At 42.9% G+C, this 121,896-nt stretch overlaps 2 protein-coding genes across 2 annotated transcripts; one reads left to right on the top strand and one right to left on the bottom strand.

Annotated features, from left to right (window-relative positions):
• Positions 1-419: 419 nt before the first annotated feature.
• On the top strand, positions 420-107,056 carry C13H10orf67 (chromosome 13 C10orf67 homolog). The gene is made up of 17 exons (XM_042230387.1): positions 420-586; positions 14,778-14,898; positions 18,078-18,221; positions 21,395-21,469; positions 36,535-36,690; positions 44,677-44,824; positions 45,900-45,958; positions 55,058-55,123; positions 64,691-64,750; positions 65,411-65,581; positions 75,248-75,307; positions 75,987-76,069; positions 76,152-76,217; positions 80,107-80,194; positions 83,573-83,656; positions 83,743-83,803; positions 104,619-107,056. Exons 1-17 carry the CDS (start codon positions 420-422, stop codon positions 104,708-104,710), a joined length of 1,701 nt encoding a protein of 566 aa, XP_042086321.1. The 3' UTR covers positions 104,711-107,056.
• Positions 107,057-114,684: 7,628 nt separating this feature from the next.
• On the bottom strand, positions 114,685-116,553 carry PTF1A (pancreas associated transcription factor 1a). Its single transcript, XM_027976413.3, has 2 exons — positions 115,652-116,553; positions 114,685-115,240 (listed from the first exon to the last, which is right to left on the bottom strand). The coding sequence occupies exons 1-2, from the start codon at positions 116,427-116,429 to the stop codon at positions 115,038-115,040; spliced, it is 981 nt and encodes a 326-aa protein (XP_027832214.1). The 5' UTR covers positions 116,430-116,553; the 3' UTR covers positions 114,685-115,037.
• Positions 116,554-121,896: the final 5,343 nt, after the last annotated feature.

Genomic DNA, 121,896 nt, shown 5'->3' with positions numbered 1-121,896 from the left:
ACTATTTTTCATCCTCCTGGAGGTTGACCTTTAGCATTGGGCGGAAGGTCACTAAAAGAAGGATTGCGGAGGCTCGTTGAAAGTCGCCTGCAGAGGGTTGTTGACGCAGGAACACAGCTCAGGAATCCACACCCCCTAGTGCATGAGCCTTGCGGGGGGCTGAGCTCAGAGCTTTCGCACAGGGGAAGGCACAGAGGGTTCGGAGCGTGGTGGGCTGCCGCCTGGTTATCTTCAGGAGTCCAGCTCTCCTGGGAATACGTCAGCGGTGGCCTGGCCCGTACACGTCCAGGACAGGAAGCCCTGAACCGGGTGGGCAGTGAAAAGGGCAGTCGGGCGACTCCCGGCCCGGCAGACCCCGGACCTCCAGCCGCGCCAGCGCCCCGGGATTCTGGCGCAAGGCCGGTTGCCCGGGAGTCGCCATGGCAACGGACGCCGGGTTCTGGATTTCGCAGGCGGCGCACAGCCTAGCGGCCACCTCCGCCGCTCCCATGGAGGTCTATGGCGACTGGGCGCCCGAAACCGAGGAGTGCTGGAGGATTATCAAGAATCTCGAGTCCACTCTTGAACAGTTCCGGCTCAGTCCCAGGTGACCGGCGCGACCTGCAGTGCCGGGGCCCGCGCCCCTGCCGGCGCTCCACCGCTCCCGGGTTCTCTAACTGCAAGCCCCAAGGCAGCTGTTTTGATATCTAAATAATACTACCGTGTACCAAGCACGGACTCTGGGGCCAGACTGCCTGGGTTCAAATCCTCATGACACTCTAAGGGCCCAAGACTTGGACGAGTTAGTCAACTTCTCTGTGCCTCCTTATCTCTTCAGGAAAACAGCCAAGATGGTGATGCCCAGCGCCTCCTTCACAGTTCATAGCGAACATTCAATGAGTCAGTCGAAGATCGACATACAAGTAGGGTCATAGTACCGTGGAAGTGTTTGCCAATATAGCTATCTTGTTCTTGACCCTTTTGAACAGTTTTTTCGTCTTATAATCCTTTGCCCTCCTCTGTCCCAGTTTTATTTGGATAATGTAGACCTGATGCTTGGGGTGGGGGAATGGGGAGGGAAGTATTTTTCTTTCTAAAAACCTTTTGAAATCCCGTAAATGGCCCTCACTAGGTTAACTGCTCTAGGTGCCCTAAGACAGGGAGCTTCTTGGTGCCAGGTGGGCTGGCTGAGACACCAGCCCTGCAACTGGCGTCTCCCTAGGGTAGGATGAAGGGCCCAGAGCCCCGTGGTGGGGTCTGACGCAGTGAGATGGCGCTGCCAGCCCAGCTGCCCCCGCTGAACTGTATTAAGTGAGTGCCTTTGTGAAAAGGGATGCGGGTGCACTCAGAACCCGGTTGACTGGTGGTGTGAAAGCACATATTGGCGGTAGCGGATGGTGGGCACGGTGTTGAACTGCTCTAGTTGTTGACTAAGAGAGATGAGTTCCTACCCTGGATTCCTTGGTGTTCCTGGTGGGGAGCTTCTCCAGCAAAATGCACTGGCTGTGCTCAGCAGCCACACCGACAGTGCCTGGGGCTCAGTCAGTGCTTGTCTGAATGAAGGAGCCGCGGACGCCCCTGTGAGTTTCTCTTCATCGGCAGGACCCAGGCCGGTGTTGGTGCTCTGATATCTGGTGTGTGTGGCAGAAGCTGCAGTCTTGTGGTGAGGAGAGAATCGGGCACTGGGGAGGCACCATTCAACAAACCGACAGAAGCCTGTCCTTTCTGAAGTTTACATCCTAGGCAGGAAACCAGCGATAAATAAGCCGACTCAGTAATAAAGTCAGTTAAGTGGTGGTGAGTGCTAAGGAGGAAACAGAGCAAAAGAAATAACGTGTGGAGTGGGGAAGGGGGTTGTAATTTTATTCTTTTGGTCATACCACGTGGAGTGTGGGGATCTGCCAAGGATGGAACCCAGCCTCCTGCCTTGGAAGTGCTGGGTCTTAACCTCTGGACCGCCAGGTAAGTCTCACAGGGTTTTAATTTTAGATTCTGTGGTCGAGAAAGACTTCTTGGAAATGACTTTGGGGAGAAGAACTGCAGACTTGAGGGGGGACCTTTCTCTCTATCAGGGAGCAAGTGTTCCAGGCAGAGGACAAGAAGTAAAGGAGAGTGGGCATAGGTGTCACAGGACCAGCAATGAGGCTGGTGTGGCTGGAGAAGCGTGATGGGGGAGAGCAGCGGTGATGAATGAGCTCAGAGGTAAGGGGATGGATCGTGCTCATGGTGTGGAACCTAGATCATTGTAAGGACTGCAGCACTGACCTTGAATGAGGTGGTCAGATGTGGTTTCCCAACACCCCCAAGCAATTCTCTTTGATTCTCAGCGGACAGTGATTGGGTGTGTCTTGTAGTTTGCTTATTTATTTATTTTACTTAAAGTATGGTTGCTGTACAATACTATGTATCATAAGTCACAGGTGAACAATAGAGTTATTCCTAATTTTTAAAGGTTATACTCCGTTTATAGTTATTATAAAATTTTGGCTATATTCCCCATGTTGTACAGTATATCCTTGTAGCTTAGTTCAGTCCAGTCGCTAGGTCGTGTCCAACACTTTGCGACCCCATGAGTTGCAGCACACCAGGCTTCCCTGTCCATCGCTAACTCCCAAAGCTTGCTCAAATTCATGTCCATCGAGTTGGTGATGCCATCCAACCATCTCATCCTCTGTCGTCTTTTCTCCTCCCACCTTCAGTCTTTCCCAGCATCAGGGTCTTTTCCAGTGAGTCAGTCCTTCGCATCAGGTGGCCAAAGTACTGGAGTTTCAGCTTCAGCATCAGTCCTTCCAATGAACATCCAGGACTGATCTCCTTTAAGATAGACTGGTTGGATCTCCTTGCAGTCCAAGGGACTCTCAAGAGTCTTCTCCAACACCATAGTTCAAAAGCATCAATTCTTCAGTGTTCAGCTTTCTTTATAGTACAACTCTCACATCCATACATGACCACTGGAAAAACCATAGCTTTGACTAGAGGGATCTTTGTTGGTAAAGTAATGTCTTTGCTTTTTAATATGCTGTCTAGGTTGGTCAGAGCTTTTCTTCCAAGGAGCAAGCATCTTTTAGTTTCATGGCTGCAGTCACCATCTGCAGTGATTTTGGAGCCCCCCCAAAAGAAACTCTCTCACTGTTTCCATTATTTCCCTATCTATTTGCCATGAAGTGATGGGACCGGATAGTTTGTATTATACTGCTTAATCCCCTACCCCTATCTTGCCCCTCCCTCTTTCTCTCTCCCCACTGGTAACCCTAATCTTTTCTTGTGTCCTGCAGTTTAACTGGAGATGGTGTCAGATTCACAGGTTAAGGGCTCAGCCCCACAAGACTGTCCCTGTCCTCCCTCTTGACAGGCTGATTGCAAGTCCAGGTTGTCACCTGTGCTTTTGACAACCAGGGCTAACTCAGAGATTCCTCGAGTTCAGTTAATTTGCTAGAGTGGCTCATAGAACTCAAGAAACCAGTTTACACACTTGGCTACTGGTTTATTACAAAGACTATTAAAGGACATGAATGAGCAGCCAGAGGAAGAGATACATAGGATGAGGTCTAGAGGGGGATTCTGTCCCTGCGGAATTTGGGGTGCACCCCATGAATTCATTCTTGTTTACCAACCTGGAAGTTCCCTAAACCCTATAATTCAGGGATTTTTACAAACTCTTCATTACACAGGCAAAATTGACCAAATCATTGACTTCTTGTGATTGATTCAACCTCCAGCCCTCTCTGGAAGTAAGGTTGGGGGAGGTGGGATTGGAAGTTCTAACCCTCTCCTTCTGGTTGTTCCCCTGGCAACCACCTCCATCCTTAGGGACTTTTCAAAAGTCACTTCATTAACACAAAATCAGGTGTGGTTGAAAGGGGCTTCTCATGAATAGCCAAAGACACCCAGTTCACCTTTTTCCCCTATTTCAGAAACTGAGGACAGCAGACCAAATATTACAATAAAAGATTCTTTCATTGTGCTTGTCGCTTAGGAAATTCCAAGGGTTTGGCTGCTGTGAGGCAAGAGGCATGGATGAAGACCAATATATGTATATTGTATATATATACAGATAGGGCTTCCCAGGAGGTGCAGTTAGTAAAGAATCCACTGAGGAAGATTCTCTGGAGTAAAAAATGCCAACCCACTCCAGTATTGTTGCCTGGAAAATTCCATGAACAGAGGACCTTGGCAGGCTACAGTCCATAGGGTCGCAAAGAGTCAGACACGGCTGAGCAACTGAGCATGCACATATCTATATCTATAAATTATAAAACACACTGCAGAGATGGGAAGACAGGAGGGGAATGGAGCAGAGGAATCACATTATCTGGTTTATCTTTCAACCAAATTATTCTGGCTATTGTTTTGATATTAGACTCTAGTGAGGGGAAACAATGGAAACAGTGAGAGACTTTATTTTCTTGGGCTCCAAAATCACTGCAGATGGTGACTGCACCCATGAAATTTAAAGATGCTTGCTTCTTGGAAGAAAAGCTATGACCACCCTAGACAGCATATTAAAAGGCAGAGACATTACTTTGCCAACAAAGGTCCATCTAGTCAAAGCTATGGTTTTTCCAGTGGTCATGTATGGATGTGAGAGTTATACTATAAAGAAAGCTGAGCACTGAAGAATTGATGCTTTTAAACTGTGGTGTTGGAGGAGACTCTTGAGAGTCCCTTGGACTGCAAGGAGACCCAACCAGTCCATCCTAAAGCAAATCAGTCCTGAATACTCATTGGAAGGACTGATGCTGAAGCTGAAACGCCAATACTTTGGCCACCTGATGCAAAGAACTGACTCATTGGAAAAGACCCTGATGGTGGGAAAGATTGAAGGTGGGAAGAGAAGGGGACACAGAGGATGAGATGGTTGGATGGCATCACCGACTCGATGGACATGAGTTTGAGCAAGCTCCAGGGTTGGTGTGCTGCAGCCCATGGGGTGGCCAAGTCAGATACAACTGAGTGAGGACAGGGGCAGAAAGAGGGAAACCAGTTAGGGGACTATGACAATAAGCCTCGTGGAAAATGACTGTGATGGTAGCAGTGGTTGGAGATCGTGAGACTAGTCAGATTCTAGATTTATGTTGAAAGTAGAACTGATAGGCACAGAGTGCGTAAGATTCGATTTTTTGAACTGACTAACTGGAAGGATGGAAGTGCCATGAGCTGGGATGAAGAAGATTGAGATGAATAGCTTTGTGGGGAATATCATAAGCTTACTTTTTTTTTTCCCCCTAATTTAGCTGCACCAGGGCTTAGTTGTGGTATGCAGGATCTATTTCCCTGACCAGGGCTTGAACCTGTATCCCCTGCATTGGGAACTCAGAATCTTAACCATTGGACCACAAGGGAAGTCCCTCAGAAGCTTACTTTTGGACATAATATCTTGGAAGTAACTCTTAGTCATCCATCTAGGCTTTTTGGTTGTATGAGTCCTTAGGGCAAGAACAATAGTTTACCCTGTATTCTTCTCAATTCTTGGTTAAGACACCTAAAAAGTTTAACATGCATATCTCATGTGTACGTAGGAGTTACCTAGGAAAAATGACTAAAACTCTAAGATGGCCCAAACCACCACCTTGAATACCATCTTCAGCTAAAGACAAAAGATGTTGAGTGGAGGGAAGCCAGTTATGGGAGGTTACCAAGAAGAGCAGTAAGGATAAGTTTTGTTATGCAGATTTTAATAAGTGCCTTCTCCATTAGTAAGATTCTCTTGTGAATTAGAATCATCTTCCTGGTAGGAGAGGAAGACACTTATAAGTGGAGATTTCCTTTATATTTCCTTTATAAATGTAAATTTCTCTTACAAACAGATAACTTCTATTCTGCTTCCAGGGTTTCCCCTGTGTCTGCAGTTTCTCAAAACAATTTACTCAAAACTGTTACAACCTCACCAGAGCCATGATAGGCTCAGAGAGGTGCACTAGGCCAAAAATAATCCTTGAGTCATGCTTCCGGGGCTTCCGGAGATGATAACTCTGGCCAGTCAGAGAGATGATAACTGGCCAATCAGAGGGATGATAACTGGCCAATCAGTAAATACCAGGAAACCCCTGCAGCCAATCAACCCTTGCCAACTCCCTGTCTTTGTTCTAAACTTATAAATACTGCTGTAAATCTGGGCTCGGGGCTCTTGTTCTACTCCACTGTGTTGGATGTGACAGGAGCCCTGGCTCGAGCTAGCAATAAACCCCTTTATGCTTTTGCATTGCTGTGGATGTCTTATTCTCTCAGTTTTGGGGGACTCAGACACTAGACAAAACAAAAACCATCCTTATGCTAAAGCATCATATTTAGGGGTGCTATATTCTGCTACCCTTCAAGCCTAAGGTTCAGAAGAGAGGTCCAGCCAGGTTGGATATACCAGTGTGGGAGTAATTGGCACACAAATGCACCTAGAAATGGGAGACTTGGTGAGATCACTCAGGAAATGACTGAAAAGAAGTGTGTGAACCTTGGGACACCTCAAACTTATATGTTCTTTCGAGAGGAAAAAAGTGGAAGCAGGAGTGCTTTGTTGTTTGTTTGTTTGTTCCCTTATTTGAAATTGAGCAAGGATGTCCCTTAGTGGTCCTGTGGTTAAGACTGAGCTTCCCGTGCAGTGGGTGCAGGTTCGATCCCTGATCGAGGAACTAAGGTCCTACATACCTAATAGTGTGGCTGAAAATAAATAAAAAATTTAAACTGGGCAATACACCATTGTGAAAATTTAGTGCACTTAATGCCACTTTCTTTGACTAATTCATTAATGAGCATTTGTTAAGATAGACTATTCTAGGATTTAGTGAGAAGTGTCACTGCCTTCTGTTAATAAATATTCATGGATCTGTTTTCTGTAATAAGACAACATGTTAATTTTGTATCTCATTTATTTAAAAAAAGAACCTGTAATTGCTATTTTTCCGAGACTGTGTTTTATGCATAACAACCAAGCTATTATTCAGAAATCAGATTGCTGAGGCTATAAATAAGGACTGTGTAGGAACCACTTAGCTAGTTTGTTGTGATGTGGGTTTCCATTCTAGGCAGAGGGGTTGTCATCTAAAATTAGAGACATTTGGAATTTAAGGGGAAGCTGAAGAATGAACTTTCATGTTTCACTTGGATTCTGAATGAGTCAGAACTTTCTGAATCAGTCATTCAGAAGGTTAGGACCAGTTAGGGATAGTAGAGCATAGACATGTTCTCACAAGGGATGGAGGATAAGACTCTCACTTCAGGCTTATGATTTTTTCTTTTCGGCTGCACTGTGTAGCTTGTGGTATCTTAGTTGCCCAACCAGGGATCGAACCAGTGCCCTTGGCCATGAGAATGTAGAGTCCTAACCCCTGAACTGCCAGGGAATTTACAGGCTTGTGATTTTTAGATGAATTACTTACAATCTTTGAGCCTCAGCTTCCATATCCTCAAAACAAAGAAAGGTAGATAACCTGAAAAGAGATTGTGTGTATTAAGACAGATGCCTTGACTAAGCACAGGGGACAAGTTAAGCACTCAGTTGTTAAAAAACAAAATTTAACTGAGTAGATTTGAAGATCTGGTTGGCTTTGTTAGGTGGTTCATGAATTGGACAGCATCCCATCCAGCAATTATAAGGGTGCTCCAAGGGGGCTGTACAAAATGGGAGGTTTTTAATAAAGGAAAGGGTGGGACAAGGGAGATGTTAGCATAAAGGAAAAAAGCAAGAAGAAAAAAAAGCATTGTTTTTAGGCCAGCACTTACCCTTGCAGGGCAAAGGGCAAGGCAGGGGTTTTATCATGCAGATTGTCTCTTCTTCCTCTGGGGGCAGAGTGGAGAGGGCCCACGCGACAGATGATCTTCTTGGTGCTGGCTAATTAAGGTTAACATTTCTGGGGAAAGTTGAAACCGAAATTCAGTCAGGTATTATGTCTGGATTTGGTATCATGCGCTTTAGAATAAGTAATGCCATTTTGAGCCTGTGGTTTTCTGTTTCACACAATAAATAGGCACTAATTTTATTTTTAACACCTGGAGGAGGTATCTATAAAATTCTTCAAACTGGTTTTAAAATATCAGACTGTATTACTGTAATATGATGGAACCAGAGAGAATAACTGAAAACATTATTCTAAGTTTCTAAATCATATCCTAAAGATACATGTATTGGGGGTGATTTTTTTTTTGCACTTCTATTCTTTTTCCAGCTTTGAGATATAACTGACATGTAACATTGTATATTTATCATAAAACCTGCTCACATTCATAACTTACCACCCACCCTAGATCTTTAGCTTAAAATGGGAAGGAAGGAAAGAACATACATGGTCAAGCTTATTGAAAGATGAAGCTGAGTAATAAATAGAAGCTGCTTGGTGCTAGGGAGGGGGAGGAATTGCATTTCTCAGCTGGAAGGATGAATCACGGAGGTCTGTTAAGTGGGAGGCATTGCAGAAAGAAACAGTTTTAAGTTTAGGTGGTGTTTGTATTTATCGTATTGATGCAGCACTCCTGGTTCAAACAGGAGATAGAAACCTCACCAGTGTTTGAACAAGGAACAAATATTTCTTGTTTCTTTAATGTTATTTATTTGTTTTTGGCTGTGCTGGGTCTTGGGTGCTTTGCGCTGCTTTGTCTAGTTTCAGTTGGCGGGGGCCACTCTTTGGTGAGATCCATCGGCTTTTCATTGCAGTGGCTTCTCTCGTTGTGGAGCGCAGGGTCTAGGCATGCAGGCCCAGTAGCTGTGGCTCCCAGACTCTAAAGCACAGGCTCAGCAGTCGTGGCACATGAGCTTAGTTGCTCTGCCGCATGTGGAATCTTCTCGGGCCAGGGATGGAACCCATGTCCCCTGTGCCACCAGGGAAGTCCTGTTTCTTGTTTCTAATTAAATATTAACAAGGATTTTTAGTTCAATTTAAAAAACCCTCTAAGCAGCATTGCAATAGCAAATGTAGCTGTGACCCCGAGGGCAGAAGAAGAGTAAATGCAGACAGAGCTAAGAATTTAAAAGGTCCCCCACTCCCACCAAACGCTGAGATTAAGACCTCTTGGGAGAGGATGTGGCTGGTGGTAGAGACACTTGCCAGAGGGTGCTGGCCAGAGCTGGTCCCTGGGCATGACTTGTTGTGTGGCCATGGTGAACTTGGTGAAAGATACAGACAGGCCAAGGTTTTTTATGTAGCTGGGAAATCCAAATAGTCATTCCTGAAGGTTCTGAGCCCTCAAAAGTCCTGCCTTTTCGGGGAGGTTGGTTGTATTTTTTCATTAATCTTTCCTATTGAATGTGGAAATGCTCAGAGTCACTCCAGAGAATCTCCTAAGTTCCAGACGTAGTCCTTGACTCCACTGTGTACCAACAACCTGCTTTCCTGATGATCAAAATTAATCACTTCAACCAGTAGTGTGCCCCTTTTCTCTGCCTTTGATTTAGTGGTGTAAGGATCACACGGTGGTCAGACGCCAGTTCAATTCACTCTCATCTATTTCAGTAGAACCATTGTTGTGCTTCCCAGTACAAGCAATCTCCCTTTGGGAACTAAGACCTCCAAGCCAGTAGGTCGTAAAGTTTCTGGGAAAGGAAGCAATGATTTCAGGGGTGGGTTATTAGGTATAATAGTGAGAGGCGCCTCTTGCATTTTTACCAAGATTCTTGGACCTACAGCTGTGGGAAAGATGGTCCCATGTGCTGAGTGAAGGAGAAGAAGAATATCTCTCCCACCATTTCTGCATTCTTGGCTGAGCCCCCCCTCCCCCCATAATAAAAGATTAACTGGAGAAAAAAATAACAAGTTTAATAACATCTATTACTCCTGTGTACAAGGGAGATACCCGGGAAAACGGAGTAACTCCTTGAAATGGTTCAAACCACTACCTTAAATAGAATCTCTACCTAAAGACAAAAACAGATGTTGGGAGCCAGTTATGGAAAGTTCCAGAAAAAGCACAGTAAACAGGGGGATGGTTGTAATGCTGGTTTAAGCTCATGCCTTCTCCATTGATAAGAGTTTCTAGAAATTTATGCCTAAAATACTGACAGTTCTTACTGAGTGGAATTGGCAGAATCTGAGCTTGCTTGAAGGTTGCATCTAACTTTTAAAAAATAGTTTACTTTGAAATAATTTCAAATATACAGAAAAGTTGTCAGAACAGAACTAAGAACTCTTCACCTAGATTCAGTTCCCAACATTTTCCCATGTTTGTTTTCTCTCTTCTTCCTCCTCACCCCCGCCTCTATACACACACACACACACACACTCACACACACACACACACACTCACACTCACACTCACCCAGACATTCATTATCATCAGTCTTTTTAGAACCTTCTGAGATCCTGTTACAGACATGTTTCCCATTAAGTGTGAATTTCCTAAGCATTCAAGTGTGTTTTTCCTAAAACGGATACTTTTTCCTGCATGACCAGCACACACTCTCAAATCAGCGGATCCACACTGCATGGCCCTATCGCAGCCTCCTTTCAAGCTGGGCCAAGAGTACCAGCAATGACTTTTTTTCCCTTTCTGGTCCAGGATCCTATCTAGCAGTGTGTGTTGTCTTTAGCCATCCTGTCGCCTCAGACACGTCCGACAGGAAGAGTTCCTCAGCCTCTCCCCACTGTTCATGTCCTTGACACTTTTTTTAAAAAAGTACAGACCTTCTGTAGCATGACCAGCGCTACCTGGGTCCATCTTCTGTTTCCTTATAACCAGACTCAGGCCATGCGTTCTTGGTAGGAGTGCCACAGAAGTGAAGCTGCGTATTCTCAGGGCATCAGTTGAGCCAGGGGAGGTCATTCAGTCTATTCCCTCATTGGTGCTTTCACCTTGACCTTGCTGGGTTGGTGTCTCCCAGGTCTGCCATAAATTCACCATTCTTCTCTTTGTAATAAATTACTATTTTGTGTGTAGGGAGTGTGTTTGTGTGGTAAGTTGCTTCAGTTGTGTCCAACTCTTAGCGACCCTGTGGACTGTAGACCGCCACACTCCTCCGTCCATGGGATTCTCCAGGCAAGAGTACTGGAGTGGGCTGTCATGCCCTCTTCCAGGGGATCTTCCGGACCCAGAGATCGAACCCATGTCTCCCATCTCCAACACTGGCAAGCAGGTTCTTTACCATTAGCACCACCTGTAGGGCCTAAGTATTACAAAATTTCCTTTTCCTCCCCTGCCTCCAACTTTATTGAGATATAACTGACACAGAACACTGTAAGTTTGAGGTATACAGTGTGATGATTTGGCCCATTTTTATATTGTAAATAATTATCACAATAAGGTTATTTGAAACATTCATCATCTCCCATAGTTACTTTTGTGTGTATGAAAACATTTCAAATTGACTCTCTTAGCAACTTTCAAGTGTACAGTACAGTATTATTAACTGTAATCATCATGCTGTACATATATCCCAGTGCTCATTCATCTTATAACTGAAAGGTTTTACCCTCTGGCGAATATCCCCCCATTTCCTTTACCCTCAGCCTGTGGCAACTGTCTCCGTACTCTCTGTTTCTATGAGTTTGACTTTTTTAGATTCCACATATAAATGCAATCAAACAGTTGTCTTTCTCAGTCTGCCTAATTTCACTTATGTAATGGCCTCAAGGTTCATCTGTGTTATTGCAAATAACAGGAATTCATTTTCTTTTTTCATGACTTTTCGCTGTGCACACATATGCACACACTACATTTTCTATTTTTTGATGTTTATTTTTTATTTATCTGTCTGTTTGGTTGCACAGGACTTAGCTGGGGCTCACAGGATCTTCGATCTTCGTTGAGGCCTGAGGGATCTGTAGTTGAGGCATATGAGATCTTTCAGTTGTGGCATGTGGGAATCTAGTTCCCTGATCAGGGATTGAACCCTGGCCCCCTGCATTGGGAGCATGGAGTCTTACCCCCTGGACCACCAGGGAAGTCCACTACCTTTTCCTTATCCATTCATCTGTCAGTGGACCCCTGGCTATTGTGAATAACATCGCAGTGAACATGAGAGTGCAGGTAGCTCCTCGGGATAGTGGTTTTGTTTCCTTTGGATATATGCTCAGAAGTGAGACTGCTGGATTATATAGTAGTGTTGTTCAATTTTTCAACAAAATTTCCTTTTCCTAAGCAAACTTCCGCTGACGAGCTGCAGCCTTTCAGCTAAGCTTAACCCTAGCTGCCATTGATGGCTTGCACCCTGCTCCATCACCTCTGTAGTGGCTGCCCACTGGTGGTTCTCTATTTTCACCATGCTTTTCTACGTTTACTAGAGCGTCTCATTCTCATTTGGACTGCTAGATTCCTGTTTTATTCAATAGGCTGTAATCTGATACTTTCATCATTTATTTTGATGCTCAAATTGTCCCAGATATGGCCAGTGGGAATCTCTTCAGTCTAGTTTCTGTCTCTATCATTTTTTTTTTCACTCTTTCCCAACTTTTTGGAATAACAAGATGTTCCAGGCTCATTTTATGTTTTTGTTCTCCCAGCTTTGAAACCAGCCATTTTCCCAAGAAGCCCTGGTTCCTTTTAATGCAGAATGGTATTTAAAAAATCAACATCTGTGTTTTTGGTGTGTTCATTGCTCCTGGGGTATCATCGCTTCTAGGTTCTCACACTGGACAGAACTAGAAACAAATGTCCATCAGTATGTGCACACGTACGTATGCACATATTTGTACCTATCACTATTTATCTATGCACATAATTATAAAAACCCTGCCTCCATACCCAAACTTCCAGTTCTGTTACATTGTCTCAGGGTATATCCTATTCTACTTCATTTTTATGTTTGTAAATTTCATTTCTGGAACTGGAGAACTTGACTTCTGTCGCCTTCAGTGCATTTACATATTTGTTCAACTTATTCAGTCTCCCAGCCATGTTGCTTTGTTTTGTTTTTGCTCCCACCACTAGGCATACAGGATCTTGGTTTCCCAGCCAGAGAAGGAGGCTACTCCCTTTGCATTGGAAGCCCGGGGTTTTAACCACTGGACCGCCAGGGAAGTGCCTGTGTCCATCTTTTTAAAAGTGTATCATCTGTGCACTGGCTTTGCCCTCTGGCTGACCCCCTTGTGGTCACCAGACAACTGTGCCAGTTCCTGGCCTCATTTCCACATGTGGCAGTGTCCAGAGTCACAGACGGGACCTCTCCCCTGGTGCTCCTGTGTAAAAAGCTTTGCATGCCCCCGACAGGCCTTTTCTCCTATCACGCTCCTCAGAACCGAGTCCCACTCCCACTCCTAAAATACCTGCCCAGAAGATCGGGATCACTGCGGTGGGCTGAGACCACACAAGTGTTGCCCTTGATACTGGGCATTTCCTCACCCTTCCCTGAGTTCTGTAGGAGATGTCTGAGGCTCTGCCAGCAGTAAAAAGAGGGAGATTGCCGTGGGGTACCCCCCAGCATGGTCTGCTCCAACTGGTCAGCAGACAAGGGAGGGCAGAGCATGGATGCTCTCTCTACAGAGGCTGCACTGAAAAGCCTGGGAATGTTCCTCAGGCGTTCCTGGTTCTCTTTTTTTAGCTGACATTTTAGAAACCAGTGCTTGTGGTAAGTTTGGTCAAATTGACAAAGGATATCTAGAAACTTGGCCTTCTTGTTATGGTTTGAGATGTCAGTTATTAAACGTCTGCAGGAGGATTTTACAAAATACTTCTTTTCGCTTTGATTTGGCGGGGGGTAACTGAGTTTAAAACCAAATATAATAGAGTGGTGTGATTATCTTAAAGAAGTAGTTCTCAAATTTTTGTTTTGTTTTGTTTCAGGATCTCTTTACAGTCTTAAAAATTATTGAGGCCCTCAAAGATCTTTAGTTTATGTTTTACTTATTCATAGTTGCCATATTAGAAATTTTAAAGGAGAAACGTTTGAAATAATGATAAACCGATTCTGTATAAGTAATCTATTTTAAAGAAAATTGAGCTCTTTTCAAAACAGAATCTTTAATGAGAATAGTATCGTTTATATTTTTGCAAATCTTTTTTGCCTGGCTTAATGGAAAATAGCTGAATATCTCCTCTCTGCTTCTGCATTCATCGGTCATCCAGGCACATAACCTGTAGCTTCTGGAACTCCACTGAACACTTGGGAGAGAATGATAGCAGAAAAGATAAATCCAATCGTAATAATATTATGAAAATAATTTTGACCTGTGGATTCCTTGAGTGTTCTGGAAACTCCAGGAGTTCTCAGACAACATTTTCAGAACCTCTACCTAAAAGGAATTTTGCTTGCTATGCCCACGCATGATTTACAATAACCTCAAGCAGCAGCATACATAAAACAGTGGATGAGAGTTTAAAAGGAGGCTCATAAATTGGTCATGTCTCAGAAAATGGAAGTCAGATCAGTGTAGCAATGTGAGATAGTTCAGAGAATCTGAAAATCCAACAGAGACCTAGGGAAAACCCCAAATCATGAGTAGATAATTAAGTGGTTTTCTCATTTCACCAATCCTTTGAATCTTTAAAATATGATTTACACAAAATATGTGTAAATATATATCACTGCTGCTGCTGCTAAGTCACTTTAGTTGTGTCCGACTCTGTGCGACCCCATAGATGGCAGCCCGCCAGGCTCCCCCATCCCTGGGATTCTCCAGGCAAGAACACTAGAGTGGGTTGCCCTTTCCTTCTCCAATGCATGAAAGTGAAAAGTGAAAGTGAAGACACTCAGTCATGTCTGACTCTTAGCGACCCCATGGACTGCAGCCTACCAGGCTCCTCCACCCATGGGATTTTCCAGGCAAGAGTACTGGAGTGGGGTGCCGTTGCCTTCTCTGAATATATATCACTGAATATATCTTTAAGGTAATATCTATTATATAAAGCACATTTAATCTCCCCCCTCTTTTATTTTTCAGATTTACCATTTCAGATGATTTGAAGGTTGGCTTTTTCAGCACAGACCATGCCACTCAGACAGATTCCAGTGAGATTCTGCCATTGAAAGAGTTGAGCTTAGCTACACAAAATCTAGTGCAGGTAAATCCGGATTTATTTAGAAACTCCTGAGATAATTTGTATTATTTGCCTTCATGTTTCTTTCATTGACAAAAGTAGAATGATTAACATTTTTAAAATATTAGCATCTTCAATAAACTGAGGTGGATAACAGTTGTGTGTGTGTTTTAATTAATAGTATAAACAACTACTTCAGGGCATGGCTACCCACTCCAGTGTTCTTGTCTGGAGAATCCCATGGACAGAGGAGCCTAGCAGGCTACAGTCCATTGGGTCGCAAAGAGTCGGAGACAACCGAAGTGACTGAGCGTGCAGCATACACGCTGCTTCTATCTGGGGCTTCCCAGGTGGCCCTAGTGGTGAAGAACCTGCCTGCCTATGCAGGAGACATAGGAGATGTGTGCTCCATCCCTGGGTTGAGAAGATCCCCTGGAGGAGGAAATGGTAACCCACTCCAGTACTTTTCCCTGGAGAATCCCATGGACAAAGGGGCCTGGCGGGCTACAGTCCCTAGGGGTGCAAAGAGTCGGACACAACTGAAGCCACTTAGCACGCACCCACTACTTCTATTTGCATCCTATTTATGTCATATATGTTAACTTTTTTTTTCTTCCTGGACTGCATGGTTTGCAGGGTCTTAGTTCCCCGACCAGAGAGAGATTAAGCCTGGGTTCTGACAGTGGAAGCCAGGGTCCTAACCACTGGGCCACCAGGGAAGTCCTTATGTTAACTTGTTTAGTGAAATGTTTTCTTACTCTCTCTGTAATTTTTTTGCCATCTGTGAACATTTTCTGTTTAGGATACTTTAAAAATTTTATAAAGTATTTTTGGCATGTAGAAAAATGTTGAGAATCATATAATGAATAACTGTGTCACCCATTGTCAGGGAGGAAGAAATTTTCCTCTATCCCCCTAAATTCTTCTGGCTAAGCTAAAAATTGAATTGATATGAGACAGATTAACAGAAAATCCAACAAAAACTTAAGTACCATATACATAGGGGAGACCCAGGAAAATTGAGTAAGTTGTCTAAATAACCAAAGGTCTCACCTTCACGTAAAGACAGAAGAGGATGTTGAGGGTAATGGTATGGGACTTCAAGGAGAGGAAGGCAATTCACGTGAAGATGGAAAAGCAAATGTCTGTAAACTAACGTTTGCTGGGCCTGCAGAGACAGTGAGACACAGAGAGAAACTTTAGCACAATTTGCTGGGTTCCTATCTGTCTACACACCTGTTGTTTGTCAGTTGCCAAGTTGTGTCCAGCTGTTCTTGACCCCATGGACTGCAGCACGCCAGGCTTCCCTGTCCTTCACTGTCTCCCAGAGTTTGCCCAAGTTCATGTCCACTGAATCAGTGATGCCATCCAACCATCTCATCCTCTGTCTGCACACCTAGTTCATGTTATAATACAGGTATCTACGATGCTAACTCCCTTCCTGAAGCAGGTCCTCCATCTCATTCTTTTAGGAAGTTAAGGGAAAGTTTATGGGTTCTTCCTGAGTCTTTGGGTCCTTAAAAATAATCAGCCTAAATAAATACTCTTGCCAAAGAAACAGTTTGTGATGGCACATTTTGCTCCCCTGTACCACTATACACCTTTGTCAAATCTGATGCATATGTCCGTGCTAAGTCACTTCAGTCATGTCTCATTCTGTGCGATCCCATGTGTGAACAACTCTGTAGCTTGCCAGACTCCTCTGTTTATGGGTTTCTCCAGGTAAGAATACAAGAGTGGGTTGCCACGCCCTCTTCCAAGGGAACTTCCTGACCCAGGGATCAAACCCTCATTTCTGAACGTCTCCTGCATTGGCAGACCAGCACTTTACCACTAGTGCCACCTGGGAAGCTGCAAGTCTTAATATTCTATCATATTCCTTTGGGACTTTAAAAAAACTTTTTTTGAAGTGGTGCTTCTGCGGTGGTCCAGTGGCTGGAACTCCAAGCTCCCAATGCAGAAGGTCCAAGTTCGATCCCTGATCAGGGAACTAGATCCCACGTGCCACAACTAAAGACCCAGTGCAGCCAAATAAGTTTTTTAAAAAAATAAAATAAGTAAATAAAAAATAAAATAAAATTTTATTGAAGTATAGTTTATTTACAGTGTTGTGTTTCTTTCCTCTATACAGCAAAGCCTTGGTGCTTTTTTTGATTGTAAAGAAACAGAACATTTCATAGACATCAGATATTAAGAGTTATTATTAAAAGTACTAACCAATAAAGCAGTGACATAGAGTGGTATACTACTGTAAATAGTATTTTGCTTCTGCTTTTTCACTTAGTAACATAACTTGGAAATCAGTTATATACATTGGTGCATAAAGAGCTTCTTCATCGATTTTACAAGTACATCATACCACAAACTGGCATCATTTATTTAGCTATCCTCTCCTGATGGACATTTTGGTCATTTCAGATCTCTTTATCACGATGAATAATTCTGTACGTACTCACATGCCAGTAAATCTGGGGTGTAAATTCTTAAAAGTGAAACATCTGAGTCAGAGGATGCATGCATTAGTCATTTTGGAGGATGTTGCCAAATTGCCCTGCATAGAAATTATACCAGTTACACTCCCACTTTGGAGGGTGTCTCTTTTCCCACACACTTCCCAATGTATTGTATTTTTTTTTCTTTTTTACTGCGTTCTGTGGCATGGGGGTTCTTATTTCCCAGACCAGGGATAGAACCAGTGGCCCCTGAAGTGGGAGTGCAAAGTCTTAACCACTGGACCGCCAGGGAAGTCCCAAGGGATAACTTATTCTCTCTGGTGGCTCAGATGGTAAAGAATCTGCCTGCAACATAGGAAACCGGGGTTTTTTGATCCCTGGGTCGGGAAGATTCCCCTGGAGAAGGGAATGGCAACCCACTCCAGTATTCTTGCCTGGAGAATTCCATGGACAGAGGAGCCTGGCGGGTTACAGTCATAGGGTTGCAAAGAGTCAGATGTGACTGAACAGCTAATACTACTATGGGAGGAAACTGCTGGAAGCCTCCTTTTCCTTCCTCCATCAGCATCTGTTAGTTCTGCAGATTAACTGGAGCTCCCCAACGCACATGACTCTGGAGATGCAATCTTAGATTCAGGACAGGCCCCTGACCAGGTGCCCAAGTTTTCTGCCCAGAACCAGGCCAGGTGTTAGAATCTTTACACAGAGTGCCCTTAAGCTCTATAATGACCTATGTTTTCCCACTTTTAGATTACTAAATCCCTACAGGTGGATTTTGGGTTCCTCAAGCAATTGATTCAACTGAGATTTGAGGACCGTCTTAAAGAGGAATCTTACAGACTCTTCGCTTCTCTACGTGACAGGATCATGACCATTGAAAAACATTACCAACAGGTAGAAGTTCTCTCATTTCCTCTGTTTTAAAAGTATTAATTTTGTGGATTAATTTTGTGTTTAGTTGTGTAGGCACTACAGTTTTTAGCTTGGCAACTTATGAGGGTAATTTAATTTGTATATGTTGTCTCTAATGATAGTTACAGGGCTTCCCTAGTGGCTCAGATGGTTAAGAATCTGCCTGCAATGTGGGAGACCTGGGTTCAATCCTTGGGTTGGGAAGATCTCCTGGAGAAGGAAATGGTAACCCACTCCAGTATTCTTGCCTGGAGAATCCCTGTGGACAGAGGAGCCTGGCGGCCTACAGCCCATGGGCTCACAAAGAGTCGGACACGACTGAGTGACTAAGCACAGCACATGATAGTTACATAAACTGTGGCACTTATAACTTTACTATGTGCAGGAAGGTTTGTGTGTAGTCTGTGTACAAACTCATTTAAGCCTCACAACTAACCTGATGCAGTACATACAATTATTATACAGATGAGATCTGTATTATACAGATACAAAGGAGGAAACCAAGGCACAGAAAGGTTAATTCACCTGCTCAGTGTCACTGGTTAAGAAACCACTGGGGTTTAGATTCTAGGTCAGACAGCTTCATGCTTGAGTTCCAGCCTTTAACTGTAATTTTATATGATGTTATTTGTGCTTTAATGGCTCTGTAGAAGCCAAAGACATGAAAACTCTGCTGTTCTGAGGAATTCCCCAAAATCTTTGATCATGTTAGCATATTTATCTGTCATTAAAAATGGGCATTAGTGTTGCTTTTCTGCAATAAAATAAAATACGTGTTGTTGGCCCCACCATTTTTTTAAAGTATTTTTAAAAATATGGACCATTTTTAAAGTCTCTGTTGAATTTGTTACAATATTGCTTCTGTTTCTTGAGGGGGAGGGGGTTGGCCCCAAGGCATTTGGGTTCTTAGCTCTCTGACCAGGGATTGAACTCGCACCCCTTACATTTAAGGTGAAATCTTAACCACTGGACCACCAGGGAAGTCTCCAGAGAAACTTTTAATGCATTTCCTCTTTAAGTCCCCCAACAATCCTCAAGTAGAAATCCTGTTATCCCTACCTTACAGATAAGGAAATTTGCTTAAAATGTAAGCGTGCTTAAAGTCAGGCAGGTTAAGTTCTTGCTTAATGTCAGAAAGATGGTAAGTTGCACAGTGACATTGAAATCCAGTTCTGTCTGATTCTGAAGCCCACTGATTGTTTACACTCCATGCTGGAAGCAAAATTGATAACAGAATCAAGAGTATTTTTAAAATATTTTCTATCTTTCATTTTTATGCATAACAGATAGGACTAAATAATTTGATTAATCAGAAAATCTATTTCTGCTTTATTGACTATGCCAAAGCCTTTGACTGTGTGGATCACAACAAACTGTGAAAAATTCTGAAAGAGATGGGAATACCAGACCACCTGACCTGCCTCTTGAGAAACCTATATGCAGGTCAGGAAGCAACAGTTAGAACTGGACATGGAACAACAGACTGGTTCCAAATAGGAAAAGGAGTACGTCAAGGCTGTATATTGTCACCCTGCTTATTTAACTTATATGCAGAGTACATCATGAGAAATGCTGGGCTGGAAGAAGCACAAGCTGGAATCAAGATTGCCAGGAGAAATATCAATAACCTCAGATATGCAGATGACACCACCATCATGGCAGAAAGTGAAGAAGAACTAAAGAGCCTCTTGATGAAAGTGAAAGAGGAGAGTGAAAAAGTTGGCTTAAAGCTCAACATTCAGAAAACGAAGATCATGGCATCTGGTCCCATCACTTCACAGGAAATAGATGGAGAAACAGTGGAAACAGCGTCAGACTTTATTTTCTTGGGCTCCAGAATCACTGCAGATGGTGATTGCAGCCATGAAATTAAGACACTTACTCCTTGGAAGGAAAGTTATGACCAACCTAGATAGTATATTGAAAAGCAGAGATATTACTTTGCCAACAAAGGTCCGTCTAGTCAAGGCTATGGTTTTTCCAGTGGTCATGTATGGATGTGAGAGTTGGACTGTGAAGAAAGCTGAGTGCCGAAGAATTGATGCTTTTGAACTGTGGTGTTGGAGAAGACTCTTGAGAGTCCCTTGGACTGCAAGGAGATCCAACCAGTCCATCCTAAAGGAGACCAGTCCTGGGTGTTCATTGGAAGAACTGATGCTGAGGCTGAAACTCCAATACTTTGGCCACCTGATGCGAAGAGTTGACTCATTGGAAAAGACTCTGATGCTGGGAGAGATTGGGGGCAGGAGGAGAAGGGGACAACAGAGGATGAGATGGCTGGATGGCATCACTGACTCGATGGACGTGAGTCTGAGTGAACTCCGGGAGATGGTGATGGACAGGGAGGCCTGGAGTGCTGCGATTCATGGGGTTGCAAAGAGTTGGACACAACTGAGCGACTGAACTGAACTGAACTGAACTGAGTTGCTTAACAATACTGTGTTAGTTTCTGCTGTGCAGCAAAGTGAGTCAGTTATGTGTGTATACACACACACACACACACACACACACACACACACACACATCCCCCTTTTCAGATTTCCTTCCCATTTAGGTCAACACTGAACTTTTGTTGCCTGTGCTATACAGTAGGTTTTCATTAGTGATCTATTTTATATAGAGTAGTGTATATATGGGGGCTTCTCAGGTGGCTCAGTAGTAAAGAATCTGCCTACCAATTCAGGAGATGCAGGAAGATGCAGGTTGCATGCCTGGGTCAGAAAGATTCCCCTGGAGTAGGAAACGGTAACCCACTCAGTCTCCTTGCCTGGAGAATCCCATGGACAGAGGAGCCTGGCAGGCTATAGTCCATGTGGTTGCAAAAGAGTAAGAAAGGACTTAGCATCTAAACAGCTACAACAACTAAGACACTAAAAATCTGTGATGTGAAGATGAGAGAACATGGTCACATTAACTGTGGTTTTTTTATCCATACACACTCTCTATTGCTTTGGTTAAGTGTAAGTGAAAATGGAATGTGGTGTTTTAGGTGGAAGCACAAGGGAGATGATTTTATAGTGAGGTTTGAAGAGAACGTGATGATTTGAATGATGGATACTTAGTGCCACCCTCCCCGACCCTCTGCCCCTTGTAGGTGTGATAATTATATTTGGAAATACATTGTGGTACTCTTTGTATTTATTTTTCATTTGCAGAATGAAGAGAGCTTACGAAAATGCTATAATCAGCAGCTGGCCGATGCCATAGGTACTATCAAAGGAATGTACCAGGTGAGTTTTGAGTGCTGTCAAGGGGCGAGAGCAACTTGATATCCTGGGAGTACCCAGTATGGGGCTCATCGTGGACTGTCAGTCAGCATTTTTTAGCTTTCAAGATCTGAGTCCTTGATCTTCAGGTCACCAGAAAGGGATCAGGTCCTCGACTGTTCATGCTCACTTTAAATTGACCACTTGATGGTGACAGAACTTTCCAGAGACTGGAAGCTTCCAGCCGGGTATCTAGCACACCTGGGCAAGTGATGCAGTTTGCTGGGTGAGCATGCAGTTCAGCAGAAGGAGGTCAGGGAGTCTCCAGAGAAAGTTCATCAGGTCTGTAGTAAATCGCAGGGAGCAGTCTCGGATCCTCAGTGGAATAACTTCTCCAATGACGGGGACACTTCTGTGTGTCAGAAACTGAGCATCCCTCTCCTATGTGATGGGGAAATTCATCATTTCCCATTATTGTATTTTCCTCTTAGTGAGGACCTTGAGATTCTCTTAGTCTCTATAACTATCATCTTGTCTTTCATTGCGGTATATTTCCGTAAAGAAGCAGTGTTGTCTATGTATTTGGCTGCATCCGGTCTTATTGAAACATGCAGGATCTGTTGTTGTGGCACACAGATTCTCTAGTTTGGGACTTCTAAGGGGAGGAAGTGGGAGCTTCCCAGGTGACACGGTAGATAGGAATCTGCCTGCCAATGCGGGGAACACAGGTTCCCTGGATCGGGAAGATCCCACATGCCGTGGAGCAAGTAGCCCCTGAGCCACAACTCCTGGAGCCCACGTGCTCCGAAGCCACACACTGCAGCTATAAAGCCTGCGTGCTAATGTGCTGAAGCCTGAGGGCCCTGGAGCCTGTGCTCTGCAACAAGATAAGCCACTACAATAAGAAACCTGGGCGTTGCGACAGAGTAGTCCCGCTTGCCGCAACTGGAGAAAGCCCGAGACCAGCACTGAAGACCCAGTGCAACCAAAAATAAATAATTTTTTATAAAGGGGGTTGGCGGAGGAAGGAAATGAAGATGGAAAAGCAAATGTTTGGTAAACACATGTTTGCTGGGCCTACCGAGACAATGAGACACAGAGAGGACCCTGATCTCTAGGCCCTGCCAAGTTTCCCCCACCGCACCTTGTCTATATTTTTTTTTTTACAAAATATGGAAACAGGCCCTTTATCTAAATTCCTTAGGCAGCTAAGGGGAAAGTAACAAGAGAAACTTTCTGAGTTTTCTGTTTCTTAAAAATAATTAGCCCAATTAATCCTCGTGTCAAAGGGATACATTTTGGGGATGGCAAATTTTGGTCGGCTACAATTTTCTCCTGCCATTTCTTCATTTCTTCATTCATCTCTGCCAACTGCACTGTTGGAGCACTTAGTAAAATGTTAAATAAAAGGGATGACAGCAAGGATCCTTCTTTTCTATTTTTACGTCCTTATTTTTATCTAATCTTACAGGGAATGAATATAGCATTTCAACATTACACACAACACTTGCTATAGGAACTTTCAGGCCATTTCTTTTACTGTATGACTCGAAAAGATCACAAATACATTTTAATTTTGTAAAATGTGGGGTTTTATGAATCTATTGAAGGGCCATATGATTTTTTTCCTTAATCTCTTGGTGTGGTAAAATTAATTCCTTAATTTTTATTTGAATGTTAAGTCAACCTTTCTTACTTTGTATAAGCCCAACTTGATCATGATGTCCTTTTGTTTGTCTCTCAAATTTGTTTCTGAACTTAGTGTGTTTATATTTTGCTTAGGATATTTTAAATCTGTGTTCGTCAGTGTGGTGAGCTGTACTTTTCTTTTTTGATGCTGTTCTTATTGGGTTTGGGTATCAGGATTATGGTAGCTTCACAAAATGAGTTGCAGGATATTATCTGCATCCCTGGAAGCATCTGTATAAAATTAGAACTATTTCTTCCTTAAATATTCTAAACAGCCAGGAAAGCCACCTGGGCCTAGAGGCGTTGATTGATGGATATATTGACATATTTTGAAGTCCCCATTCAATTTCCTTAACTGATTATGAGACAATTTGGGTTCTGTATTCTTTTTGAATCAGATACAGTGAAATATTATTTGTCTAGGGCATTTGTCTTTCCTTTAAACTTAAAACTTTGTTGGAATAAAGTCTTAATATGTATCTTACTGCTCTCAAATATTTTAATCCCACTAACCCTACTGTTTGTTTTTATTAGTATCACCTTATTGAGTTTTTGTTTGTTTGTTTGTTTGTTTTTGGAGTAGAGAGGGCACTGCTCTGGTCCCCATTGTGGTGCTCAGGCTCTTCCCTTGTGACTTGCAGGGGATCTAATTGCCCTGTGGCAGATAGAATCTTAGTTTGCCAACCACGCATTGAACCCTGGTCTGCTGCACTGGAAGGCGGGTTCTTTACCACTGGATCGCCAGGGAAGTTCCTTGATTAAGTTTTAAAATATGACTTACTATGTTTTTTATGAAACGAGGTCCTATGTTTGGCTTGTTTGGTTACTTTTTAATGGTTCTTGCTCTATACCTTAACTCATCCTGCTATTTCTATGCATATATTTCAATGTATATGATCGATATTCCACATCTTCCATCTTTGAGGGTCTGATAAGTACTGGCTGTCGCTCATGATACGTCCTTTACGTTCGGGTTTCATGGTGTTTGACTGCAAGCTCATATTTCTATGGAAACTCTTTGAGGCCTGGAATAGAAGTGAGTCTCTACAGAAAAGATTCCTGTTTGCTTCTGTGAGACTCCTGTGTCTGTGACCACCTTAACCTAATTTTCAACTTGAGGCATTTTAAACCACCGAGATGTATGAATGTGGGCCATCTCAACTTATAAAACTCAGAAGAGATTTTGTTCCCTCCTCCATACTTTGAGCCAAGTTTCCAGATAGGAGCCGATTTCACTTTCCCTCAGGTGGGAGGCGGTAGAGGGTTCAAGGTGGTTGCTTCTAATTTGTTCTCACACTGAACAGATCGACCTTTGGCGTCTCAGCCTTCATGAGGTGGTGTCCCATCGTTGGGAATCCCCATTTGGAAGGGACCTTTGGGATGCCTTTTCTCTGTGTCCTCTAAAGACATGTAAACCAAAGTTTAAATTTTTACCTGGTTTAGTGATGCCCTGGAGTCCAGGCCACCTTCAGTGTTCCACATACTTCTCTGGATGCCTGCATTCACTTAATTTTGGCCTAACTATTCCTTACTTTGTCAGCTCATAGAAGCATTTTACCTATCGTATCCAGATTTTTTGTTGTTTACAAAGTAAAAGTCAGAATAACATGCTTTTTTAAACAATTTTTTTAAATTTTTTTTTCATTTTAACTTAGTTATTTATTTTTGGCTGTGCTGGGTCTTCCTTGTACACTTGGGCTTTCTCTAGTTGCAGGGGACTACTTTCTGCTTTCAGGATGCGGGCTTCTCACTGTGGTGGCTTCTCTTGTTCCTGCGCATGGGCTCTAGGGTGCTCAGGTTCAGTAGTTGTGCAGGCTTAGTAGTTTTGGCATACGGGCTTAGTCGCCCCTCTACACGTGGAATTTTCCCAGATGAGGGATGGAACCCAGGTCCCCTACATTGGCGGCTGGATTCCTATTCGCAGCACCACCAATGAAGTCCTGACTTTTTTCGAAACGTTTTTTTTTTTTTTCCAGACTATTTACTTGTTTATATTTAGTAAAGTATAGCTGCTTTACAGTGTTGTGTTAGGGTCTGGTATACAGAAAAGTGATTCAGTTATATATACGTGTATATATATGTGCATGCTCAGTCACTAAATTGTGTAGGACTCTTTGTGACCCCATGGACTATAGCCCATCAGGGTCCTCTGTCCATGGGAATTCCCAGGCAAGAATACTGGAGTAGGTTGCCATTTCCTTCTCCAGAAACGTGCTTTTATGAGTCTTTGTGTCTTTAACAATTTCTGGGTCACTAATAAACTTTTAGTGTGTATCAAATGCTCAAAACATATACGGCAGAGTAAGTGACTATTACTGGCATGCTTCGATTCATGGGGTCACAAAGAGTCGGACACGACTGAGCGACTGAACTGAACTGAACTGAACTCTTTTCTACGTACTTTTTGTATGTCTAGGAGTAGAAAACCCTGAAAGGATTAGATGCTTTATATGCATCAGTGTTTCATAAACATGTGCTGGTTAAATATGCTTAGTCAACAGTGTATTAATTGTGGTTCATTGGTTTATCTAATTAAAGAATTATTTTAAAGATATGAAAGTGATTCTTTGAATCTTTGCTTTGGCTTGTTGGCATCACTTTGATCCATGACCTCAGACAGCTTTCCAAATCCTGGCCACCCAGTTTGTTAAGGCTTAGTCATAAGAAAGAAGAGTTGAAAAAAAAGCCTGGATACACACACTTTTGGTTAAGAGGGAACTTTTGTTAATGTGAATGACTCTCTGCTGCCCTCTGGAGACCAGTTCAGGATACAGGTCCAGGTGATTTTTCAGCTGTGGAACAAGGTTTTAAATCTATTAAAGAAGGCAATGGCACCCCACTCCAGTACTCTTGCCTGGAAAGTCCCATGGACGGAAGAGCCTGGTGGACTACAGTCCATGGGATCGCGAAGAGTCGGACATGACTGAGCGACTTCGCTTCGGCTTTTCGCTTTTGTGCATTGGAGAAGGAAATGGCAACCCATTCCAGTATTCTTGCCTGGAGAATCTCAGGGATGGGGGAGCCTGGTGGGCTGCCGTCTGTGGGGTCGCACAGAGTCGGACACGACTGGAGCGACTTAGCAGCAGCAGCAACTATTAAAACAAGTTCTTGTGTGCTATTATAGTACCTTATTTTCAGATAAAAGAAAATGTTTTGTTAAAACTTGCACTTTATTTAGCTCTTTTGGTCCTGGAAATGTATCAGCTCTGAGTCGGATAGGAAAACATATTACTTTAGGTCCCTCAGACACTGAGGGATTTAGAAGCAAACAAAAGCCTTTAGAGATACTGGAGGAATAAAAGCTTGGGAGACTGCCACTAGCTTTCAAATCAATAAGCAATTTTTCCAACATCATTTATTGAGTATCTCCGCCTCTTCTACTGATTTTTGATGTTTTCTGCATGTAAAATGATAAACTGAGGCATATTAAATTTTTAAGAGTTTGAGCAAAAATAAATAAGTTATGGGGTTGTATGCAGAGGGCTAAGGAATGAAGTCACTACTTCCTTATTGGGTATTTTTTTCTTCTGGAGGAAAATTCGGGCTAGATAGAGAGCCTTAGGAACTGACTGTTGAGGGGACTTTGGAGGAGAGAAAGAGGAGCGGAGGGAGGCCTGCGTAACCTAAACATGCGTCGTTCTGCACAGACCTGATCTCTTTGAATCTGACATGGCTGGGGCTCCAGTTCTTTGTCACAGGCGGCACTGGTGATGGAGCATTAGTTATAGAACCGTGAGTGGCAATGCTTGGGGAAACTTCCTCCTTTCCCCAGGGCAGATAATTAATGACAGTGAAAGCAGCTATCACTTAGTGACTTCTTTACGATGGCCCAGGCACTATGCAAAGTGCTTCATGTGCTCTTATATTTTTGCAGAAAGACAAAAAAGACTCGCTAGGCTCAAATGGATTGCAGGAAGATGTAAATTTTAATACCTAAGTTTTTATCCCAGTGCCTTCCTTTTTGGTGTGACTGTGATCAGCGTTCAGAAGGAAAGGTGGGTGGGACTAACCCTCTTCTTCCATGAGTCCTCACTCGATACTTGCATAAGACCCTACTATCTCATGTCTTCTCCCCTCTGGCTAAGCCACCATCTCCTGGAATGAAAATCACTATAAGTTGACTTCAGATATTCTCCCACGATATCTTCCTCATCAAATAATCACATCTTTTTTGGTAACTTTGAAGAGATCGTTGCAAACAACTCTTAGTTCATTTTTCAGGACAACAACGCTTCTATGGATAGCAAGTAGCAGTGCTTATTTCAGGGACAGCTTTTCAGGTTTGTCTTCTTCCATACTTCCTGAAATATGGATGAAGGTTCAAGGAAGAATTACCCAAATCCATTTCAAGGCTATTATGTTAAACATGAGTCTGTTAAAATGTTAAAATAGTAAAATTATAATTAAAAGTCTCTGAAGGGAGATAGTATGTATTCTTACAATAGAAGCCTTGCTGTGTTGTCATTGTCTTCCATTTTTGGAGGATTGCAGAGGTATAGAAGATCCCATTCTAATGAGAGAACTAGCTTTAGATTCCGAATTTTGATGCAGCAAATACTATCCAGGTGTTAAATAATTTTTATTTCAGATTTAAAAAATTCCTAATGCAAAAAGATACCAATATTTTGTTGTTTGGAGGGGATTAAATTTTCTAGACTTTGGTTTATGAAACCAAGACGGGCTTCTGCCAAGGGCAGGGCGCATCCTCTTGGATCGCCGGTAATGCAATGGCCTGAATGAGGCTTTTGTTGAAAAGACAGCGAGAGAGAAAACTGCTTAGATGAAATGACAAGAAAATAAAGACTATAAAGAAAAGAGTTGCAAAATAGGTCATCTCATACTCACTATGACACAAGCTGTACAAAGCATCTTCCCCCTTAACTCTGCCCTTTCTCCTGAGTGATCACCCCCTTGCATCCTTGAGTGCGAGCAGCAGGATGTGGGCACCCTTGTGATTAGGGTGTCCTTCTACCTCCAGATGCTGGGAGAGCACCTTTCTTATGCAAGGTTGATTTTCTGCTTTCAGGGAGACAGAAAGGAGGGTCAGAGTGTCCCTCTTGTATTGACCATTTCTTAAGTAACTTTAGTTCAAAATACTCAATATGCCATGAAGGCACATTTTAGGGCTGGTTGCACTGGTCCCCCAACAAAGGATGATGAAATTTTGACAAGCGTAGGGAAAATGGGGACAAGACAGGGAAGTGGCCCACTTGACATCACAGAGGCAATTAAGTTTCAGGGCACAGCCAGGGAACTGCCAGTCCTTTGGTATAAGAGGGCTGAGAAAGTGGTGAGAGCTGATATAGGAGAGGGAACCCATGGAATTTTTTTTTTTAAGTCTTTATTGAATTTGTGACACAATATTGCTTTTGTTTTGTGTTTTGGTTTTTTGGCCATGAGACGTGGGATCTCAACTCCCCGACCAGGGATCAAATGCACAGACCCTGCATTGGAAGGCAAAATTTTAGCCACTGGACATCCAGAGAAGTCCATGGAACTTATATTTTATCTCGAAGACATCAAATAATCATTATAGAATTCTAAGCAGTTTTTTTTGTGAATTTTTACTGGAGTATAGATGATTTAGAGTGTTGTGTTACTTTCTGCTGTACAGCAAAGTGAATCTGTTATATTGTACATGCACATATATCCACTCCTTTTTGGATTCTTTCCTCATACAGGCCATTCCAGAGTATTGAGTAGAGTTCCCTGTGCTGTACAGTAGATTCTTACTAGTTATCTACTTTATATATATTGTGTATGTTTTTGTGTGTGTGTGTAGATGGCAACCCCAGTCTCCTTGTTTATTCCTCCACTCTGCTCCACAAGCAGCTTTCATGACCTGCTTTAGGTTTGCAAACCTGAGAGAGAACTGTTACTGGAGTATTTATGGGACTTGATAAATAATACTTGTCCTCCCCACTCAGGTTCTGGACCTGGTGAAATAAAGTCAGGGAGCCGGCAGACAGAGGTCATCTGCTTCGCTGGTAAAACAGGCTACGCTATACCGAAACCCAGAATCTGGCAGATTAACTCCCCTCACAGGCAGAATTGGGCTGGGGTGGTCTCTATCTGTCAGGGCAGAGCATCGGCTCTCCAAAGAGAAAGGAAAGGGGCAGGAGACTGCCAAGATGTGACCATGTTCCTTCTGCTCAGGTTTTAATCAGATAAATGGAGGCATCACTCCACGTGGAAGGAAACAACATTATTTAGGTTTTTCTTCTTCTCTTAACACATTGAACTTAACCACTTAGCCTGTAACCAACTAGGCGTGTGTCTGAGTCTTAGAGGATGTGGAGAGGAAAGCCCTGCTCCCACCTTCATGATGCAGATCCCCCAGTACCATCCCCCGCTCCTCTGGGCATCCTGAGACCACTGGTGCCCTGGAAGATTCATAAATTGGGTTAGAAAGTGCCTCATTTACATTAAACTCCAAGGTCACTTTGCTCCCCATACTGAGAATTTACCTCCTGGTCTGTTTCTCACCCCAGATTATGTCCAACTGTGTTGACCAATATTATCTGTCAAGAGGTTGTACCTGTGAGGTCAAATAAAATCATAAAATTATTCTAATAATAAAAAACCAACAGCTATATCCCAGATTTGAATATGAACAACTTACTTTCAATTGCCAAAGGAAAAATATTAAATTTTCTTGTAAAACCAAAAGAATGAAAGTCCAAAATAAAATTTTCTTGCCGTTGTGAATTAAAATACCAAAGACACACCCCTGCAGCCTTCCCCCTCGCTGTTCCCTGTATCAGAGCCAAGTTCTCAGGGTGCACTGCGGTCAGGAGATGGGCGACATGAATGGAGGATGGAGTGGACGTCAGTGCATCAGGCACCACAGGCTTTCTTCCTGCCGGAGGAAGGGGCTGTACTATGGGAAGGAGACAAGCCATCGTCAATGCTGTGGTGTTGGACAGGAGAGGAAGGTATTGGTGTGAATGTATGTTGTTTAGATGTAGATATTGTATTAGGAGAAATTGTATTAAGAGATAGAGAACCAATAGGATGTATGGAGAAGAGATGGAGATTTAAGAAATTGGCTCCTGTGGTTGTAGAGGCTGGCAAATCTGAAATCTGAAAGGAGATTGACAGGCTGGTGACCCAGGGAAGAACTGATGTTACAGCTCAAGTCTGAAGACACTCTGAGAATTCCATCTTCCCTGAGAATCTCAGTCTTTCTCCCAAGGTCTTCAACTGACTGGATGAGGCCCACCCACCATACGGAGGGTAATCTGCTTTCAGTTCAGTTCAGTTCAGTCGCTCAGTCATGTCCAGCTCTTTGTGACCCCATGAATCGCAGCACGCCAGGCCTCCCTGTCCATCACCAACTCCTGGAGTTCACTCAGACTCAAGTCCATCGAGTCAGTGATGCCATCCAGCCATCTCATCCTCTGTCGTCCCCTTCTCCTCCTGCCCCCAGTCCCTCCCAGCATCAGAGTCTTTTCCAATGAGTCAACTCTTCACATAAGGTGGTCAAAGTACTGGAGTTTCAGCTTCAGCATCATTCCTTCCAAAGAAATCCCAGGGATGATCTCCTTCAGAATGGACCAGTTGGAATCTGCTTTACTCAAAGTCTAATAATGTAAATGTTAATCTCATATAAAAAATACCCTCACAGCAATATCTAGGCTGGTGTTTGACTAAATCTGTGGCTACTAGAAAAGGACCCAGGCTCAACCCCTGTCCTCCCTTTTGGGCTGCAAGTCTAAGGGAGGCCAGAGCTGGGAAAGTTCAGATTTGATGTGTAAGAGTAGGCTGAATAGGCAGAAAGAAAAACACCAATACAGTATACTAACACATATATATGGAATTTAGAAAGATGGCAATGATGACCCTGTATGCAAAACAACAAAAAAGACACAGATGTGTATAGCGGACTTTTGGACTCAGAGGGAGAGGGAGAGGGTGGGATGATTTGGGAGAATGGCATTGAAACATGTATACTATCATGTAAGAATCGAATCACAAGTCTATGTCCGATGCAAGATACAGCATGCTTGGGGCTGGTGCACGGGGATGACCCAGAGGGATGTTGTGGGGAGGGAGGTGGGAGGGGGGTTCATGTTTGGGATCGCATGTACACCCGTGGTGGATTCATGTCAATGTATGGCAAAACCAATACAGTATTACAAAGTAAAATAAAGTAAAAATAAAAAGTTAAAAAAAAAAAAGAGTAGGCTGAATAGGAATTTGGGACTTTGAGGGTTTTTGTTGTTTTTTTTTTTGCTTGTGCTTCTTTCCTTTCTTCATTACTTTCTTTCTTTTATTCAACATGGCTATTACTATCTAAGAGTTAAAAAAAAAAAGCCATGGCACTTTCCTGAGAGTTCTTCTAAGAGGTTGAAACATGAGACAGGAGATTTGAAGGCGTGGTGAAAAAAAACAAACCTGCTTTCTGCTTACTTCCTCTTGAGCCCAGCTCATTTAGTACTCATAAAACATCAGAAACATTCCTGGAGATGAAGACAAATGAATCCAGTGTGTTTGGGCCTTACAATTACTTTATGAAATGTCAAAAAGTGAAACTTTCTGTTCTTTTAAAGAACTGTGCCCTTCCTCCCTTCACCCCACTCCCACCCCCACCCTGAAGTCCAGAGGGGCTGAGCACATCCTAAAGGCAGGCTGGCCCAGTGATGCCAAGTGTGTACAGCATCACAGCACAGTTTCTGGTGGGACTTTTTAATGTTTTTATTTATTTTTATTTTTGGTTGTACTGGGTCTTTGTTGCTGCTCAGACTTCAGTTTGGGCAAGCAGGGGCTACTCTCTGGTTGTGGTACACAAGCCTCTCATTGAGGTGGTTTCTCCTGCTGGGGAGCACAGGCTTTAGGGCATGCAGGCTTCGGTAGTTGTGGTGCACGGGCTTAGTTACAGCTCGACACGTGGGATAGTCCTGGATCAGAGATTGAACCCACGTGTCCTGCATTGGCAGGCGGACTCCCTGCCACTGAACCACTGGGAAACCCCAGCAGGCAAATTCTCTACCACTGAGCCATAGGGAAGCCCCCTGCTGGGGTTTATTTTTTAATATTTATTTATTTGGCTGTGTCTGGTTTTTGCTGAGGCTTGCAGAATCTTTCTTTGCAGCACACTGGAAGCTTTAGTTGTGGTGCACATGGGCGCCATTTACTGCTCCTGGGCTGCAGAGCACGCAGGCTTTGGTAGTTGTAGCATGCAGGCTCAGCTGCCCCAAGGCATATGGAACCTTCGTTCCCCAACCAGGGATTGAACCCACATCTCCTACATTACAAGGCAGATTCTTAACCACTGGACCACCAGGGAAGTCCCATGGTGGGATTTTAAATGAGCTCCCAGTGGCTTTTGTCATGTTATCAAGGAGACGACTCAGCCAGTTTATCAGAAGCATCTTTGTTAGGGCTTCCCAGGTAGCACAGTGGTAAAGAACCTGCCTGCCAGGGCAAGAGACCCAAGAGACGTGGGTTTGATCCCTGGGTCGGGAAGATACCCTGGAGAGGGAAATAGCTACCCATTCCAGTATTCTTGCCTGGAAAATTCCATGGACCGAGGAGGAGCCTGGTGGGCCATAGTACATGGGGTCTCAAAGAGTCAGACACGGCTAAGCACGCATGCACACATGCTAGAGGAAGCACTATAATTCACAGTCACATCACATGCCCTGGTGACTCAGATGGTAAAGAATCTGCCTTCAATGCAGTAGACCAGGGTTTGATCCATGGGCTTGGGAGATTCCCTGGAGGAGCGCTTGGCAACCCATTCCAGTATTCTTGTCTGGAGAATCCCATGGACAGAGGAGCTATAGTCCATGGGTCACAAAGAGTGGGACACATCTGAGGCAACTGAGCGCATGCGCACTCACACACACACACGCACGCACACACACACACGCACACGCACGCACGCACACACACGCACGCACACACACACACAGGTGGATATGCCTGATGAACAGGCATATTGTTGCCTGATTGAGATGCAAAAATCCTCAACAAATTACTAGTAAATCAAATTAAACATTTTCCATTTTACACATGATAAAACAAACCCAGGGAACCTAAGAAACTTGTTCAAGAAAACAAAGCTACTGCTAAGTGGCAGATTCATCTGCAGACCCAAGCCAACCTATTCTAATGCCTTTCAGAAGATTGACAAGTAAGAGCTTAATAGGCGGCCTAGAAATTCCAAATGCATGGAGACCTGTGGTCCCACAGTACTCCTGAGAAATTGCGTGCTGAGTATCAGCACTGATAAAATTCCCAGTCTGGTGAGGGAAGGGGAGAGAAGGCCAGCAAAAGTCAGGGATGCTATTTTGTCCATCGTGCTAAGAGAGTTAGACTTAAGCCTGTGAGGCCAAGAAGCACTGCATTTTAGAAAGATCAGTTCAGTCACAGGCTGCATGCAGATTGGCTGGAGAGGACAAAAGAAGAGTCAGGGAAGTCCATGTGCTGCACAGCAGATTCTCATCAGTGATCTGTGCTGCACAGCAGGTTCTCATCAGTGATCTGTTTTGTGCACATATGACTAGTGTATATGTGTCCAATCCCAATCTCCCGATTCATCTCAGGGCTCTGTGGTAACCTAAGTGAAAGTCACTCAGTCGTGTCTAACTCCTTGCGACCCCACGGACTATACAGTGAGGGGGATTCTCCGGCCACAATACTGGAGTGGGTAGCCTTTCCCCTCTCCAGGGGCTCTTCGCATCCCAGGGATCGAACCCAGGTCTCCCGCATTGCAAGTGGATTTTTACCAGCTGAGCCACAAGGGAAGCCATGGTGACCTAAATGAGAAGGAAATCCAAAAAAAGAGGGATAAATGTATTTGTATAGCTAACTCACTTCGCTGTACAGCAGAAACTAACACAACATTGTAAAGCGACTACACGCCAATAAAAATTAATTTTTAAAAGTTAGATAGGTATTTTTTAAAAAGAAGGAGGAAGTGAATTCAGAGATAATGCAACAGTGCAAGTGAACAAGACAGAGTCCGACTGTTACCGAACGGGACCCTATGGGGCCTTTCTGGAACAGACCCCCTCCCCCATGTCCTCTGCTGCAGCTCATCTCTGAAGCACCTGGATAACAGTATCTGATGCACACTTCCTGAGCTATTAAACAGATGCTAAAACCTTCACCAAATGGGAGCTGTTAACTACTTAAAGACCAGGAGCACACAGCCTGCCGGCCTCCCGGATCCTAAGGAATAATAATATTAATCCCCGTGACACCTCCCAGTTACCATCAACCAATCCGAGAATTTTGCACAAGCTGATCGCACACCCCGGGGCTCCCTTCCCTCACCTGGCCTTTAAAAATACCTTGCTGGGGAATTCCCTGGCAGTCCAGTGGTTAGGGCTCTCTGCTTTCACTGCTAGGGGCCAGGGTTCAGTTCCAGGTTGGGGAACTAAGAGCCCACAAACTGTGCACAACATTGTCAAAACAAATAAATACATTAAAAAAAAAAAAACTGTTGAAACCCATTGGGGAGTTCAGGCTTTTGAGCATTAGCTGTGCTGGACTCCTTGCTTGGCATTTAATAATAAACACTGAACTTTCCTTTACCACAACCTGGTATCAGCAGATTGTGTGTGCTAAGTCGCTTCAGTCGTGTCCAACTCTTTGCAACCCCCGGGACTGTAGCCCTCCAGGCTCCTCTGTCCATGGGATTCTCCAGGCAAGAATACTGGAGTGGGTTGTCATGCCCTCTTCCAGGGGATCTTCTTGACCAGGGATCAGACCCAGGTCTCCTAAAGAATTGCAGGCAGAATCTTTACCATTTGAGCCACCAGGGAAGGCTGATGTCAGCAGGCCCAAATTTTGGTGGTAACATCAAGGCGGTGGATCAGGAAAGGAGAGAAGTAGGTTCAGGAGTGACTTAGAGGTCCATTGAACAGATTTGGTGAGTTAGTGAGGGAATAGAAGGTGCTTAAAATGACAGAAAATGGGTTTCTGGCTTGGGCTGATGTTAATGGGAGAGGCAGAGAGGAGGAGAGTGAAGATGGGGACCTCTGTTTGGACCTGTTGAATTTGAGATGCCCAGGAACTTACACTCAGGGCACTCAGGTAAGTGTCTTAACCTCTGCAGAGCATTTAAGCTGGAGACATAAAACAGAGTAGATGTGAAGAACAGACCTGCATACTCAGTGCTGTTCTCTAGAATCACCCAGTTAAACTACGAATGTTGTCATGTGCGTGCTCTGTTTTCGCTCTCTCAAACTCTACCGCATGTGCATCCACTGCTTTTCTTATTACTGAGGTATAGACTGGCAGTTATTTGGGGTGTGCCGTGCAGGCTGTTCTCCAGTTTTGGCGAGCAGGGGCTACTCTCTAGTTGTGGTGTGCGGGCTTCTCACGGCAGTGCCTTCTGTTGTGCTACGTGGGCTCTCGGGTGTGTGGGCTTCATCGGTTGTGGCACATGGGCTCAGTAGTTGTGACTCCTGCGCTCTAGGACCCAGCTCAGTTGCTCCGCAGCGTGTGGGATTGTCCCAGAAATGGAACCCGTGTCTCCTGCATTGACAGGCAGATTCTTTACCACGGAGCCACTAGGGATGCCCTAGCTTGACTCTTAAATGCGACCCGGATATAATTGTATTCTTCCCAGTCTGCGGGGATTCATCATATAATATTAGAACAATTTTAGTTTTTAAATTAAACTCTTTAAAATACAATATTATATATATTAGCAGATATGATTAAGTTTTACTATGTTTATTGTAAGTCCATGTGTCCAGATATATTAGTAACAAACAGATGATGAGAATAAAAAATTCTTCCATAATTCCAAAAAGAGTCCAAAATGGACAAAATGCTTTTGCATGTCTGTGTTGAAAATGAGATTTTTATATATTGGAAGTAAATAGCAGCATCCATTTTATAGCATTTTCCTTGCTTTGATTTTGTGACACAGTTCTTCAGAGTCCTGCCTGTGAATAGGCTAGCACCTCAATGCTTAAAATAGGTTCAAGAAATGGTTCTACTTCTTTTCCACCTCTCCATTCCAAACCATTGAGGGAATTAGTTGCACCATTGAAGTATATTTCTCTTCTGTTTTACATAGTTAAATTTTTTGCTAGTTTCCTTTCTAGAGGAAGAGTGAAGTAGGACATTCACAATCATGATGTAGATTTACTGCTAAGGCTTTTACTACTATTATTATTGGCAGACTATATTATTACTATATTATTATTGACAGATACAGTCTGTGTAAGACATTGTGCTTTGTCTCTTACAGGATAATAGTGTGCTGTAGTGCCATTGACACTTTTAGTGTATTGGTCAATATAAACATCATAATTTACTAAAACTTGCATGCAAGTTGCAAAAATAAAACAACTTGACAAGACAGGAGCTTAAATAAAATATGAAATGGTCTCTGCTGGTGCTAGCATAGTATCTGACTAGTATCTTTCTCCCCCCAGCAATACTTTGAGGTGGAAGAAGAGAAGACATCCCTGCATGACGCAATGACTGTCAAAATGAACATTTTGTCAAAAAGACTAAGGGAGAAAGAAGAAGTCATTAAGGAATTAAGAGAAGAACTAGATCAATATGAAGAATATGGATTTCAAAAAGTTGTAAGTTTCACAGCAAAGAATAATTTATGTTAATATATGTAAATGAAGTTACGGCTGTCTGAAAAGCTCGGGTTTGGAATAAAGGGACTACAGTGGATGTATCTTGGGTATCTTCACAAAATAAGACAGTTCAACCCTTTTTTTGCTCAATAACATAGTCTAGAAAACCCATAATAATTATAAATAGGAGCAGTATAATTGTTCTCAATTTTTATTTGTAAGGGAAATAAAATAACCTATCTTCCACCCTCGAAAAGCATGTAAATACATTTTTGTTTTAATACAGAAGAGTCCCACCCTTTTTTTTTCAGTCCAATTAATCTGAAAGACACAAAACAATCTCAAGTCAGAGGCTTTCAAGAAACCAGCTTGTAACAGGATGACCTTCCACAGAAATGTCAAGAAGGAAAATTCTCAGAGGAGTTTCGCCCTGTTCTCCCTGTTGTAATGGGAGCCAGGAGCTGCTTTACTGCTCCAAGGACTGAAGAGAACAAACGTGGGGAGAGAGAGAAAGCCGAAAGGAGAGCTTAGCTACCTGTTGAGGAGATGAATGAGAAGGATCTTGAATACAAGTGGACCCTGAATACAAGTTTGTTTTAATCCCCAATCAACTCAAATAGCCATAGCAGGGTTTTCATACTAGGTGCTGAGAGCAAGAAGTAGGTTGTTTGAGTAGGAGAGGTGGCCAGAGAAGCCAGAGGGTCAGCCTGCTGAGTGCCAGCCGGCAGGGGCACTTCCTCACCTCAGCTCAGTCTCCCGGCGAGGGGCAGAGGCTCACCCGGAGCACGCAGCTGGCAAATGCTGATGTGGCATGGAAACCAGGGTCCATTCGAACCCAAAGTCCCACGTAAGGAGGTAGCTCTTCCCTCTGTATAGAGTAAGAATTAAAGGTTGCACTATACATGTATATATATGTACACACACACACATAGGGTTGGCCAAAAAGGTTTGGGTTTTTCCATAGAATGTTATGGAAAACCCAAATTAACATTTTGGCCAACCCAATATATACACTCATAACTTATATATTTCTTATATGTACATTATATTATTATAATGGATTATAGTATTACAGTATATATATAAATCAATATAACATATATAATTATTATAATTATAATTAAATGTATAGTGATCCCTGTGTATGAAAGTGAAAGTTACTCAGTCATGTGTGACTCTTTGCAACCCCTTGGACTATATAGTCCATGGAATTCTCTAGGCCAGAATACTGGAATGGGTAGCCTTTCCCTTCTCCAGGGAATCTTCCCAACCCAGGGGTAGAACCTAGGTCTCCTGCATTGCAGGCGGATTCTTTATGAGCTGAGCCACAAGGGAAGCCCAAGAGTACTGGAGTGGGGAGCCCATCCCTTCTCCAGAGGATCTTCCTGACCCAGAAATAGAACCAGGGTCTCCTACATTGCAGGTGGATTCTTTACCTGAGCTATCAGGGAAGCCTTGGTCACTAAGTGTGTATCACTAAATATACATCATTTAGTGTACATCACTAAGTGTACGTTAGTGTATATCCCTAAGTGTACATCACTAAGTGTATATCACTAAGTGTACATTACTTTATATCCCTAAGTGTACATTACTTAGTGTATATCCCTAAGTGTACATCACTAAGTGTATATCACTAAGTGTACATTACTTATATCCCTAAGTGTACATTACTTAGTGTATATCCCTAAGTGTACATCACTAAGTGTATATCACTAAGTATACATTACTTATATCCCTAAGTGTACATTACTTAGTGTATACCCCTAAGTGTACATCACTAAGTGTATAGTGTAGATACACATAAATATTGACTCATGTGCGCATGTATACATGTATGTGTATGTACATGTATATATATACATATATATGTATGTGTATATATAGATAAATATATATATGGGAAATCTCTGAGAAGTAATACATCAAAATGTGAATGCTAGGAAGAAACACTTCCAGGTTCCAGGTTGCTGGGCTATTTAAGTGCAGTCCTTGGTTTATCTAAGTCTCACACTAGTATTCTTACTTAAAACCCTCAAAGTTAGAAAAGATGAGGAATTGAACTTGCACCATCCTAAAGGACTTTGTTTACTAACTGGGGAAAGAATACTTTGTTTAATCTATTAGAATTCTCTGTGTTCTACAAAAACAACAACAAAAAAACAAAAAAAGAATTCTCCATGTTCTAAAAAAAACAGAGCATCTTCTAAGCAATTTAGTATTAAGTATTCTTATCATCAGAGAAGGCAATGGCACCCCACTCCAGTACTCTTGCCTGGAAAATCCCATGGACAGAGGAGCCTGAAAGGCTGCAGTCCATGGGGTCGCTGAGGGTCAGACACGACTGAGCGATTTCACTTTCACTTTTCACTTTCACTTTTCACTTTCATGCATTGGAGAAGGAAATGGCAACCCACTCCAGTGTTCTTGCCTGGAGAATCCCAGGGACAGGGGAGCCTGGTGGGCTGCTGTCTATGGGGTCGCACAGAGTCGGACACAACTGAATTGACTTAGCAGTATTCTTATCATAGATCTAATATAATTGAATATTATTTCTTTTTACATATTCTGATCGCCTTGGAGGAAGAGACACATCCAATTTTTGAATTTACTTTTCTTATCTTGGATCTACATTTACTCTTAGGTTTTTGGAGAAAATAATTTAATAGAATTATTAGTAGAAAATTTAATAGAAAAGTTGTAATAGTTTTGGCTTTTACTCCTGCCCTTGACTAACGATATCCAGCATTGATTAGCAAGGCAATTTTGATCCAATTATTTCCCACTTGTGAAATGAAAAGTGATCTCTGCCTAGCCAACAGTGTTATGAGGAAGATTTGTTGTGAACCTGAATCGCTGTGAGTTCTTTGAAGAAAGGCATGCATATAAATTCTAGTTATCATGATGCGGAAATACACAAGTCCTTACTACCATCTGGTTTACTGTTGAAAATATCCCAGTTCTGTAATTGAGCTTCCAACACGAGGTCTTTCTTGGTGTGTTTACACCTCCGATTGTCCTCAGCCTGTTAGCTGGTCTGTCTGGACATCCTGGGTAAAGATCAAGATGAGGTGGGCGGGGCTTGGTGAGGACCACAGGAAGTGGGAGGGTCCACCCCCGCTGTTGTATAAGTGGGTGTTCTCTGCATCTGGTGACATTCTGAAGACCTTGGTGGTGGTTGTCATTCAGTCGTGCCCAACTCTTTGTGACCCCATGGATTGCAGCATGCCTATCCTTCACTGTCTCCCAGAGTTTACTCAAGACATGTTCATTGAGCCAGTGATGCCATCCAACTATCTCATCCTCCGTCACCCCCTTCTCCTCTGCCCTCAGTCTCTCCCAGCATCAGGGTCTTTTCCAGTAAGTCAGCTGTTTGTATCACGTGGCCAAAGTATTGGAGCTTCACCTTCAGCATCAGTCCTTCCATTGTATATTCAGGGTTGATTTCCTTTAAGATTGCCTGGTTTGATCTCTCTGCTGTCCAAGGGACTCTCAAGAGTCTTCTCCAGCAGAAGACCTTGGTTGTTTCACTGTAACTTGTCTCCATGGACACCACATCAGTATTGCTGTAAACAACTTAAGATTTGAGGAAGGTGAGACTCCTGATTAACTGAGTGTATACGTTTTCCCCAGCACCAGAGGACCCTAGTGAAACACCATGCTAGGGCAATGCAGAGCAGGGCTAGTGTACCTTTTGGTAGGATGGACATGAACACTGCAAAAGCAGGCTATATATATATATTTTTTTAATCTGAAATTTCTCTTAAAAAATCTTCTAAGAGCTAGCTTTCCTAGAACTCCATGCCTCTCAAGTTCTAGGTGAAGTCACTCAGTCACGGCCAACTCTTTGCGACCCCATAGACTGTAGCCTGCCAGGCTCCTCCACCCATGGGATTTTCCAGGCAGGAATACTAGAGTGGGTTGCCATTTCCTTCTCCAAGGGATCTTCCTGACCCAGGGATCGGACCCAGGTCTCTCGCGTTGCAGGTGGATTCTTTACCGTCTGAGCCACCAGAGAAGCCCTAAGTTTGAAATTTCATCTAATACGACTGCTCCCTCTAGCGGTATAAAAAGCTCAATACAGCAAGTATCTGAAATTATATTTGGAAAACCAAATTTGGAGAAACAATTAGAAATTCTCAAAGCAGCAGTTGAAATAACTCACAAAAACAACTTGAAATAAGCAAATTGAATAAACAATAAGGGAACACTCTAGTTTGTTCTTCCTCATAGTCTGATCACATAAATTACTTCATTGTTACTAGTCATAATCTCCAGATTGTTTTAGAGTAAAATCTAAGAATGACAGGAAAAGGAAGGTTTAGTAAACATCTAGCTTAGCTTATATTTATGACAAGATGGAAATCAGAAAAAGGAATCTCGTCAAGTTACAGAAGCCTCATCTCTCCAGGTCAGAACATCCTTAATGTTGAATTTTCCCCGAGAGGGCTTCACTTGGTGTCTCAGATGGTAAAGAGTCTGCCTGCAATGCGGGAAACCCAAGTTCAGTCTCTGGGTTGGGAAGATCCCCTGGAGAAGGAAATCGCAATCTACTCCAGTATTCTTGCCTGGAAAATACCATGGATGGAGGAGCCTGGCAGGCTATAGTCCACGGGGTTGAAAGAGTCAGACATGCCTGAGCGACTAACACACACACACACATTCAAGGGCTGAGTGTCTTTTCAGGCTCTGTGAACCCCCTCAATGAGTTAATGGTACTCTGCTATAGTCTGCAGCTTGCCGTGCTATATGCTGATAAATCCACTCAAGAATTGCTGAAGGAGCTAGCTGGTCAGGGTAGTGTGCCTGTGTGTCTGTGTACCCACGCCTGTGTGCTTCAATTGCAATTAGAGTTGTTTCAAAAAGACTTCATTTTTCTTTCCTACCCCAACATGGATGCGCTATGCAACCATCATGCCCACCCACCCCCGCCACCACTACGGAAACATGACTGCTTGTTGCTGACAGTTTTGAAACAGAGCCGTCATTCAAGAGCAGCAGCTCTGCAGGGCTGCACTGCCCCAGTGGGCCGCTCTGTTGGCTGTCACTCACTGGGAAAGCACCTGCTCGTCTCTGTGACTGCCACACAGCATGGGCATGCAGCGGAAACCCCTACCCCCACCCCCAGCATCAAACTGAGATGTCCAAACACTGTACGCAGAGCCTGCAGAAGTGAGACGCCAGTGTGGCAAAAGGGAGACTGCTGGGAAGGCACCTGCGATGCCCCAAACAGTGCTTCTTTCTCAGCCTCTGTTGACTTTCTGTGTGTATGGGTCACCTGCCGCTCCTGTTAAGATATAGATTCAGACAGGGCTGAATTGGGGCCGGAGATTCTGCATTTTCAAAAAGCTCCCAGGTGATGCCAAGGCTCCTGGTCCTTGGACCACGTTTGGAGTAGTGAGGCTCTGGAGAACATCCGTTTCCAGAAATGGTTCTTTCACTACTGTTTGGGATTCTGAGGCCTTGGGCAGGGATACTGCACATCCTGTGGCTGTTCACAAGAGAAAAAGCATGTAAGCTGGCACTTGGAAATCCTAGCGTCCGCTGCATGATAGAAGAACTCTAAATTGACAAGGTCCTTTATAAATTTTAAATCCCAGAGTGACCATGGATCACACTGCAGGCTGTCTTGGGCAATAATGTAGCTTTAAATAGCTTTAACTAGTTAACCACCTTTTAATGATCTCCATCCTTCTTAACTTCGGTTTATTAACGCAGCTTGCTTTAAAGGAGTCTCGTGGTTTCAGTGAGCCCAAGCTAGTGGTGTGGGCAGATGGTAGGAGAAACACCACCACAAAACCTGCCACTCAGAGTGTAACAGATGACCGCAGCCGCCCAGAACTATCCCTTTGTTCATTTTGCTAATGAGTGTCCCCATTGCTGTGGGAATCTGAATAGTTAATTACTTGCAGTTCCTGCAGCTGACAGATGGTGGGGACAGAGCTAAAGGTTGACCTCTCAGGAACTGGGGCTGTCCATGGATTTGTGGGAGGGGAGAAACCCTTGAGTTGGAAGTGTTGCCTTGTTTCTTGCTTTTCTACAAGATTTTTAGAAAACCCATTTAGGTGCTAGCTGCCACCTCTTGTAAATTTTACACTTCATCTGATTATTCAAATAGTTCTCATGTAGTTTATTATAATGGATGCTCACGTAATCCACAATGGATGTTCATTTTCTGCCACTGTTAGGAAATGTACATTTAAGCCAATTAAGGCAAATGCTGCTGGCTTTTTAAAAAGCTTTTTCAGTCTAGAAATTCATTGTTTGATGTTCTCAAGTTGAACCATGTGGGACAAGAAAATAATGACTGAGATTCTTTCTTATTAAGAAAACAGTGTTATCAGTTATTAAATTTGTTAGTTCTCATGAGTTAAGAATGAATTGGGCTTAAATAATTTAAGTGGAATGGTGAATCAAAATCATGAAGATTCACAACTGGGCTTAGCACAAAATTTAACGTCATCATTATAAACATTAAGTCTGGTATAACTGACTTCATTAAAAAGTCCCTTGTTGTTTTTCAAGAGTTTATTCATGTACTATAAAACATGATAGCTACATATTTTTCTTCTGAACCATTATGATGACCACAGAGGAAACCTTTTTTTAATAATTTACTTTCAGTTATCTCTAAAGTTAAATAAAAGTATACTTTCAAAAGGACACTAGTTATACTGGGAGGAAAGACTTTTTGGGAGGAATGATTTTGTTTTTGAGGAGAGGAGATTTTATCCTTATGTATTTGCAATCATGGCATTGCTACTAAAAGAATAGCTTATAATTCATCTGAAAATTAAAGTTTAAAAGTATTTCTAGTGTCCATATTGATTTTGAACAAAGGTATATACTTTTGTCTCTTTTAATGTAATAATACAATGACTTTCAAGCATGTTCTTTACTATTTTGAGATTGCATAATCAGTTTAATATTTTACCATCATGAAATATAAAGTTTTGCATCAGCTTCTCCAACTCATTACATCTTAATTTTAAAAAGAAGTGCAGCAAGTAAAATCTAGACAGCCATAAGCAAGTATGGTCAGATGTTTTCAATAGCTTTGAAACAGAGGAGAAGAAGAAAAGAAGAGTTGCTGTCCCAATAAGCTTCTACTGCGTAAGAAAAAGCGTCTCCGTAATGGACATGGCAAGATTTAAACAAAAGACGCACATAATAAAAATGTAAATGAGTTTGCTTTACCAAAACTATAACTTTAAAGTCTTTTGTTGTAAGTTATCCTGAAACCTTCTTACAAGGTAATCACTGTTTGCATAGAGATTTAAACCGAAGTCTTCAATAGCATTCAACGCCTGCACAGTCCCAGTGTGACAGGCATGCAAAGCCACGTTAATGTTCAGAATATGAATTGCCTCTGGGTGGCTCCTCCACCAAGCAGAAAACCCAACTGTGTGGATATCCGTGTGCCTGATGGGCTCCATGCGGCTCCCAGCCTGGAAACGTCACCACTTTGACATGCGGTGTGCTCCTCTTGACACTGGCAGCGCTGACACTGGGAAATGCCACAAAGGCAACAAGCCCCCCTCCTTAGCCGTGCACTCTGCCCCCGCCCCCGCCCGCACCCCCTTCCCCCGGCGCTGCTGCCGGTCCGCGGGCTCCCCAGCCTGCCTGGTTACAGCAGCACTTCAGACGCACACAGAGGGAAGTGTGGGTGGAGGGGCCCCAGCTGCCTCCCCGGACGCAGCCTCCATGATGAATTGACCTGAATGATGAGGGCACACAAACAGTATGATATGCATTATTCCTGTCAATAAACTGTCCCCATGCGCTGTGGTCTTTGTACAGAAGGTACCGCAGCCTTTCTTCCAGCAAGCTCTATTTTACTCTCCTTCCCTTTTTACTATTCATATTATAAGTGTGTAATAGAATTCAGAAAATTATATGATAGCTCTTCTGTATCTGTATTGTCTCGTCTTGCATATTTAAATCCTTGGCTCCCTGCTTAGAAATATGGAATTCTCCCTCTTTTAGGATTCTTTTATCAAAGAGAGCAGCCCTCTGAAAACAACTCTAGAAAAGGAAAACTTGGAGTTCAAAATGGAAAATGAGAGACTGCTTCAAGTCATTTCAGAACTCGAAGAAGAAATCCAGCTCAGTGTAAAAGAAAATTCAGTATTAGGTAACATTTAGAGTCATTTTTGAGAAAACTCTATACACTGGGCACGTTTATAAAATTCATGGCCATGCTTGTCTTTTTCAAACATGTGTTTGTTACCAAACCATAGTTACATTTAAAATACCAGCTTGTTGGCCACTTCTAATTTGCATTCTTTTCTTGGGACAGGAATTGGTCATACTCCCCTAGCCATGCCTTTTTAACTCAGGGTGGTTGTTTGTAAATCCAAGCATTGGCCTTTGAAAAATGTGCTCATCAGTGCTCAATATCACTTAGAAATATCATAAATATTAAACAAAATTTCATGTGCTTGATCTAAAACCTAAAATTTCTAACATTTTCATATTTGAACATATATATTGAGGTGTGCTTTGTGAAGAAACAGAATTGGCCCTTCAGGAAAATATGCTCCTACTTACTACTTTATCTTCAATTTTTGGCACAAATTTTAAGTACAGATTTCCATCTGTTGACCCTATGCCCCCTTCTTACATACCATAAACATTGGTAAACATTGCATTTAAATCATTGAAGTTGGATTGCTTAAAAGCATTTACAGGCACTGCTATCATTGTATTTATGTTAGTTATACAGTTTTGCCCTTTGAGTAGGCAATATAAAGTTTATAGCGAAACATTAATAAAATCAGATATGGGGCAGTGTTTCTTGGCTGTAAGTTACACCAGGCCAGTGTAGTTTTATTTCCCTCCTGATGTGTAATAATGCGTCTTCAGGTTTTGCTAGTTCTTACAAAGTCCATAAAGTGCCACCTGCTAAAGCAGTTTGTATTGGCTGTGACTAACAGCAAAAATGTCCCTTGCTAGACTCGATGAAAAGCTTTCAGCCTTCAGCCACACTTGGATCTTGAACTTAGTTCTTAATCCCTATCTGACCAGCCGTCTGAACAGCAGGAAGAAGGCTGTGAATGTCAAGGGCAGTTGTGAAGGTCGTAGTCCTGCTAGGACTTGCGTCCACCATGCCTGCCAGCGGTGTATAGCCTGCCCTGAAGCAGGCAGATTGAATACAGGGCCATAAGCTTGTAATTTCATGGTTGGCCTCTCTCTCCTTTTGTTTACAGAAGATGAAATTATAAGTCTGAAAGAGATAGCAGAAAAGGATCATAAAACTATTCAAAAGGTACTGTAACTTTTTTACATTGATGAATGAGTCTTTTCAATGGAAATATCAGCATAATTAATGAAATAACACTATGCCCCCGCCTTGTCTTGTGATGTTGAGAAAAGCTGATTCCTGTATTTAGTGTTGTTTGGGGGTGATTTCTCTAGTAATGAGAAAGGATTCCGTCTTGAAAATGAGCTCATGTTTTCTTTCATTTGGCATAACTGAGTGTCTACCTTGTTGACTGTAAGGAATTGAAAAATCCCATGACACAGGGAGTCCAAAGATATGCTTGTGGAAAAATGATATTAGGAACGGGCAGCCTGTTTTCATATCAGATGTTGTTTTATCTCCATTTCTCTGTATGTGAATGAACTGGGTTTGTATTTTGCAGAAAATCTGTATTTAGAGCAGGGAATGCTTTTGATATCATAAAAATCAAGATTTCCTGGGGCATCTGATGTCACAGAACCACAGCAATTCCTGCCCTCCGCACCCAGGTCAGAGTCCTGCTTTCACATTTCTCAGCTCTCAAAACCCTCTTCTGTGATGGTCAGTTTGCACTGCCAAAGGTCCTACAACCCAAAGACAGCACTGGTCTCTGATCTTTTCCCGGTGCTGAGCACAGGTACACTTAAAAATATTCTTTGAGTGATTTCATAGAATAAGAATGTATCTTTAGATAGAATTCATAAAATTTACAGATAAAAATGTGAATTTACATCCTCGAATTATTCCAAATAAAGTTTTCCACAAACTGAATCGAGTATCAATTTTTAAATGAAAGTCAAAGTTAGATAAAATTAAAAATTGAGTTCCTCAGTCATGCTGGCCTCATATCCAGAGCTCATAAAGCTTAAGATTCAGATTTCAACCTAGATTTTTCACTTCTGGTATTCTTAGGTTTTATTTTTCATTTAAAAAAGTTTTTTTAAATTTTATTTATGTACTTACTTACTTTCAGTGGTGCTGTGCACATACAGGATCTTAGTCCTCAGACCAAGGATTAAACTCACACCCCTGCAGTGGAAGGGTGGAGTCTTAACCACTCAACCACTAGGGAAGTCCTAGTCTTAGGTTTTAGATAGAATCACTTCCAAGAACTGATTTTTATGTTTTGGCCACATGGCGTGAGATATCTTAGTTCCCCTACCAGGGTTCGAATTTGAGCTCCCTGGATTGGCAGTGTGGAGTCTTAATCACTGGGCTGCCAGGGAAGTCCCAAGAACTATATTCTAAAGAAATGCATACTGTGATGGGTCAGAGTTGGGAGATGTTTCTTATGATCACTGAATCCATTGCAGGTTTTCACAACATGAAGTCATTTTCTGGTGCTTGAGCCTGTTTTTCAATGGTGAGGGTACAAGTGTCATTCTTACAGAGATAATGAGAGTATAAGAATAGACCAGTTTAACCTTCTTGGCATCAACCTTTAAGGCTAAAAATGAAATCTCAGCTTTCTAGTTTTACTTAACAACCTGCAAGGGCATCATCTCAGTTTATGTGACTATTTCTCCAGTGTCTCAGTCTGTGCTGTCATTGGTGAAGATGAGTCAGACAAGCCTACTCTTCTCTGGGAGGAGTTCAAGGAAATTAAAAAAAAAAAAAGTCTCACCATTAAGGCATCAATTAGAAAGAAACATCCTCACTGAGTGGCTGGTCATACCTTGTATGAGCTCAAGTATTCTGAGTAAATGCTGCCTTCGTTCTCTAGAGCTGCACTGCCCAGCATTAGCCACATGTGTCTATTGAAAGCCTATGTCTAGTGCAACTGAGAAAATGAATTTTAAATTATGTTTACTTTTAATTTTTAAATTTCAATATAAAATACTGATATTTGTTTCAGTTACTGAAAAACTTTTATGTATATTTTGAATAATTTGAGCACGTGAATGTACATTTCTATTTGTAAATTTTATGAAATCTAAATGCAGAACAAGTATCTGCCATAAAATTTTAGCCTTCAAATTGAGATTTACTCTAAGTGAAAAATACACACTGGATTTCAAAGACTTAGGTGCTGTAAGAAATGTGAAATATTTTGCTAATGATTTTTAATATTGATTATTATATACTTAAGCTATCTTACATAGCTATTGGTATAAATAAAATATATTATTAAAGGTAATATCACCTTTTTTTACCTTTTTAAGAAAGCTGTGTAAAATTCAGTTATATATATGACACATATTTTTATTTGACAATTTTGTTCTAGACAAATATAGCAAATCTGTAGTTTGTTTGATCATATTTTTTTTCCTATCTCTCTTCTTTTTTTTCTTTATATGCACTAGGCCTCCACACAGATGTTGAATGTAGACATGATTTGGTTTTGAGCAGGAAAAATCTAGACCCTTGGGTCTTTGTTCCATTTCTGACACCATAGTTACTTGGGCCAGTTTCTCATTCTCCTTCTTCCTGAGTTTCACAGATTTACTGTGTGGATAGAATGAGATAATGTACGTCAAAAGGCTTTGTCAATTGGAAAGCAGACCAGGAGCTGTTGACCAAACTGAGAGCTAATATTTACTGGTTTGTTTCCAATATCCTTCATTAAATCAATTGATTCAGCAATGTTCATTAGATGCCTTTTAGTGACAGACACTGCTGAGATACAGAAATTTTATACACACATACATACAAACACACACACACACAGGCTTGTTGTGAAAGAGATCAAGTCTAGAGAGAGAGACAATAACCATAGGGGAGTGTGATGGGGCTGTAATAGACGTATGTACATGGGGAAACAATGAAAACAGTGAGAAACTATATTTTCTTGGACTACAAAATCACTGCAGATGGTGACTGCAGCTGTGAAATTAAAAGACGCTTGCTCCTTGGAAGAAAAGCTATGACTTTTTTTTATATTAAAAAGCAGAGATGTTATTTTGCTGACAAAGTTCCATCTAGTCAAAGCTGTAGTTTTTCCAGTAGTCATGTATGAATGTGAAAGAAAGAAAGAAAGTGAAGTTGCTCAGTTGTGTCCGACTTTTTGTGACCCCATGGACTATAGCCTTCCAGGCTCTCCATCCATGGGATTTTCCAGGCAAGGGTACTGGAGCAGGTTGCCATTTCCTTCTCCAGAGGATCTTCCTGACCCAGGGATCGAACCTGGGTTTCCCGCATTGTAAGCAGATGCTTTACCGTCTGAGCCACCAGGGAAGAGTCTCGAATGAATGTGAGAGTTGGACAATAAAGAAAGCTGAGCATTGAAGAATTGATGCTTTTGAACTGTGGTGTTGGAGAAGACTCTTGAGAGTCCCTTGGACTGCAAGGAGATCCAACCAGTCAATCCTAAAGGAAATCAGTCCTGAATATTCATTGGAAGGACTGATGCTGAAACTAAAACTCCAATGCTTTGGCCACATGATGCGAAGAACAGACTCATTGGAAAAGACCCTGATGCTGGGAAAGATTGAAGGCAGGAGGAGAATGGGACGACAGAGGATGAGATGGTTGGATGGCATCACTGACTCGATGGACATGAGTTTAAGCGTGCTCCGGGAGTTAGTGATGGACAGGGAAGCCTGGCATGCTGCAGTCCATGAGGTCCCTAAGAGTTGGACATGCCTGAATGACTGATCTGAAAATTGACCTGGAAGGTTCTAGAAATGCTTCACAAATTGTTCCAGACCTATCTCCTACTCCTTTCTCTTGAACTGATTCCAGGTGTTTAGGGTTTCCCTGGTGGTTCACACAGTAAAGAATCTACCCGCAATGCAAGAGACCTAGTTTTGATCCCTGAGTCACCCCTGGAGAAGAAAATGGCTACCCACTCCAGTAATCTTGCCTGGAGAATCCCATGGACAGAGGACCCTGATGGGCTACAGTCCATGGGGTTGCAAAAGAGTTGGACACGACTGAAATAACTTGGCATGCATACATGTAGGATGGTGGAAGGCTACATACAGAGTATGAATGCGTAAAGTGTAAGTTACCCCCGTGGAATTCTGGTGTGGCTAGAGCAGGAGGTAGGATCTAGTGAGACCACGTGGTGAGATATGTATGAGTACAGGAAGAGAGGGGTGTCTGGGGTGTGAGGAAGGAGTAAACAGAAACCAGAAGAGTATAAAGGAGCAGCTCAGAAGCCTTTGGATAAGCTACTTGTTCCCCTTTGCAGCCCTCTCTCTGCTTGCAGGCTTGTCTGACTCTTTGTGACTCCATGGACTGTAGCCCACCAAGCTCCTATGTCCATGGGGTTTTCCAGGCAAGAATACTGGAGTGGATTGCCATTTCCTCCTGCAGGGGATCTTCCCAACCCAAGGATCAAACTGGTATCTCCTGTGCCTCCTGCATTGGCAGGCGGATTTTTTTTTACCACTGAGCTACCTGGGAAGATTTCATCCCTGGATACAATTAAAAATGAGTTGAAAATGGGACTGAAACACTGTTAAGATTCAGCAGCTTTCATGTTTAAATTTTAGTAGTCGAATAACAGCTGAATCTGTTTGAGCTGTGGTTACAAGATGAATTTCCTTCTGAGAGGGGACAGACCAGCAGTCAGAGATTATATCCCAGGTATGGCAGTGTCAGGATACAGGGCAGCGTTGGTTGCTATGTGGATAGTTGGGGGCACAGCCAGCCTGGATCATAAGAGATCAGGGAAGTTCAGAGGAAGGACACTGAGCTGGCCCTCGGAAGAATGGTTAGAGTTCTCCAAGAAAGGACGAAAGGGAGAGAAGTGGGAAGAGCCAGAACACGTGTATGGGGAAGGCACATGACTGATTACGGCAAGAGGATGTGTGGGAACAGGGGTGGCTGGAAGCAGGGGACATGGCTGAGGATTGTTATGCATTTCAGAGGGAGTGTGAGTTGACTCCTGAGTGAATGGGGCGTCTTGGACACTGGGGCAGGATGGGATTCATGTTTCAGAGAAAGAATGAACAGAAGAAAGGAAAATCCAGGGCCAGAGAGACACCAATTAAAAGCTTTCTTGTATAAACTGGGATAACTTAATAGAAAGTCCCAAAACAGGAAGAAGACAGTGACATGGGGATGAAGAAGGGGGTAGCTGAATTCAAGAGATGATTAGGCAATAAAAGCCGTGGTCTTTGATAAGACAAAGTGGGAGAGATAAAGGAAGAGAAGTGGAAGGCTGATACTCAGATGAAAATGAGTGCAGTGGTAGAGCAGCAGAGAGTGGATTTCGCAGAAACCGAGCAAGAGGCTTGAGAGTCCCTTGGACTGCAAGGAGATCCAACCAGTCAATCCTAAAGGAAATCAACTCTGAATACTCATTGGAAGGACTGATTTGCTAAAGTTGAAGCTCCAGTACTTTGGCCACCTGACGCGAAGAGCCAACTCATTGGAAAAGACTCTGATGCTGGGAAAGATTGAGGGCAGGAGGAGAAGAGGGTGGCAGAGGATGAGATGGTTGGAGTCAGTGGACATGAATTTGAGCAAACTCAGTAAACCCTGGGAGATAGTGAAGGACAGGGAAGCCTGGCCTGCTGCAGCCCATGGGGGTTGCAAAGAGCTGGACACAACTTGGCGACTGAACAACAACAAAGCAAAAGGCTCAAGAAGAGAGGATCCATTCCAGCACTTCCCAGAGGCCAGGTGTGCAAAAGACGAGAAACGAAGGATTGGACAGTTAGCTTTGGCGATTAAAATGGCCCTGGTAATTCAGTTCAGTTCAGTCACTCAGTTGTGTCCGACTCTTTACAATCCCACGGACTGCAGGCCTCCCTGTCCATCACCAACTCCCAGAGATTGCTCAAACTCATGTCCATTGAGTCAGTGATGCCATCCAACCATCTCATTCTCTGTCATCCCCTTCTCCTGCCTTAAATCTTTCCCAGCATCAGGGTCCTTTCCAATTACCCTGGTAATTAATGAGGTCGTTTTACTGGAACATGGTAGTAACTGAGGAATGGAGTGAATGCAGACGTGGAGACAGTGTTCATGGGCACTTTCTAGAAGTTTGATTGTGGATGGCCAAAGAGAGGTCAGAGAGTGGTTGGAGGAGGACATGAGGTTGAGGAAGGAATTTTTTTTAAGATGAAGCTAGAGCATTATTAAATGACATCAGTGGAAAGAAGAATGAGCAGGTAAAAGTACAATAGAGAGAAGAGATCACTGATAAGAGACCCAAGGAGGCAGGAAGACTTGGGGCCAGTGGCTTTGGTGTTTGCCAGTAATTGATGCCTGTTGGAAACTTAATGATGCTTCTTTTCAGACCAAGGTATAATGACTCAACAAAAAATCTTTTCCTTTCCTTCCATTTCTCATTCCTTTACTTTCTCTAAACCTGCTGTTCAGCCTTTCACATCTTCCGCACCACCACCGCCTCCCCTTTGGAGGCTCTCATGTACCCAGACCCAACTTTCCCCAACCCTGCCACTGGAGAAAACAGATCCCTGCCTTTAGGGGACATTGCACGGTGGTTATGGGACTTTTAGCTCAGAGTCACTGCTCCCTCCTTCTACCCATCCTTTTACCTGGATCTAATTAGCACCCTTTGACAAAAACACATTTTATTAATTTATTCAAGTACCGTTGGTTTGCAGTGTTATGTTTCTGCTCTACAGCAAAGAGATTCATCTATACATATATATATTCTTTTTCATATTCTTTTCCATTGTGGTTTATTGCAGGATATGGAATATAGTTCCTGTGCTATTCAGTAGGACCTAGTTATCTATCCATGTTATATATAGTCATTCATATCTGTAACCAGCACCCTTTCTAACCACCCAGTGCCTCTCTTCCCATCATGACTACTTTCCCCAGCTCCGTTCATCTATGCTGTTCTCTAATTCCCAGAGAACACGGTAGACGTGGATTTTTTCACCTCTGCACGCTCTTGCTCACCCTGTCACTTAGCCTAACCTCTTTTCCTTGTCATCGGAAGAGGGGACCTTCCTCTTTGCCCTGACCCGTCCTTCCACTTACTTGCCTGACTCCATCTTCTCCTTCCTTCTCTTCTGAGATCTTTCTTCATCAGCCAAACTCTCTCTCTTTCTCCCTCTCTCATGCCTTTAAGCATCCCCCACTAGCCTACATACCTAGCCAAGCCATCATTCTGGGTGGTGTTCCTTGACTCTGGCCACCCCTGAAGCCATTACCATTCACTCTTCAAATGTCAACTAAAGTAAACTTGTCTATGTATCTACTAGCCTCTTCTTCACACTGCCGCCGTTGATAAGTTCACAGTGAGATTCATCTTGCCCTCAATCCTTGAGGTCAAGAACTATGTCTTATCCTTTATTACCTTTATATGAGCCCTCAAAAATGTCTGCTAGAAAAAAAATCCTTACATGTTCATCAAAGTCAGTGTCAAAACTTGATCTCCTTACTCCTCAAATCTGGACTCAGCTGTGCTTCCCACTTAAATGGATGACATTGACATCTGTCCCAGAGGACCCACTGACAGATCAAGGGTCTTTCTCTGCTTTCTTCTTCTTTTTTTTGGCTGCTCTGTGCAACTTGTGGGAGGGATCCTAGTTTCCTGACCAGGATTTGAACCTGAGGGCCAAGTCTTAACCACTGGACTACCAGGTAATTTCCATCCACTCTGTCCTTTGTACCTTATATCTGGTTGCTCACTAGGTCTGGAGACTTTCCTTCCAAAATTTACCTCTCGTCCCTTTTCTCCACAACAGTGTTGTCACAGAGTTGGCTGTGACCCCATCATTTGCCCATCTGTATAGATTCCTACTTCATTTTCCTATCTCCACTCTCTTCTCTTCCAAGTCTAGCTTCCACACTGCTGCCATGGTGACCTAATACCCCAGTCTCACTTACATGCTACAGCCTTCAGTGCTTTCTTTCCTATTGTCTTCAACATAACATCAGACTGTCTCAAAATGTTCTACTTGATTTTGTTGTGCTGGGAGCCACTAAGCCCTTTCACATTTGCTGTCTCAAATTCTTTCCAGAAGAACTCTTCTAAGTAGGTGTTATTATCCTAATTTTATAGGTGAGAAAACAGACTTGAAGCATAGAATTACATAAAAGCAAGAAAAAAGACCTGAAGCATAGCATTACTTCACCCACACATCGTAAGCTGCAGAGCTCTCTTTTGAACCAACTCTCATTCTGTACGTTACACCAGTCTGCCCTCCCCTCCTAATTGAGGTGAGCAAGGCCCCTCGTAATATCACCCTGAATTTCTCTCTCCCTTCATTTCCTGCCATTCTTGTCTATATGCATCCTAGGTCCAGAAACACCAAACCTTCCCCAGTTCCTACATTACTTCAGGCTTTTCTGTCTTTATTACCATTTTCTGGGCCTTTTTCTTTCTTCAACTTGTTGAACTTCTACAGATACTTCAAGATCTTTGTCAAATAGCCCTTCTGTGCCATTAACACCAGGGATAGCCGAGCTGTTTATAATTACAGGATTACCAAGTTATGTGGATGTTTAGGCTTTTTTACTCCGAAGACTTTATGCATTAACTTTTTTCTTACATATTACAGTCATTTTTTTCACAGTGTTCTCCTAGTATACTGTAGGTGCTCTAGGGAAGGGAATTCTTCTACCTCACTTCCGTACCTCCACAGCCGAACAAAATGTCTGGCATCTCAAAGGTGTTCCATATATGTTTATTAGATTAGTGAATATATGAATTAATTGAATTGAATGGATGTCAGAATGAAGGGTTGAATTTTGTCGGTGTTATATACCGCACAAACACTATATCATTTAAAATACTGAGGCAAGTCAAGTTGGTCCAAAGGCCCTACAGTGTATACTTTGACGGTTGTTTTCAATTGATACGAATATGGCTTGATATGTATATAAATACAGCACCAAAACCTGAAATAAGAGAAATGGTTCATATAAAGGGTAAAGCAAAATTGTTCTTTTTGATAGACAGACTTACTTTATTATATATTGATGTCACATTTTGAGGGGGGATTAGGGTGAGAAAGGTTATAAATAAATAAACTGGCATTCTCTGTATGTGTTTTGCCTGCTTATATAGTTAAGAAGTAATTATATAATAGTATGTTATTATTACATGGTAATCTGTGACCATTTAATTTTTGCTTTGATCATATTGGGATCCATTTTTCTCACATTTGGAATCAAGATCTTTCACTAAATTTGAAAGGGGAATCTCAGTTGTTTTGTTATCTTTAATCAGAATGAAATATTCTTCTCTTTCAGCTAATTGATGGCAGAGACAGATTAATAAGTGAGCTTGAGCTTGAAAAATCATTAGTTCAAGATATGGTAAGGGGATTTACATTATTTCTTAATAAATTTGAATCCAGGAATTTGATCATCAAAGTTTTATAAACTTTATTTTTAACTGTTTGCTGTGAACTTTTTATTTCACTTTTATCAACAGTCTAAATGCATGCATAATTATAAACATTTTTAATGATTGTTTTGTAGAAAACAATTTGAATAGTATTATAATAAATATGCTTACTATATAGAAGAGTCTTATACAAGAAACAGTATTACAGTTTAAAGCAGTGTACGAAATTTTTGTATTTTATTTTAGGGATTAAAAAAACAAATATGAGAGCCCAATATTTTGAAGGATTTGCTATTTTTAGTTACAAATTGCCATAAGCAACAACAAAAAACAGCCCAGCCAGATATTTTGGCATTCTGTGTTTGTCTCATAAGAAAACACTGCCTTTTTATGTTCTTTTAAGAGAACTTTCCAGACGGCTGGTCTTTTATCAGTTGACTACCCACCCCCCACCCCCAGGCTCCCCACCTCACCCCCCACCCAGCTTATGGTGTCTTAACTTTGGCTTTCAAACTGATCACCACTACTATGTCTTTGTTACAGTAAACTGACTGTGTTTATTATAATCAGAAATAAAACACAGCTTGACTTGCGTTCTAAATGTGCTTGAAAAGAATATGATACTGTTTAGAAGAGAAAAGGTTGTTCATAGGAAATCAGCGCCACTTCAGATATTGAAACGTTGCCTTTTCTGCAGCTTGTCACACTTTGTGCCAAGTCATGACTGTTTCCCTAACTCTGTTTTGTTGCTCTCAGCACCATGTGTTTTGGGTGCCTTGTCATAGAAATTAATGCAAAACAATGCTCTGGGATTACAATAAAGCCTTCTATGAAACCAACTTGGGAATGCAGGCAAGGAAAAAAATAATTATGGCTAGTAATCTACAGAAACTGTGTGTTAACAAATGTGTTGGTTTGAGCTCTTTACTGTTTTTCTAAAATTTTTATTTTGTTTTGGGGTATAGCCGAATAACAAATAATGCTGTGATAGTTTCAGAACAGCAAAAGGACTCAGCCTTACATATACCTGTATCCATTCTCCCCTGAAACCTCCTTCCATCCAGGCTACCACATAACATTGAGCAAAGTTCCATGTGCTCTACAGTAGGTCCTTGTTGCTTATCCATTTTAAATATAGAAGTGTGAACTCTTTGCTTTTAAATACCTGGTATATAAAAATCATCTCCATGAATTGAATATACTTGGTCAATTTCTGCCTTACCCTCTTCTTCTTCTGTCATTCGCCCCTCCCCAAGTCCCAGAGTTGCTTCTGAAAACAAACAACTAAATGTGTACATTGTCATTAAAATGGAAAGTGTTTTTATCGAATGAGAAGCAAATGTCAAACTGTCAGTCTGTTAGCGGTGGTAGAGAAGAAACTGAGCTAGTTCATCAGTGAGTTCGTGCCTATGCTAGGAACAGACCTCACAGTTTATCAATTACTTTGCCTCTTTATTTGAACTGTAAGTGGTTAACCGGTGCTATTATATTGCCCTCGGGGGAACCAACTGTTTTATTTTGTTGTTTAGAAGTTGAGAAGTTGAGCACTGTGCTTGTTGCCAAGCAGCAAGATTTTGCATTGCAAACCTTATGGCAGCAGAAGAACCTCCAGCATGTTCAGAACTGGTCTGGAGGGTCATTTTTTCAGTAGAGTGAGTGCACTTCTCATGTTGAATTTCCATGGCATACCTTTGGGCCCAACAAGGTCACTATTTGACACTCCCCACCTACCACCAAGGGATTCTGTTATTCACTTGGAGGGAGACTGGCTTTGTGGATATCTAAACTTTGTTGCTACAGTGCTTCCCCTGCCCCAGAAATGGAGATTTGCAATGGGGGCCAGATGGAGGAGTGGGAGAAGGTAGAGTTGACCAGAGTCACTTTGCAAAAATTTAAAGACTTTCACCCTCCCTGGTCTGTTACTGTTTTCAATACAGTTTATGTTCTGACCTTTTAAGAGCCTAGTTTAAAAGTCAAGGAGCTTGGAGTAAAAAGGCAGGATTGGTAAGTATAGGTAAGCAATAAAGTATGGATTAGCTTTAGAAGAAGAATATGAAATAGTTTTGAATCTTTCTATGATTCCTGCGCTCTGTGGCATTTATTTATCCTTGTTTTGTTCCAATAGAGATATAATTGCCATTTAACAGAATATTGGTTTCAGGAATACAGCATAATGATTTCATATATGCATATATTGCAAAATCATCAGCACCAGAAATCTAGTTAGTTAATATCCATCATCACATAAACTTACACCATTTTTTGTTTCTTGTGGTGAGAACTTAATTTATTCTCTTAGCGACTTTCCAATATACAACATAGTATTGTTAACTAGAGTCACCATGCTGTACGTTACATCCCCAGGACTTATTTATCTTATAACTGGAAGTTTGTACCTTTTGAGCTCCTTCACTTATTTTGTCCTCCACCTCAGGCAACCACCAATCTGTTCTCTCTATGAGTTTGGCTTTTTTTGTTGTTATTATCTATGTTTTTTAAGGTTCCACATATAAGTGAGATCATGCAGTTTTTGTCTTTCTCACTCTGATTTATTTCACTCAGCAAAATGCCCTCTAGGTCCATCCATAGTGTCTCAAATGGCAAGATTGCTTTCTTTTTATGGCAACATAATATTCTGTCATGTAAATATACCGCATCTTCTTCATCCGTTCATCCGTTGATAGACTCAGGTTGCTTCTGTGTCTTGGCTGTTGTAAATAACAGTGACCATGGACTGCGTATATCTGTTTAAGATAGTGTTTTGATTCCTCTGGATAAGTATACAGAAGTGGAAATGCTGGATCATATGGTAGTTCTATTTTTAATTTTTTTGAGAAACACCTCTGTATTGTTTCACATAGCAGCTGCACTAATTTACATTCCACCACCAAGTGCACAAGAGTTCCCTTTTCTCCACATCCTTGCCAACCCTTGTTATCTCTTTGTCTTTTTGGTGACAACCATTCTAACAAGAGGGAGATGATCTCTCATTGTGGTTTCAGTTCATATTTTCTTGATGATTAGTGATGCTGAGGACCTTTTCATGTATCTGGTGACCATTTGAATATCTTCTTTGGGAAAATATCTACCCAGATCATCTGCTCATTTTTTAATTAGATTATTTGGGGTTTTGCTGTTGAGTTGTATGAGATTATTTTGTATGGCGAATATTAACCTCTTGTCACATGTATGATTTGATATGTTTTCTCCCATTCTGTAGTTTGCCTTTTCATTTTTTTGGTTGTCTCATTTGATGTGCAGAAGTTTTTTAGTTCAATGTAGTCCCAAATCGCTTATTTTTTCACTTGTGCTTTAGAAGTCATACTTTAAAAAACACCATTAGAAGCTTTCCCCCCATATTTTCTTCTAGTTTTATGTTTTCCTGTCTTACATTTAAGTCTTCATCCATTCTGGGTTAATTTTGTGACTGGTATAACATAGAAGTCTAGTTCTGTCCTTTTATAAGTGACTATTCAATTTTCCTAGCACCATTTATTGAAGAGATTGTCTTTTCTCCACGGAATTTCTTGGCTGCCTCATCAAGTATTAGTTGGCCATCTTCTTGATTCTGTTCCATTCTGTCTCTGTTTTTAATACTGCTACCATACTGTTTTGACTCTATAGCTTTATAACATAGTTTGAAATCAGGAGGTATGATTCCTCTAGATTTGCTCTTCTTCCTTAGGATTGCTTTGGTTTGGGGGGGGGACTTTGTGGCTCCATATAAATTTTGGGGCCTCCCTGGTGGCTCAGAGGTTAAAGCGTCTGCCTCCAATGCGAGAGATCTGGGTTCGATCCCTGAGTCAGGAAGATCCCCTGGAGAAGGAAATAGCAACCCACTCCAGTATTCTTGCCTGGAGAATCCCGTGGACGGAGGAGCCTGGTGGGCTACAGTCCATGGGGTCGCAAAGAGTTGGACATGACTGAGCAACTTCACTTTCACTTTCATAAATTTTGTGATTGTTTTTTTATACTTCTGTAAAAAGTGCCGTTGAAATCTTAATAGAGATTATACTGAATATGTAGATGGCTTTGAGTAGTATGGACATTTTAACAGTATTAATTCTTACAGTCCATGAACATGAAGTTTTTTCCCTTTACTTGTATGCTCTTTGATTTCTTTCATCAGTGTCTTGTAGTTTTCACTCCCTTGGTTACATATATTCCTAAATATTTTACTGCCTTTGGCGATATTGTAAATGAGATGCCTTTCTTTTTACTCTCACAGATAATTTGTTGTTCATGTATAGAAATGCTACTGATTTTTATATGTAGATTTTGTATATTGAACTTTCATTTATCCTGAAGCTAACAAAAAGAAGATCCCTATCAGAAAACTACCATAATTGAACTCTTACCCTTAACTAATTTTCCATCTGTTTCATCTCAATGCACCTTATTTCTAGGAAACAATCCAGACTTCAGATAGAAAGGAATTATGATGTCAGGGCACAACACTGACTTATCTCTGCAGTGGCCTTGATCTCATACTGGGTTCCTTGTTGCCCAAGTTCCCTCTGAGACATGCTTCAAATCTATCTGTTACATGTAACATGCCAGTGTTTGGCCATTTAGTTAGAAAAGTCATATTTTGGTAACCCAATCATTTACTCTTTTAAAATACATGTCTCATTTTCTGTGCCTAGGAGCCATCACAGATTTCCAGTGGAAATAGATGAGTCCTTGACCCAAGGGGAGGCTCTTTAGTGGTTATCTTATGTCCCACCATGGTATGTTGACTGTGGAGTCAGATAACTTGTCTCTTTAATTGCTGGGTCTTCCGATCAAGATAAAATTACTCAAGGAGCTTCATCTGCACTTGAACCTAATTTATGTAATGAGACCTTGACCTCAAGCAGATGCTCTCAGAGGATGAGATTTTTTGAGGTCTTGAATAAGGATGAATGTATTTTGCATATGGTAAAACTGGAAAATGTTGGAGCCAGAGGGCAAATATATATATAAAGCATTTGAGAAAGTCGAATATACATTTATGATAAAAGCTCTCAGCAAACTGGGAATAGAAGGAAACCTTCTAAAGTTGATCACAAATACCTATGAAACATAACTGTTAGTATATTTCATAGTGAAAGGCAATGTTTTAAGTCTAAGATGAGAAATGATGGGGCTGGTGCATGGGGATGACCCACAGAGATGTTATGGGGAGGGAGGTGGGAGGGGGGTTCATGCTTGGGAACATATGTAAGAATTAAAGATTTTAAAATAAAAAAAAATTAAAAACTAAGATGAGAAATGAGACAAGACTCTGTTCTTATAACTTCCATTAGACATTGTTATTTAGGTCCTAGCTAGTACAATATTCAAGAAAAAGAAATAAATGGCATACAGATTAGAAAGGAAAAAGTACAAATGTTTTTATTCCCAGATAACCATGATAATTTATATAGGAAGTCCTAAGGAATCTACAAAAACCTACTAAAATTATAAAGTGAACTTAGCAAGAATGCAAAGATCAAAATAATGTGTTTCTATATACTAGCAAAGAACAATCAAAAACTGAAACTTTAAAAAACTTGATTTACAATAGCATAAAAATATGAAATAGTTATGGATAAATTTGATTAATTATGTGCAAAACCATATGAAATACTGAAGTTAAAGATTTAAATAGATGGAGAAACATACCATGTTCATGATTCAGAAGATCCATGTTGTTTAACTGTTATCTCTGAATTGATTTGTATATACAAGCCTAATCAAAATCTCAGTAGGCCTTTTTTTTTTTAAATCAACAATCTTCTGTAAAATGTATATGGAAATTCATGAACCTTGGTTAGCTAAAACAATTTTGAAAAAGAGCACAGCAAGAGAAAGAATTCCCATAACCTGATTTTAAGACTTACTGTAAAGACACTAGTCAAGACAACATACTACTAGTATATGGATAAACATATAGATTGATGGAATAGAATAGAAAGCCAAGAAATAGACTCTTTGGGTCCTATAAGATGAACTGATATCTAACAAAAGTACCAAGACAATTCAAGCAGGAAAGGATAATCTTTTCAACCAGTGATGCCGATATAATTGGACCAGTTCAGTTCAGTTCAGTCACTCAGTTGTGTCCGACTCTTTGCGACACCATGAATCACAGCATGCCAGGCCTCCCTGTCCATCACCATCTCCCGGAGTTCACTCAGATTCACGTCCATCAAGTCGGTGATGCCATCCAGCCATTTCATCCTCTGTCGTCCCCTTCTCCTCCTGCCCCCAATCCCTCCCAGCATCAGAGTCTTTTCCAATGAGTCAACTCTTTGCATGAGGTGGCCAAAGTACTGGAGTTTCAGCTTTAGCATCATTCCTTCCAAAGAACACCCAGGGCTGATCTCCTTCAGAATGGACTAGTTGGATCTCCTTGCAGTCCAAGGGACTCTCAAGAGTCTTCTCCAACACCACAGTTCAAAAGCATCAATTCTTTGGTGCTCAACTTTCTTCACGGTCCAACTCTCACATCCATACTTGACCACTGGAAAAACCATAGCCTTGACTAGACGGACCTTTGTTGACAAAGTAAATGTCTCTGCTTTTCAATATGCTATCTAGGTTGGTCATAACTTTTCTTCCAAGGAGTAAGCGTCTTTTAATTTCATGGCTGCAGTCACCATCTGCAGTGATTTTGGAGCCCCCCAAAATAAAGTCTGACACTGTTTCCACTGTTTCCCATCTATTTCCCATGAAGTGATGGGACTGGATGCCCTGAATGTTGAGTTTTAAGCCAAGTTTTTCACTCTCCTCTTTCACTTTCATCAAGAGGCTTTTGAGTTCCTCTTCACTTTCTGCCATAAGGGTGGTGTCATCTGCATATCTGAGGTTATTGATTCTAGGCAAAAAATGAACCTTAACACTTACCTCACACCTCATATAAAAATTTACTTGAGATGATTCATGAGTATAAATGTAATAGTTAAAGCCACAAATTAATAAAAGAAGGCCAAGTAGGGATCTTAGTGATATCAAATTTGGCAGAGATTTCTTTAAATAGTGTAAGCTGCATTTTATCAAAATTAAAAACTTTTGCTCTTCCAAGTATTGAAAGAAAACAGAAAAGGTGAGCTACAGAATTGGATTATCTTAGCAATAGTTTTTGCCAAACTGATCTCTATATGCAATAAAATTCCAGCCAAAATTACTATAAGGCTTTTCATGGAATTGACAGGCCTATTTTGAAATTAGTATGGAAGGGACTTCCCTGATGGTCCAGTGATTAAGAATTCACCTGCCAATGCAGGGGACATAGGTTCAATCTCTAGTCCAGGAAGATCCCACATTCCATGTAGCAACTAAGCCCATGCACCACAACTCTAGAGCTCAGGAGCTACAACTGCTGAAGCCTGCACACCTAGAGCCCGAACTCTGCAACAAGAGAAGCCAGCACAAGAGAAACCCATGCACTGCAGCTAGCTCCTGTTTGCTACAACTAGAGAAAGCCCTCAAGCAGCAATGAAGACCTAGCATAGCCAAAAATAAATAATAAATAAAATTTTTAAAAATGAAATTAATATGGAAGAACAAGGGTCAAGAATAGCTAAGAAACAAGGTGAAATAATGACATGATGGAGTAGGGAGAGACTTCTGTGAGTTATTAATATAAATTTAAGGTGATTAAGACATCATGGTTCTTTGGGAAGAAATTGAGAACCCAGTAGCAGAACCAAACATACCTAAATACTCAGTATCTGTCAGTACCACAGATCAATGGAAATAGGTTGAATTTTCACTAAAGATGCTTGAGAATTGATTAAACAGTTGCCTAAAATAAAATTGGCTCCCCACCTCATACCATGCATATCCATTTTGTATGAATTAAGGATTCAAATATAAAAGGAAATTTTCTTTAAATTTTAGAGGAAAATTGTTAAGCTCAAAGTAGAAATTATTGCCTAAACAAGACACAAAATAAACAAGGTATAAATGGAAAATTAGAAGTTTCACGGACTTCCCTGGTGGTCCAGTGGCTGGGACTCCACACTTCCAATGCAGGGACCCGAGTTCAACCCCTAATAAGGGAACTAGACCCTACATGCCACAACTAAAGATCTCGTGTGCCGCTATTAAGACCTGGTGCAGCCAAATAAATTGATTAATTAAAAAAATCAACCCCATGAAAATTAAGGGCCCCTTTTCATCAGAAGATGTCTCAAAGAAAATTTAAAGATCTAGCCACAAATATCCAAAAATATTCACACCATTTATGTATTCACAAAGCTGTTTTCAAGAGTATGTGAGGAACTCCTTCAAATCAATAAGGAAAAGACCACCCAGTAGAAATCTGGGCTAAAGTTTTTAACAGGCCCTTCACCAGAGAAGAAACCCAGTGACCAATGAACTGAAAATGTGCTTGGCTTCATGAGTAATATAACAGTGCCAAATGTTGTTAAGTATGTAGAGTAAAGAATTCTCATAAACTGCTGGGGAATATGTATGTTGTTACAGAAACTTTGGAAAACAAATCTGGGTTATCCGCTGAAGCTGATCATTCTCTTAAAATATGCCCCAAAGTTCTGTTCCTAGGCATATAACATCACCAAGGAGCTCCTAGCACATGTGCCTAGGGGAACAGGTTCAAGAATATTTAAAGCCATATTATATAGAAAAGAAGAATCCTGGGATTTCCCAAATGTTCATTGACAGGGAATGGATAAATACATTATGCTGTACTTGTACTCTTGAATAGTATATAGCAGCGAATATGAATGAACTGCTTCCAGTATCAACATAGGTTAATCTCAGAAACGATGAAGTGAACGCATTAAGGGAGAACACATAAATAATGATTTTTTTAAAAAGTTTAAAAGTAAGTGAAACTAAATGTGTATATTGCTTAAGAATACCAATGGGATGAGGTGGTAAGTCTGTAAACCTGATAAAAAATTAATCAAGAAAATAAAAGGGAATTCTAAGCTCAAAATTCAGAATAGTGGTTTCCTGGTTTGGAGTTGGTTATAGGATCGTGACAGTTACACAGGGGGCTTTAACACTGTGGCTGTTGTTCTCTTTCTCAAGTCAGATGGTCATATTAATTTACTTCTAACTTATATTTGCACTGCATACATTTTTGGTATATATAATTTTTTTTTTTAGAAACTCATTTTCTGCTAGAACCTAAATGTTTGAAGGCAAGGTTTGTGTGTATGCTAAGTCGCTTCATTTGTGTCTGACTCTTTGAGAATCCCCTGGACTCCTCTGTGTTATTTATTCTAAGAGCCTAATACAGTGTGGCTGAATAGCAACACAGTGCAGTGCCTGGTACACAATAATGTTAATAAAAACACATAAGCAAACAATTGCATGTTTTCCTATAAGCTCTATTACAAAGTACTCTTTCTTCTAGGAGTGAATATATTTTCTCTCCTAATTTATTTATATTCAATATTGTGACTTATATTCCCATAATAGTTTGGGCAGTGAAATGGTTTAAAATGCTACTCTTTCATTGCTTAAGGAAGATTGACCGCAAATTCTCTTTTTTCATCTTTGCCAATGATAACAAATGACACGAGTCTTTAATTTCACAGGTTAATAAGCAGAAAGAAGACCTTGAAATGAGAAGAAAGTATGACGCCATAGTTGCCAAGGTTGGCATTTAAGTTCTTGACTTCTTTCCTTTGTTTCTGTTCGTCTCATATTTGGGCAGCTGAGTTGAAGAACCTATACACATCATCCAGAGGCCTTTCACTTTCTCGCATCTGAGTTTGAAGGAGAAAATGCTTAAAAGTGAGGCAAGGCATGTGAGCGGGAGGCAAGGACCTGGGAGGTTAGAGAGTGAGAGCGGGAAGTATCACTGGCGCCCCGACCCCCAGGCTCGGTGCCCTGGCCCTTCTGACGCCTGTCCTGTGGCTTCCACCTGCCAGCCCTGCCCCTCCTGCCTTCCCAGGAATAGGAAACATTCCGCAAGCTACCGCCTCATCCTACCCCGCAAAAACCCCACCTCCCCAGGAACTTTAGAAATCAATGGTCTGTCGGTATGTTTGTCTCAGTACTTGAGCATCAGTGGGAGGGGTGGGAAAACAGGCCCCACCCGCAGACTAAATCAGGCGGGGTTTGGGCTTGCGGGATACGGGACGGCGGCACTGGGAGCAAGACAGATCTAGGCCCCTTGGGACTGAAGACTCCCACCTGCGGTTCTAGCTCAAGAGAGGAGGGCAAGGGAGCAAAAGTGAGGGAGGTGACTCTGAAACACGGGTAATGAGAATGGCATTATGGGTAATAACAGAATGGTTCTTCTTCTGTGCCAGAGCCCCAGAAGCATCAAGGGGAAAGAGACCCCTTCATCCCAGTGGCCCTCACAGCCCAAGAGTGCAGGTGTAATTTCTCTGAGGCCACGTTCTTCCTCCGTCGGTTCTTCGCCTTCTAAGACCAAGAGGGTCAAGAGTTCAAAGAAGATTTTCAAGGAGGAGCCACCCACGGTGAGACTGGTTCACAACCCGTGACACCCTCACCTGCAGAGGGCGCTGTTAGCACCGCTGCAACCTCAGCGTTGCCCCTCTGGTCCAGCAGCAAGGCCAGTGTCAAACACTCCACTCTCCTTGCCTCCTCTGTGGGCGTCTGGACAGAAGGCTCTGGCTGCTCTTTCCACACCAGCGTGTCCTCATCAGGCCCCTTACCTTACCCAGGAGGATGCCACCTCTGTGCTTAGCTTGGTGGTTTATTTGGCTTAGTCAGCAAGCCTTCATGGATCTCTGTTGAATTAGTAAGATAGAGAAATCTTCCAAGCACTTTCAAGGTGTAAAATCTCTAACTCATGACTGCCCAGTATCTATCAGAGGCTTGCAGGATCTTAGTTTCCCAACCAGGGATTGAACCCATGTCTTCAGCAGCAAAAGTGCAGAATCCTAACCACTAGACTGCCAGGGTACTCCCCTAGTTATGGGAATAGCTGCATTTCTCTGAGCAACTGATCTATCCTGTGGGCACTGTGAATCGTGCAACCAGTCATAACTCCTTTTCCACACCATTTGGAAGCTTAGATGCTGATTGGTGACACGTACTTGCAAGGTACAGCATTTCCTGGAGAGAGTCAGCCCACGAGCACGTTTTGGTTTCCCAGACTCTTGTTGCTGTGTGTCCCCGCATTCTTCCTCCTCCCCTCACAGAGGGCAGAGACTACCGCTCCAACACTCAGGGCAGGAGGACAGAGTAGAATCTTGCTCACTGTGTCATTCTGGCTCCAGACAGGGGAGGAAAAGGCATCACCTTCTCTCCATCACTCACCAGGCAGGAGGCTCACCACTTGAACCCAGCAGAGGGAAATGAGGGCAGTGGAGCAGAGGTGGAGGGAGGCAGGTGTAATGCTTAGTGGGGAGTTGCTCCACTTGGAACGAAAGCCCAGGAGCTGAGAAAAAACACTCTTCTCTACAAGCACTTCCACTCTGCAGAGAGTTAAGATATATCAACAACCGGAAACCGATGTAATTTCCCAATGAGGAGAATGATACTTGGAGAATATGGCACATGCCTGACCAGTGACTAGGTTCCAGAAGTAAGATTTTTTGGAATCCAGATCTGGGAAGTATTTTGGGCAGTGGGGGTTGAGGGAGGCAGGAGAGGGGGAAACCCACACACACAAGGAAAACAAAACAAAGCAAAACAAAACAAAACAGAAAGGTAAAAGCAAGTGCTGGGCTTGAGTTTGCAGTGCTGCCTGCTAACCAGGGTGGAGGGGCCCAGCCTTACTGGGTGAGGGGCTCTAGTTCAAGCCTGAGACTTAGGGAGCCTGTGGCCGCAGTGGCATCCCGTTCCAGAAACCTCTGAGCTGCAGTGAAATCAGGGTGCATGCCAGGGGTCTGTGGTCTGAGGCTCTGAGATGATGGTGGGAGAATCGTAGAGCAGGGTCAGAAACCCAGACAGAGCAGCCTGGTCCCTGCAGCAAGCCCAGGGCTCTAACTCAATCCTAGCATTGCAGACTAGACACTCCAGTGTCCCCAGTTTACAGATCAAAACTGAGCTTCCAAAGTCCCAGCTACAAGGGGCTAAAATACTGCCCATTCTCCCCCAGGGAAAATGTATCATGAAGGGGAGACAAAAAAAAAAAAATACACCATGATGAGGAGAAAGGATATCTGAGAAAGTGTCATGAGGATTTTCTCTTAAGTGTCCCAGGCTTTCCTTCTGACCAAAATGATTGTTATCTAAATGTTTCTGAAGCTTAACAGTACATTTTGTCAGCTGCAGAGACTCAGAAGTTAATGTGTAACAGTAAGTAAAAATTGGACTGGGGGAGGGGAGAGATGACGTAAGCTGGACTTAACATTTTCATGGGAATTGACTTGATTTTTAATGTGAAATATATTTTTCTGGCACACTGTTATTACTTTCATATACACTTTTGTTAATGATAATCCTATTATAGTGAGTGTTCCCTTCCATCACCTCCCCATGCAGTATATTCTTCACTGTAGATGAATTCTCCATATATGTACTCTGGTTATCATTTTCCTGTTTCTCAGAACTCTTGAATATTTTGTCAATACCGAGGTAGTTGGACTCCTTAAAAATTGTCTCTAAAGGGTTTTATCATCTTGACCATGTGTAGATGACCAAACAGAGGGCTTGCTGCAGGAACATTTTACATCAGTCATTTACCTTATCTAATTAATCATACTTATTTTTTGAAATCTGTGTCATTCTGTGGGAACAGCACACGTGCTTCACCCAGTGGCGCACACGGTGATAAACGGAGTATTTAGCCAGTCTGAAAAGTGTGATAGGAACATTGCTGTCTGATTTCTGTTTATGAAAGATTTCACAACGTGAAATTTGTGTTTGGACAGCGTTTTTGTGTAAAGTTTATTTTTTGATAGCTGTAAAACATTTCAAATACTGAGGTTTCACAGAACAAGGTTAAAACTGGGTTCCTAGCTTCCCCTCCCCTCCGCACCCCCAGCCCTGCTCCAGGGTAATTAGTGAATTAAGGCTGCACCCAGTAAATGCTTCTCTGGAAGACTTCTGAGCTTCCACGGGGTCACCTGTCTGTGCTGATGGAACATATGGCATGTGCTTAGATCTGCAGAAAGCATCGGGACCTTTCCGTGTGGGAAGTGGGACAGGGGACCGTCAGTCGTGTTCCCATCCGTAAACTTCACTAGATACAAAGCAATTTGGACAGCATAAAAGAACTTTCATAAAAACTCTGGAATACTGTTCTTTAAACAATTCAAGAACTGCAGGGTGAAGTACTTTGCAATAGTTTGATAAGTATGAGCATAGTCATCCTGCCAGCTAGTAATTTTTAAAAATTATTATGATTATGTGATATGGAATTATTATGGGTGTAGAGTATTCTAGGTAAGGTGGATGAAAGGAAGATCTTTCCCTATAGCTCTCCTATACATTCCCTTTACTGAATTGAATTGCACGTGAAGTGGAAAATAAACTCCACCAGAGAAGAAAATCATACAATCTGTTCGTCGTTTCATTATTTTGTTATTTTTTTCCTCTGGGCTCGGCTTGATAAAGCAGGCAGTTCATAGCTCTGCAGAGCTATGTGAAAAAGCCAGTGTTTTGCTCTTTGTTGATCTGTACCCCCACCCCTCCACAAGGTGGTGGAGTAATACAGAGCTGGGACCGTCCTGAACACGTATACAGTCTTCAGAGACTGTCAGAGGGAATTTACTGTATTTTGATAGATTGCATGCTAAGTCGTTTTAGTCGTGTTTGACTCTTTGCAACCCTATAGACTGTAGCCCACAAGACTCCTCTGCCCATGGGATTCTCCAGGCAAGAATGCAGTGGGTTGCCATGCCCTCCTCCAGAGAATCTTCCCAACCCAGGCATCGAACCGGTGTCTCTTATGTCTCCTGCATTGTCAGGCAGGTTCTTTACCACTGGAGCCACCTGGGAAGCCCATTGATTATGTTGACACAACAACATTTTTCCTAATCATACTGAATCTTTGTTTCCTGATAGGAATGACTCTTTTCTTTTTTATTTTTCTGACCATGCCAAGAGGCTTGCAGGATCTTAATTCCCCCACCAGGGACTGAACCTGGGGATCATGGCAGTGAAAGTGCTGAGTCCTGACCAATGGACCACCAGGGAAGTCCCAAATAGAAATAACTTTAAAATGCAGAGATTAAATAATAATAATAATAATAAAATGCAGAGATAAGTGAAATCATACACTACAATTACTTGTTTTTGTTTTTGAATCAAAGTTGTCATTTGCCACTAAAGTGAATGCGTCTTTAGATTCTGCTCTCAGAGACCAAAATGGAAAAATTGGAGAAATATCATTCAGCCAAAAGGTGGCTTTGACTTGTGTTATATTATTCTAAGTAGCTGGATGATAAATAAGTACTTATAGTATATTTGGAACTGAAAATATTTTGGTGAAAATAATCTCCAATGTCTCTTGCACAAATGAAAAAATTTTTTGTTAAAAAATCACTTGAAAGGTTTTACACTTTGCTTCTTGTTTATTTTCATTGGGGAACAATGATAACATTTTACTTGTAAAATTAATGATATCTTAGTGTAATTTAGTTTAAAGCCCTAAGATATTGCTATGGAAACCAGGGAAGAAAGTGATTTGTATCAAGTTTTATTCTTCTGTAGACACTCTGAACCATGGGGCAGACACTAGGTCCTGACATGTATTAGTAATATTAACTATTAATAATATTAATTGATAATACCACCTGGTGGTAACAGGAAATGTCACCCAGGAGCTCCCAGGGCAGTGTTCTGGCTCCGCACTGCGTCGTGTTGCTTTATTCCATTTTCCTGGGTTTTAGCTGTGGGCTTCTCCCCAGTTCTCCCTGGAAGTCGGGGCCAGTCTCGAACACCAGGTCATTTGGTCAGAGTCCTGACCCTGCCCAGACGTGGGGCTCACCCCCTGAGCATTTGACATGCGGTCACTCACCTAACTGCCATCGTTGCATCCACCAGTTATGCTGTGAATTCAATCACAGGCAGACGTCATAGAACAACTTCAGTACCAACACTCCCCAGCATCAGCCTGAGGCCGCTACACCCCACCCCGGACACTAGCAGTGCACTGCTGCCCATCCTCTTTGGATCCAGCTCTTCCACCCTGTCAGTGTCTTCAGCCCTGACCTCTGCAGTCCTAGGTCCCAGGTTTCTCTTGAACTCCTAGGGTTTAGTTTTTATAAATTACAGCAGACGTCAATTTCCTTTTCTTTAGGCATGTATTTTCATAGATTTCTCTACATGGAATGCCTCAGTGTAGTCTGTTCCTCAAAAACCTGAACTACTTAAAGGAAAGCTACTGTTTCCCCTTATTCACCTGTTACATATGACTGCTAACTTGCATTTCCAATCAGCCTTAGGTGACTTAAGGATTGCTCACTGAATTGATTCTATGCCAACCAAATCCAAAGAGTTTTTTCATTTTGTTAGCCTATGCAACCTTATTAGGGAATCAAGGTACACTGATTTTTAGGCTTTTTGAAAAATTTGAAAATAGCCTGAAGATCTCCTTCGCCACTTTCTATGTGGGAGATAGTGCTCTGTTCTATCCAGAATAGAACAAGGAGTTATTGTAACCCGGGCCCTGAAGTGTTATGGAGTCCAGTTAATCCAGTGGCTGAAAGCATTATGGTGAACCCACATTGGACTTCACGCCACCAGAACTGATAGACATGAGCCTGAGCAACCTAGGGAGTCATTCTGATGATCTGTCTCTCTAGCTGAGAATGTACAAGTGAATTCTGATTAAGAAACACACCATTTTCGTCTAGGATTCTGGCTTTCGCTGCTGATGCCTAGGTTCAGTCCCTCACTGGGGAACTGAGATCCCATCAGTCACATGGCTGTTCAGTGCCACTGAGTATATAATATGTAGAGAATCAACTGCATACAGTATTTCACTCCGCAGAAGTAACAGTTTCCTTGAGCAATTTCGGTCAGTTTGCTAATGGTTTCTTAATGCTTTGTTTCTATCCAGAGGCTGTTCCTCCTCTCTTCCTATGCCTGTGACATTCTCCATTCCATGCCCCTCCTCCCCCGCTGCACTACCCACCACACACTGGCACACTACTAGTGTTCAAAATTAGTAGTTTGCTGAGAAGATAATTAGAAAGAAATGATAATATCAAAGTCAAGCTTACTGAAATTTTAGAGACAGAAGATCATCTTTCTTCCTGAGTTAGAAACATCATTTTGATGATAATGTATTTGATGGTTTAAAGGAGAGATTCAAGGTGGTGTTAAATCCAGAATGAATGGCCCAAGTTTAAGAAGAGGGATGTCTGTGGAAATTGGGAGAAATTAAAGAATGGAATGATTCTTTGAGAACAAAAGGAGAAAGGGGGTATGATAAGGAATATGGTTGATCTTATGACAGCTAATAAACATAAGTGTGCTTCTGTTACTATTAATAGAAACCTTGGCTACTGATTCCAGATTTATATTATATTTATTGAATGTTGGTTTTTAACCTGTTGTAAATGCTTAAATATGGGAAATATTTAACAATCATGATTTCTGTTATGAATAAAACTTATTTCTTAATTTTATGGATTTTAGTTATATATACATATAAGGGGCTTTCCTGTGGCTCAGAGATTAAAGCGTCTGCCTCCAATGTGGGAGACCCGGGTTCGATCCCTGGGTCAGGAAGATCCCCTGGAGATATATGTGTATGTATATATATGTATATATATATATATATATATATATATGTAGAGAGAGAGAGAGAGCGAGCCCTGGTGACTCAGATGGTAAAGAATCTCCCTGAAGTAAATTCAAGACAGTATGAGAAATATTTTTAATGAGTTATTTCTAGTCACAATGTTTGGTTTTCCTTGTAATAATTTAATGTATATTTTCCTACTTAGGAAGTTATCTACTTTCTATTACCACTCATTTTTACCTCTGTCTATTGTTTAGCAGTCCAGTGTTTGCACCTGTCAATGAAGTAACCACATAAAGACCAGCACATGTATTCCAGTGAAAGTGGAATGCCAGCAGCTGGCAAAACAAAATGACAGTTTAATGTGGACAGAGTCAGGATTCAATATAACGTGCTACAGCAGAGTTGAAAGTTCAGCTCAAACTGGAGAGCAAACACTCTAGTCTACATGCGGTACTTTTTTTTTTTTAATGAAAAGAGAAGCTATCTTTGTCATGCTAAGAGTATTGTCTTTGGGAGAGATTGAATAATTATTTGCTTTACATAAGATATGCTTTAGCAGGGTTTTATCTCTAGTTATTACAGAGTTGATCATTATATGAGCGTCAGGAAAAGGGAGCCTTGAAAATTGGAACTAATTTTTACTGTGCACGAATTTAAACACAGAATCAATTTTTAAAATAAACTTTCAACTACTGATATGACTTCAGATAGAGTGAAATAAATATAAATGTCCTTCTCAGTGGAAACTTATTTTGCTTTGCCAGTTTGTTTTCCTAACTTTCTGTGGATTCTTTTTATTTCACTTAATTAATTTGTTTTTTCACTTATTTTTACTATTGGCCACACTGGGTCTTTGCTACTGTGCGTGGGCTTCTGCTAGTTGGGGCAGTGGGGGCCACTTGATAGTTTGGGGCTTCTCATTGCGGTGGCTTCTCTTGTTGATGAGCGCAAGTTCTAAAGATCATGGGCTCAGTAATTGTGGCACAAGGGCTTAATTGCCCTGTGACATGCGGAATCTTCCTGGACCAGAGATCCAGCCTGTGTCTCCTGCATGGGCAGGCAGATCCATTCGTATACATCCCCTCCAAAGCTTGGGGCTGTTATGCCTATGGTTCTTCGGTCCCCTGTTAACCAATGGCAGTGTTCGCAGTGTGTCCTCCTTGTGCCCTGGTCAGAGACGCATTTCAAGTGGATTGTGCTCTTTGAGAACAGATAGGTGGAGGGAGCCCCCAAAGTGCATGCCTCCCATAGCTTGAGTGATTCCCACATATTGGAAGCCAAGGAAGGCTGATGAGAATGAAGACTTTCACTGTTTTGTTAAATTAGTGTTGCTGTGACTCCGTTTTTTGTTTGTTTGTTTGTTTGTTTTTTTTTTTTTGGTTCCTTTCCTGCCACATGGGCCTTGGGGAGATTGAGTCACTATGCTGGTGATGGTAGGTGGTAGTTTTCTCCAGGAAGGTGTGGAGACAACCAAGGGAACGATAATTTGGGTAGTTCTAGGACCACCAGAAAGCTCTGCAGGATGCGGGGGACTGATGGAATAGAAGTTAGAGTTCAGTGAACTAAGGTAAGAGCTGAGGGTTACGGTCAAGTTCAGGATTAAGTCCTGCTGAGAATTCACCTGTCAGGGGATAATCAGAAATTATCAGCAGAGGGTTCATAGACCACAATATAGACATTCGTATATTGAAACCGTAATGAAGGCAACCCCAGTAAGAGCTAAACATTTGCAAATAAAAAATAGAGCATGTGAGGAAAGAGAGAAGGTAGCAGGTAATTTGAATGCTCTAAATTATTTTTTTAATTAAAAAATTTTTTCCGTTGGTTTTATTTTTATTTACTTTTTAAAATTAAAGTATAATTGATTAAAAGTAAACTTGTAAAGTACAATTGATAAAATTAAAGTAGAACACTACAGTATTGTGCTAGTTTCAGGTGTATGGCAAAATGATTCAGCCAGATTTTTTCAGATTATTCTTCCATTGCAGGTTATTTCAAGACAGTGAGTACAGTTCCCTGTGCTATATAGTAAATAAACGCTCTAAATCTTAATCTTTATTTGTGGAGAGCCCAAAGCAATAAAGGCCACTATTTATTTATAATTATAACAATGAGAAAAACTAAAAACAAAACCTTTGGCTTCTGGGAAGTGAGAGTTTATGTTCATATATACTATCTGCTGTTTACATTTTTTAAATTTGCATGCTTTCTCCATTGTTAAATATCTAAAGTAACAGGGATGAAGAAATTAATGTTAGTATGTAGAATAAATGGCAATATGTGTGACATACCTGGCACACAGTAGACACTCAAAAATAATAACTTTTATGACTGCTAATTACAAATTTTGTCATTTTTTATATGTGGCAGCTAATGTCAGCTGCATCCTCACTGTCCCTTCAAATGTAAGTAAAGTTGGCTCAAGCCTATGTTCTTCGCTTTATGGGAGCCAAAAGGGTGTCCACTGGTTTCCGCAGATGCCCATGGCATCTTCTCATGGCTTCTGCTGGGTTTAGGCTCCTTCTCCTACTGAAACAAGTCAGTTCCTGAGTTTCATGGCACTCTGTCATCCCAGTTCACATTTTGTTGAATCAGATTCTGAACTCAACCCAATTCTTCAACTGCTACTAAAACCACCCACTCACAGGACACCTTTTAGATGGACAAGGTTGCCGAAGGTGAGTGACAGGGACAGTTTGCATCACCCAGGCACCATTTCACATTGAATGTTGGGCATCACCTCTGGGCACAGGTCACCTTGTGCCTTCACCACGCACCAGCGCCTCTTGTCTTAGGGTCCTGCCTGGCCATCCTCTCCTTTTAAAACTCTTCTCATTGCTCAGGGGAGTGCTGGATTCCTTTCACTTTATTCAGCAGACCTGGCTTCAGACCCTGCTTGGCTGAACTGACCCCCTTAAGACAGGCAATAGATCAAAAGATCTTGCATAGCCAAATAAGTAAGTAAATTTAAAAATAAAGTTTGTTTATTAGTAAATAAATGAGCAAATAATGCATTACAGTCTAAAAAACAAAAAAGTAGAAGTGATTTACTTAAGTATTTTGAAATGCAGCATTTTTATATCTATAAGTGAGATTCATTTGATGTAATTCAAAAGATAGTTGAGGAAAATAATTTTTTTTAAGCTTGTGACTTCACTGGGTGATAACTGCCTGCTTATTTAAAAATATATACATATATACATGTTGACCCATATACAATTTCAGAGTAATGCATTTAAAAAAACAAATTTTTAAAAAAGCAATAGTGGGAACATTGGTTTTAATCAGTTATAACTGTCCAATTGCAAATGCAGTGTGTAAACCCTGAGTCTTGTAAATTAATTGAGGCCGTCAAGATCCCTATGGAACTAGTGTTGGCATAATTTTTCTCACTTGCCTTTCTCTAAACTACAGAAAAACCACACCTTCATGCCTTGATTTGAAATGTTATATTTACCTTAGTTTATTTTCTCTCCAGGCTACACGTGAAGTACCTGCTGTGATGCAAGGGGAGAAGATAAAACAATCAGTGGCTAAGGTATAGTAATGACTATGTGACCATTATTATTAACCTATATGTTGTTTATATGGATGCTGACTATTCTGAGAAAGTAGCAATGACTTCGAAAGCTACACCAAGAATCAATCTAATGAAGAGACAGAGCACCTGATTGCCTCTATAGGGTGATTGCCTCTACAGATTCTGGGGTATCTCCCTGCCACATCCAGAGAAATCTCATGACGTGCCGATAACTCCACTGTTATAGATTCATTCCTTTGCCAAAACTTCATCCCCTTGTAAAATATAAACAACAATGAGAAATAACATATAGCTCTAATGTGATTGAGTTGGTCAGATCCTTTCCTGAGGATAGTTTTGATAGAGGAAATACAGTAACTGGGGGCAGCTGCCGCTATAATGAAGAGATTTAGAAAATGCAATACCTAGTAGGGGAGGGGTGATGAAGAAAAATTTTGGTTGTTTCATAATGTTGTCTCACAGTGGCTGCTTTGAAGTGAATCATTTATGGAAAGTGGAGGCATGGGATCTTACATTCTTCCAATTCATGGGAATTTGCAAGTAAATGTAACTCATTGTTCTCTCAAAGTATTTTTGATGGTATGCTATTTAATAGAAATAACACTTCAGATTTATGGATAAAACAATACAAACAGAATTCATATCATTAACTTTGTGATGTATTTTCTACTGAAAGATTGAAGAAGAGAAACGTGTTTTGGAACATCAAATACAAGTATTAACGTCTAAGTTAGAGAGAGAGAAAAAGAAGTCAGAAAGGTATTGGTAATAATAATTTATAATTGTTCATTTGCAGCTAGTACATACTGTATATATATAACCATCTATAAATTTATTACAGGATTAAAAAGGAATCAGAACATATCAACAAAAACTGGGAAAAGAAATTCTTAATTCTCAGGAACAGGTATAGTGTGGTGATATACACAAAGTCTATTTGTAAAAAACATGACTAATCATCTTTTAAGGAAATTGGGAGCCTAGCATTTTTCATGTGTATTAAGTAATATAAAATGCCATCACATGCTTCTAATAAGAAATGCAAAATAACTGACCTAAAGTAGAAGAGTAGTCAAAGTCACTTCAAATAAAAACTAAATTCCAAACTCTGTTTTATTCCTGATCTCAGTGTTTAAATGTAAATAATCAACAGGATGGACAGACTCTCTTAATAACTGGTTTAATTGGACCCACAGAGTCATCTTCCCCCATAGGCCTATTAAAACATATTCCTGCTTATTTGCACATGATAATAGTTATCTTCAGATATAGAGATCTGAGTGAGTGAGGGGGCTGTGCTGTCTGGTTGCTTAGAAGAGACTCTCCCCCTCCCCCCAAAGAAGCCTCGTGTGCAGAAGTGCTGGGATGAGTGTTGGCTCATGTGTTCAGGAACAGTGAGGACACCAGATGGCTGGAATGACGTGAGCAGGGGCGAGTGGTAGAAGAGCTCAGAGAAGAACATTTGAGGTTTTGCTCCGAGACGGGAAATCACTAGAAGCTTCGTTTTTCGTTTTTGTCTTTCTCCCCTGCGGTGGGTCTTCGTTGCTGTGGACCGGCTTTCTCTGGTTGGGGCAAGCAGGGGCCACTCCTTAGTTGCGGGGCACCGTGAGCTTCTCCTGTTGCAGAACATGGGTTCTAGGTACCCCGGCTTCAGCAGTTGCAGCACACAGGCTCAGTAGCTGTGGCGCACAGGGTTAGTTGCCCCATGGCATGTGGAATCTTCCCGGACCAAGGATCGAACCCGTGTTCCCTGAATAAATTTCTCCAACATTTCGGCCTTGAGGGAAGTCCACTCTGGGACTTCATATTACCAGTTTATTTTAAAAGGATATAACTCAGGAACAGCTGAATGGAAGAGATGCACAGGGCGAAGTTTGTGGGCGGGCTTTCAAAACTCCTGCTCCCTGGGCAATGCTGCTCTCCTCATACCTCCACACGCTCACCAACCCAGGAGCTCTGGTTTTTAATTGGTAAGAAAATCTCTTTTACATGCCTACTAGGTCATTACCACACTTAAGAAACCTAGCAATATAAATCCGTTAATATTTCTTATTAACCAAGTCGTATTCAAATTTCTTGGTTATCTCAAGGGAATCTTTTATAGTTGTTTGTTTAAATCAGGATCTGGAATAAATAGACCACTGCATTTGGCTGTTACATCCTTTAAACCTTTTTTTTTTTTGTCCTATAATGATCCCACAAAGCCCCTTTCTTTCCAGTCCATTGATTTGCTAGAGAAATGTGTTCATTTCTTATGTAGAATGTCCCCCATTCTGGATTTGGCCAATTGTTTACACGCATGTGTATATGTGTGTGTGTGGTGCCTTTTAGCATGTTCTTCAGTCTGTACTTCCTACAAACTGATCTTAAATCTAGAGAGTTGATTAGATTCAGATTCAATATTTTAGGCAAGATTATTTCACTCGAACTACTAGGTGATTCTTACGAATCCCATCATAGGGCACTTTAGTGTCTGGCTTTATTTTAATCATGTTATCAGCCTGATTCATGAACTTCAAGGTTTACCAATTGACCTTTCTCCAAATGATCTTAACATCTATTAATAATCACAAACCATGAGTCAAGATTTCATTAGGATGGCAAATTGTTAATACTTCAGTTTTATCTTTCTTTCTGCATTTCTTAGCTAAGTTCTATCAAAGAAAAACATTCCCCTCAACTGGTTACCCTGAAATATAGTTTCAGACGAGATGAGGCAAGATAAATGCTTGATCCTCTTTATTTATCAATATTCAGAATAATGAGTTGGTACCCTGAAACCTCATTGGAAAGTCTTGAACTAAGGAAAGACCCAAATGATCTGATGTCTTGAAAGAATAATTCTGACTTCTGTATTGATACAAGGCCATAGGGAAACCAAAAGAAAGGCAGGGAGAAAAGTTAGGAGCTCCAGAAAGAATAAGCCTCTTTTAGGCAAAACATGATGGTGATTTGACTGGGATGGGAGACATGGAGGTGTTGCTGCTGCTGCTGCTGCTGCTAAGTCGCTTCAGTCGTGTCTGACTTTGTGTGACCCCATAGACGGCAGCTCACCAGGCTCCCCCGTCCATGGGATTCTCCAGGCAAGAACAGTGGAGTGGGTTGCCATTTCCTTCTCCAATGCATGAAAGTGAAAAGTGAAAGTGAAGTTGCTCAGTAGTGTCCGACTCTTAGCGACCCCACGGACTGAAGCCTACCAGGCTCTTCCATCCATAGGATTTTAGGAGGTGTTGAGAAATGATTAAATGTGGGCTATGTTTTGAAAGTCATCTATGGGGTCACACAGAGTCAGACACGATTGAAGTGACTTAGCAGCAGCAGCAGCAGCATGTTTTGAAAGTAGGAGGTACTGAAAGATTTGCAGCAAGAGGGGAAAGAAAGAAGTCAAGTTTGACTGCAAATATTTTTTACAACAGAAAAGATGAAGTTTCCTTCAACTTCAAACAAGCAAGCTCATTTTGTCAGGAAATCAGTTTTGATATGTGAAATTCAAGATGCCTCTTAGTAACCTAAGGGTAGATGTCTAGTGGCAGATGAATATATGAGTCTGGAACTCAGAAGAAAGTTGAGGCTGGGGGCATACATTTGGGGTGCATTAGTATAGATGGTATTTAAAGTCATGGGATTAAATGAGATTAGCTAAGAATAAGTGTTGGAGAAAAATGGAGAGATACAAGGACTGAGTTCTAGTATTTGGTGGTATCTGACTTTCAAAAGTTTGTATTGATCTGATGTTTTCCCTTTAAAGGATGTCCTCTTTTGTGAACTCTTTTCATCTTCTTTGCTTTCTTCTCAGCTTGTGAAATTTGTTTGTGTATTCTTATTTTTAATTCCTTGTCAATTTTGAGTGAGTGAGTGAAGTCGCTCAGTCGTGTCCGACCCTTTGCGACCCCACGGACTGTAGCCTACCATGCTCCTCCATCCATGGGCTTTTCCAGGCAAGAGTACTGGAGTGGATTGCCATTTCCTTCTCCAGAGGAACCTTCTTCCCTGGAAGAAGAAAAGTCCTGGCTTCCCTGATGGCTCAGAGGGTAAAGCATCTGTATGCAATGCAGGAGACCTGGGTTCAATCCCTGGGTCAGGAAGGTCCCCTGGAGAAGGAAATGGCAACCCACTCCAGTATTCTTGCCTGGAGAATCCCATGGACAGAGAAGCCTGGTAGACTACAGTCCATGGGATCGCAAAGGGGCGGACACGACTGAGTGACTTCGCTTTTGTCAATTTTAGATGTTACAAATACCTTTTCCCAGTCTATGAACTTTGTGTATGTTGCCCTTATTGTACAGAAATTCTTAATCTTTATCCATCAGTATTTTTCCTTAGATGTATTTAGAAAATCTTTCTCCATCTTCACTAAGATATTCTCCCACTTCTTAAAACAAGCCTTCTTGACTTACCTCTCACATTTAGGTCTTTATTCCAGTTCTTTCTGGAGTGAGTTGTGGTTCTGCTTTGGTCACATACTATGTCCTAGTATATTCCTGAATCCGTTTCAGTATTCCTATTCTATTCCATCTATTTTTCCTTTCCAGGATATTACTATACTATTATTTTGTGGTATATGTTAATATCTAGTATTATTAAGGCTATTCCTCCTTATTTGCTTTTCACAGCTGGAAAATATATAATTTTAGAAACCAAAGAGTGATAAGTTTATATTAATATTTAAAATTTTTTACTTGCATTTCTTTGTGCTTATACTGAAAATTCTAGTTTCTTATCACATGAACATCATACCAATTTGCTCTCTCCTATGATTTCTGCTCATTTTAATGCCATTACATGTTTTATTTCAGCTTTCATGTCCTTAAGAATGAGATGTTTACTAGGCACACATTATTTCGTCAGTTTGCAGTGCTGGCTGATACATCCTTCAATTACGTTGTAAGTACACATTGGGGTAGATGCACTTTGTCTCTTTGATGTCTCTTTTTGAACTTAGCTTTTTGAGAATCCCTGATCTTAGCCCTGGAGATAGTACAGAGAGGCACTGTGCTAGATGCTGATAGCATAAGACAGTGTTTGAACCCAAAGAGCTCAATGTAGTATGAGACATAGATGTGTAAACAAATGGCTTCCATGCGATATGGTTGAGCTACAGTGGAGCCAAGTGAAAATTTTAGAGAAAGGTGACTCATTCCTCCTGGGAGGAATCTATTAACCTGACCACTGTGCACATGGATGGAACATAGGAACAATCACAGCTAAAGATCCAAGTATCTAATCACTTCCAAATGGAAAAAGGAGGTAAAAGAATCTGTTGCTAGTATCAGGTCATTCATTTTTACACTAGAAGTAACCTATAGAAGAAGCACAATTCCAAAATAGACTTTTTTAAAATTGAAGTATAGTTGATTTACAATGTTGTCTAATTTCTAATGTTCAGCAAAGTGATTCAGTTATTATTTATATACATATGTGGTGGTGCTGGGGGGCTTCCCAGGTAACTCAGTGGTAAACAAATCCACCTGTCAATGCAGGAGACTTAGGAGACTCAAGTTCTATCCCTGGGTGGGGAAGATGCCCTGGAGGAGGGCATGACAACCCACTTCAGTATTCTTGCCTGGCAAATCCCATGGACAAAGGAGCCTGGCAGGCTACAGTCCATGGGGTCGCAAAGAGATGGACGTGACTTGTGGCTGAGCACACACACATGTGTATATGTATATACACATGTGTATATATATATATATATACACACACACACATATATATAACTGAACATATATACAGTGTATTTATATTGTTCTTTTTCAGGTTCTTTTCCATTATAGGTTATTACAAGATATTAAGTGTAGTTCCCTGTAATATAAGTAGGTCCTTATTGTTTATTTTACATCCGCTCAGTTCAGTTCAGTGGCTCAGTCATGTCCGACTCTCTGCAACCCCATGAATCGCAGCACGCCAGGCCTCCCTGTCCATCACCAACTCCTAGTGAGTATCTATTTAATCCCAAACTTCTAATTTATCCCTCCCTGCCTCTCCCCTTTAGTAATCATTTTTGTTTTCTATGTCTGAATCTATATCTGTTTAGTAAATGAGTTCATTTGTATCATTTTTAAAGATTTTATGTATAAGTGATATCATAGACAAAATAAACTGTGAAATTATATCTATGATATATACTATATTGGAGAAGGCAATGGCACCCCCACTCCACTACTCTTGCCTGGAAAATCCCATGGACGGAGGAGCCTGGTAGGCTGCAGTCCATGGGGTCACTAAGAGTCAGACATGACTAGGAGACTTCACCTTCACTTTTCACTTTCATGCATTGGAGAAGGAAATGGTAACCCACTCCAATGTTCTTGCCTGGAGAATCCCAGGGACGGCGGAGCCTGGTGGGCTGCCATCTATGGGGTCGCACAGAGTCGGACACGACTGAAGCGACTTAGCAGCATGACTATCATAGATATAAAATAGACTATTTTTAAACCTGTTTAATGTTTTTGCTTGGGAGTTGTAAAAGGAATGATGCCCAGGGTAGAAATATAATCAGTAAATTGTAAACAATGAGTAAATTAACATACTATAAATGCCATTTAGAAACAGCTGTGATGCTAAGTGTTTTGGGGACAAATAAGGTTTGTGAGAAAGGTCACAAGAAATATAGATTTTGGTTCTTGCTTCAAAAGGCTTACAACCTAAAATCACTTTCTTTTAAAATTTTTTTCCACAATTTTCAATTTAGGATGATTTTTTAAATCCAAGTTGCTGCAAGAGATCAAAGAACTTAAGAACATTGGCAAGATGATATTATTTCTAATTTTTAGTTAAATTTACATAGCAAAATGAACCTTGCTGTGCTTCGCAAATAGCGCTAGTAGTAAAAAACAACAAAAAAAAAAACAACAAAAAAACAAACAACAAAAAAAAAACCTGCCTGCCAATACAGGAGACATAGGAGACATGGGTTTGATTCCCGGGTTGGGAAAATCTCCTGGAGGAGAGCATGGCAACCCACTCCAGTATTCTTGCCTCAAGAATCCCATGGACAAAGGAGCCTGATGGGCTATAGTCCATAGGGTCACAAAGAGTCATACATGACTGAAGTGACTTAGCATGCGCACATGCGAGAAACTTGCTAAGGATTTTTAATAATTGACTCCCCCAAAGTGTTCCAGAACTGGTTTGTATATACAATAGTCTCTTCTCCTTCAGTTTTTTTCTCTTCTCAACCAAAGATTACAATTTTTTAGATGTTTCTTTTTATTTATTTATTTGGCTGTGCTGGGTCTTAGTTGCAGCATGCAGGCTCTTTAGTTGCAACATATGGGATCTAGTTCCCTGACCAAGGATCGAACCCAGGCCTCCTGCATCGAGAGCTCGGAGTCTTAACCACTGGGCCACCAAGGGAGTCCTCACATAAATATTTAAATGGTTTATTTGTTGAGGGGAACAAAAAAGGAGTGGGAGCAGGCTGTAGAGGGATAGAAAGTGCACGCAAATGAGTATGCATACATACAAACCAACCAGAGAGAAGCCTTGAATAGGGAAAACGTCACATAAACTCCCAGGGTGCACCCACAGACCTCAGACCTCTTTTTTATAATAATGCTTGGTGTGCTTTTGGTCATTTTCACCAGCATATTTTTAGTGTCATGATTGACTGTGCAATATATGATTTTGGTGGCTGTTCTGCTTATGTGCTGCTGCTTCTGAACTCCTAGAAGAGATGCTTTGGTGTTTTCACTCTTCAGTTCCTGGGAACCGGGACCACTACTGTGTAGCTTCCAGGAACTGAGTGGTGCTGGGGATGACCTTGTGAGACCTGGCCAGTTAAAAGGAGTGAATCCCAAATGGCTTAGGGAGAAGCAAAAGGAAGAAGAGTCAGAAGAGACATTGAGGAAAACATTTTTGCTTGAATTTTCTCACAAAGTAGCCTGAATTAGGAAAGGATCTATTCCTTGCGGCTCAGTTGGGAAAGAATCCACCTGCAATGCAGGAGTTTCAGGAGACTCAGGTTCCATCCCTGGATCGGGAAGATCTCCTGGAGGAGGAGATGGCAATCCTCTCCAGTATTCTTGCCTGGGAAATCCCATGGACAGAGGAGCCTAGAAGGCATCAGTCCATAGGGTCACAAAGAGTCTGACATTCCTTGGGTTTAAAGGAAATTATTTCCCCAGTGATATTTGAGCAATTAAGTTAGAAGCATAATATTCATATCTCAGTTAACTAAGGACTGAAGAGCATTCTACCTCCATTTGAGTTGATCTTTATTTCCCCTGGATAACAATGGTACATACCCTTTGTGTCTTTCAGAGAGTTAAACCTTTATTTGTGCAATCCAAAACGAACTTGGCAACAGTGACGACGTCTTCTACAAGTGTTGATCATTCATCTTCGGTAGGTAGATTACTTTTTTCCTATTTAGCATTTAATGAGTCAGCATTATTCAGCTTCAGTAATTAAACATCTCGTTTTACCTACAGGTAAACATCAAGTATGAAGATGTAGGCAACAATCAGATTTCCTTCCCACTTTCACAACAAGGTAAGAATCCTTATTGTTGAAGAAAAGGTGCACACACACAGGATGGGTAATGAATCAAGATTAGTAGCACTTTTCTTTGTCATACTGAGATGTTTGGTTTCTGGGTGAATGCACGGCTTTTTTTCAGCCACTTTATAAGACTAGTGCATTGATAGGATGAATAAAAGAATGTTAATATGTATTTCTGAATATGTATCTCTGTTAATTAAAAATGAGAGTCATACATCAAAACTAGAAACTGTCTAGCTTGAAATTCTGTTTTCTTTTTTTTTTTTTAACTGCCAACAAACCTGAGGCTCCTGTTAAATTCCTAGTTTCCAGTTTAATAATAGAAGAAAAATCTGACCATTTCTAGCATTCTTTATCTCCCACCAGTCCTTGCAGGGCCTCAAATTGGACTGTTTGGGAGGTGGAGGTACATTTTGTTCATAAGTTTCTATACGTCTTTAGGAAGCAACCGTGCTTGCTTTTCTCTAATGAAGAGGTTGTGTTAACAAAATGCAACATTCTTCATTTGAATTATAGATAGTAATCAAAGGGTGTCAGTAATTTCTGATTTCATTTCTTGGATTCTTTAAAAGTAAAGTTTTATCATGAATATTTATACAGGGAGGAAATGTGTGAAATGAGTTTAAATCCTAGACCCTAATTTTAAAATCATCTACTTTTTGAAAACAAGATTGAGAAAGGAACCTCTCTCCTGGGCATCCACGTAATGGAGAGACTTTTTCTGTAGTGTTTACAGGTGTAGGTAGTATCTTTTCCAGAGGTGCTTGCCTGGGTGCTGGGAATCTTTTGGCAGCCACAGTCCTCTCTACTTCCTAGACTGACATTTTTGATCATAGTAACACCCAGATATGCAGATGACACCACCCTAATAGCAGAAGGCAAAGAGAACCTGAAGAGCATCTTGATGCAGGTAAAAGAGGAGAGTGAAAAAGCTGGCTTAAAACTCAACATTCCAAAAACTAAGATCATGGTATCCAGTCCCATCACTTCATGGCAAATAGATAGGGGGGGAAAAACTGAAAACAGTGATAGATTCTATTTTCTTGAGCTCTAAAATCACTACAGACAGTAACTGAAACCATGAAATTAAAAGGCATTTGCTCCTTAGAAGAAAAGCTATGACAGACCTAGACAGTTTATTCAAGAATGGAGATATCACTTTGCTGTCAAAGGTCCATATAGTGAAAGCTATGGATTTTCCAGTAGTCATGTATGGATGTGAGAGTTGGACCATAAAGAAGGCTGAGTGCTGAAGAATTGATGCTTTCTAACTGTGATGCTGGAGAAGACTATGGAGTCCCTTGGACAGCAAGGAGATCAAACCAGTCAATCCTAAAGGAAATCAACCCTAAATATTCATTGGAAGGACTGATGCTAAAGCTGAAGCTCCAATACTTTGGCCACCGGATGTAAAGATGGAAACTCTTTACAACTCACTGGAAAAGTTTCTGGAAAAGATTGAGGGAAGGAGGAGAAGGGGCAACAGAGGATGAAATGGTCAGATGGCATCATTGACTCAATGGACATGAGTTTGAGCAAACTCCAGAAAATGGTGAAGGACAGGGAAGCCTGGCATGCTACAGTCCATGGGGTTGCAGAGTTGGACATGACTGAGTGACTGAACAATGACAGCACCCAGACTGGATTCTATAGTGGCTGCCAGCTTAAACCATGGCAGCTTTTTAAAGATATCAGCATTTGAGGGGGGGCACACCACGTGGCTTGGGGATCTTAGTTCCCTCACCAGGGATCAGACCCAGGTCCCTGCTGTGGAAACGCAGAGTCCTAACCACTGGACCACCAGAGAATTCCCAAAGATGTCAGCATTTAAATAAAGGGCTAGATCTGCAGACTGTTGGAAATTCCAATCCCTACAGTAAGTTATTTCTAAAATATCATAATGTATTAGGGGAAGAAAGAATATACTCAATCTGATTTTGGTATTGACCATCTGGTGATGTCCATGTGTAAGGTCATCTCTTGTGTTGTTGGCAGAGGGTGTTTTCTGTGACCAGTGCATTCTCTTGGCAAAACTCTGTTAGCCTTTGCCCTGCTTCATTTTGTACTTCAAGGCCAAACTTGCCTGTTACTCCAGGCATCTCTTGATTTCCTACTTTTGCATTTCAGTCCCCTGTGATGAAAAGGACATCTTTTTTTGTGTGTTAGTTCTAAAAGGTCTTGCAGGTCTTCATAGAACTGTTCAACTTCGGCTTCTTTAGCATTAGTGGTTGGGGCAGACTTGAATTACTGTGATATTGAATGGTTTGCCTTGGAAACGAACCGAGATCATTCTATTGTTTTTGAGACTACACCCAAGCACTGGATTTCAGGCTCTTTTGTTGACTATGGGACTACTCCATTTCTTCTACAGAACTCTTGCCCACAGTAGTAGATATAATGGTCATCTGAGTTAAATTCACCCATTCCTGTCCATTTTAGTTCACTGACTTCTAAAATGTTGATGTTCACTCTTGCCATCTCCTGCTTGACCACTTCCGATTTACCTTGATTCATGAACCTAACTTTCTGGGTTCTTATGCACTATTGTTCTTTACAGATTCAGACTTTACTTCCATCACCAGTCGCATCCACAAGTGGGCATTGTTTCCACTTTGGCTCAGCCTCTTCATTCCTTCTGGAGCTATTTCTCCACTCTTCTCCAGTAGCATATTGGGCACCTACCAACCTGGGCGGGGGGGGGGGGGCAGTGGTCATCTTTCAGTGTCATATCTTTTTGCCTTTTCATACTGTTCATGGGGTTCTCAAGGCAAGAATGCTGAAGTGGTTTGCCATTTCCTTCTCCAGTGGACCACGTTTTGTCAGAACACCATGACCCATCCATCTTGGGTGGCCCTGCATGGCATGGTTCATCGTTTCATTGAGTTAGGCAAGGTTTAGGTCCATGTGATCATATGGACTGAGCACCCAAGGCTGAGCATGGAAGAACTGACGCCTTCAAACTGTGGGGCTGGAGAAGACTCTCAAGAGTCCCTTGGACTGCAAAGAGATCAAACCAGTCAATCCTAAAGGAAATCAACCCTGAATATTCACTGGAAAGACTGATCTGAAGTGGAAGCTCCCATACTTTGGCCACCTGATGCAAAGAGCTGACTCATTGGAAAAGATCCTGATGCTGGGAAAGATTGAAGGCAGTAGGGAAATGGGACCACAGAGGATAAGATGGTTGGATGGTATTACCGACTCAATGGACATGAGTTTGAGCAAGCTCCAAGAGATGGTGAAGGACAGGGAAGCCTGGGGAAGAAAGACTTTCATGATTTATCATTAAAATGTAAATTGTTAAACTTGCAATTTTGTTCTACCTGACATTTTAATTAGAGCCTTAATTAACAGCAAAAATCCAGTTGAGAATTTTACATCCAAAAATTATTTTTCTGAGCCAAGCAAACCATTTTCTGAGGGTCCATTTGTAGTCATACAAACCAACTTTGATGGCTACCTGGGCCGTGAGGGAGCCTCAGCCAAAACAAACACTGGCATTCCCTTTCTTCTATTCTGAAAATGCAAAGTGTAGAGTTATTTCCACCCTGTCTACTGAAAACCCTCCTAAAATTCATTAGCCCCCTTTCTCCAGCTTACTAATAAAACTGAAAGTAAGTGCTATTTTATGATCCATAATTTTCCAGGATGCCACAAAGCGCATCATACTGAATACGACTCTGAGCTGCAGAGAGGGAGTGGGTGAGAGTGTCACACAGAAAGTCTCTGGGCATAACCCTGACATTTCTTTCTACAAACTCTCTGATTTAACTTTGCCGTGTCACATTCTCCCCTCTGAAGGCAGTGTAGGGAAATCATTCAGTTAACGAAAGTTTCTGGTTAATTGGGTTCCAGTTAACCCCAAATCAACTAGAAATAAATTTTCTACTTGTAATGGCCCAAAAAGCCAACACATAAATGCCAGGAGGAAATTGAATTACAAATTTACTAATTTGAAAAGTAAATGATTTTTTTTTCATTGGAAAGCTGTCTTTTACGGTTATGGGGGTAGAACAGTATGCACACTAGATGTTCAAAAAGCCAAACCATCTTCACAAAACAAGTCACTCCAAGCTTCTCAGGTGCTTCAGAAGGTGGAGAAACCCCTCCAGGCCCCTAGGAAATAGTTCTGTATATTATCAATGTTTTCAAGCACTAGTTCACAAATTCATTTTCAAGGAGGTGTTTAGCTACGTGACTCATGTGAGCGAATAGACAAATCATTACTTTCTATAACGTGGGGGTGACTGTAACCTATCTGGTGACAGAAGCCAAACTGAACCCTTTAAAGTCACTGTGTTATTGAGGTCTGTATTTTAAATTATGTAAATGGAATATTAATATTTTAAACACCCTATGGAATATTTATCCTCCCTGTTACCAGAATCCTCAGTGTTGCTTTAAAGATCAAGGTTTTTATATTATATATTTATATAATAAGATACTTCTGAAAATTATGGATAACTAACATTTAATGGGTGTAGGTACTATTCTAATGACTTTCCCTGGTGGCTCAGTGGTAAAGAATCCACCTGCCAATGCAGGAGACAAAGGTTTGATTCCTGGATTAGAAAGATCCCCTGGAGAAGGAAATGGCAACCCACTCCAGCATTCTTGCCTGGGAAATCCCATGAACAGAGGAACCTGGTGGGCTATAGTCAATGGGATAGCGAAGAGTTGGACATGACTTAGCAACTAAACAACAACCAACTATTCTAAATACTTTTCAGGTTTTAGCTCTAACCCTCACAAAAACCCTATAAAGTCAGCACTCTTGCCTTCTCAAGTCTATAAAGGAGACAGTTGGATACAGAGGGGCCTAGTAGGCTGCCAAGGTTATGACTGCAAATAAATAGATTATTATTATTTTTACAAAAAAGGCTGGGTTCAGACTCAGACAGTGTGGCCCCAGGGGCCAGGTTTGTCACCAGGCAATTATACTCACCTACTCCAAGACACATGCATGACAATGTGTGTGGTCCCATTTTCAGCAACACACAATGGGAAAACATGTGATGTAGCAGAAAGGCTTTGCAGGTAGACAGGCTTTGGTTCCCATCTCATTCCAGCCACTTACTCCCTGGGTGACTTCATCTCAGCTCCTTCTGCTGTGTAAAATGGAGGTGGTGACTCTAACTCCTAGCTTTGTTATGAGGATTAAATGAAGTGACTTGCCTAGCTAACCCCATCCCTACCTTTCCTCCTGACCTATGGATAATATAATCCCTGGGTTCTGAAAATAAAGTCTGGCAAACCTGCTTTTTAACCCATTACATGAGAATTATAATGTTCTCAGAAGTAGGCTAGTGATTTAAAAGAACTGGTGTCTCCTTTAATTCTTATGTCCACCATGCATAAGAAAGAATAAAGTTTGTCATTAGTATCAGATCATACTGTAGATATTTTGAAAAGGGCAAAATAAAACATAAAACATAACTTAAAATCGCATCAGAGGATATATTCTTCCCAAGCAAATTGAACTTTACTCTTTGTTACGTTGCAAGCTTTACTCCAAAAAATTCTAGTGTGAAGCAGAGAGTTGCTCTTGCAACAAAGAAAATTTAAGAGATAAAGAAATCCTCATGAATATAAAGAAATTTTAAAAAATGGGGTATGATACTATTGACAGAATTTCAAAGCAGTCTTTTTTACACAGTAGTAATTATCCAAGGAGATCCCAGGTGACATTATTAATTTGTTTGCTACTTTGCTGTGATAAAATTTGGGATCTGAGCAGCCCATTGTATACTGTGCACTGCCACAGATTTTATGTACTTAAGAAGACCTTTCTCACAGTCCAGTAATTAGGTGCTATTGACATTGTAATCTTCGAAAATGTTCCTAATGGGCCCCAAAGACACGAATCTCATTGATAAAACCTCAAAGTAACAGTGACCCTTTAAGTGGCTTGTCGGTAAGAGAAACCTCAAACATAAATATCTGAAACGCAGGAGAAACCCAAATTTAAACCTAGATTACATTGTATTGTTAATTTTCTGAGACTTTTAGTGAAGAAACATGGAAGAGATGATCTTAAAGGTTTTTAAAGAATGGTAGAGCAATTGTAGTACATTGGATAGGTTTTTAAAATCTTTCTTTTCACCTTTTGAAACTTTAGACCTGAAAAGTGTTTCATTCTTAAGTAATTGTAGTGTGCACCAAAAGTGGAGTTCAGTTCCCCCGTTTTTGTTTTAAACACAAAAATAATTTTAAAAATCACACAAGAGAAGTAACTTAAAAGATAAAAAGGAAAGCATTTTAGGCATAAGTGTTAGCATTGTTTTACATATTCTTTCTAGACTTCAGCTATAATTAATATAATTTAGGAAAGTATTCATATTCAAATGCATATTTTATAATATTGCTACATATGTACATTCATACACAAGCAATATATATAACTGATGGTATGTAACATCACTTCACATGTAACTGATGGCTATTAAAAATGTTAAAAAAGGACTAACCTGATTTACTAAATATAATGTATTAAGGTATCTACTAATGTTTATGATGTCACTGCCACCAACTTTTCTACTACTTCCCTTATTGTCACCAATTACTTAAAATTCAGATGTTCTATTTCTAGCTTATATATGTCATCCTTGTCTTTCAGGTTTGGGCTGACTCTTCACTACCTTTTCCTGGGAATTTTCCTTTCTCTTTATGCCTTTGTTCTTTTTGATACTTTCTATTTGAGGCATGAGATTTAAGATATTGAATGACAAATTAAAGTCTGGAAGACCAACAGTGTGTCTCTTAACATACCTTTCCAAATACAGGGAATTTTCAATGGCATAGGGAAGAGTCAAGATGACTAATTGGATTTGAGAATTAATTGCAAAAATCCAAAGTTTTCTTTCTAACTGAAGCTTTGTCAATTAATCAAATAGGGAATTGCAACATGTGAAAAATTAAAATGGATAATCCATGCTTTGAAAGCAAAAGGCAAAGAAGAAAGGGAAAGATATATCCATCTGAATGTAGAGTTTCAAAGAATAGCAAGGAGAGATAAGCCTTCTTAAGTGGACAATGCAAAGAAATAGAAGAAAACAATAGAATGGGAAAGTCTAGAGATCTCTTCAAGAAAATTGGAGATATCAAGGGAACATTTCATGCAAAGGTGGGCACAATAAAGGACAGAAATGGTATGGACCTAACAGAAACAGAAGGGGTGTCAAGAATACACAAAAGAACTGTACAAAAAAAGGTCTTAATTACCTGGATAACCATGATGGTGTGGTCACTCACCTAGAGCCAGACATCCTAGAGTGTGAAGTCAAGTGGGCCTCAGGAAGCATTACTACAAACAAAGCTAGTGAAGGTGATGGAATTTCAGCTGAGCTATTTTAAATCCTAAAAGATGATGCTGTTAAAGTGCTGCACTCAGTATGCCAGCAAATTTGGATAACTCAGCAGTGGTCACAGGACTGGAAAAGATCAGTTTTCATTCCAATTCCAAAGAAAGGCAATGCCAAAGAATGTTCAAATTACCATACAATTGTGCTCATTTCACATGTTAGCAAGGTAATGCTCAAAATTCTTCAAGCTAGGCTTCAGCAGTCCATGAACCGAGAACTCCCGTGTGTACAAGCTGGATTTAGAAAAGGCAGAGGAACCAGAGATCAAACTGCCAACATCCTCTGGATCATAGAAAAAGCAAGGGAATTTAAAAAAAAATTTACTTCTGCTAAGCCTTTGACTTTGTGGATCACAACAAACTGTGGAAAATTCTGAAAGATATGGGAATACCAGACCACCTTACCTGTCTCTTGAGAAACCTGTATACAGGACAAGAAGCAACATTTAAAACAGGGCATGGAACAATGGACTGGTTCAAAATTGGGAAAGGACTATATCAAGACTGTATATTGTCACCCTGCTTATTTAACTTATATGCAGAATATATCATGTGAAATGCTGGGCTGGATGACTCACAAGCTGAAATCAAGATTGCTGGGAAAAATATCAACAACCTCATATATGCAGATAATACCACTTTAATGGCAGAAAGTGAAGAAGAACTAAAGAGCCTCTTGAAGGTGAAACATGAGAGTGAAAAAGCTGGCTTAAAACTCAACATTCAAAAAACTAAGATTGTGGCATCTGGTCCCATTCAGTTCAGTTCAGTTCCATTGCTCAGTCATGTCCAACTCTCAGACCCCATGAATCGCAGCACGCCAGGCCTCCCTGTCCATCACCATCTCCTGGAGTTCACTCAGACTCATGTCCATCGAGTCCGTGATGCCATCCAGCCGTCTCATCCTAGGTCGTCCCCTTCTCCTCCTGCCCCCAATCTCTCCAAGCATCAGAGTCTTTTCCAATGAGCCAACTCTTCCCATGAGGTGTCCAAAGTACTGGAGCTTCAGCTTTAGCATCATTCCTCCCAAAGAAATCCCAGGGCTGATCTCCTTCAGAATGGACTGGTTGGATCTCCTTGCAGTCCAAGGGACTCTCAAGAGTCTTCTCCATTACTTCATGACAAATAGATAGGGAAAAAATGGAAACAGTGACAGATTTTATTTCCTTGGGCTCCAAAATCACTGCAGTGGGTGACTGCAGCCACAAAATTAAAAGACACTTGCTCCTTGAAAGAAAAGCTATGACCAGCCTAGACAGCATATTAAAAAACTGAGACATCACTTTGCTGACAAAGGTCCATATAGTGAAAGCTATGGTTTTTTCAGTAGTCATGTATGGATGTGAGAGGTGGACCATAAAGAAAGCTGAGCACTGAAAAATGGATGCTTTTGAATTGGAGAAGACTCTTTAGAGTCCCTTGGACTGCAAGGAGATCAAACCAGTCAATTTTAAAGGAAATCAACCCTGAATATTCGTTGGGAGGACTGATGCTGAAGCTGAATGCAAAGAGTTGACTCACTGGAAAAGACCCTGATGCTGGGAAAGATTGAAGGCAGGAAGAGAAGGGGATGACAGAGGATGAGATGGTTGGATGGCATCACTGACTCAATGAACATGAGTTTGAGCAAACTCCGTGAAGGATAGGGAAGCCAGGCGTGCTATAGTCCATGGGGTTGCAAAGAGTCGGACACAACTTAGTAGCTGAATGACAACAGTACTTTGAAAACGGTGTTAATAGTTGAAATGGGGGCTTCTCTGTGGTTCAGTGTTAAAAGAATCTGCCTACCAATGCAAGAGACACGGATTTTATCCCTGATCTGGGAGGATCCCATATGCCGCAGAGCAACTAATTTTGCACAACTACTGAGTCTGTGCTCTAGAGACTGAGAGCCGCAACTACTGAGTCCATGTGCCTTAGCTCTGCAATAAGAGAAGCTACCGCAATGAGAAGCTCACATATTGCAACTGGAGAGTAGCCCCCTCTCACTTCAACTAGAGAAAATCCTGTGCGGCAACGAAGACCAACACAGCCAAACATAAACCAATAAAATTATTTTTTAAAATAGTTAAAACAAGTAGGCGGGCAAAAAACTTTGAATTTGTAAGTAAGATCATAACAACTTAGCAGAAAAAATGTCACAACTAATACATATATTTTATTAATTTGATGGACTGTCTCATATTAATTCAGTCTAGTGATGCTTTTAAGTATGCCTGTGTGCTCAGCCGCTCAGTTGTATGCAACTCGCAACACTGTGGACTGTAGCCCACTAGGCTCCCCTGTCCATGGAATTTTCCAGGCAAGAATACTAGAGTGGATCGCCATTTCCTCCTCCAGGGGATCTTCCCGACCTAAGGATCAAACCCAAGTCTCTGGTGTGTACCTGTATTGGCAGGTTGATTCTTTACCACTGCATCACCTGGGAAGCCTGCTTTTAAGTATATGTAGGTAGAATTTCCTCAGACAGTAAAGAATCTGCCTGCAATGCAGGAGACCTGGGTTCAGTCCCTGGGTTGGGAAGATCCCCTGGAGGATGGCATGACAACCCACTTCAGTATTCTTGCCTGGAGAATCCCCATGGACAGAGGTGCCTGGTGGGCTACAGTCCAAGGGGTCACAAAGAGTCAGACACGACTAAGCAACTAAGCACAGCACAGGCAGAATTTCATTGAATAAATGCCACAAAGCATATTCCTAATTATGCCCCAAACTGGTACTCAGAGCTCTCCAAAACATGAAGCATGAGGCAAGAATACTTTCTGGTGTGTTATTCATTTATTGGGCCATAAATTGGATTCCAGCTGCCTCTCTGGATCCTGTGGCCACTGATTTCATCCCAAACCCCAGAGGCTCATTGCTGCCCAGTTACTTAAGAGTCATTATAAACTATATAAGCCTTTTATGGTGGTTAACCAAATATTGAGAAAGGTTTTAGGTAGTGGCAATGGCACCCCACTCCAGTACTCTTGCCTGGAAAATCCCATGGACGGAGGAGCCTGGTAGGCTGCAGTCCATGGGGTCGCAAAGAGTCGGACACGACTGAGCAACTTCACTTTGACTTTTCACTTTCATGCATTGGAGAAGGAAATGGCAACCCACTCCAGTATTCTTGCCTAGAGAATCCCAGGGATGGAGGAGCCTGGTGGGCTGCCGTCTGTGGGGTCGCACAGAGTTGGACACGACTGAAGCAACTTAGCAGCAGCAGCAGAGTGGGTATTAATTTTTAAATTTAGTAATGTTTCTGTTAGAGAAATGGCAAAATGTTGCAAGATATTGTGTATGGATTCACACAAATTCATGGACATATCAAGTACACTCTTAAGTGAACTGGGAGTGACATCTTTGTTAAAGGTTGTTGCTGAACCACGAAAAGATGCCAGGATTCTTGGCCTCTGGAGGAGAAGAATTCAATCTGGGGCCAGAGACGAGGCTTGATCGCTCAGAGCTTTTCTGTAATAAAGTTTTATTAAAGTATAAAGGAGATAGAGAAAGCTTCTGACATAGGCATCAGAAGGGGGCAGAAAGAGTACCCCCTTGCCAGTGTTAGCAATGGAGTTATATACTCTCCAGTTAGTCATTACAATGAATCAAAAGAACGTCCGGAGTTTGTAAAGACCTCAGCAGACCTACCCCCATAATTTACATTTTAAGATTTAACTTATAGGCAGAGTACATCATGAGAAACACTGGGCTGGAAGAAGCACAAGCTGGAATCAAGATTGCTGGGAAAAATATCAATCACCTCGGATATGCAGATGGACACCACCCTTATGGCAGAAAGTGAAGAGGAACTAAAAAGCCTCTTGATGAAAGTGAAAGAGGAGAGTGAAAAAGTTGGCTTAAAGCTCAACATTCAGAAAACGAAGATCATGGCATTTGGTCCCATCACTTCATGGGAAATAGATGGGAAACAGTGTCAGACTTTATTTTTTTGGACTCCAAAATCAGTGCAGATTGCAGTGATTGCAATCTGCAAAATCAGTGATTGCAGCCATGAAATTAAAAGATGCTTTCTCCTTGGAAGAAAAGTTACGACCAACCTAGATAGTATATTGAAAAGCAGAGATATTACTTTACCAACAAAGGTCCATCTAGTCAAGGCTATGGTTTTTCCTGTGGTCATGTATGGATGTGAGAGTTGGACCATGAAGAAAGCTGAGCGCCGAAGAATTGATGCTTTTGAACTGTGGTGTTGGAGAAGACTCTTGAGAGTCCCTTGGACTGCAAGGAGATCCAACCAGTCCATCCTAAAGGAGATCAGTCCTGGGTATTCATTGGAAGTAATGATGCTAAAGCTGAAGCTCCAGTACTTTGGACACCTCATGCAAAGAGTTGACTCATTGGAAAAGACTCTGATGCTGGGAGGGATTGGGAGCAGGAAGAGAAGGGGATGACAGAGGATGAGATGGCTGGATGGCATCACTGACTCGATGGACATGAGTCTGAGTGAACTCCAGGAGATGGTGATGGACAGGGAGGCCTGGCGTGCTGTGATTCATGGGGTCGCAAGAGTCGGACATGACTGAGCGACTGAACTGAACTGGACTGAAGATAACAGGATTAGCCAGAAGGCTTAATCCAGACACTGTCCTCAGGCAGGATGCATTGTTGTTATAAAATCCTAAGGAATGTAGAGGAGAAAGTTTGTCCTTTCTTCCTCCTTGAGAATTCCAGACCCCTCTCTCCTTGGGGACCCCTAGACTTTTTATCAACCTGCTTAGGAAATGACTCTCATTTGTATGTGAAAGATACCATATGAATATTCCTTTCAGCAGGAGGAACTCCGGGTTTGGAGTTTGAGGAAATAAATTGAGAACCAAAAGCAGATATTTGTAAGTCGTGTAAAGAAGTATCACAGGACTCTAGTCCTCAGCCTGTCCCATTCCTGGCTGGTTCAGCTTCTTTAATGCACATTCCTCATCTTGAATCAATCACATGAAAAAAAAAATAGGTCATAGGAAAAAATAAGTTGTGTACTATTGTATTCTACACAAATGTAAACTAGAGTGACAAAAAATCATAAAGTAATCTTATTACTTGTGTTCTCATATTCGTAAGAATGCATTGAGGAAAGGCTTATAGGTTTATTTAATTTAGAAACTTTTTTTCTATGAAATATTTCAAATATTCAGAAAACAGAGAATTACAAGTTGAATACCCTCTGTGTATGTGTGCATCTTAGGGTATGTGCATGCTAAAAAGGATCATTACTTCAGTAATTTGGTAAATTCTGTTTGTCTTAATTTTATCTCCCTTTTGAGGGTAGTTTAGCAAGATATGATGTTCAGGGTTAGCAGTTATTTTTTCCTCCACATGTTGTTACTGTGCCTTTGCCTCTGAGCCTCTGCTCAGGGTCACTGAAGTCTGTTGTCAATTTTATCCACCATTTGTTGTTATTCGATTGAATCCATGCCCCCTGCCTTGGGAGTATGGAGTCTTAGCCACTTGGACCACCAGGGAAGTCCCCGAGCCTCCCTTAACTCGTGAAATGTTCTCCTCTTTAATCCAAGACACCAGCCTGTTCTTGCTCTCCCCCTACTTATCAGAGCATCCTTCTCAGTCTCTCCTGATTCTCAGTTCTGCCACCAGCTCTGAGTAGTGAGTGTGGGAGTCACTGAGGATTTCATTCTTTGATTCACTTTTGTTATTCCTCTGCTTAATCCTTCAATAGATGTCTGTGGTTTTTAGGATAGAACTAAATTCTTGAGTTTAGCTTATAAAACCATGCATAATCCCTGCCTCTCTCCTACATGAGCTGCCTAATCTAGTCATAACAAACCACCAACTGTTTGTTTGGAATAGCTGTTCCCTGCTATTCCATGTTCTTCTATGCTTCTGTGACTTTCTACATGCCTGCACCTAGGTCATAGGTCTTCTGCCTGCTCTTGCTGGGGCTCACTAATATCCCACAGTTAGCTGGCCATCAGGCTGGGTGTCTGCTGAGATGACAGAGGCAATCATACCTTATATTTCTCATCATTGATTAGACAAACCTAGTCTTGCTTTCATGGTGGTGTCAGGGTTCTCAGGAGCAGCAAAAAAGAGCAAGTGCCAATGCACACACAGGTCTGTTGAATCTGCTGGCACATTTGCTCCTGTCCCATTAGGGCAAGTCTCGGGACTAAGACCAGTCAACATGGGAGGCAATGGGAAAGGCCGTGGATGCCAAGGGCCCACACTACTTAACCTCCTAGGTTTCACCTTCTTTTTGTTAATACATTCATTTATTCATTCCTTCCCTAGACTTTATGAGCACCTACTATATTTTTTAATTGAAGTATTGTTGACTTACAATGTTGTGTTAGTTTCTCATGTACAGCAAAGTAATTCATATATATAGGTATATGTGTGTATGCATATATATGTATATTCTTTTCCATTACGGTTTATTACAGGAAACTGAATACAGTTCCCTTCGCTATACAGTAGGACCTTATTGTTTATCTGTTTTATATTCAGTTCAGTTCAGTCGCTCAGTCGTATCCGACTCTTTGCGACCCCATGAATCGCAGCACGCCAGGCCTCCCTGTCCATCACCAACTCCCGGAGTTCACTCAGACTCACGTCCATTGAGTCAGTGATGCCATCCAGCCATCTCATCCTCTGTCGTCCCCTTCTTCTCCTGCCCCCAATCCCTCCCAGCATCAGGGTCTTTTCCAATGAGTCAACTCTTGGCATGAGGTGGCCAAAGTACTGGAGTTTCAGCTTTATCATCATTCCTTCCAAAGAAATCCCAGGGTTGATCTCCTTCAGAATGGACTGGTTGGATCTCCTTGCAGTCCATGGGACTCTCAAGAGTCTTCTCCAACACCACAGTTCAAAAGCATCAATTCTTTGGCGCTCAGCCTTCTTCACAGTCCAACTCTCACATCCATACATGACCCCAGGAAAAACCATAGCCTTGACTAGACGGACCTTAGTTGGCAAAGTAATGTCTCTGCTTTTGAATATACTATCTAGGTTGCTCATAACTTTTCTTCCAAGGAGTAAGCGTCTTTTAATTTCATGGCTGCAGTCACCATCTGCAGTGATTTTGGAGCCCAGAAAAATAAAGTCTGACACTGTTTCTACTGTTTCCCCATCTATTTGCCATGAAGTGATGGGACCAGATGCCATGATCTTCATTTTCTGAATGTTGAGCTTTAAGCCAACTTTTTCACTCTCCTCTTTCACTTTCATCAAGAGGCTTTTTAGTTCCTCTTCACTTTCTGCCATAAGGATGGTGTCATCTGCATATCTGAGGTGACTGATATTTCTCCCGGCGATCTTGATTCCAGATTGTGTTTCTTTCAGTCCAGCGTTTCTCATGATGTCCTCTGCATTTAAGTTAAATAAGCAGGGTGACAATATACAGCCTTGACGTACTCCTTTTCCTATTTGGAACCAGTCTGTTGTTCCATGTCCAGTTCTAACTGTTGCTTCCTGACCTGCATACAGGTTTCTCAACAGGCAAGTCAGGTGGTCTGGTATTCCCATCTCTTCCAGAATTTTCCACAGTTTATTGTGATCCACACAGTCAAAGGCTTTGGCATAGTCAATAAAGCAGAACTAGATGTTTTTCTGGAACTCTCTTGCTTTTTCCATGATTCAGCAGATGTTGGCAATTTGATCTCTGGTTCCTCTGCCTTTTCTAAAACCAGCTTGAACATCAGGAAGTTCACAGTTCACGTATTGCTGAAGCCTGGCTTGGAGAATTTTGAGCATTACTTTACTAGCTTGTGAGATGAGTGCAACTGTGCGGTAGTTTGAGAATTCTTTGGCATTGCCTTTCTTTGGGATTGGAATGAAAACTGACCTTTTCTAGTCCTGTGACCACTGCTGAGTTTTCCAAATTTACTGGCATATTGAGTGCAGCACTTTCACAGCATCATCTTTCAGGATTTGAAATAGCTCAACTGGAATTCCATCACCTCCACTAGCACTGTTCGTAGTGATGCTTTCTAAGGCCCACTTGACTTCACATTCCAAGATGTCTGGCTCTAGATGAGTGATCACATCATCATGATTATCTGGGTTGTGAAGATCTTTTTTGTACAGTTCTTCCATGTATTCTTGCCACCTTTTCTTAATATCTTCTGCTTCTGTTAGGTCCAGACCATTTCTGTCCTTTATCGAGCCCATCTTTGCATGAAATGTTCCCTTGGTATCTCTAATTTTCTTGAAGAGATCTCTAGTCTTTCCCATTCTGTTGCTTTCCTCTATTTCTTTGCATTGATCGCTGAAGAAGGCATTCTTATCTCTTCTCGCTATTCTTTGGATCTCTGCATTCACATGCTTATATCTTTCCTTTTCTCCTTTGCTTTTCGCCTCTCTTCTTTTCACAGCTATTTGTAAGGCCTCCCCAGATAGCCATTTTGCTTTTTTGCATTTCTTTTCCATGGGGATGGTCTTGATCCCTGTCTCCTGTACAATGTCATGAACCTCATTCCATAGTTCATCAGGCACTCTATCTATCAGATATAGGCCCTTAAATCTATTTCTCACTTCCACTGTATAATCATAAGGGATTTGATTTAGGTCATACCTGAATGGTCTAGCGCTTTTCCTACTTTCTTTAATTTGAGTCTGAATTTGGTAATAAGGAGTTCATGATCTGAGCAACAGTCAGCTTACATTGGCCAAAAGGTTTGTTCCAGTTTTTCCATAAGGTATTATGGAAAAACTCAAAATGTTTGGCCAACCCAATATATAGTAGTTTGTATCTGCTCATCCCAAACCCCTATTTATCCCTCCTCCACCCCCTTTCCCCTCTGGTAACCACTCTATGTCTGTGAGTCTGTTTCTGTCTTATAAATAAGTTCATATTTTGGATTCCACATATAAGTGATATCATAAGGTATTTGTCTTTCTTTGTCTGACTGACTTAGTGTGATAGTCTCTAGGTCCTTCTGTGTTGCTGCAAATGGCATTATTTCATTCTTTTTTATAGTTGAGTAATATTCCATTGTATATATGTGCCATGTCTTCTTTATCCACTCATCTGTTGATGGACACTGAGGTTGCTTCCATGTCTTGGCTAATTGTGAATAGTGCTACTATGGACATTGGGGTGCATGTATCTTTTTGAATTATTATTTTTTCCAGATATATGCTGGGGAGTGGAATTGCTGGATCATAGAATAACTATGAGCATGTACTATAAACAAAGCCTTGGGCTAGGTACTGAGGATGCAGAGAATCTCCTCAGTGCTTGAAACATCTATTCTAAGACTGATTCCCAAATACCAGCACATTCAGTAAAAGTAACACCTGTATTTACAGAGGTCCCATGAAGCAGGGTGAACCTGAGAATGCCCCTCAGCATTTGTCACCGTTACTGCAGCGATGGCTACCTCACGAAATAGGATTAGCCTCTTCCTGGATAAAAATCACAAAAAGCCAAAATACAGAAACAAGATTTAAAATATTTTCAGTGTGTAAATTTTTTCAAACTGTAATTGAAAAATGACTCTATTTCTCTGGTGGCCTATAAATTCAAGCATGAGGTCATGTGAACACAGCATTTCCTCTAAATATCAGCTGTGGGTTAGAGGAGCAGTTAACATTTTAATCTTCACTGCTTGTTTCTAGGAACAAATTTGCCTGCAACTTCAAACTCATACTTCTGCAAATTACAGAGACCAAAAGTTCAAATGAAAAAAATCCCTATTCAGATAACTATCTGAAGCTTCCATATTAGGTATAATGATTTTTTTTCCCCCAGGATTAGGACAGATTGCATGGGGAGCCCAGGCTTTCATAAAGAGGGGGGTGGGAATTGACTTGGGCCTTCATTTTCTCACAAAAGGCACAATGCAAAGCACATCTGTGAACATTGCATAATTTGTTATGTTCTACAAAGAGGTGGGTTTTTGTTGTACACATACCAAAGCTATTTGGTACTGTTCACCAATAATCTCTATTCAGGTCCAGAAAAGAAATTGGTCTCAGAAGAGTGAAAGGAGAGTAAATTTTTCTTTAAAAATTAGATACAGATTATCACTTCAAAATGCAGGAGGGAATTTTACAAGTGACGGTGCACTGATTAGCTTTCCAATGGACATCCAGTCCTTTATGAATCGCATACTAGCTGTGGTCAGCTGTGACCAATGTGGTTTATTACTCTCCTGAAGAGCTGAACTGAGATTACCCATCTAATTTAATTGAGAAATGTTGGGTGAACTTGAACTGTTTCATGGACATGAATGACCAGAGAATTTATTTGATAAGACATTAAAGGCTGAATATGGTAACTATCTCTTTGATGGTTTGATACTGTCATTTCTTTAGTTCATTAGCAAGTCTCTCGTAGATTTTTGTTGTCATTATTATTCTTCGGGTGATTATGTGAGCAGCTGAAATGAAAAATGAATGTTTCTGTACAACATCACTAGAAAAAATTTTAAAACTTACCTTTACCGTAAATACTCATGACAGTTTTTGATGTAGGCTGAAAAGTGACATCAACTTTCAAGGGAAGGAAGCTAACAGTAGTGAAATTGTGGGCAAATTAATAAATCCACTGTATTTTCATGTGATAGTTCCTAAATTATTTTTAAATGTTGTCTTCTGATTTCGTTTATTAAAGGGAAAAAAGACTTCAGGAAGCTAACACCCTTCACATTTTCTTTGTAAACTTGGGAACTTTTGTTGATGGCACCTCAATGAAACATTTAAGATCACTTTATCAATTACATAGCACACAAGGCAGCGTCAGATGAAAAGGTGCTTTCTCTTCGTATGTCTGTTAACATTTAACATAAATTCTGCTGTATTCCCAATGACCATTGCTAACGTATAATTTGGACGTTTGCATCTTTTCTAAAAACTGTATTTAAATAAGCTAGTTTTAAAACTACTCAGAGATGTAAACTCTTAAGAATAAATGACAAAAATCCCACATCATGTTTCTAGTGACTCTTTAAATGGAATTTTTCACTGAAACTTTGTCATTAAAATAGGAAGGCCTTTTGGTTGTGCTCATACAAGCATAATAAATTGTATATGTTTGTGATACTGAATGACTCTTGCCCATATGCTGCACTGCAAAGCTACATGAATGAGGCATTTACCAAATCAGGCCCACCACATTAAACAGAAAAACAATCTTTATTCATGGTAACTTATCAGTTTCAATTAATCAACCTTAACAATGGAAATTCTGATGTGTTCAAGCAACTTGAAAGCAATAGGTCATCTTGAGGGCAGCCATGTTGTGTCTTTGTGCCTAAGGTTTCAAACAAAGGGACATCTCCAATAAATATACATGCATATACATACATACATGTGCATATATATACATACCAATGGATGGCCATATCTATGCCGGTTACACCAGCCAGAACACATGTTAAGTGTTTATGACTTTTATCATAGCAAATGTAATTGTTTTCCTCCTAGTATACTTTTTGAGCTCTGTAAGTGTAAACAAAAGGAAAGAAATTTCCATTGGATGACCATCCTTTCAGTTTCTCTGCTGCTATGTGAATAGCATTGTGCAGACCATTCCAATGGTTTTGAAAAGGGGTAACCATTGGTTTGATTTGGTTACACGGTTTAGTAAAGCACTCCCTCCCACTGCCTTAGGGTCTGTGAAAGGTCTGTGACCTGTTTAGAACTGCCAAGTGAAATGTCATGTCGCCCCTCCCAAATGGGAGTATCTGCATTCATTTGATCAGTATAAAAAATGATTGGGGATGGTGAGAGCAGTGCTTTTGAATTGCAATTTATAGCAGTTTACAAAAATGCACATTGTTGGAAAAGAAAACATGGAAGTGTTTCTTTCTAAATTGCATTACCTGTGAAATGTCATTAGTCTTTTTAGGATATTTACATCCTTTTTTAAAATTATTATTTAGGAGGCTTACTTCAACTAAGGAAAATCAGAATTTTATTATATGATCATTTTTTTAAATTTGTATTTTGGTTCTAATACCAGAATTTAAGGCACACAATGTGTCCATGTTCTTAGGATAAACATAATTTGTTGTCATTTCCACTTACTCATTCTGTAAGATGATCTTTGCTAATCAGTTGCATTAGTGGAGGATTCTCAATTATCTTTCCCAGATTCTAGAGGAGATTCATTTGCTGGTTGATGTCTTCTCTGCTGGATTTCTAATAGGGAATCTGAAACCACAGTCATATTTAATTCTCCCAGGTCTCCATTATCCTTTCAATGGTTTCCTAATGAAACTTCTTCATTGGATGAATACTTTCTAAATTATTTTACCTGTCAATTCATCTACATGTATGAACAGTTTCACAAAAGAAAATGTTATTTCTTTTCATGAAATGCAGACAAGAGTCCATGAACTTTATCCTGAGAGTTAAGGTAGGATGTTCAAGTTCATAAGTCTTAATACAGCCACTTGGGTTTCTGAGGTCTGGAAGTCTTGAAAACTCCATCTCTTCACCTTAGGCAGTGGGTAGAGTCAGACATTATTTTGAAGAATTCTATCAGTAAGAAAAGTTACCTCAGGAAAAAGGCCTCAGAACTTCCCTGGCTGATAATAGGAGAGAAAGAGGAGCCCTGCTTCAGAAAAGACTTGACCCAGATACACTCCCTAGCACTCCACTTTGAACCTCCCAACCATTGAAAGCTGAGCTTGTCACGTTTTTATCTTTGTTCATGTTAAGCCTTGGAATGACAGCGCGGCTCTGTGTTCCCCTCTCCCACTGCCCCGCCGGCCATAAGTGTCCACATTGACACCTACCGGTGACCGCAGGCTGCAAGTCTTTGTTGCCTTCTCCACGCTCCTGGCTTTCACTGGGATTAGCTCAGGGCCTTTGTTCCCCTTCAAAGCTGGAACATCACATCCCATGTTGTGGCTTTCCTGTCTCAGACCCCCAACGCTTTCCTCACAATTTACACACCAGGTAAATGTCCCTCCCTAGGGAGCAGAGAGCCCAGCCTGGGGTGAGGGGTGGGGAGGGCAAAACCTCCCCATCCCCAGCTTTAGAACCGCCCCCACCCCAAGTTGATTTTCTTTCCTTCTTACTCAAAATTGTCTATTTCATAAGAAGGAAAGATTGAAAACACAAACGGAAATGTAAACCTGAGTTAGGTCCTTGAACCCAAACACAAGTCCACCCCTGCCTTGTTGTATTCTCATAAACGGCTACTAATTCTAGGGCGGTAACTTCGGAAGAAGATCATTTACTGGCCCTGGTCACAGGCACCTCAGACCGTTTCTCCAGTCTGGGACAACAGGAACACTATCTCAGGGGAAACTTCACCGGCACATGCTCCTTTAAAGGCCTTGGAGGAGCTGACCGCCAGACTGACCTGCCCCACCCTCCCCTCCAGTTTACTGAGGAGGCCCCCCCAGCCGGGGCCAGGCCTTGGAGAACCCACTTAAAGGGAGGCAAAGAGTGAAAGTGTGTGGGGAGTTACGTAAACAAGTAAGTTTACTTGTTTAAGTAAAGCAAATTACACCTCTTTTCATCTCTCCCTCTGTTTAGTGAGGTCAGAATATCTGGAGGAAGAATCTCGGAAGGAGAAGCAGTCAACGCCCCAGAACACCACAGAGAGCAACACGGCTGCTCCCGAGTAGCCGCAAAGAACACTGCGCTGCTCAGAGCAGGGGGTGGGGTGGGGGCAGGAAGAGGGCCCTTACCACCCTGGCGTAAGGCCTGCCTCCCTGACGAAGGACACTGTCTTCAAGGCGTTTCTAACCTAACTGTACGGTCTTCAGGTGCCGCATACTCATTGGCGCACTTGAAGAGAACGCGAAGTGCTCGCTCTGCGCGCGCTTTGTGCGCAACTTTCCAAACCCTTCAAGAAACCGCTGGCTGGTGCGTGGTGAGCGAGGCGCACAGACCGTGAGCCGCCGCCACATCCATCCGGGCGCTCCCTGGGCTCAGCAGGGCGCCCCCACCGCCTTAGGGTGGGAAGGAACGAACTTCAATTAAAACTTAAAAGCTTGAGGCACTAACCCTGTGTCATTCCCACCTGGAATCCCTGTAACGCTAAGTCAAACTGATTTGCTGTCTACTCATCCACCAACTGATCCATAAAGGCGTACCAGAAAACCTCGAAGGAGATTTTAAATGTCTTCCAAGGAGGTCCACTCTTACATAGGCGCGGGGCTCCTAGACATATCTTAAATGCCGTAAACAATTTTTTAGTAAGTGTGGAAACTCTTTGGGGTTGTGTTTCCTGGTAAGTATCGAGATGAAGATTCACGCATCTCTTCTTTCTGAATGTCAGGCACCATTTTCTGAAAGCCCGGTTTGCTTTCATCCGTGCGTAATGGTCAAACCAGCCCTTTCGGTTCCCTTGTCTACAAGTCAGGCCCGGACTGCAGCCCAGTTTCAAGATCGTAAGCTCTGGCTTACAGATTTATAAAGACGTTTATTAAATCTCAAGAAATATATTTGCGGTGGCCATCACATAAAGCTGATGTACTCTGGTGCAAAAGAAAGCTACAGAGGCGATTTGTTTGTGCGTAAAAGGCACCAGATTTAACTGGAGAGAGACGTGGTATTTTCAACGCGAGGACACAGGGTGGCATAGCGCCCTGAAGCATTATTCGAGCTTCATCTACTATGCACTATATGCCACCGTCTCCAAAGGAGTGTTGCCCTAGAAACTTGTTTTAATCTGCTGCTATATATCAACACCTTGTTTTAGCAGTCCTTGGCTGAATTACAGTTACACAGTTTGGCGCTTCTTTCAAATTTCCTCCCATCAGTTTGGCTAAAGAAAGGAATTTTTCTCCTTTAGAAATGAATTGGCTTAATTAGTAAGTAGATTAATGGCAATTGCTGGTGAGTTGGTTTCCAGCAGAGTTTCACCAGAGAGGGTTAATCGGAGTCAGGTCTGGAAGCTTTCCCAGAACTGGCTGCCAGCCATTTCCACCAACCAATCAACCCTACAAGAAGCGGAGGAAGTGAAATAGAATTTATATTCTCTGGGCTGTTATCCTGGACGGAAATTCCTTGGAAGCAGCCTCCTGGTTGAGTGTAGGATGGACTATTTCACTTTAGAATTTTCAGAGAAACCTCGAAAGGTTTCACCTTTAAGATTTATTTGGGTACCAAAGAGGAATTTCGCATGGCACAATGAGTGACTACAAAACACTGAGGGCACATTGAAAATGCTTGTGAGGCTGTTAGTCAATTTCAGGTTTTACAGAAGTTGTGCAAACCTCCCAAGTTCCACCCTAAATCTTATCTACCAGAAACTTTTTACAAACTTCAGTTGTGTGTTCTGCAGCCTTTTCACTTATTTTTCCACAGTGATAAAAATGCATTCATAGTTTAACTTGCAGCTGCATTACTCTTGCAAAAAAAAAAAAAAAATCCCTGCTGAGAAATGCATATAATAGGAAAAACAGATCGGCTGGACAGCAGTGTAATTAATGCCAGAAAGGGCTGAGGCCGGTTTCATAGTTTGTCTTTTGAGGATATTAAGACGAGACCTGGTGAAAAATGACGCATGCTTTAGCATTTCAGAAAGCTGGCAACTGGCAGCGCTTTTCCTTTTTTCTTTGACTTTCTGCCTCAGAACAAAGAGGTCGGCAGAACTAGCTAGGTTGTAATGAGTTCTATGTCCCTAGCACATTAAGTGCATCATGGAAACATATTGTATCAAAATAGTTTGGAGGAGAATACCGGGGATGAAAGAGAATGGGTGCTTTGATCAGCTCCCTGGGGTCCTGAGCTCGCACAGACTGACTTGCAAGGCGTTATTCAGCTCCAGCTAGACACACTTACAACACCATTCAAAGAAATTTGCATATCTGTAATTTATCACATTGGTCCAGAACATTTTTGCAAGGTAAATAAAAGTTGGCTGAATAAAAAAAATCAATCATCGCATATATAGTGGAAACTGTGAAGCCTGTCTCCATTAAAAGCATAAATAAATATGTCCATGAAACATGATGATTTAGAGGCTGATTTTATTATAAAATGTTCTTAGAGCAACAGGTTATGTGCTGACAGAGTGGCCGCCATTTCTTTGTGCTTCTACTTTAGGGGAGTGTATGTGCAGCTTCTACTGGAATAAAGGCAGAAAGTTGAATAGATGTGTGGCTATAACCAGCCCGAGACATGCAGAGCAACATTAGTACACACTTGGAGGAGATATGAAAGATGGTTCAGTCTCCTTAGTGTCTGCAAATTCTAAGGTTAAATTTCATTTCTTCTCCTGTTGATTTCATTGCCAAGCCCTGGTTGCTGAATTTAGAAGCTCAAAGGGATGAAATATCCCGACATCCGGTCAATAGGAAAACTTGCTTTGGAATGCCCCATGAGAACAAGTGAAAATTTAACAGGCAGGCATTGTTCTGAGTTTTTAAACAACCCAGTTAAACAGCAAACAAGAATCTTCAACTTGACCTTGAAAAAGGCTGGGGCCTGCAGATAATCTATCAAACAACTGTGGATGACAATGATATATTTCAAAGTATTGTCAGATGAAAAGATTGATAAATTTGCTGCTGCGAAGGGAGAACTTTGGAAACAGGCACAGGCGATTTACCGCACTCCCTCTGCAGCCTCCTCCTCGGTCCTCGCCCCCCGACCCCAACCCTACCCCTCCACCCTCCAGCCTTGGGGCCAACTCAGAGGAAGAAGGCCAGTAAATCAGCACTGTAATATTTCTTAAGGGGCACAGAAAAGCTGTGAACAGTACTTCTCATATTAAACGCAATATTTCTTTGCTTTCGTGGGGAACAAAAGTCATAGCAAGACGTCTTTATGGCCAATTCAGTCAAAGGCACATCTCCGTTCCCCCTGCAGAAAGGTCAGTGTCGTTGTGTTTGGTCCACCGAGGGGGTGTTTTCACGCTGAAAACTGAGCCAGCTGTCCCTGTCACACCCTCGCCATTGGGGAGCACGCACTAGCTATGGTTATTAGGCACATTCTACACCTGCAAAAATACCGATTTCCAAGACTTTTCAAGGAAACCCTCCCCAGTTCTCATGCCCCCCTCTTCTTTCCTCTACTAAATTTTGACAACACAATTCAAGCGCTGGATGAAAGCACTGCACGCAAAAGGAAGGCTGGGGAGGAGACAGCTCAGCCAGCCCCTCATGGTGTCTATTGAGCAGCCATCAAAAAACAAGGCATCAAGGATGTTTTCCAAAGTATGGGAAAACTTCCAAATATTTGCTTTAAGTCATCTCACATTTGTTATGTCCACACATGCTGTTGAACCCCAATATTTAGATTTATGCACCAGTGTTAGGTGTGTGTTGGGAGTGGTGGTGTAGCCCAGAGTCCTTCCTTGAGAAGTGGTTCTTTAACAAATTTTACTTGGAGTTAGCATGTCACTGACCAAGGTCAGGAGATAATTTTTTTTACCCCCCAGGACTGTCCCAATTCGAGTCCACATGACTCTTTGAAAATCCAAATGCCAACACACTGTTGCTATCCATTTCACAACGCTTGCCCAACTGGATTTCATAATAAAACTCCTTCTAGAAACATCCACTAGCTAGCCTTCTCCCAGGAAACCAATTCCATAGGCTGGCACTCCAGGTGACTACCTAGCTATTTGGGGGACATTCTGTGGCCCAAACAAGAGAGGAGCTAAAGGGGATCCTGTGCAATTGCTGAAAAGAAATGGGTAAAACCAGAAATAATTCAGGAAAATTCACTCTAAGGGTGAGAATATTTCAGGCGCCAGCTCTTCCAAGATAGGAGCGGGGGCGGGGGGTGGGGGGGGGAACTACCGTTCTCTAGGAGTACTTGGGAGTGGGGTGGGGTACTAAAGAGTCCTATCTGGCGGAAAGGGGTTGGGGGACGAGAAGGAAACAAGGGTTCAACGAGTCCGTGGTGTGTTCCTAATCCAGACCTTCGTCTAGTCCTTCCACTCAAAGTAGAAAGAGATACAGAAGTCCCCAGAGTGGCCAAATGCAGAAGTGCCCGGGACGCCTTGGTTTTCCGGGACAAAGGCAGGGGTGAAGCACACCGCGTGCCACGAGAGGCAGGGAAAGGGTGCCTCTCACTAGCAGGGACCCTAAATTCTTCCTGGCGCCTGGGGGTTTCTGCACAGCCCACCACCACCAAGCAACGCGCCGGCGCCTCTCCAAAGCGACGTCAGCGCAACAGCTTGTTGGGAACAGGTGCCGACCCCCCCACCAGGGAAAGCGTTGGCGTGAAGCGGCGGGGGTCTGCCAAAACCCAAGACCCCCCAGTGGAGCAAGGGGAGATTCCCAGATCTCCGAAAGTAGGGGCGGGCTAGAAACCCGCGCCCCGACCGCTGCCGCTGTTGGCGCTGGCGCCTCCGCCCATAGGCAAAACCAGCTCGCCGCAGCCTGCGCCCCAGGCCACGGGACCCTCTGCAGGCGGCCGTCCGAGGGCTTCCCGCCCGGCCAGGGGGCGTTGTTACCCCGGGTCTCCCCACAGGAAGCCTTGCGTCCCATCTCCTGCCCTCCTTCAGGCCGTTCGGCCCCCTCTCTGCTCGCCGCTTCCTGGAGCCCCTCTTGGAGACTTCCATGCGCAAAGATTGCAGGGCTGCGGAGAGCCCGGTGCCGGACAGCCACTTCCAGCCTCGAGGGAAGACAGCCAGCTCCCGATCCCCGACTGCCCTTGGAGCACGGGCTAGGCGGGCCTCGGGGGATTCTGGTCCGACTCCACCCCAGCTCTCCGGAACCCTGGGAACGCAGAGCAGCGGGCGGGGCGCATGCGCGCCTCCGGCTAGGGTCCCTCCCCAGCCCGCCGAGTTTGGGGAAAGTTTGGTGAGGTTTGCCTCGGCAGGGGCGGATGTCCCAAAGGCCGAGTTGCCCTGGGGATGGGACCAGGAGGCCCCCGGAGTCCCGGGAGCCGGCTCGGCGGGGGCCCGAGGGCTGAAAGGCGGCAGAAGGTGGGGAAAGGGAAGCCTTTTGTGTGTGGCACAGGAGAGTCGCTTGCGCACAAACGCAGCAGCGCGCTCCGCCGCCGCCTCAGCCTCCGCCGCTGCACCTCCGCCTCCGAGGCGCTTCATTACAGCCGAGCCCTTCCCCCGCCTCCCCCCGGCCCCGGCCTTTGTTCGGCTTGAAAGTAATGCTGTGAATTAAAAGAAATGACAATATTTTCTATCTGCTTGAAAGTCCAAGAGAAGAGCCCTTGAGCTTGGCAAAAATCAGGCAAATCATTCATCATGCCACCCCGCACCTGTGGTCTTGGCATTGAAAACCCTCCAGACCTATTCCTATTAAACTTAATTATTCCCCCAAAGCACACAATGGTTGAAATGGAGCAGGTTGGAGTCTGTTTATTGGTGGTAAATGTTTTTCTGAAGATCTTCTGAATCTCATTGTTAGCTCGTTGTTTGAGGCTGCCCTCTTTCTTTCAGACTAGAGTAGCCTTGGACTTTTCAATTTTCAATCGTAACATCTGCTTAATCGTACGGATCAAAATATGGAGACACAAAACATATGTAATGGTTGATTTGTTAAATCCTGGTAATGAGTTATTAACAAGGGAAAACAATAGGCCAGGATGGTGAGAGCCTTATGGTAACAGAGTCACTTTATGTAACGCCTGACGTTTCCCTTCTTGATAAATGGAACTAAGGTCTGAGCGCCAGGTGATAGCAAGAAAATCAATGTCTTTAGGGGCCAGCACGGAGACTTTTTTTCTATGTGAAAAATTAGGAGACATAAAATTTAATTGGCTGATCAGGAGGGGGGGAAACAGTGGTCTTAAGTTTAATTGCCAGTAGGCTTAGCAAGGGAGACAAAACAAGATTTGGGCCTGTTTGTTTTCTGCACCCCAGCCTCAAGTCCAAGTGTATCATTGAAAATGTGTTTTATTATAACACATGTCATGCTTTACAGTTCCCATATTGTCTAAAGACAATAGTTAATGGTACATTAAAGACAGGCAAACCATGCCAACACGTCTTGGAGACATTGTAAGGGCCTCTCTCTTTGCTTGTTTTAGGCAGCTGCAGCCCAGGACCCAGAAGCACAAAAAGAACAAGTTTGAAATACCAGGTGCACCCTGGAGAACCACGACAGGGATTGATATGTTATAGCCCAGGACATGAACCTAGCAATAAAGATATCATTGCAATTGTCTGCGGCTTCCACGGCCTGTAAAGCCGGGAGGCCCTGAGCGGCCTGCATTCTGGCAGCCCCAGTCTCCCTCCCTGGGTTTCCCCATCTCCCTGGGCCAAATCCGAACACCTGTTGGCCAGACCCCACATCCCTGTCGTGGGAATCGCTTCCTCCCGGTGGTTCCAGATCTCAAAAAACGCAATTGGTTGTGGAATTATTTAGGACCATTCCCACAGGCTGCAGAAGGCTTTGGGAGGCGATGGGAGGGGAGGGTGAGGGAGAGAGGGAGGGCAAGGGCGCTTCCCAGAGAGGTTCTCGCCAGGGAGTGCTCAACTGGTGTTTGTTCAACCCCGCAGCTGGTACTCGGTGCCACCGAAAAGGCCCATTAATGGAAATAGGATGATTTTATGGATTTAAGAGGCTTCACACCCTCTCCACCGAGGGGCGTTAATCCTGGTCCTGGCAGATGAGCAGTCCTGGGAATCACCCTCAGCCGATTTCACAGGAGTTCCCACACGGCTCTTTGTGCGCCCTGCTCCCAGCCTGGGGAGGGGCGGGGAGCTCACCCTCTTTCCCACCTACTTTTTTTCTACCTTACGTGACTGAAGGGCTCCAGAATTCAACTTCTTTATGAGGGCTTTTAATTAGTCCATAGTGTGCCCTCTCTGGGAAGGGAGAGGCTTCACAAGGGGGCTCCATCGCAGAGGCCAGCCAGCTCAGGATGAGGAAGAGGGCTCTGCTCTTCTTGTCCCTATCCTCCTCCCCCACTCAGGAGCCAGCCCACTTCACCTCACCTCCAACACGAGAACCTCCTGATGGAAAAACAATGTGGAGGTTTGCTACCTTGGCTCCCAGCTTCTGAAAATGGAAAGCTGCCCTTTTGTGACATGTAATTTCTCTTAAGGCCCACATTGAGAAGATCCTGACCTCCACATCACCAGAAATGTAGGGGAGAGAGAGGGATGGGAGGAAGGGCTTTTATGGACTAGAACCCTAGGCACTCTGACACCAAGGCAGAATGGCTGAGAACCTGGAGTGGAGACCAGGAGGATGAGTGGACTGGAATTAAGGATGTGTGTCTGGTGGGAGGTGCTAAGATATGGGGGAAAGGAGGCCCTCCTCAAACTCCAATCTTTGACTTTACCGAACCCTCTTTTGTATGCCTCCCCACCCCATGACTGCTTGCAATGGAGTCTGGGCCACTAGGGAATGCCAGCTTGCCAGCCAGTGGAGATCAGAAAAGGCCTCCCTTCTGGGTTTGCAGCTTCTTTATTATGCTAAATGGACAAGGGCAGCCAGGAAGGACTTTAAACTCTTTCTCCTGGTGGTCCCAGGCTGGGTTTCAGGGCAGGGGCTGGTGAGTATTCAGAATAGGAAGGCCAAGCAGAGTGTCTCCACAGCCATCCAGAAGCTTGGCTTACTGAGTTATTTTCATATGCATTTTTGTTTAAGTTGGAAGAAAAATCTGGACTTAGAAGAACCGCTGAATACCTGCCACTCAAGCTGCCCCCACAACAATCCTTCCAGTGCCAGGCTGGATTTACTGGCCAGAGCTGCCCCAGGCCAGAGGCTCTCCAGCCTGGCGCTGCCACCGGGAGAGCTGCTCCTGCACCAAGCAGGGCGCAGCTCGGCCTCTCCGACGCCAGAGGAGACCCTGAAATGATATGTTTGTTCTGCTGCTACTGCTGCTTTTTTTTTTTTTTAAGAATTGCTACACTAGGATGAATGGATTATGAGTAAATAAAAAGAAGCTGTCAGTCTCTTTGAAGGTTGTGTTTAAAGGGACTTGCCAAGTCAGGACAGAAGAGTGACAAGATAGAGACCCTGGTGTTTTACATGCTCAGCCTGGCTCTTCCGCTTCATCTGCACCGCACTAAAGGGTGTCGTTGAAGCATTGAATCACAAAAAAAGTGGCACGCAAAATAAAAGGTGCCACATCACAATGATGGTAGTGTTTGAAGGGCAGAGTGCCACATCCCCTAATCCAATTGAAACGCAGGTCTACGCAGCCGACGTAAACGGTACAGAACTTACATAACTTATAATTAAGTTGAAGTCTGCCTACCATTTGACTTTCTAATGAGTGTAATGAGATTACATGCCTGATAGAAGCACTTGTGCAAAAGCAACTTTCGTGTTTAATGAGGCCCTAATACAGGACAAAATCGAATTATTTTCTCTCGTTCCCAAATTCTTCCTCCAGTGTGAAATCTCCATCTTTTAGGGGGAGGGACGAGTGGGGCTGGAAGGGGTGAGAGGGTCCATGGTCAAGGGCCTCCTGGGAGCTTGGCGACCCAGAATCTCCGCTCGTCTGGCCAGACCGCGCTGCGGGTCGGGCTCGCGGCCTCGCTTTAATTGCTCTTGGATGACGTCCATGGCACCCGCGGCGCGCGGGGAACCCCTCAGTGGGTCTGAAACTAGGTTAAAGCAATTAGCATGCTGCCGACATATTGTCCCTCGGAAGGGCCTTGGGTACCAAGGGAGATGCGCCATCGTACCTTGGCCGACCAGGCGGCTGCGGGCCGGGGAGTGGCATCTCGGTTCCCCAGGGCCTGCGGGGCGCCGGCGTTGTGGATCAGCCAGGAAGAGCGCGCGGGACGCGCGAGACCTTGCTCCGCGCCTCCCGCTCCGCACCCGCGCGGTCCGAGCGCGCGCGGGGTACCGCACTCTGAGCCGCGCGCCCAGACTCCCGCTCGCAGCCGAGCGCTCCCTGAAGGCCAGGGAGGTGCCCGTAGAGGCCTCGGAGATTAGTCCAAACCCTAGCTTCCCGGGCGCTCCCCGCTGCGCCCTCGTGCCTCTCCCCTTCGCTAGGGGGCGGCTCTCCGCCGGAGCCTCGCCTTCACCCCAGGCTGCTTGCCTCAAAGGACTGGATTCTGCTGGAGGCAAAACCGAGTCAATTTCAGAAATTACCCAGTTGCAGAAGCGGCAGAGAGGGCGTGCTCCTTTCTTGTCTTATCCCAAAGACCCTGGGTTTTGTTGGGAAACATCCGAGAGGGGGGTCTCCGGCCTCAACCTGGTGGCTTTTCTCATTTCCTTTGAGTATATCTGAGTTCCATGTACCTGATGCTGTAACTGCAGAAGGGATGGGTCACAGGGCAGCTTAGCAACCCCTTCTCCCCAGCCCTTGGACGCAGAAAGGCGTCTTCCCGTCGCTAGCCCAGAAATTAGCCCACTGTCGCCACCGGACCCACAGTGTCCACTTTATACACTATGATTACACAGGATGCCCATGACCTTGGATAAGTCAAATGTCTCCCAGCCTTAGCTTTCCCATCTGAAAGAATGAGAGCAACAAACACTCCGTGACCCATTTGCTTCCTAGGGTGTTAGGACTGGGATGCAGAGGAAGGACTCTCCCAATGAGGCCTAATCCTCTAACCCACTCCCTTTAAACTAAATCTAAAAGGTGTCTCTTCCTGTATAGCTTCGTTTGGGGTCTCTGATTCACTTTTTTTTTTCCTTTTTACAAAGTAGGTTAATTCATCTTTAATTTAAAGATACAGCTACACCTATCAAGTTTAAAACAACTTTTAGAAAACGGTATGAATAGCATTTATTAACATTGCTTAGAAATAAACCGTATCTGTCAATAAATTAGCATGACGTTTTCTGGTCAGAGTTCTTCCAATAATACAGAGTTCTGCCAAAGGTGCTGGGGAAGATCATAGACTATTGCATATTTTAAGAAAATCAGGATAAATTATATAAATTATATATTTAAAAAGAGATCGTCTATTTCATTAACTCGACAGGATAATAAATAGATAAATAACAAACAGTTGATTGCCATTAGAAAAATGTGATTCTTAAGTTACATTTACATTATAGATATTTACATGTACAATATGCACACAGACGGAAGCTCGTCCTCAGGCAGGTCTGACTCTTCTCAGGACACAAACTCGAAGGGCGGTTCGTTTTCTATGTTGTTGAAGGAAGGCTTGCTGTTGAGTTTTCTGGGGTCCTCTGGGGTCCACACTTTGGCTGTTCGGATAATATTTTGTTCTTTGAGTTGTTTTTCATCAGTCCAAGAGAGAGAGTGTCCTGCAAGGGGAGGGAGGCCATAATCCGGGTCGCTGGGGGAGGGGGACCCTGAGGGGGTGAGAGGAAGAAAAAAAAAAAAAAAAAAACCAGATTGTGAATGTCCAACTCTGCTCCCAGCACTGCCCCTCCGGTCCTCCGAGATCCCCTTCTGGGCGCTTTGACAGACAGGCGTCTTTGGTTACTCTGAACAACACTCTCCACCTCGCGAGCCCCCAGCGCCCTCATCCCGCAATCCCAGAAGTTGCAAGTCTATCCGGGACGCGCACCCTCAGGGCCGCTGTCAGAGTGGCGGAAAAACCTCAGAAACGCCAACTCCGGTTCAACGTGGCCGGTACCCACAGCCCGCCCGTCTGTGCGTCCGTCAGTCAGCTGGTCGGTCCGTTCACCCAGCCCCCGCCCCGGGACCTTCCCGTTCCCGTCCCCCGCACCCTCTATGAGCTGTGAGGCGGACGCACTTACGAGTACCCCGGTGGCAGATGATGACCTTCTGGGCCTGGCTGCTCGGGCAGTCCGCGCCCAGGCGCCCTCCGCCGCCGGGCCCCCTGCCGCCGCCCGCGCCGCCGCCGCGCAGGGGCAGGTCGGCCTGCACCAGTTCGCTGAGGAAGTTGATGTAGCCGATGGCCAGGCGCAGCGTGTCCACCTTGGAGAGGCGCTTTTCGTAGGGCAGCGTGGGGATGTGCGAGCGCAGCCCCTCGAAGGCGTCGTTGATGGACTGCATGCGCCGCCGCTCGCGCACGTTGGCAGCCTGCCGCAGCTGCTGCAGCTCCGCCTCGGAACGCACCCGCCGCCGCCGCCGCGCAGCCGCCGCCCCGCTCAAGCCACGCAGCCGCGCCCTTGGGGACAGCGCGGCCGCCCCGGCGCACCGGTAGGCCAGGCACGAGGGCGGAGAGCCGGGCGAGTAAGGGAAGCCGCCGGGGGGCGCCCCCGCCTCGCAGCAGTAGCCGCCGCCGCGGCTGTCTTCCGGCTCTCCAGAACCCCCCGGGGGCGGCGGGGCGAGTGCGTGGGGGGCCGCCGGAGGCGCGGACTGCAGCAGCAGGCACGCCTCGTCGCGGTAGCAGTACTCGTGCAGCTGGTGGCTGAGGAACTCCACCTCGGCCTGCTCGTCTGCCAGTAGCTCATCGCCGTCCTCCAGAGGGTCCCGAGAAGACTGGTCGGTGAAGAAGTCCTCCTCGTCAAAGTAAGAGGACGGGAAGGCGTCCAGGCCCCCGGGGAAGTGCTCTAGCAGCACCGCGTCCATGCTCTGCGCCGCCGAGGGCCCGGGGGACTGCGGGCCTAGGGTAGGGGTGTTCTCTGGAAGTTTGCGGCTGCAGCTCGGGCTCGTCGGGCAGCCCCCGCCCTCCCGGTCTGGCACGGGAGGCAACGAGGACCGCCCCACCCCCGCCCCGGCCTTCCTGGAGTGCCCGCGGCCGCTGCGCTCTGGACGGCGCCCGCGCGGCGTTGGGGAGGGCTGTGGCGACCGGCTGAAGCTGAGGGCCGGCACGCGAGGATTCTTATAACTACATCCACAGGCGCGTGCCAGGGACCCGCGGCGCCAGCCAATCACCAAGAGCGGGGTGCCGGCGGGGAGGGGGCCGGGAGGCCGGCTGGGGCCGGGGAGGCTTTCCTCCCGAAGGGAGCTCCCGGGGCGAAGGGGAGGCGGGGCCGCGCGGCCCGGGGCTCTTCACGCCCCTCCCCTCCCCTCCTCCGGCGAGTACCTGCCGGGCGAGCGGCTCCAGGGCACCTGCGGCCCCCGGCGCCCGCCGACCGCTGGCGCGCGCTGCGCCCAGCCGGGCCCTTCCGCCCCCGGGCTGGGGAAGTGGCGCGCGGCGTCTCGGCGCAGCCACAAAACGCCCTAGGGGGGCGCGTCCGCGTCCCGGACGGCGGGAGCGTCTCAGGCGGAGCTCGCTGCTCCTCCGGGGTTGGCGCAGCGACTGCGGGCAGCCTGGACAGTGCCGGCGGTGGGTTTCGCCACCCCCACCCCCGGAGCGCGAGCGGGCCTCCGGCCTTCTGTCTCACCGCCGACCCTTGCCAGGACTCTGGTCAAGTTCGCACAGCATGTGCCGCTGGGGTTGGAAGGCGATGCGGCGCCTCTCCAGGCGCGGCGCGGGTTTGAGGGGCGCGCGCCTGCCCGGCGCTGCCCGGGATCCTGACTCCGGTGCCCCGTGCTCTGCGGCCGGCCTCTCCTCCCCTCCCTTTCCCCGCCCCGAGGGAGAAGCGGGAACGCTGGAGAGGCCGCCTCCGAGAGCGGCTCGGCAGGGCACGTTTCTTGTGAGACCCTAGGGGTCCGGAGCAATAAAACCGGATACAAAGGGACTCAGTTGAATCGTCTGTTTTGGAGCAGTCCGAGGGAGGGCATGGAAGTAAATGGGCAGAGTGTGAACCGTTTTCAAAGCCAGAGTCGCCCACCTTTCCGACTGACCACCGGGACCATCCTTGAACGACTTTTTCCTTTCCTTCCCGACCTTAAAAAAAAATAAACAACACACACATATATATACCAAACACAAAACATTTGTGCTCTGGCCCATGACAGCATTACAGCGATGCAACACGAATTCCTCCGTTGAAAAGTAACAAACACTTCCAAGGTCGAGGCAATTCTGTTAAAAGCTAAGTTCCAGAGGGTTCAGAAGTGCAGCCGACCGCGCGAGTTCTCTCAACAGAAGACAGAGAGCCACTGCCTTCATGGGTCAGCCACTTCCTTTTTCAGACACTTGTCCCACCAGAGGCTTCTTCTAGTGGGTGTTTGAACTCCTCTCAAAAGCATGTCTCATAGAACAGCGATTTTAACAGGCATCCTAGTTTTAGAAATTTACATTGTGTTTAACTGAATCCTGAAACCAAAAAAAGTTAAGGGCAAAAGATACATAAGAACACCAGAGATTACCTTGAACCGCCAAGGACACAGAATTTTAACCCAAAGACTTACTGTTTTCCAGCCAGTTCTTTCCTTTGTTAGCTCATCCTTCCTAGTGAGGTGATTAAGTTAAACTGAGGCAAATGTGAACAGTTTTCCTGTGTTCAAGACTGGGCTGCAATTTCCTGTATTTAGATTTATCTTTCTCACCCCAATGAAAGGGAAGCTGTTTGGGAAGAGGAGTTCAAGACCCTAGATCTAGCCAACTGTTGGTGGCCCTTCCTCCCCTCCCCTCCCTTGGTTAGATTAAAACCCAGTAGGGACAAGCTCTTGGATCAATCTGAGGCATAGCGAATAACCAGACTTCAAAGCCTTATCCGAAGTATTGATAATCATTCAGTGGAGGAAAGACTGGGGTTCCAGCCTACATAGGCTCTCTTTAAGAGGCTGAGACACCGTCTCTGATGGATACAGATGGCTCTTGAGAAAATGTGTCATGCATATGTCAGGGAGCAGGGGCTGGGGGACACAGGGAGTCTGTAAGGGTATATTTGGGGGATCTTTATACCCAGTGTGATTTTAACAGTCAGAGTCCACAGAAAATCATCTTCCATATGCTTGATGAGTTTATAGAAGGGCCCAGAACTTTACCTTGGGCACCCAAGTGAACTATCGGCACGTCCAGTGCTGGTGGGAAAGTTTACTGTCCTGTGAAGCTGAGCAGAGCTAGTGTGGAGGTTCTGGGCAGCTCCTAGGGTTGCATAGATGAGCCTGGAGGAAGAGGAAAAGAAAAGATAGTCACTTGATCCCTCCTTGCCCTTTCCCTCCCCACCCCCACCATTTTTTCCCTTAGAGAACTGTCTGCTGACTGGTCCTTTGGGGAAGCAAGGGTCAGGCCTGCAGATGTTGATACTGGGGTGCTGGTGTGGGCTGGCATGCTCACATACACACACACCCATGCACACACACACACACACTCTGTCCTTAAGTAAGACATGATTGTTCTTTTCTCTACTAAAAAGAAGAAAGGCTTCACTGATAATAAAGGGAATTTTCTCTGGGTCACTGGAGGTCACAACAGTGTGGATGGCTGCCCTCTGCCTCTCGAAGCAACAGGTTGGCGGAGGAGATGGCTGGGACAGAGCTGTCTACAGACTCCAGCTCTCATTCCTCCCCGGCACTGCCGCCCACCCCACCCCACCCCCCCCCACCCCCGCCCCAGTTCTGCACACCCCGGGTCCTCTAGGCAGTGGGGGAGTGTGGAATCAAGAACACAAGGTTTCAGGTACTTCAGGGCAGAGGGACAGGGCTGGTCCCAGAGCCAAAAGTTTCTCCACCGTCTGCTAAGCCCAAAGCTTCTCTGCTCTATGCTCTGTCCTCAAGAGAGACTAACCTTGTTCCTGCCTCAGTATGAAACAACATCTGGCCCCTAAGGTTGGACAGTGGCGAGGTGCTTGACTTTTTTTTTAGCGTCAGATCCTGGTGAAGCCTTGAGATTGTTTTCAAGTCTCTCAGAGGCGCCTGTCCTCCTAGGCCCAGAAGGCTCCTAGCACACTGCCTTTGGGGCTGCCAGAAGCTCTGGCAAGGGCTGGGGGCATTGCTGTGTCTGTCTGCCCTTGTGTCCATCGTCTCTGTCTCTCTCAGCTCTCTGTCTGTCTCAGGGGTCACCGACCTGAATACTTGCTCCTTGCTTTCCCAGAAAACATTTCTAGAGTCTTCCCTTGGCTTTTCAGAACCATGACTGGAGGGTTGGAGCCCAGATCCCTGTCTCCTGCCCAGAATGGATTCTTGGCAAAGCAGCCATAAAGGCTGGGGCTCCAGATTCTCCATCGTTTGCCCCGACTTTGTGTGGCTCCACAGTGCTGGACACTCCTTGGCACATGTCCTCCCTGCAGGAGAAATAGGGTGCGGGTGTCTCCCCACCAGCATCCCATGCTCCTCACTTAGTGCTTGCAAGCAGGTGTGTGTGATTCATGGTCTGTCTCCCAACATGAAAATGGGTCCATGTTAATTTCTCATTGACCTAAATTGTCCCCATTCCCCACTCTTGAACACAAAGGTGATACCAGGTGGCTGAATTGTGCTCACAAGTGTCTTATTTCCCCTTTCTCTACCATTCCCCTCCCCCATTCTATGAAAACTTTCTCTTTTCACTTGAGGGCCCTCATCAACCCACCTTCATTGGAATGATGATGCTGAAAGGCCTCTGAAGCCCAGAAAAGTCTGGTGAGTTCCCTAAGGTCACACAGCAGGTTACTATCAATCCCAGTCCACGCCAGCCCAGTGTTGGTTCCACTGGCTGCTGAGAGCAGATTCATAAAAGGTGAATTTATATTGATGTGCAATGTAATCGGCCTGGGTCCCATTCTGAGCCAGCCCAGATTACCATACACCACCTTCCTGGCTCTCCAGAGTCCTTGCTACACTGGGGCTATCACCACACCTTCTGATGTGCTGAGAAAGGAAGCACTGAATGGTGCAATTTCCAGCATCAGACAAAGAATACAGAATTAAATATGGGCTCATGGGACTTTCTCTGCCCCCCAAAGTCACTCTATATAGATTATGGATGATTTTTCCACTCAGAAATTGCACTCTGATCAGGTGCCATCTTATCCCATCCTGGAAAGGACTGGCCTAGTGGATGCCAGACTCCTTGACATGACTTCAAGGGCCTTCCTTAAACTAGCCCTGCCTACCTATCATCTTCCTCATCTTCTCTTTACTTTACCCTTTATTAACTTCCCGTGTCTTCCAATGCCACAGTGACTTCTCTCTAGTTTTCTTTTTAAAATTTCTTGCATTAAATCAATTAATTTGGCTGCACCAGGTCTAGTTGCCGAACGTGGGATCTTTGTTGCAGCACAAGGGTGCTAGTTCTTCTAGTTATAGCATATGGCATCTTTAGTCTCGGCATGCCAAGTCTTAGTTGCAGCATGTGGGATCTGGTTCCCCCACCAGGAATTGAAACTGGGCCCTGAGTCTCAGCCCCTGGACCACGAGGGAAGTCCCTCTCTCTGGCTTTCTACTGTGCTTCCTACTAGCCTGCTGCTGCTGCTGCTAAGTCACATCAGTCGTGTCCGACTCTGTGCAACCCCATAGACTCAACCTACCAGGCTCCTCCGTCCATAGGATTTTCCAGGCAAGAGTCCTGGAGTGGGTTGCCATTGCCTTCTCCATCCTACTAGCCTGAGCTCCTTGGTTTGGTTTGAAGCCCTTATGTTTATCACAGGATGGGTGGAAGGAATAATACAAAGGTAGAAAAGATGGAGATGAACATTTTGGAGGGCTTTTACTTCTGTTTATCCCTTGTCCTCAAAATGCTGCTGGAGGACATCCTCCTTATTTCAACCACTGAACAGAAGAAACTCGGCCATAAACCTAGGGCTACGATGGTCCGTCAGAGAAGGGGACCAAATGCCGCCCAGGCTGGCTGACTCCATCTCTCACTTGCCTTACGTAGCATCTTCCTGCCCCTCCTGTCTCTACACTGAATGTAGCTGATGAAATATGATTTTCACATGGACCCTCTTGTTTGCTAACACAGCTCTGGGAGATGAACTGGTCAGGTGTTTTGATTGTTTGCAAGCAGTTAGATTCAGAAAGACTCAGTCAGCACCCTGGAGTGATACAGCTGGCAACATGGAGCCACAAGAGCAGAAATGTAGGTTTCCAGCACGAGGGTGTGGGGAGGGGTCAGCGTTGTTTTCCAGGGTTTCCGTCAGACATTATCCACTCTGAAGCTACTCAGCCTTAAAGAGAAAAAGAAGAAGCTGAGCTGTGTCCCACCTGGGAATGAGGGCAGGACGCACGCAGCTGCCGTGAAACAGACTGAAAAGGCCAATACCCAACACCCACTACATTCCTT

Source organism: Ovis aries, chromosome 13 (assembly GCF_016772045.2).
Source record: "Ovis aries strain OAR_USU_Benz2616 breed Rambouillet chromosome 13, ARS-UI_Ramb_v3.0, whole genome shotgun sequence".
Taxonomy (NCBI): Eukaryota; Metazoa; Chordata; class Mammalia; order Artiodactyla; family Bovidae; genus Ovis; species Ovis aries.
Note: the sequence above shows the minus strand (reverse complement) of the source record. Positions and strands in the feature narration are given on the sequence as shown.

Excerpts from the sequence above, each read along its gene's own strand:
- C13H10orf67 (XM_042230387.1), top strand. The coding sequence starts at position 420 with ATGGCAACGGACGCCGGGTTCTGGATTTCGCAGGCGGCGCACAGCCTA. Across the intron at positions 44,825-45,899 it reads AAAAGAAAATTCAGTATTAG|AAGATGAAATTATAAGTCTG; the intron begins GTAACATTTAGA and ends TTTTGTTTACAG. Across the intron at positions 83,657-83,742 it reads GTGTTGATCATTCATCTTCG|GTAAACATCAAGTATGAAGA; the intron begins GTAGGTAGATTA and ends TTTTACCTACAG.
- PTF1A (XM_027976413.3), bottom strand. The coding sequence starts at position 116,429 with ATGGACGCGGTGCTGCTAGAGCACTTCCCCGGGGGCCTGGACGCCTTC. Across the intron at positions 115,241-115,651 it reads CATCTGCCACCGGGGTACTC|GGTCCCCCTCCCCCAGCGAC; the intron begins GTAAGTGCGTCC and ends TCACCCCCTCAG.